We start from the raw sequence: 134,423 nt of genomic DNA, 5'->3' as shown, positions 1-134,423 counted from the left end.
TGTGCAATTAGTAGTAGTACACAATTATTATTATAGACTAGAAATACTTTATGCAAATAAGTAACAGGTATTTCAGATGGTCACAAGGAAGTGCAAAGAATGATTATATAGAAATAAGGGCTAAGAATTGATTAATCAAGTCTGCTAATGTATTAATACCCTATAAAACATTATTCTCAAAGTGTCACAGATAAACCACTCTTTGCGCATCCTATAATCCACCTCGTACAGACCCGTCAACCACACCTTCGGTGTGAGGTTGCTGCTGAACAAGGGCTCTACTGTTTCTGTCACCTTGTCAGTGCCAGCACCACAAGTCAGCAAGTCCTTTTAATAACAGCAAGTATGTCAGCGGGTAACGGACAGCCCAGCTGAGTGTCGGTCAGGACTGGCAGCGGACACCAGACCAAGCCACAGGCACTCCGGATCTCTTCTGACCGTGTTTTCCATGGCTCTGTGAACTGAGGGGCTGAGGGCTGGGATGAACAGCAGGCTATCCACAGAGTCAAACATCTTTAAAAATATCCTAGTTACTAAGAAGAGTATATCCGTGAACTTGGACTCCAAAGCGCCCTAGACATTCCCGAAAATGCTACTTGAAATTTCTCTAATTTGAAAATTTGTTGTTCAAGCATGAAACACTAAACGATATGAGATCAGAATGTAATTAAAGATAATATCAAGTAGTATAAATAGCTCTTCACAGAAGCTTTGTAATCTTATTTCCCTAATATAATTGCATAAAAATTAGCATAATGTTGCTAGATTAAAGGAGACAATATTATTGCAGAAACTTCTTTTTTAGTGGGCTTCAATATACAGAAAACCCCAGATTTGTATATTCCAGCCCTCTGTAGTGAAGTCTGCGCTCTCAAAAACAGGTAAAAAGTAGTTTGAATTGAAAACACCATGTGAGACAGAGGGCTACTACATAGCCAAATCTCTACGTGTAACAGTCTCGATTAAAGGGTATCCTTATACTCCCACATTCTGGGAACTTTGCAATCTTTCTTGTACGTATGCTCACAACACACCTGCAAGGAAAGAGTGTTATCTACATTTTACAAATGGGAAAAGAACAATCACATTATTTGCTTAAGATCACATAGAAGTCCATTACAGAGGGAACTGAATCTAATCTCCTATATCTTAGGCTAACACTTTAAACACTGGCTGTACCTCGCTGTTGGCAAGCCTTTGATTGATATTTATCTAGATTTCACCTTCTACGACACTTTTTAGTTCTATAATTGGTTTTATATTTCTTTATCAGAATGTCCAAATTCCTGTTGTTTTGATATTTGCCATGCATAAGAAATTGCTTTGTTTTGTGTAGAATCTCAAAGTTCAATAATATCTGATGATTATGCCTGTGGAGAAGACAATAATCACTGAACATGTTGAAGAGACTGAGAAAGAAACATGAGAAGCTTCAGGGTGAATTTTTAATGACCATTCATTTGAAGTGGCTGTTGTGGAAAATCTAACTTCACACAACTGAGCTTGCAGTTTCAGAAATGCCCATAACCTGCAGCTCTTAGACTTCAACAGGAATCACAAGTGCTCAACAGCTCTCAGAATAACAGGCCCCAGCTGTGAAATGCCAAAGTTGATTTCAAAACAGGAAATTAAGTTCAGGAGCTGAGAGTCTTAGTTCCGTGCAGTAACCCTTGGACAACATACACTTTTATGTTAGTGTGATGTAACGGCAATTCTCTATGTCCTTTATGCTGATAGTACACCAAGAAACTTGAGTTATGCCTGAAACTACAGGAGAAAAAGCTGCATCCATGTAGTGAAAATAAGAACTCCATAGCACAATTAAGCTAGAGATGATTTGGTATTACTTTCAGTCAGGTACATACACTATACACACGAGAAAAACAAGGCACTGAAAGGATAAGGGATTTTACTGTTCTGGTTTCTTTTCTGTCACATTCTCCCTAAACTCACATCCAACTCCTACTCCCATTCTTGAAAGACCAGACCTTGTTTGTTGTGAAAAGCAACGGTTCAGCTTTCTCCTCAGTTGCCCCTGTAACTTTACCAAGCTATGGACAACACACAACTTAAGCCGAAAAATGGCAAGTGACATGCAGCTTGGCTAAGTATTGAGGAAGATTAATTCCTGCTTGCCATGACCCTCAGCAAAGCCTTGAGACAAGAATATCCATCTGTTCAGTCTTTCAATGGGCATCATGAAGCCTGCAAATAAGGAACATTCAGGAAAGGGAGTAATACAAATAAGGAGCCTATTTATCCAATTTATGTTTTAATTTATGCAGATTAAAGTCTTCCTCTTTGGAGAGGAAGACAGAAATGGGATGTATGATCTCCTTCCAAGATTTTTCTGTGACGTTTTCAAAACAGAAAGCTCTCTGCTCCTCCTCCACCCACTCTCTTTGAGAAATCTTTGCCTCACAGGTTTTGAGTTATCTGATGTCCCAGCTACACTTTCGTGGCCCTTACCAGGAACATAAAGTGAAGACAATCATCAGGCTTGAAAGTCTCCGACCGCTGTTTAGCATTATGTTACCTACAAGCCACAAAATAATGGCAGGACAGCTTGTTGCAAGAACACCCCCACAAACCAGGCCCTCTCCCCGTCTACGCGGAGATGCCAGAACTGTTATTTGCACCTTTGAGGAACTTGTGTTATGCTGTCTAAAGGGAGACAAATGTTGATAAATACCTGAAACCAAGGTTGCATGGTAAATGAAGCCTTCCATCGATAATTTATACGTGAAGAAGCCGGAGTGCATCTTATCCCTTTAGCCATGAAACTGTCCACGTAAAGGGCATCTTCCTTCTGAACTAAACAACTACAGAGGCACAGTGAGGGCTCTTGTTACAAGAAAGCAATGGTCAGAAATGTGTGTGCTTCAAAACCAGGCAAAGGAACTAGACAGGCTGTAAACACACAGAGCTAAATACACAGCTTAGAGGCACACATCCTTCAGAATACATCTTCATAATTCCAGGAAATGTTGAGTTGCACACTGCTGGTGTTTCATCCAGATGGATGAAGACTATTCATCCACATAAAGAATAGCGCTTTACATAAATACTGGGAAAAGGAGAGAAGTTCAGCTTTACTAATGATGACACCACATAATACAGGGTCTAATCCTCAGGTACAGCTGAAAATAGATAGGAAGCAGTTAACGCACCAGAGCTGAGCAGAAGGCCAAATAAAGGGCCATTGCAAATGCTTCTAACCATTCCATGGAAATGACCTTGTATTAGAACAATGTTCCCAATAGAGCAGACTCAGGGAGAATAATAGCCAGCCCATATTTTCACATGAAAGATGAAGACTTAATGTTTCTGATTCACCAACAGCTACAAAATTCCAGATTTCCTGTTCAGTGGTGAGGGAACTCTAAGGAAGAAAATTACAACACGCAACTAAATGAAGAGCACTTAGTGTGTTCTTTCACTCTGAAGGGTAGGTTTCCCAATCACCCAGTCACTAATCATGAAATCCATCTGTGTTTTAAGTCTCTTGGAAGTGCTTCCCTCTCCCACTGCACGGACAATTCCTCCCAGGTCAGCTCATCTGTGGACAGGATTTGGACTCAAGTCAGTCTCACCCTCACAAGCTTTAGATCTTCCTTCTAAGAGCGGCAACTCGGCCTCCCAGCACGAAGAGCTGTGCCACCGCCTTGACTTTGAGTGGGATTCTTATGCATTTGTGCCGCGGAGTCAGACCCAGCCTGCTCTCATCCCCTCCCGCCTGCGCTGCTGGGACACGGGGGGACTGCAGCCGTTCAGCTGGAAGGTTAGGAACAGCTCTGGACTTCCTCCGTCAGCACATGGTAGGATTGTTTGGCTCAGACACACGCAAGCTTTGTTAGCAGTCGCGTCAGCCCCTCCGAACTTTCCGTGAAGCCCCTTTGGTAGCAGCAGGCTAATGTCAGGTCTCACGCATTCCAGAAACCCGCCTGGGGGGAACACCTCCAAAATCTTTGCTGCTGTGGCTCTCAAGGCCACAAAATAAGTGCAGTTTTCACTGTTTTTGATATTCCCTCCTGTTCTTACCTATCCTGTAGCTATGGACACAACTGCAATCATTATGCCAGAAAAAACTAGCCTTGGGTTCAGTGATCTGCAATACCCTCCCTGCATAACTTTGTCTCTTATCTTCCCTGACCAAGATCCTCATATGTATTTAGGTTCAATGTTCAAAGGCCTTTATGTAAAACCCACCCACGGTGCAATTCCTTTCAAAAATATCCCTAGGTGCAAAGATGCCATCGAGAACTGATAACCAAGCGACTGTCAGGTAAGTTTCTTTGGAAGAAAAATGAAGATCACATCATGTCTGCCCCGTTTATTTAGATTACAGACTTTATAAGGAAAGGGAATGTCTTTCTCTGAGTCTGCCTTCACTTTCTAACACAAATAAAGACTTCGTTAACATGACTGCAGTGCAATTTATTGCCACTTTAATAATGACAGGCTTTACAAAAGGAAAAAAAAAAAAGAAAAGGAAAAAAAAGAAAAGGAAAAAAAGAAAAGAAAAAAGAAAAGAAAAAAAGAAAAGGAAAAAAACAAAAGGAAAAAAAAACAAAAGGAAAAAAAAACCCCAACAAAACCAAGAATCCTGAATTTCAAGATCAAATTTTCTAACCTTCAGGTTTTTCAGTCCTAAACAGAGGGTTTCTAGCAGACTCTTAGCTTTCAGAGAACTAAACACAAATAGAGCAGAAAAAAATCATCACAGAGCTTTGGTTCAGCTCCCCCACTGAAGACCATCCCCAGAAAAGAAAAACACCCAAGAGTAAAACGTCTTGTAGATGCCCTTGAAGGCTGACACCACTTGACACCACCACGTTCACGCCCCCATTTCTCTCTACGTGCTCAGCATGCACCTTGCTTAGATAGCTCCACTGAGACTGCTAAACGAGGAAGTTAAAAAATGCAACAAATTCCCTTATTGTTCTTGTCGCTGCAGTAACTATTTGTCTTAGCACCATGTGCTAGGCAAATCATCGTCTGTTCGTACTTTAATCTACCTAATCCAGAATGGAAAAACACTACCCAGCAAATCTTCATTGTTGGAATGTTATTTATAGCTATCCTTTTTATGAATAAAAGACCTGCTCATAAGTCAGCTGTCAGATTTCCCATTGTTATTAAAGGTCCTGATCCTGTGTGACCCTACTACTAACAGCAGAATGGCCATACTCTTCACTTGGGAGCCCGCAGCTCTTCGTAAAGGCAAGGAGCACTTTCTTGGCTCCTTTTTTAATTCAGCCCTTGCTGGATGACTAGGCTTGCTCAGTGCAGTCAGCATAATGCCACTTCACTCTGTCCAGCCCTTCGCAGAGGAGCGCTAGGTCAAGCATCCTGCTCTTCTTGCACCCCACCCAGCATGTGGGTTGCACCCCATGGACAGAGAGGCATTTGGGGAAGGGGAAGAAGAAGTTGCACTCCCTCTTTTGTTTTCCTCAGCTGTATCAAAATCCAACCCCAAATGAAAAGATGAAAATGTGTCTATAATAGAGACTATTGAGCAAAAAGTAGTAGTGCTACTTTTCTGTACACACCTTTGTTTGTTGAACATAAAGCCTGAATTGCCACTGACCAGACACATGGAATTAAAACATTCAGATAGGAAAGCAAAGGGGACAGGAAAAAAATTTTTCAAAAAAAAAATCTGTATATATTATACTATAGTACCAGTGGCAGGAAAGTTAAGAAAAAGTATTATTTAAAAACAAACAAAAAAAAGGACACACACACCCCCAACCAAACAAATAAAATAAAAAAAAAAGGTATGTTCTCAGTTAATTCACTAAGTGCAAAATCATATATAAGTAAGGTGTTGGTATGCCACCTAATAAATGTTTCCTGTTGCTGCACACAGAAGTCTCATTTTCCAGTCTCACAAATCTACCCCAACCCTAAGCAGCTGTTTGGAGGGTTGCTGGGTAGGGATGGAGGGGGTGTGAGGGAGTTGGGTTTTTGTTTGTTTCATTGGGGGTTTTTGAAACAAAACACTAACCATAACACATGCATTAATTGAATGTCATGGGGGCTGTCAGAAAAAAAAAAGCTACCAGTAAATAAAAAAGTAGCATTTTAGTAATAGGTTACTAAATGTGCATAGGTTGCAAAGTATCAGTTATTCACTACAGGCTACTTGCTTAGTGCTAGAAAGCCTTACTCCGTTTGCCATTCATTTTGGAGAAATGAATAAATTTAGGCAAATCAGGAGTAGGGTAAATCTGGAGAAATTACAAAGGGGAGGAGTTCACCTTCCTGGCTATGGCTTTCAGGTCTGTCCAGGACTACTTACTCCAGTATAAAACTGAGAGCAGAAATATGATCACATCCTAAGAAGTCTAATCAATTCTGGTTTCAACACTGAGCCTATTTAAAATAGATAATGGAATTGCTGTTCCTTGTTCTGTTCTCTCTGCACATTCTCAAGACAGAGGCAGTAGGTAAGTCCTTGCCTGCTCTTTCTAACCCCATGTACCAAGGTTACTCTTATTTATGATTTGTTTCTGAGTATCAGTACATACAGTAGAGACTTTCTAATTCTTCTATATGACAAATGAAGGATGTTTTATTTATTTCTCTGACTTTTATTATTTGTGGTAAAATATCAAGTACAGACTTTTCTCATGAACAAATGAGTGGGTTTGGTTTTTTTTTTTTCACCTTTAGAGATTCTAGTTGCCTTCCTCCTCCAAGAAAAATCAATGAGGTTTGACTTGATGTCTATAGTTAGCTATATATGTAAATTTAAAAAATCAAAACACAATTTATCTGTAAACTTCTTAAAACTTCAGATAGTTTGTTTTAGTTTTCCACTCATATTGCTTTGCAGTTTATGATATAAGATGAAATTCTTATGGTTGCCTACTGAGAGAGAAAGAACAATACATCTTTTGCTGCATTAGCCCAGCAGATCCATCTATTTTTGCACTGTGTGCACTATGTACATAAGTACACTATGCACTTACGATGACTAGATTAAATAGCGGTCTATAATTAGTATTGAAAAATGCAGAAGGTATTTTTATGCTTCTATTAGATCAGCAATGCTATAACATTGAATAAATCACCTTTCCTATGTAAATATCAGCACACAGCCTCAAAATTAAAGATAAACACTGCAGTTCTTAATAGTAATGAAGGGCCTATTGTTTGCACTAAAATAGACTAGACTGCATTAAGGAAAAAAAAGAGATACAATATTATCAGAGGTATCAGAGGGAAGCACTGCACCAAGAGCCTATTAAAGGGACACGGTTTTAAAGCAGATCAAGATTCAGTCACCAGACTTAAAGTAACAGAGGTCTGAGATGCTCAGAAAGTACCTTAAGGAGCACAGCCTGAGCACTGGGGAAATGGAGGGGGATTCCCCACATTTTATTTCTCTGTTCTTAGTTAATTCTCCATATCCATGACTCAGTAGCTTGCCTTTTCCAGATTCTTACCTGACAGTTCAAGTACCTACCCTCTTCCCTAGTCTGTATTTTGTAGGTATTCTCTCTCCAGAGGCTTCCCACATGTGGTACAGGTAAACAGAAACACAAAGAACCTTTGCTCTTCCAAAGTCTACAACTAGTGTTTGCTTGATATTGATTACTCACTGATTAACACTTTGCTAAATTTACTGCTCTATTAAGGGATTTATTACAGGATCTTGAAAGACCATTTAGAAAACCCTTATGGGCTTTATTAGATTAGCGTTAATAATTAGTGCTTTAGCAGATGGAAGTAAGATAGGGAATGCATGTAGTATTTTTTGTTGCTTTTTTCCCCCACCATGATTATTGCCAGTAGAGGCAAACTACACAGTCATTAACACACAAGAAACCTGCTCTCTCCCTCACCTTCTTTTCCAAACCTTTTCCTGAGGTAGAAGCTTCACAAGATACATCATGCTAAGTTAAAGGCTAAACATTTCAAGAAACCTCAACTTTTGAGAATCAGCCTAAATTATTTTTGTTATATTTGGAAGGTATCTTTTTTAAAAAAAATAAGCATTTCATTTCTATCTTACCACTTTTCAGAAGCAGCTTGACTGATATCCACTTATCAGCTCATTTAACATACCTCCACCAGGGTTGTTTTTCTAATCTGGGCAGCCTCATAATTCACCACACTTAAAGAGTCAATATGACTGATTGCTAATCTTTCAAACTGCTTTCAGCCTTGACCTGTCTTAATGTCATAGCACCTATGTTTTAAAATTATTACTAATAGTCTTTAGAGGGCTTTATAAAGGAGCAATCTTCATTATCTATAATGAAGAATGTATAATTCCCATTCTACAAAAGGGAAACCGAGGCACATTGGTGCAGTCACCTGCCCAGAGATCAACCAGCACCAGGAAGAGAAACCAACTTGCTTGAATCTCTGTCCAGCATCTCATCCACTGACTTACATGGATCTCAGTTACCATATTCCATTAATAGCTGCGCTGATGCACCTCAAATGGCTCGCTTGATTCCTTTGAGAGATCAATGACCCTCTGGTAATACTATTAGACAGGCAGAAGAGAGGCAAAATGTCTGCAATGTTCCAACAGGAATATTCCAAACCTTTTGAGAGAGAGGTTTTATTAATGGTAAATTCAGTCTAGTGCCATTCGGAGAACAACAATTGCAGAGGACAGTAATGTACATCCGTCTAGAAGCTTTGTGGTGGGGTTACAGCAAGCGCCAAGTGTTACTGAAAAAATAATTTTCTTTAAGAGGAATGGAATGAACCCCAGTATATTTTAACCTTTTTCTTTATCACAGACCAGGACTCAGCCATGAGAAGACATTCTCCCACAGTCCATGCTCTAGTGCTCCAAAAGATTGATGCATGACAGAACATGATTATTCTAATTTTCTGTATTTCTACTTACATACTTTTAACTTTCACAAACATAAAATTTATGTAACCGTGATGACATTGACATTGTCAGCATTAATTCTCAGTCTGATGTTTCTTCAGGGCCATTCAAATATGAAGTATACCCAATATCTCTATAAGCAGCATAAAAACAAGATGCTGTAACTTCTTCCATTTCCAGTTCTAATGGTATAGATTGCACGCATATTTATAGTTGTATTTCAAATCCATTTTAGGGCTGGGAAAATTGGGATGCTGGTGCACTTAGATATACTCTGGGATGAAAAGTTGCATTTTCAGTTGTTTAAGAAAGAAGAATAATAACTGCAATATAAGACCTAGAACACATAGAAAAGGCAGTAAGCCATAGCTGCTTTAGGCAGTAATCCATAGGTGCTTTAGGACATATGGATTGCCTGAATTTCCCTCTGTCCACCCACCTAATTCAACACATGATTAAATATAACTGACAAGCTATCACTGACATTATCTCAAAGTAGTTACCTCGACTATCTCAGTGCAGACAGACTTTTGATCTCAAGTTATGATCTTTATGCAGGATACATCGCTTAGGGCTTCCTTTTCTTTCTTCCTTGTCATCATTCAAGCTGCCAAAATAGATTTAAAGGCTTATCTGAGTGTACCTATCGTCATCCATACATATCAGTGTATGCCGTCGTTGTCAGATCCACTGTATGCAAGAAGAAACAAAAGCTCTCATTTGTCAGGTTGCTGAGTGTGCACTGAGAGCAGGAGATACCCACTGATACTGCTCTGTGCTCTCCCCTCTCCATACAGCTACTCAAACTGCACAAGCAGGCTTCTGGCAGCACAGAATTTTCTAGCTTTATCAACTGTGCTGAACAAGTAGCAGCACTTAGTGCTTAATAGCTTTGAAACGCTGAAATTCTTTTACTAATAAACTTTCCCATTAACTGTGGATCCTGCAATTAAATTTTAGCAAATTAAGTCTATAAGAGGGACTGTTATGGTGAACAGAGGTTGAGCCACTGTTATATTCACTGGCATATTTGGCTTACAATTGGAGGTGTTTTATGGCTGAGAGAAGAAAGGGTGCAGACTGCTTGACCAGGGTATCTAAGGATGCAAATCCTTTAATCTCAGCATGCACTTATTTCCTTCCACAGTCTATGATAGAGGCACAAAGTGGTATGGCATTATAACAATTTCATTCTCACTCTCTCTTTGACACTAAAATTCAGCAAAAGAGAGAAAAGCGCTTGTGGCAGAGCAGCAGGTGAGACAGCGGAGCCAGAGAGCAGCTCTTCAATCAGCTCAGCTGAATGAAACAGCCTGTTTCATTTGGGGGGGCAGAGAACCAAGCCCAGAGGGCAAAGAAACAACATTGTGTGTCACTGGAAGACTCATGAAAGGCAGCTACAAGACAGTATTAGAGTCCTATATGGAATAAACTTTGAAATGTTTTTAACTTCTTACATTTCTGCGGCCTGCCAGGTGTGGCATTCAGATATATCTGCATTGCACATATGGATAAATTTGTATTTGTATTTGCATTATAGTACAATGCACTACTAAACAGCATTAATTACTAGGAGGAGGTAATGGAGTATTGTATGTTTGAGTAATACTTAACTGGCACAGTTACAACTTCAAGTGCTTTCCTATTTATAGGGAGCTGTGACCGTACTAAAGGTTGTCACAGAATGGGAAGGAAGATACATGTTTTAAAACTGAAGCACAGAGAACTCTTGCTTCAAAGTTACGAGCAATGCACATGAGTTTGTATTGTATAAGTAGAAAGACTTTGTCTAATGTGATGGGCAAAGACTGGGTGTGCTGGAGACCCCAGTTGAATCTCAGCTCAGCCAGAGACATCCTGCATACACAGTGACCTTGCACTGGAGTTCCCCCGGGAGTGCATAAGGATGTTTTACCTCTTGTGTAAATTTGTGTCAGACCAGGAATGCCTTGATTCTCTTCACATCAGTCTATGTGTGAAGTTATTCAAGAATATGTACTGTGCAGACACATCTTGCTGTAATCTACATTCATCTGCAGATCTTGACTTCCTCTCAAAGAATTACCCATGTAAGCGTTATAAGATCACCTCTGCTGTCTCCATCACATACGAATCCAACAACTGCCCCTCATCCCTGTACATGACTTCTGAACTGCTGAAGAGTGATTGCATATAGCATGTAGTGATGAATGAGTGATAGCACAGATGAGAGGAATCCTGCTTTGCTGTGCCTAAGGCAGCATACATCTACGCGATGCCTCAATAAGCATCAAGGTTCTTGAGCAGACAGATTTTTTATTAGGCTGATGCATCCAAGGGCATCACAACTCCAAGTTCAAAAATCATTGTTCACTTGTTTGCAGTCTGTTTCTGGTGACATGCAATGAGTGGGCAATTTTCCATGTACGCAGTGGACCCAATCACATTATTAATGCTCCATTTAAGGATCAGCCTGACTAGCATGAGTACACTACATTGTCATCAATTTGTATTAACTCACTGTTTAGCTGACCTCAAGCAGAACTGCAATGTGCTGCATCACCTCGTCCTTCTCCAGCATCCCAGCCAGGTGCTTTCCTGCTGTTCTTCACTTCAGCTCAGGGAAGGAAAGGAGCATGGTAGAAGCCATACATAGGAGCCATACGCAGGTGACAAGTGACATCATTACTTCAGCTTAAGAATTACTCTCCTTTCTCCTATAGCAAAAGGTATCAGCTTAAGAGTTGGAATATCCCTTATATGCTGCAAGCTATGCACTGTGATACTTAAGAAAACTGGAGTCACGGTTTCTCCTAGCTCTTACATTTAGATTTTGAAGACTGGAAGCAGAAAAGCATTTTCAGAGACAGGCGCTGCTGTGAAACACCTTTCTCTTAGCTGTCCAAATAACCAGCACAAACCTTTAGGTCCTCAAGACATGCTGCAAGGTCCAGTTCTTCAGCTAGGTGTCTGTCTTCATGCAAAGAGGCTTTTTTCCCTGTTTGTGGCATTGCAGGAGATGCTTTGTTATGTTGCAGAATATATCTAATGGCCTGGTATTAGATTTTTAGTCACGTTTCTAACTGTAGGATCAGTCATCATAAACGCAGCACAAAAGACTACAAAAGGACAGTAAAGCCAGAATGTAATTTGTTTGAACTAAATTTTAAAAACACTAAAAAAAAGGATTTCTGAATTTTATTTGACGCTGCCTCTGTTGTAAACAAAGCAAAGCAAAATACCCCACAGAAGCAAATCACCTTAGCCCTGGATACTCATTTTTTGTTAAAGGCCAGCTTCCTTCTCTGATACGGCAAATTTATGAGGACACATATATATGACAGAGGCTACAACAGTATCACAGGTCACAGCTAAAAACATTTTCCTCTCTCTGACACAAAGGAAGTAGTTTGCAAGTGTTTATAGGGCATATCTAGCATCCTCCAATCTCTTTGGATTTTTCCTTTATACATGTTGCCGACAAAGACCTCATTGAGCATGTGATTTATGTACACATGTGCAAATTATAAACACTGTGCTCAAATCAGATGTGGTTACGTGTAATGCTTCACTAGTACAATAAAGCTTATTTTCAAGGTTAACTCCCCATAATATCTTGGAATGTACCTACCTACAGATGTATATCGTTATGAAAAATAAAATTTCCAGGTAAAAGTGAATGGAAAAGAGATGGATGATCACAAACATTTGGTTTTACATGGTTAGAGATACACAAATCTAGACGTAAACATTTGGAACTGATTTTGCCTGTCAAAGTAGTTGATCAGCACTTCCTGAGGATGTGTAATACTTAAGAATGTATAAATAGACATATGTATATATGCTCAGCTTTTGTTCAGCAATATCTCATTAATTAGAAAGACAGACTTAGATTCCACTTGATTTTAAGTTTCTTTGTCTTTTGTACTTCAGATAACAAGTTTCACAAAGCAAGCTAAAAATAGCATGAGCCCAACACAAACCAAAGCTAAAAATACACCGCATGCAAAACTAGCTTTTGCCATTTTCATGGAAAAGGCCAGCCTTCATTCTGCTGCAAAGCCGGTGGTTACAACAGATTTTAGGGATGGATTTGAAACCAGTGGACAATAGTGCAATAATGAGAACTATGCCGTTCAGGGCAGCCTGGGCTTTCTGAAAAGCAGCAGTGCAGAGGGAGCACTATCAGCTGTGTGTCTCAGAAAACAACGAATTGTCAGCGAGGACATGGCTGAAAGAGGGTGACAAGAGATCTGATGGGACAAACAAAGGAGTCAGTCAGTGAAAGGGAGAGAAGGGATTTTAACTAAAAAGCAACAGGGGATATTCTTACTCTCTCAGTACTTCAGGCTATTTGTGGCATAAAGGTCATTTACACTTCAAGAGATTAAATATAGTTAATAAAAATAGCTAACCATCAACATATAAAATTAATAGATTTCCAGCTACTTTATTCAGAAGGACACAACCTGTTTTAGTAACCCTTTTGTGCGGATGGACAAATTAAAAGGCCAATTTTCATCTAGCCTGTCTCATGGCACTGAGTCAGAGGAGACGTGGGCTTCCATGCAGCAACTCAGCAGGTCCAAGTAGGGCAGTAAGCACGGAACAAGTAGGACAAAGTAGATTTAGGAACTTTTATGGAATTCAGGCAATCTGACCATGGGCCAAAGAGCCTAAGGGTCTTTTCCTAGATCACACAATAGCCCATTGGCAAACTGCTAACACCCCGGCTTCCAGCCAGGAGCACTGTCCTCCATCCAGCTGCCTAAGTGAACAGAAGAGGGAGTTCTCAACTGAAGGAATTTTTTGCCTCAAGTTTCCAAGCTAGGCTTGATAGCTAAAACAATTGAAAACATTTACAATAAAATGAAAACAATACGTAACTGTATTGTTTTCCAGCTATTCTGGTGCTAAAAAAACAGCTTTGGTCAGGAAACCAGTTGTAAATTTGACAAGGAAGAAACAGAGATAAGTAGGACTGCTCACTTGCCAAGAGAGACTCCCTAAATTTAACTGTCTTGACCTTTGTGAAGGAAGAGGAGGCCTTCAGCCTAGTTCAGCCCTACTCTAAATTAAAACCCAGTAAAGTCAGGGTGACACCTCTGATATGGTGCATCGCCACTTAAATCAAGAATCCATAATACAATGTAAGAGCCAGATAGAGTCGATAACATAGGAATTGTGAGTCCAGGTGTATATGTATACAGAATGTATATGTGTACTGAATTATAGTACTTCCAATGGTGACAGCAATGCAAATGTCTCTATTTAATGCCAATTAGGCAAGGAGCTTTTGGAAATCCTGGCTAGTATCTAATACTATCCTGAGCAAAGTGTGGATGCTCATGGCTTAACTCATGTGTACCAGCCAGGTATGGGAGTAAGCTATGAAAACCTCCAGGGCAGCTCATATCACAGCAATGGTTTCAGCATCTCAACTGCAAAAACCAAACAAAACCCCCAAGCGACCAAAAAACCCACTTTCCACTGCATTTTTCTGGGCAATAAAATAAACAACAGGAAAGAGAATGGGGGAGCTGAGGTCTGACTGAAAGAGCAGCCAGGTGAGAGGACTGCAGGATGGGATCTCATGTGTACTGAGTCCCTGTAAGAAAGGGGCTTCGGAGAAAGAGATGAAAGACTGAAGTGGAAATGGTGGAAAGGTGAAGGGCACATTGTCAAGAGATGGGACGAAGGATGGATGAAGCAAGAACAGGAATTACAGATTATGAAGGAACTATTTGAATGCTGTAAACACCAGGGAGGGAAAAGAATTGTTTAGGGTGGTTCAGTGATATTTCTAGGAGTGATGGGATGCAGATAAGCAAGTGGAAAATGTAAGCTATTAAACAGGAAGCATTTCCTGACAGTGAAGGCTAATAGACTGTGGAAAAGTCTCCTAAGGGAAGTGGCAGGAGCCACTCAGACAATTAAAACTAGACTAGACAACATACCTTAGGGCATAGTCATGCCTAAGACCACAGACAACTGACTGGATGTGACAAGTATCTTTCCTTCTTGCTTCAGAAATAAAGCCATAAAGCCCAGGGGGAAAAAAGGACCATTGTAAATGCAAGTTCCCTATACGTAGGGAGGCATCACACCTGACTCAAATAAAATCCGAATGCAAATTTTCCTTGTAAGTGACACAGGGTATGGCAGTTTGGTTCATCCTGAGTGGTATCTATACAAAAGATCATGTTCTCTAATGTTACATTACTGCCAACCACAAAAAAAAATATCTAATTCACAGTAAACATTAATTCATTGTTTGCTCAAGCATTCTGCAATGTGTAATTAGCTCATTGTTTAAGATTTAACAGCTCTAAGGACCTTTTTCTTATGAACTGCTGAATTTATATCCTGTTCTACTTCACTGATACCATCCAACTTTCTAAACCACAACTGTGATAAGTACTTGATAGAAAAACACTAATTCTTTGTTAGTTTGTAGACATTAGGAATTTTGCAGGAAGCTTGCAAAAATTAGACGCTAATTATTTGGTGTATGTTGCATTCGACAGAAGAAGGGAAGAATACTCATGAGTGCTGGATGTAAGGCAGCTGTAGACACCTGAGGGCTGGATTTTTTTTTTTTTATTTTAATTTTTTAAACTTTTTCTCCCCATCATCTTGATGTGCAGGCTGAAAGATTTTTAGTGTGCTCATGTGTCAATCTATTAAGACATGATTGAAACCCATGAGCTTATTTGAGAGAACCTGCCAAACACCTATCAGCTGGTAAAAAGTCGGTGGTTGCTTTGTTTGAGAAGGGTTGGACTCAGACTCAGCAATGAAAAGCTCCATAACCCACTTCCATTTCACTCCTCTGGTACAGAGACATTGTATCAGGACCACTGACAATATGATTTGGTGATATTTACCTTCCTTCAGTGTCTCCTGTGGTTGTCTTTGATTTTCGTGGTTCTATGGTCATGGTCTAAAAGCTCCACAGCCTTGAACCCAATGGACAATGAACTTGCTGCACTTACTCCTAATTGTGAATCATACTGACTGTAAAATTTGATTTGCATTACAGTAATGCTTTGATGTCTAAGTCATGATCACACTCCCATTGTGCAAGGCACTATACAAACCCAGAACAGTAGACCTTGTTCCAAGAATTTACAGTAAACAGACTGGAATACCTCAACTGACCTTGATTTCTCACCTGACAACTTTCCCCTCTGGTTTAACTCACATCCCAAAGAGTTTGAGACCAAATCTTTGCAGGTAACTATCCTCTCATGCTGCATAGATGCTACTACCTTTAAACATTTGTGTCCAGGTTATTCCTGCAGTGGAATACCTTTTCTCCTGAAGGTTTGTGCACATGTAACTTGCAAAGAAAGAAAGACCACTTGCAGTCATAGGGTACTGGTACAGCAATTGTTAAAGTATATACTGAACACTGGGCTAGAGCATTTGCCAAAAATATGAACGCAGTCATACATCCGTGCAAATACTAACACATATGAAACATAACCAAGCATTGTGAAGATCGGCTTACCCAGTATTTGCTAGGCATTTATTGATTAAAATACCGATTAAGGCACTTGGTGACATTCTGTGCTTGAAACTTCTGGTTCTGCTGTTTCCCAGCGGAGATGAGAAATCGCTCAGCGCTGCTGGAGGTCTGGCCACTGTCTTGTGTACACAGGCCTGAAAAAATGCCACAATCAATTTTAGAAATGGCAGGTCCTAAAGCTAAGCTTTGTGTATGTTTAGAAATGTGTCAGAAAATAAAACATTGTCGAAACAGATTTTTTGATAATTACAAAATGTTAATGGAACAACAACGTAGAAATCACTACAGTTCTTACAATACAAATCTAGCAATATTATTTACTTTTGTCCTCAATATTACTTAACATTTGTTGAACTAGAAAGTGAGTCAACATTATTTATAGTTTTCAGCATAAATTTAATTTTTGTGAGAGATGAACTAAAACAGTATCATTTTTCAAGAATATATTAATTGCCACAAGCTCATCCAAGTCTCCCTCTGTTGTTATAGCTAGCCATATTTTGCATCAAGGTTCTATTTATAACTTCTTCTAAATACTTAATAGATTGATGGTATTGCTATGCTACTGATATGAAGATAAAGGTGTTAAAAGCAGTTACGAGCCTTCCAGCAGATGATTTATAAAAGATCACAAATTATGGTAACTAGCAATCTAATGACAGGACTCTTCCATAATAATCCCTAAAAATTGATTAGCCATTTATTAAAATGCCCATAATTTACTAATCATAGGCAAACAGAAACTATAGTATTAATCATGATTATAAGAGGTTTTGAATTGTTATTGATTAAAGTTCAATAGCCAAAGAGAACTATTGCTGTTAAAGTCCATTTAAACTTTATAACTGTCATAAACAGCCACTGAAGCAGGCTGTGATAAACAAACTAGTCCTTACTTTCTTGGCTAGATCAACATATACTTAAGTTAAATCAGCTCTCTTCCTCTGAATTTCATATTTCTTCTGACAATGTAAAAGTAAGATTAAGACCTTCTATTGAAAAATTTTTCAACCATCTGTGTGGGATCACAGTTGAGTTAGAATGAGGATTCTTTCTTTCTTTCAGGAAATGAGATCCTTCGTTTCTTAAAATTCCCTATTGCACCAAGTAATGTTTAAAATAGTTCCTGGAACGGAGTGAGATAAATCATCTTGCATAAGTGAATTTACAAGTATATGAAAGAATGGCAAGTACAGAACTGATAAAAGGAAATTTATTTTAACACTACATATATTCAGATGTGGAACTTTTGCCTCAAGAAGTTGCTGAAGCCAAAGTTTCAAACCCAAATTATTTAGAACTGCAACCCATCTAGAGGTCTACTATTTTATGCTAGCACAGTTTCTGGAAGGAATATTTACAGGTGTAAACTGATTCATTCAAGACCAGGAGGAGATCTAGAGAGAGACAGAGCTGCCTACTGAAGGATTTTTATGCTCTTTCCTGAATTATTTGATATTAGAACCCAGCTAGACTTGCCGGATGGTGTGCTCCATGCTTTACAGCCGAAGCACTTAACTCTTACCAGCCACTGCTGTTTATATATTTAATAAATGAATCATCTTACTCTAATAAAATTGGGCAGACATAAATAAGAAGTTGTCAAAACGGTGTGGCCAGTCATCACTCTCTGAGGATCTCAGGTTGCAACCCCGTTTCCCATCTGCTTTCTCAAGGGACAATTTGTACAGCTTTTCATTCATCTAATTTTCAATATCTGATTTTTTTTTTTTTTTTTTAGTTGGAGGCCATTGGTGCTATCAGTCACAGAAGTATGAACAACCACACTGTGAAGGTACTGCTAAACAATTTATTTTTCCAATCACATTAGTGTTTGGATTCTTCTGTTTTGCAAAGGGCCTCTTTGTAGAAATAATGCAAAAATTCACACAACTGAGCATTTAATGCTGCATGATCACGTTATACGCAAACATAAGTGCTGAACAGGATACCTAAAAAAAGGGTATTTTGAAGATACCAGTGTTTGTTCTAACTCTTCATTTTGTTTCAACCAAGGATAATGCTACAAATAAAAAAATAACTCTGAATGTGCTCCAGAGGTAATCATCCCAGCAAGCTGGGTATAGACAGCTATTTAAATTCTTAAGGACAGTTATGAAAAATCCTAATGTTCTACCTACAACTGCACCTTTTGTTTTACCAGCAGGATCCACCTAGGCTGCCTGCTCCCTTGCTCACCCCTGTGTCCTGCCCAGCTCTCCCTGGAACTGACTGTGCTGAGAGCAGCATTTCACTCCCAGGACCATCACTATCACCACTTTTTTTTGGTTTTTGTTATAGTTTCCAAGTTTCTGTAGTTTCTATAGCTCAGCCAACCTCAATGGTAGTTCACTTTCCATTTTACAACCATTTACATGTGCATATTTTCCTATTAAGCTTAACAGAACATTCCTGACACATATTAATATTTTTAAAACTACCAAAAATGATATAAGAAAGTTCCTGCATTAAATTCCAACATCCAAAGACTTTTTCTTCAAAGATGTCTCAAATTTCCCAAGCAAGAATATATTGACTGTTGGGTGGTTTGGCTTTATCAAGGATTTGCAGTCTACAGGAAAAAAAATATTTTCTTCATCCCTAAATAGATCCTCGACAATGGCATCTAGCAGTCACCACCTGCAAAGGAAACAAACAGTCACCTATCAATATTGTCACCAGAAATGTTGTTTATGACAAGAGCCTTAAACCACTGGATTTTGAAGGATATGATGTGAAGGGGTCTTCGAAGTGGAACATAGAAAATAATGGACATACAGGCAAGTACTGTCAAATTATTACTGTTATTATGGGATTTACTTGTGCCTTCACTTGGAACAATCCAGTCACTTCTTCCATGTTCTGGGCAAGGTGTTAGATATCACTACTGCTACTTAAAAGCAAGGGAGCGAAAATAAGATAGCACCCCTATCTTTCAGAAGTGAAACTTTCAGAACACCTTCTGAAGCAAGGCTTTCTGGGAACTTTGGGGAATGATCTGGTTTTTGGATTCTGGACACGGTCCTTGAGCGTCTCAGCAGAAATCGGTTCTTTGCACATGCAGAAACAGAACTCAAGATGTCTAGGGAACCTCAAACAACAACCTCTAGGACTAGGAGGTGGGTGGGTATAGGGGTTTAGGACAACAGTTTTGGCAGAGGTGTGTAATTTCTGCTGAATGCTCTTATACCCTTAATTTCCGGGCTTGCCCTTTCTAACCCTTGCTCATGTACAAAGAAGAATTCTGCTGAAGAAGAACATAATCTGGGAAAGTCATTCAACCAGCGGCTCGCAGTGTGTGTGTCTTACTAGTTCTTTAAACAATGAGCTGAAATCTTCTCAGATTTCAACCTGTTTTCTCTGCAAACAGAAGTAATCTAATGTGAGCTTGTTGATTAGCTACTTACTGATTCAGTAAACAATGAATCAGTGAACAGCAAATCAGTAAATAGTGAATCAGTGAATATAATTTAGAACTGTTCCACTTCCTTCACTTTTCTTCACTAAAAGCAATACTAATGATGATGCTTCAACAATATTATGCTAAATTACTTTAACTTTAAAAATAAATCTGTTGTCATTTTTTAAAAAAATATCTACAGGGGTTATTAAAAATCTTAGATGGATTGTTTTAACTGCCAAATCCCTAAAGTGGAAAATTGCAAGCAGCAAGTATTTTCCTAACTTAAAATGGAAAGGTGGAAAGGTAGAAAGGTAGACAGCTGGGTAGATTTTCACACCCAGAGGTCCTACTTTAAAACATTGGTATTTTGACAGACCATAAGAAAAAGACATGTTTTAACTTTTAGTGCATGGGTTAATGACTTTCCCGTTACAGAATGATATTCTAGAATCTCCATATTACAGTTGCTGTGCGTAGAAATACCTTTTACAGACAAATTAATATTCATAAGGATTGGTCAGAACTCTCATCGTTCCCAACCATGCAAAAGGATTAGGTTTTTATCTGGGCTTTTAAAATTTCTTCCTTCTGAGGGCAACCAATCCCTGGGCTACAGTGAGTACAACACTGGAACTGTTATTGCTTAAATTACAGCTGCAATTAGAAGCTCTACGTGAGATTAGATTATCATTATGTTTGATGATGTGCAGATAGCAAAGGTCAGAGTCTCAAAGGTCCTAGAATCTAAATAAACAAAGCCAACAAAGATATGTTACTCATCCATTTACAGATAAAAAAAGCAAAGTAACTAAATGACTCACGCAAGCTTCCAGTTCATTTGAAATTCAGAACAGAAATGAAATCTCTGGGGCTTCAATCCAGGTCAAAACAATCTTTCCTATGGAAAGAAAAGTACTGTGCATAATGTAGACATCCTAATAAGTAAATTTTAAAAATACATCACAAAAGTCTCAAGCACAGGATGTGATGGTGATTTATAGCTAGAAAAGTGTCTCCTAAGAAAATTTTGTTTTGCTGTTAACAACAGATTAAGCATCACATTAAATAGATATAATGACTTAGATGCTTAGGCTTAAGTTGCAACACTACTCTAAATTAAAACAGAATATCTTTAAACCCTGCCTAAAACAAATGTTACAGCGCAGGCAATAGGAGATAAAAATGATGCTTAAAAAAACCAAATAAACTGGGATCAAGGTTATTTTTAGGAATACTTTGATAGAGGGTATTCTCCTAGACAAAAAATGAAGGAATATAGGGTCTTCTGAAAGGTACAAGTAGCTCTCACTCCTGGGGTTATAATGTCAGTGAACAAATCCCTACAAATCCCCTCAGTGCAATCAAGGAAAGACAGGCTATTACCCTGTTTTCTTCAAAATGCGATTAACCGATGATACTCCAAAGGATACATAAATGGATGTCATAAAAGTCTATAAAACCCTTACCCCAGAACAATCCAAAGTAGTGCTGTCCTTTTCCTCCATTTTACAAAAGGAAACAAGTATCACCAAATTTATTTTATTTACTATTATTTATTCAGCTGAAATAACGGGTAGCTCAGCTCCCCAGCAAGTGAGGCTCTACTCAAGACATTCAAGTCCACAGAGCAAATCCCAGGTAGAAATGGGAAGAGAATCTCCAAGTGCTGTGCCATAGAGGGAGACTCAAATGCTGTTGCATATTACTGGGAAGTGCGCTATGATATTTCTCCCTTTCATCTCAAATTAATCTCAGCTAGCATTTTGCAAGAGTTCAGCTTCTGCAAGGTTGAACTTCTGGAACATTCAGGTATGAAAAACCAAGCCAGAACTTTAGGATAAACTTGAACCTCAAGAACATGCATCTTGCTACTCTCACATACTGTTAATGTATAATCTGTTGTGTTTTGTTTTTTTTTTTAAACAACTTATTTGTTTTCCCCAGTTAAAGTAACATTAAGCACTTCCCCTAAAATTGGAGGCGGAGGTCTGGGAAGAAAATACAAGGCAATAGAATTTCATTTGCACTGGGGAGTCCAAGGTGTGCAGCAATACCTTCCCGGGTCAGAGCACAGCATAGATGGAGAAAAACAAGCCATGGAGGTAGGTGAGACTGTTGTGGATTATGGCTTTTACTCAAGAACTCTGGCTTTTTAAGATACTGTTGCACAAAAACTACTGGCTAGTTCTCCTATGAAACGCCAACAGTGGAAATAAAAAACCGAGGACACGCTGCTCACTGCCCAGAACACGCAGGAAAACACACTAGTTTTGCATAGCAAAGGCACAGGACAGACAATGAATCTGGAGTTATATAGCCTTTGGGGAAGAGAAACATTTCATGGCCTATACAGTCTGATTACACTCTCACACTGCTTATTCTGGGACTGCAACCATGAATCAAACTACGCAACCGAAAAAAACCCCTCTCTTCAAGGCAAGACAAGTCTCCAGTGCTGATACACATGGATTGGTGGAAAGAAACCACCCCCCTTTCAAACCATGACGTAAAAATCTGCCTGTTCCACTGCACAGGCTGAAAATTGAGGGCTGCAGCAGTGCACAGAGCGCTTCACCTTCTGGGGAGGTGTACGAGATGGTACTGTTATTGATGATTGAAGTTTCGAATTGTAGTCCACTTATTGCACAGTTCCTGCCTGAGGTCAAGGGCCTCGAGCTGTCTGTCCTCAGCCTGTAAGCAACAAAGCAGCTCGGGCCCCACTGCAGCATAGGTGCAGAGAAGCAGCCAGGTTGCACTTAACAACAACAAACTGCAGAGCAAAATGAACAAATAATTGGCTTTGACTATTGTATTACAGCTTCATGTTGTCCACATAAGAGAAGACGTTTCGGGTATAACAGAAGCAAAGAAAAATGCAGATGGTGTGGCTGTGTTAGCATTCTTTATAAAGGTAGGTAGCTAAATTTTTAATTGCCCATCTCAAATCTATCAGCAATTTGGCTGAGTGATCGATTGTGTTAATGTTACAGTAGTCCAAGACCTAAGCCTCCCTGTCTTCTGCAGGCATTCAGTGCCAGCACTTAGTTCCTTTACCCTTTTCTATATTCTGCTTGCTGTTATCTTTTAGCCTTGTGGGTCTTTTCTGTTTTATTTGCAATTAATTTAAAGCAACCAGTTGTTGAGAAAAGCATGATTTGGAATCAAAATATTTCTGTTTCAGATTGAAGAAGAAAATAAAAACTATGCTACTCTAATAAATGAATTAGAGAATATTAAATACAAAGGTAAGACACTTTTGTTGGTCAAAATGCAACGTATATTTATTTCAGCACATATACTACCAGGTAGTTCACGGTCCAATCCTGTTCTAATTACGGTAGAGATTGTTACTTGAAAGTCAAAGCCAAAAGATAGAGGTTAGTTTGTCAAGTACTCAGAGCATTGCAGGTGGGAGAAAATCTAGCTCTCCATATTTGCAGTGAAGAACACCACCCGAACCAGGATGAGTATTCCTGCTTCTACAGGAGGAATTCCAGTGAGAAGAAAAACATGCCTAAACCACGTGTTATTACAAGAGGTGTGCGTAACTTGTGCTGTGTGGGACCCTGCAGCTGGCAGTCAGGGATTTCACAAGCGGTGAAGCAGCGCGTGGGAAGCGTGCGTGGGGGTGAGGCTTTACACGGCCACGAGCAGCAGCCGCATTTGAAGGCAAATGTGAACAATACCCGCAGCCGCGCTTGTTACAAGCGATATTTCCACATGGTTTGTCTAGGGCAAAGAGCACAGATGGAGCCTTTGCCACTGAGTTCTCTTCTCCCGCCTGAGGAAGATCTTGGAAGGTACTATCGGTACAAGGGTTCCCTCACCACCCCTGACTGCCATGAGGGTGTCATCTGGACAGTATTTGAGAAGCCAATTGAACTCAGTATTTCTCAGGTAAGTCGCAGAGGGATAGCCTGGAAGGTCTGCTTATGGTTATTTTTCCCCTTCATCTGTCTGCTCACTCACACAACACACACTTGTTAGCTGCTCCACTGCTTTGTTCTATGACACACAACACTTGCTTGGCATTAGCCTAATCCTAGTCCTTAGTGCCAGTTTTTTGACCCTATTAAATCATCTCTCAAAAAAAGGGAGGAAAGCAGAAGGAAGGGGAAATGACGATGTGAAAAGAAAGTAAAAAAACCCCACAGGTAAACACCTAACTCAGTGCTTCAGCAGCAGCACTTCCACGGCTGTCATCTGCTCACCCGCAAAATGTCACTGTTTTTCTTCTATTCTTGTAAGTATTAGGATACCAAAACAGAATACTTCAAAATCCAAACTTTGAGTCTATTGGCATCAGCTTTAAGCAACCCATTCATGTCCTACAGAGAGGAACAGGAGACGGAATCATGACTGCCTCTAAAAATGCAGATTGTTCGGCTGACAGAGTACACGATTAAAAAATTCAGGTGTCATGGAGTGGACTCTCAGCAATACTACTAGCCAGCACAGCCTGGCCGAGAGCCAGCATCTGTATTTTAGTTCCTTACCTGCACTGTACTCCTAATCACTTCAGTCAGTGCTCAGCCACACACAAGTCAGCATAGCACAGTACACAAGGGTGAGCATCTGCTTGCTCTGGGCCAGTGTCGCGCTGCAAGCAATTAGAAATTCGAAAGCAAAGTCCTCTTACTTTGCGTCACTGTGACGTGATGGACAAGGACAGGACTGTGTGCGTCAAGAGGACTGGTGTAACCAGGTCCTTGAGGTGGACAAAGCATTTGGCTCACACGGAAAGGAAGTCCCCATGATTTCCAAGGCTAAAACAAGTCATCTGTCAGTGACCTCTGGCAGTAGCCTCCATCACATTGTTTCCTGCAAGGTTTAATGCATCCATACAGTTCAAAACAATGCCACAGAGTAAGGCACTGCAGATTTAGAATATCACAATTTCCAGTGTTCCATGGAAAAAGGATTTAACGATCTATTCTTTTCTCTGATGTCTGCAGATTTCTCAATTTTCCACAGTCCACTTTGATGGGAAGAACTCAACTTACATGGTTGAAAATTTCCGGCCTGTTCAGTTTCTGAATGAACGAAAGGTGTACTGGTCCAGTGCCAGCACCCTCCTGCCTACCGCTAAGGTTTTAATGTTGCTCCTGATGCTTACGTACATCCTGAGTTCTCTTTTCCAATGAACACTTCTCACTTCATTCAAGGTTCTGGGCTTTTTGGAGGTTTTTTTTTTTGTTGTTGCTGCTGTTGGTTCTTTGTATCAAGTAGTCTCTCTAACTACCAACTCATGAATCATATCTCAATACAGAATTTAACCTTGTCCTCCTCCAGATACTAACCAAGGACTTCTGTTGCTGCTCTTACATAAAATGAAACCCATTGCACTAAATCACAAGAAATCAATGGAACTGTAAGATAAAGCTATTAAGATTAAAATTTTAAAAAAACCAAACACTTAAAGAAAGAATTAGGATGGATTATTTGCAAGCCTGTAGTTTTAACACAATGCTGGACGGACACTTTGCAAGCTATACAGAGGACCTTCAAGAGGAATCTCTGCTTAAGTGCCTATGAAGGGGTTTGTTTGGAGTATGTTTACATTCAACACTGCAAATCAGGAAGACGGTAACACGGGGAGTAATTCTTATCATCCCTACATTGTCCTACAGGAAGGTACAACACAGAGCAAAGAAAAAAATGCTCACACACAATTGAGCAACAATTGCAATTGATCTGGGTGATCCTATCTAGTGAAGGATATGTGACAAATTTCACCTGTACTAATGCAATTCCCCCCCGCCTTCTTCCTTCAGAATTTCTAAAGTTAATTTTTAGATAAGGATACTGGATTCCTTTCATCTAATCTACTGATTCTGGATTTCAGGTTTCTCTCTTAAACCTATTTATTCAGCCTAGTACAGCATCCTTCTCTGGGATGCCCATGGCCAATATGACGTGCTAGAAAGGAAAAGGGAAGCTCAACTGCACGTACCAGTTGCACATCTGTGGAAAATCCCTCTCTTTGGAGGGCTGCATTTGAAGCATGAGACTTTGATGATCCTTTACAGTTTTCATTTGCCTAATAAAATGGGACAGCTCAAGAAATGGCTCTTTCCAGTATCACATTTTAGAAGTTTTAAAATGTCAGTTTGAACATTTCAGTGTGAACATTTTTTTTTTTTTTTTAATAACAACATACCTGCAATATTCACATACGGTTAAGATTCATAGTTTTTCCAAGAAGATTGTGATTTGAACTGATTTCTTCAGATCTTACTCAATTACTTACAGAAAAGCTCGATACATTGGGAAATGGGATTTCCTTGTATTATTCCAGTTCTCTCTCCGAAGAAAGTCATAACAGTTTTCTTTGGCTAATGCCATAGAACATGTTACAGCTTCTTCTAGAATTTTAGATTTTGGTCACACCAAAATAGAATTTCGTATTAGCAGACTTGTATTTTTTTCTTTAGCGTAATATTTGCAAAGATGACTTTATGCTACAGCTATATGGCCATTTTCAGGAAAATCATGGCAGTGAGACTAACCACAGCTCACCAAAGGAGAAAAAGCGGGGGGGGGGGGAATTATTTTCATATTTAACAATCAATAATATAAGCTTAAAAAAAACACATGGGAAAGCAAATTCACCTTTTCAGGTTTAGAGGAATCATTAAGACTTTAACTGTATTTTTAGCTAACTGAAAAACTTGAGAAGCAAACATAAATGAAGGATTAAAGTTGAACACAGACCTATGTTTTCATTGCCTTGAGTTTTTATTTCTTTTGTCCTTGCTGAAGGGGAATCCACACAATACTCGTTCAGAAAAGGAATGTGACTTTTTTTCCCCTATTTTCTTCACGACATTTAGGGTTGAGTGTGCATTTGGGGTGGGGGGGGTCAACATGGATTTGCAGTACATTGGGATGTTTCTGATGCCAGCAGGCTTCTGGAGATTTAACTTCACATGGGTCACCTGGGTATTATCTACACATAGCAAAATTGCTTTGTATATGGCACCTTGCTCAGCAGAGCTGCTGCACACACCCAGCCCATCAGGGAGAGGACAGGCAGATTTCTTACCATGAAAGAAAGGGTACCATGGATTTACCCAGGGTAACTTCACTTCTGTACAAACGCTTGGCTAGTTAGTTAACCAGGATAAATGGTTGCATACTTACCCACCTGTTGAACATCTCTGTGTTAGCTTTTTCCATTACATCCCCCAACAACCCACCAGTAGAGAACGCATCAAGGAATTAAGAGGAAAGATGCTTTGTTTTCAGGCTGTGTTACAAAATGTAATAAATGGAAGTATTCTGAAAGGCTCATGTTTTACTGCTCTTTCAAGATTTACAAGCAACATGGTGGGCAGCACAATCACATACAAAAGTCCTGTAGGACTGGGAGCTCCTGTTTTAAAGACCAGCAATGTGAATACTCATCAGGATGCCTCCACTGAAAACAATGCCTTTTGCACTAAAAAAGCCCCCTGCATCTGGTGGGAGTATGTGTAAGAGCCCGTCATTCTACTCTATTCAGATTATTTACTGAATTCATGAAGTGATTCTTCATGGTGCCCAAAGGCACCTCTCTTAAGGATGATTGGAAGAAACTATGGAGGATCTGGGTCAACTGTTATTTATTGCTACTGATAAATGATCAATCATGGGGGCAACTTTTCACTAGGTTGTGGCTCAGCTTACCATGTAGGTAGAGAGGGCCATTTATGGCAATTAGTTACGATGTGGGAGGATCTCATTTACTATGAAACATATTAAAACATTACTAAGAGGAAGAAAAAAAAAATCTGCTGAGAAGATGGTTAGTCCTCTGTAAGTATTCTTCTGCATAAACCTCAGCATGAACAAAACCTGAATAGGCAATTATGATCATTTTTACTGAGTGAATCTGAATTTTATGCCAATGAGGAAAAGGGAAATGCTACAATCTGCATCTGTGTCAGTGATCTAGTTCAATTTGTTCTTTGTCAGAGGCACCTCTGCAACCGGGCAGACACATTCTGTTCTGGTGCAGGACAATTACAGGACTAGTATTAATGCAGTGAATAAATACAAATCTACAGCAAAAGCTATGCAATTTAAAAAACAGTACAAGACAGGAAGGCTTGAAGTGGGACATTTGGTTTTCGTTTGTGAAGACAGTTATGGAAAAGTAATTTGCTGTTCCACAAGCAGCTTCAGGTGCCGATTTTCAAGAAATTTGTCTATGCTACATTTGGCATGAAACTTCTTATATTGCAAAGACACTAGGAAACGACAGTAGCTCTTGAAGAAAAAATAGCCAAGCTGTGGCAATACAGGAAAGGGTGGGGGAAGGAACAGAGGTATTTAGAAAGACCCAGAAAGAACAGTATTTTCCCACGTACAGAAAAGTTAACATAGAACTTTGCTAATACATTTCACATATGTTGGAGGCAGAGTTGAAGACTGCTTACCTTCTATGACTGAAAACCGGAGTACAATAGAAAATGAAACAACACAGGAAACTAAAATTCACTAGAGCTGTATGTTTCAGGTTCAAAACAAAAAAGACAAGCAAGGGCTTTGCCAATCTGGAATCAAGTCAGAGATAGACTAGCATTTGGATTGCAGGAGACCAGACGTATGAACTCATCGTGTTTGAGAGTGCAAAGACCAAAACATTTTGGGAGATTATCAAAGTTTGGATGTAGCTTTGCTTATGAGAAGTCTGTCCTTTGGAAGCAGCTTGCATTTTGGTTTAGGGTTTGCCTGTAACGGCTGTCGTGGTAGAGTCCATTCCCCATAAGGTTGAACAGCAACTAGGGACTCACCAAACTTCAGTAGGTCCTCCCCATTTCTAAAAATATACCAAGCTGAGATTACATGGCATTGTATAATGCATCCAAAAAGCCATCCTTTTCCAGTTTTGGATCAGACCTTGATTTGAGTGCAAGCCTTCAGAGGTCAGAGAAGTGAAGGAGCAGATCTGCCATATGAACACAGGCGCAGCTTCTCTCCTTCACAATCATCTGACAATCGGCGGAGGAGCAGGCAGGGATGACAGGAGGGGCAGGCACAAAAAAAAATTCCTAATACAATATGTTTTCAGCAAAACGTTTTCTGAGGAAGCAGAAAAAGACAAGGAAACCTAGCCATTACTCACAAGAAATATATTTACATTATCCACAAAGACTTTTAACAAACTCGCCAGCTTCATTGTATGGTCAGCTCCTCCTGCTGACAAACGCAAGCTCAAAATGCACTTTTCTTCTGGACAGACTTATTTTTCCATCACTGCTTGGAGAAAAGGATAAAGCCTTTTGCTTTTTCCTTTCCTCCCTCACCCATCCAGAAGTTGATTTCACAGGGAAAACAGCATTTGCCGGCACAGCCAGCAGCCTTCCTGTTAAACAGATGTCATATAGCAAACCCATGTAAAATATCCCCCATCCACCTGTAGTCAAAAGAGGATATAGAGAAGCCTACCTAGCTTCCCAGCCTGGTTTTGAAGTCCGATAAATGTGGTAGTACCAGGTGTAATGTCAACCACCTCTGATCCAGAGACAGGGAGACGCATTGCCTATTGCTGTACCTTGCACAGGAGATAACACTGCACCACAAAAATGATTACGCTTGGAGATGTGAGGCTTTTTTCAATAGAGTTAAAAGTGGACATGGTGATTTTCTTCCAATAAGCACTACAAGTGGCATAGGGTTTAGAGAAGTTTCAATGACAGAGAAAAAAATGTCAGGGTAGCTCTGCAGCCAGAGGTGGCTGAGGAAAATGTTTCATATAGGAGAAAATCATATACAAATTTAAAAAAAAAAAAAAAGGAAATGCAGGATGTATTAGTAAGTTAATGTGTACCTGTGGAAAACCCAAGAAAACTCTAGCTGAGATGCACTGAAGAAATACACACGAGGAAACCGAGACTGGCAGCCTCCTGCCACGCTGCCCAGCCTGGCGGGCTGCTCCCCACGGACACAGGGCCCAACGTGGCCGACCACAATCCTGCTGAATTCTTCCACAAGAAGCACCTAAACCCCACCTCACTCACACACTGCCTCTCTCCCTGGCTCCTTACAGAACCTTATGAAATCTTCTGTTTCAACATGAGGCAACGCACCCGTAAGGAAGCGGCCGAAGCACCCGGGACGCCCGTCTGAGGCGTCCCGTACCCCAGGGGCGGCGCTCAGCCTGGCGAGTCTTTGCGCACCTTGTTTTTTTCTCAGAGTTTTTCCCCCGTTTGTAATCTCCTTTGCAGACGGGACCGACTCACCGCTCTGCCGTTCACGGGCTGTGGGAAGCGGCAGCGCGGCCGGGCTGCGGCCCCTCTGAGGCGGGCATTGGCGGGCGGGCGGGCGGTCTGCAGCACCCAAAGCTGGGTTTAGATGCCAGGTAGGGCAGCCCTGCCGCTTAAAAAGAGCCCTGAAAGGAAAAAAAGCAGGGAAGGGGGATGGGGGAGGCAGAAAAAAGGGGGAGAAAAAAGAGAAAAAGTGGCAGGCAAGGGGTTGGGCACCCACAGAGCTCGCCTGCTGCTGGCCGCCATCTTCTGAGGGTCCTTTCCAGTCAGGCTGAGGGGAGTCCAACAAGCCCGGCCATCCCTTTGCTGCGGGCATCTGCCGGGGACCCATCTTGGAGAACAAAACAACCCCGGGCTGCCTTCCCCACCGTGTTTCAGGTATCGTACCCCCGGGGCTTTGGGTGGCAGCCGTCATTGCACCTCAAGAAAACCGCCTAGAAGCAGCGTTGCTTCGGGCTGGTTGAGGAGCCCCCTGCCACCGGCGGCTGCAGGGAATAGGGGTGACATTTCCAGACCCCACCGGAGGAGGTGGCCAACACCTCAGGGCCACCGATGTGGACTCCGGTGCCCACCACAGGATAAAAAACAATTAAAGAGGGTTGGGAGCATGAACAGGATCAGCAGGGGCCACAGTGGCCTCCTCAGCCAGGCTGGATAAAGCCGGGGCGGTTTGTCTTCTTGGTGTCCTCCAAACTCTTTCTGAACACAGACACAACTCATTCAAGCCAACCGCCGAGAATGGGAACATGCGGTTTTCATTATGAAGTTTAAATATATTTCCTAAAAATAACCCGCTGTTTGGGGCTTTTAGTATCGGAAATAAATCCATATACACCCATAAAACCTGATTATAATTAGTCACACAAGTAAAATTATGAGTGTAATTAACTACACCAATTAATTGAAATGCCTCTGGGACATTATTTCCCTTCTTGCAGTTGAATGCAATTTGCATTTAAAGTTATATTATAAAAGGTATAAGATTGTAATCAGTTTGGGTTATTTTATTATCTTTTACCTATTAATATCTTCTGAAATTATTTAGATATCGAGTACTCAAACACGGTTCTGATTAAAAAAAATCCAAACAGCTGACACTATTTTAATAACTATGGCTTTTGTTTTCTTATAATCTATCTCCTCCTAGCTAAACTTTTCCATGCCCTTTCTTTTTATCGTATGAAGAGAACCTATTCTCTATTAGAGAGAATCTATTAGTTTCCATCAACTGAAATTACCTTCATAATGTCAACACCCATTCACTTCCCACATTACTAAGACTACTCGTTGTTCCCAGCACGTAGGAGAAAGATCTTGACTGATTAGTTTCCAGATATGTGTGGTTATGAAGAATTTATGAGAGAGAAAGGAAGGCAGAAGTTCTACATTCTGCTGATTGTGCTGATGTTGACATTAAGCCCTAAATAAATCATAGTCATTTTCTATCAAGAATGTTATATCTTTGAAAGCCTAGAATCATTTGAGTTTGTTGTACATGAAACTCTTCTGCAGTACACAAAATGCTTTCTTACATGCAGTAAAACATAATGTTTTATGTCCTGGAACCCAACAGTCACTGCTGAACCTATGGATAATCCCGGGAGAAAAACAGTAAGCTCCATAAGGTAAAGGAAAACTGCTGCTTAAAAGAGCAGGATAAAGACTCAAAGTCAACCACCGAGGTGCTGAAGTCTTCCTCCAGCCCCTTGGGGTGAAATTCACTGCAACTGATGGCTACTCGGCTTTCTGTGCAGCACTTTATTCCAAACACATATAAGTAAAAGGGAGGATTCACCATTAATTTCCAAGTCCTCAGAGAATTTCAGTGCTCTAAATCACTGGTATAGCTCAAACATTTTGGGAACTGGGTGTTGGGACAGTCCCAGTCCAAGGAGTGTCCCTGTGTATAGATGAAGTCTACGAAGCAGGTTGTAAGCAGAATAATTGCCAAAGATCCATTTACTTCAATGGTTTTACAGCAGTTTGATTGGCAGAGAACATGGTGTCTTATCAAGCACTGCAAAAAGGACTCCAATGTCACTCATATTAAAAAACCTGAAATGGGTTTCTATTGTCCTGATTGTTAATATTGCAGTGCCAGAGCATAAACAGGAAGTTTGGGTTTATGATCCCACAGATATGAATGCACATGTTATGGAACAAGATTGATTTATTTTAAAAAACAGCTATTAAAGCTCATAAAACGCAAATATTCAGATTACATGGAAACACATTTGAAAAGTCAGTGCAATTTCTGCTGCAACCATAGAAATGTTTTGAGGTTGTGACAAAGAAGAGTTGGTAGGACAACAGGCAATCCACAGTTCATGATTTACAACTGCCTCATATAAAGCTTATTAAAAAGAAAAATAACGCCTGACCATTTTTCAGCAAGTACCGAGTGACCTCAGTAACAGATCCAGCCTCAAGAAAGAGATGTCAGCTTGGTGAAACATAGTGGCTTGTTTTGCTAACACGAGGCAACACACATAGGAAGTTTATAAAAGGGCTGTGCAACAAAAGCATACACGAGCACCTCTGACAGTTAAAATTCATTTACAAAAGAAAAAGAGCATGCACAGTAAGCTATAGAAGATGGAAATAACTCTCCCAATAGCTCATTTCCCCCCCTCTTTGACTAAGACATATGTGGCTAAGTAAGACTTAACTTCTGCAGAAGATAGGGCTGCCTAGAGTTTTCAACTTTCTAGGTAAATGGACTAAATAGAGGCTTAAAAAAACCCCAAATAATACAGACTGAGATAAGGGTAAAAAAAACCCAGCGCATGAGAAAGTAAAAGTTTACTTTACAAAAGTTATTTTGCAATAGCTGCCCCCAGCAGAGCCTATAGAAGCGATAGTGTAACTTGCTTCTCCATTTAGAAAATCAGGAAGAACAGTACAATAATAAAATCTGCCGGTCGCATGGGCAGTGGTAATAAAAACTTCAGTATCAGTGCCTGCTTTGCTGTAACTTACTGCCAAGTTCCTGTCAAGAAAGCTGAAATGGAATGATTAACACATCCTGCGCCCTCATTATAGAGCATTCAATTATCCCAGGATACTCTGTGGCAAATAGATCATTTTCAATACAACACTGTACCACGCTGTCTGCACTGCACACTCTGTAAAAGCTTGGCCAGCAGCGCTCTGCTTTTCTGCGCCTGATCCTAATCCTGGGGTTTTGTATTCTTTTTTTCTTGTCTTCAGACTTACCTGGAAGGGAATTTAAGAAAAGACAGTGCTCTTATACCAATGCTCTTAACACCCCTGGGTTATAATTTGCATTTAGCAATTTTTATAAGAAGCTCCTTGCAGCACATTCTCAATGAACAGTGCCATTTGTTCTTATTAAGAGGAATTTTATTGTCACTGATGACTTCTAAGAGTACTCTACCATCAGTAACATTATTTCTAATACTGAAAGGACAATAGTTTCCTCTCCTCCCACCCCTTGCTCTTCTTGTCCCTTTTTTTTTTTTTTTTTAAACCCAATGGCATACAGCAAAATACAGTGTTACCAGTCTTTCATATGAGCAAAGCAGCAACGTAATACAACTCTTGACTCTTAGAATTATGCCTTCCCTGACAGATTGGAGGAGTTATGGGAACTCAGATTAAATGAACAGAAGACAATCGTAAGACTCCAGACTTCTGTATGCACCTATATATAGACATACACACACATATATACACATCAGTGGAAGTAGTAACACACGAAATAAAAGGAAATAGCAAGTACATTTCTAAAATGTAAAAGGATACAAGATATAGGGAGGATATTGTAATATAGAGCTACATTGCACACAAGAAGGAAAGGTTAAGTTTTAGGGGTAGGTAGCTACCTTCACCTGTAGCTGAAAGACTCAATCACATATAAATAAGTGTTTATAATAGCATTTATTAGATGCAAACCGTGAATTGGAATGCTAGCAGCATTCCACAAACGCAGCCTGCTGCTTCTGCATGTTGTGTCATGATGCAATAATGTGGGTTCATCGATTATCAGTTCATTGGCTCTCTGTAAGATGTTCTGGAACAGGGAGTTGGAAAAGTGGGGCAAAAATTGACCCAAATCAAATTTTTGTTCAAAAAGATGGAGATAAATAGCAAGCCAGCCTTGAAGAAATTGTCCTCTACACAAACTACTATAATAGCAAATTTTTTTTTTTAATTGATCCGTAACAATTTCCACTAGAAATTATTTTAAGTTCATATTTAAATTTCAATCTTCATTGGGGCAGAAGGCAGGGAATCCAAACACTCGCAGCTAGTGAGACATTATTGTGATGGGAGCTTGGCTTTATTACCAGTATGCAGTAATACATGCTGGACTCCTGAATGTGGGTTCCTAACAAACGCCTCTACCAGAGACTAGCAGAAAACCAAGGAATTCAAAGATAGCTTTGTAAGTCACACCGAATGACACTGCTCCCCCCAGAGCACCTCTTTTCTAGAAATCTGCAGTCCATTGTTCACGTTTCCAGAGTCAGGCATTTGGGGTCAAGGCATAAAACCCACTTTAACTCAAGTCAATCTGGAACACTATTTGTTAAAGCAGGATGTTTTTTACAAATTAAATCAGAAGTGATTTATAGTGTCAATCTGTAACCCTGGCAGGACCATCTGTGTAAAGGCCAAAGGTCCAAAGCTGAAAGACTGAAGCGCACAGCCAGGGAATAACCTGCCAAATGAGCATCTCTCCAGCAGATAACTGCAAAGACTAGATGAAAATGCTAATATTCTGAAATAAAAATTGAATTAGGGCCCTAACAAAAGAAATAAAGTCCCATACGGGGTACAGCACAGCACCCAGAAGTTAACACCGCCGTGTAGCATACGAAGGGTATGAACCCCTGCAAAGCGGAGAGCAGAGCTTTGCAGTCACCCTGCTAGCAACTGCATCGTGTGCTGTGACAAGTTAAAGTACCAAATACATTTTTCAGACTGACATTATAACATTTATCAGAGTGCTGTGGCTTTTAGGAAAAACACATACGAATTGCAAGGCTTTCAGTTAAACTGTGAGAATAGACAGCACCAACCATTTAAAGAACCCCAGCAGAAATTAAGGCTGTGGGGACACTTGAAAACTGGTTCACTCGGAATCTATTCACCCTGAGCCAGTGAGTACAATTGCCTGGAAAAAACACAAATAGTACAAGTGACCTCCCCAAAACACACTCAATTTTTGGTATTCCAATTGTTTGGGGGATCTAATGAGTAAAATTATTGGAAAATATCTGGTGCATCTTGCAAGGGATTGTCAACATAAGTCAGTTCAGCTAGCATAGCTATTCTACATTAAAAGTAATTTAAGGCAACTGGTAAAGGCAACTACAAGCAGGTTGAAGGTCTCCGTAAATTGTACAGGTTGTTCTCTAGCTGATAGGCCAGGAACAGTCAGCCAAAATAAATCTGGCCTCTCTCTGCAAGTATTCTTCCTCAAATACCTTCCTTTGGAGTAATCTTTTATTTTAAGCAAAATACATAAACAAAAGAAAATAATGTCAGTGTTTTACTATTGTACACATGAATCCAAAATACCCATTATAATCATCACCAAAATAAATTATTGTACCGGTTTGAAATGGTGGGAAACTTCAGTTTTCCTTTCATTCAGATGGAGAACATTTTATAGTAAGACATTCCTCTGGGATAATATACATTTTCATGGATTCAGATAGAAGTTATAATTTTTCATATCAAGGCTACCTATGTTAAATTTAGTACTGTGGGAAAGAGAAAAAGAGCCTGATGAGAATCTTAAACGATCACTTTTATGCAAGAGAAATAAACAGCACCAGTTCCAATGGTTCCTTGCAAGAGCCCCTTAAGACAACAGCTTTCCACAAACTTCTGAAAACAAAATAGCAGATATTTGTAAAAAGAATCTATTTTCATATTTGAATGACTGTACCCTCTTTCTGTGGGCTAGCAACTCTGTGCAGCATTCTTCCAGCAAGCAGTTTACAGCAGAATTATAAGACAGAGAACCCCGCTAAGAAAGCACTCCCCTGTCCCCCTTTTTCCTCTTTTTTGTAACCACAGAGCAAAGAAAAAGAAGTTTTGTTTAACAGGCTGGAGCAATCTGAAAAATCAGAGCTCAGGTTGCGTACGTGTCAGCTTTTCCATCGCTGATACTGTTTCCTTCAGCTATTCTGCATTTATTTTTAAAAGGTCATTAAGCAAGATACAAAAGGTGAAGTGCAATGTTACAGATTTATAACCTGCCTGAGCACTTGTTAGACAAAGGGTCAATGCTGCCTTGAACACAAAAGCTTAGGTAAAGTAGGCGTCTGCTTTCTACCCTGAAACATCAAAGCCCAGCAGTTAAAGGAAGCAAGACAAACCCAGTGAAGAGTGAAATATATTAGGAGGGGATATTCACATCTGTGTTCTATCCCCTACCTTCCTTTAATAAAGTCTTAATACATTTTATTTGTTTATTTGATCTCCACCCTTCTTCACACTCAACTTTTCTTTCGCTGTAATAGACTGCCTTCCACTCACATGAAAAAGAAGGTAACTTTAAAATACAGCTAGCATTTTTGTCCCAGTTAAATAAGTTAAACAACAGTTCAAGCTTCTTAGCCCTACAGATTTTGTGCTAAAAGCTAATAATTCTTCGGGTCACTCTACTGCTTTAAACTGCTGCTAGTTTGCCTTGTGTCTTATTAAGCAGTCAAATCTCTGGGTTATGCTAAAAGCAAAATTTAATAACTTCGAGTCACTATTTGAAAATATATACACTGAAAGCAATCTTATTCTAGCTTATATTTCATTCATAATCATTTAAAGAAAGATAATTAGAGGGAAAGGTAAGAGGCTTAAACACCCAGCCTGACATCTTTGTTCACATCTCATGGTCAAATTGGCCCTCTGATATGCTGCCAACTTTTTATCAAAAAGCTTCCACTAAAATTCTCTTTGTTACAAGTTAAATACTGGGGCTGCCTATGCTCAAGGGGGCTGTGGGCCCAAAGATTTATTCCCTTGTGTATGTCCTTTAAACAGGAACATTTTTATAATCAAAACTGAAGATAAAAAAAGCAAAAGAACATGGCAAGCAAATGTTTACAGTTCACTTGCTCGTGAGCAAGGTCATAAACATGAGCGTGCGCTAATGGTCAATGTGCATCGTTTGGGTCTTCCTGTGTGGAATCCTTTCCTGCCCCTTGAAGCAGCAGACTGATACAACGTGAATGGCTTTGACTGAAAAGTCTCCAAAGGTGTTTTACGCCATATCAAATGTAAAACATCATCTAACTAAAACTAACTTTCTGTTCCTTTTGCTGGGGGAATCCTAGAAGAAAACCTCCAGCATCTAGATGAAGCATTGAGCCATGATTTAAATTGCTGCATGAATATCGGAACATCAGAGCTTAAAAACTCAGCCAGTTCTACCCTTGTGAGTTTGGAAATGAGTTCAGATCACAGGAGAATTCAGGCTGGAAGGGCCCTCAGAGGTCTCTGGTCTGGCCTCCTGCTCAGCACAGGGTCGGTGTGCGCTCAGACCGGGCAGCTGAGGGTTTCATCCAGGTGGTTCTTGGAAACCTCCAGGGACAGAAATTCACAGCTGCTGTGTCAGCCTGTCCCGCTGCTGCACTGCCCTCGTGGTGAACAAGTTTCTCCTTGTATAGGTCAGAACCGCTCTTGCTTAAGTCTCTGTCCGTTGTCTCCATCCTCCTGCCTCGCACCACCGAAGAGGCTGGCTGCATCTCCGCAATCCCCCCCTTGTCTGTCTTGACCTGGAGGGGGCTCGGGGAAGCAGACGCTGTACCCTAGATGTGGCCTGACGAGTGCTGAGCACAGAGGGACAAGTACTTCCCTCAATCTGCTGGCCCTGCTCCTATTAACGAGGCTCCGGGTGCCCTTCGCCTTCCTTGCTGGCAGGACACTCTGCTGGCTCCTGCCGAGCTTGCTGTCCTAATCTTCAGTTTACTCTCAGGCTGCATCACATCAGCATATGTTCATCCAATCCCCATCGCTGAGCTCTTCCTCCCTACCTCGGGCAAGCCTTCATACACAAATCCTGTATACTTTGTTCTCCCCACGGTACACGGGGGCAATGTCAAAATGTCAATGGAGCGCGTTGGAGGAGGGATCTGTCTAACAATGAAAGGGCCAGATCTCTGTAATCACATTGTTCCTTGCATTGTCTCGTTACTCCAAACATCGTAATACAAACATCGTGTGTAAGGCTTTCTTAATTTGCCACTGGTGGTGTTGGATCCTGTTTCTGGCTCCGAAGCAGCAGCTTTCCTTTGTTGTTATCCAGTTCTTAACTAACATGCACTCTTCAGTTTTCCTGCAGTTTCTCATTGGGAGGCCAAGGTTTATTTATAACACATATAAATATTTTCTCCATCAAAATGCTGCATTAAGTTAAGGGACAGTTTTTAATCTGCAAACCATCTCAGCTGTTGTATGCTAAACATAAAGAAAGTTTAGATGAATACTGTGCTTTCTATATCATGTTTCAGCAAATTTTAAACAAGATTACCCATGTACCCTGAGATACTGAAATACCTGGCCAAACTTCTCTCTGATGTTAAGATTGAGTTAAGCCTATTGCCCCAGACTATTTCTTTGACTCCAAACATAGCCAGCACACAATCCACCACCTTTCCGATTTATTTGTCAGTTTAGCTCCTTTCTCCTACCTCAGTTTGACCAAAAAAACCTCAAATGGATGGTGTAAAGACAATATAAGTTGCAAGATAATTTGAGGAAATAAAAAGCTAGAGAAGCGTCAGTAAGAAGAAGATAAGTATTTGCAGACAAAATCTGAAAGTCTAGATAAGATGACCTGGCTGTGACAGAATACTGACAAACCAAAGTAAAAAGAAGGTACTTCAGAAAAGGAAATATCTTCATTTAACTTTTTTTTTTAATTTAAAAAATTATTTTTTTTTTTAAGTCATCTGTATCTGCAAGCATTAGGGCATGCCCAAATTCAGTGACGACACTGCTTTGAGCAGAAGGCTGGACTGGATCACCTCTTGAAGTTCCTTCCAACCTGAATTATTTTATGATTCAATAGTTCTATGCAAAATTATACATCATGCTATTATTTAATCTGTATTAAGTCTACATTACACTCTGTGGCAAAGGCAGATGGTGTAAAACAACCCTGATCCCTTCAGTCTGAGTAAGAGGGAAATGTATCTTTCACAAGAAAAAACGAAACCTGCCTTGGTAAGGCCCCCAAGAGCTCCTTGTGCTTCCCACTTTCTGGAAAAGAGAGAAGCATGTTATTTTACCATGTTGCACAGAACTGAGAAACAACTGTCTGAGAAATGTTGAGAGCAGTTTGGATATACTATTCCCAAAAACCATAAAGCACAGTCATGTCACCCAAGAGCTTTATGAGCTAACTCATTTGTACTTTGCACCCAATAAAAACCTAATGCTGAAAAAAAAATTTCAGCAGTACTAAGATAAATAATACTGCTTAACCGAGTACAAGGAGTCCTATGTTTTCAGAGATCAGACAAACACTTCAACAAAGGCTGTGAAGCATCTGCTGCTATATTTTTTTTTTTTGCAGGGGATGGAACAACATGAACTCTGATAAACAAAAGCAGCATGTGCCCCACCTAGGGACATCTGTTTGCTCTGCAGTCACGATTTTTAAATACAGTGTTAAAAGTTAGAGATTGAGGTTCAGTAAGTCAGGTTACATGGGACAGGAGATTCAGCTGCCTTAGCTCTATTTTTACAATTTTATATTGACAAGAGACACGAATGGCTGGAACCAGCACTGAGGTGATGGTTATAGCTAAAGGCTAAGGAGAACATCAGAATCGGAGCGTTTTCAAGAACTGCTGTTCGGTATCACGCACAGCATTACTAGCCAGAAAAAACACACACCATTCCTTGAACCCAAGTGATCCCTTCGTCTGACCCCAAACGCTGACAGGAAGGTAAGTAACGACTTCGATGGAAGTCTACCCAGTGGTAGTTAGAATGGAAACACACAGTACGACGGCAGCTTCAAATCCATCTAAAGGAAGCATCTAACTGTTAGAGATCTGTCTGGAATGATCCTAAATAAAAATGAAAGTTGTATTTTGCCATTATTTTTCCTCGTTTGTTCTCTATGCTAACAACAGAGAGCCTGCTGGATGTGCTTTTACACAAATGGATGTTCTTTTCATACTTGTTTATTTATCCTTTTTTAGTCTTAAAATAAGTATCCATACATGCTTTTGTTGTCTCTGCACTTCTCACAAGCTTGAATAAACACAGGAAAGCAGCTTGGGTTGGTTTTACCCCCGGAACAGGCGTGGGGATATCACCACCACACCGCCACACAAGATGCAAATGCTGCCAGCAACTGATTGCGTTAAAGCACAACCATTAACTGAAGTTTAACAAATTAATAGACATTTTCCTTGTGATTTTCAGCCTTGAGGCCATTTTTCATGAAATCTAAATAAAAGACTGAACTTGATTTTCTAGTATCCTTTCAACTATGCCTTTAGATGAACAAGTACATGAGCCTACGACATGTCCTGCGGACACCAAAACGTCCTGCTCAGTTATCTTTCCACAGAGCCTACCAGTTTTGTTTGCCCAGACAAAAGGACTAAATTGCAAAACCCAGGAAAACTGCTGAAGTCTGTCTCAGTGATAAACATTATTTAATCCCCAAAAGACAAGAATCTTGAGTTTGTATGTCTATATTGTAAAACAGCCAGGATGTCACCCATCTGTTTTAGTTTCTCTGTGAGATCCTAACACTCATGAAGTGAGCAACTATCAATCACAAGCAAGAGTAGCATTTCTAGATTCTACAAATAGGCTCAGAAATTTTGGATTCTATTAAATCCAGAAGCAGCCTTAATGTATTTTCTAGTTTGTGGTTGATTTTGCTAAAGGGACCTTATCAAACATTGCTTTTAATTTTCACAAACAGGAAATCTTTTACACATGAACAAGGAAGTTGGAGGCTTGTCCCAAACAAAAGGCACAATCTTCCAAGCTTCTGTCAGGTTTTTATTTTCCTGAAACGATAAATCAGCAAGCATGGATGACTGCATTTTACTAACTTCTTGCTTCAATTTATTGGACCTCAGGGAAAAAATGTAACAAAAGCTGCAATTAATACATACGCTGATCCTCTGGGCCCTCGGCCAGCCGGGGCAGCTGTGCCTGCAGTCCGTGCACTTTCTCAGGACACTTAATGGCCCCAATCTGTAGATAATGGCTAAATCTATGATATAGAGAAAAGCAGCAACCCAAGCTCCTGTGCCAACCAAAGGGAGCGCAGGGAACAGGAGGATATACTCTGGCCATAACCAGCAACTCCAGAACAGATGCGAACAATAGGATGAAGATGGAAAATACTTTTGGAGTTGGGCTTTTAAGGTTTAGGGGGAAGCGATGGTGGTCAACTCCTTTTGCTAGCAGGGCATTTGCAGGAGTTGGTGCGTCCGTGCTTCCCATCACACTGGGGGGGGAAATAAGAGTTTTTTGCATAGGAAGGTCCTTTCCCTGCTGTGTCTTTCCCCCTCCCTCCCAGGAGAAAGACCAAAAGCCATTTGGTTGATGGACTTGACTCAAGGTTTAAAGGAAGGCCACCTAACTATCTTCAAGTGTAGGCCACGTATTTTTAGCACTTCAGACGCACATAAAGGTACATGGGCAAAATTCCAGCACAGCTCATTCCACAATTGCTCCTATCTTACAAAATGGGCTCTGCTAATTTCAGAGAGTTCTTGTCTGAGACTTGTACAGTTTTGATCTGGGAAATAAAAGGCATTCAACAGCAGAAAATGGCTGCAGTTTTTTGGCAGTGATATGATCCCTTCATCTATTTAATGGCCCTTGGTACACTTCTGAATCAATTGAAGCTTTACTACTGAAAACAGCACCTATGAACATCTTTGGTAATTAGAATTTTTAATTTTTTTAAATTGCACTTTCAATACCTAAAAGCCTTAACAGAGAAAATTCATGACAGGAACAACTATAGGTCGTATTCTTTGATGCAAATTAAATTTTCAATATTGAAAATGCACAAATGACTCAAACGACACTCTGGAAGTATCACACTTGTGAAGAACGACGACTGTGAATGCTCTGAAAATTTATCACCAGGCAGTAAAGATGACTGCATTGAGCAAGTGTCATCATTTAATGCTGCACAAATGCTCCATTTGCAGCTGATAAATATAGGAAGAGATGGCTTCATTTCCAGAGACACTAGCTTCTCCGGCATCATCCCTGGTGATACTGATGCATGCTAATCCTTGGTTAAATATCCATTTAGCATCTTCAAGGTCCATAAAAGAACAACAATAGTTCATTTCCAGCTAAACATAATGTTTGGAAACAATAAAAAACCAACCAACCCCAGGCAATATGTGACGCCTGATAGACCAGCTTACTGTGGACTTTGGTCCAGTTGCCAACTCAACCAGATTTACTTCCTTTTTGGAAAAAAGCATGATTGTAATTGCAGTAAGTCTCTCATAGTTGGTGTCTGCTCAGAGGAAATGTCTCAACACTAGAGACAATCAAGACGAAAATACGTGAGCAAACACTCATAGACGCAGAAGCAGCAGCAGGAACGTATCAGCACACCAAGGCTGTACATAAAGTACCTTCGGATCCTTGTTTCAAAGGCACTGCTTCCAAGAACAAAACCTTCATTTACATAAGGGATCATTTCACTTTTCTAAGAATATTGTTTTCTAAGAATAAGCATCATTATTATAAACAGCAATACTGAACAAGGGATTCAACTGCGAAAATATCAGACTTACCTTTTGTAAAAAATAGAAGAGTTTCAGATGAAATATAATTCAGGTACAGTCTGCTTATCAGAGTTATTGGAGTTACCGTTCCCTTTCTTTTCAGAAATTCCATGAACCAACAGCTAGATTCACCTTCTGAAGTTTTATTTTACTTCTAAACTGCAACCTATCTGCAAGTGCACGTTCAAGCAACAGCAAGATCAATTTTGACCTCTTACTCCTGTATGTTTGTCTCAGAATTGTTACCCCTCCAGTGACTAAGTGAAAGATTTTTGCCTTTGACTTTCCACTTCGTTAGCCTTAAGTCTTGCATCAAAGAAAACCCAGCAGTAGGACACATCTAAAGTACACTGGCATACATGAAAATAATATCAACAAACATGTGCATCATGAATGGAAGATTCTAGAAAAAATCTCATATTCAACTCAGAGTAAAAAGCCCAAATATTTTCTCAAATAAAGTATCCTCTTTCTTGCTTTCCTTTTTAAATCTTGGTGTTATGATCTGACACATGCAGGGAGTGCTCCCTCTAGCAGTAAGATAGCAATTGAGCCAGATCTCCGGTAGCATTTACCATGCTAAACTCAGTTTGTACCCTGTGCAAAATTTTCCCAAGGACTTTTTGCCATTAGCATTAACCTCACAGTTATTTGGATTCATGATGAACTGTATCTTCCCAAAAAACCACTGTTAGCCTCTGTTTATATAAAACTCCATCTTATTTCTGCAGGTGGTACCAGAAAGTGGGCTTCAGGACAGCTTCTTTCAGGACAGTTTTTTTCCCTTGTTAAAGAAACCTAGTGGCACATTTGCCACAACTTGTAAAGAAAACTAAAATGCAACCAAACGCATCATGCTCTGTATTGACCACAGCCACAATACAGGGAACTGTAACAATCCGTGAACCGAGGTGTGCTTCCAACAGTTAGATGGAGCAGATGACCTCCTTTTTTCCAGCCCAAGTTATTCTGTGATTTTACAGACTTAACAGGTTACAAAACAACATCAGAGGAAATGATGACGGCCTGTGCTACAGCGTGTGACTCTTCCTTTAGCTACAGGAAAGAATTTCCTTTGCTGGAGAATGTAGCAGTTTCATTCTCCACCTGTGCAAACTGCTATCTGGAGATGACCAGGCATCTACACTGAAGCGGTACAGACACATTATTTCTTGGCCTGTTCTTATGAACTATATTAATTTTTTTAACTTGCATCTTACCTTTTGCTTCTGTGCCTTTTGTATAAGTCATATGTTGAGAGCGCTGTTTTTGTCTCATGGAAACAGATATTCTGCTTGACCTAAAATGCCTATTGATCAATTATACAAGCACAATTAAATGCTTACATGCAGAATTACTAAGTGTCATTTACTTCAGATCCTATTGTAACACAAAAAATTTTAACTTCAGAAATAGTTCCTCCTGGTGAGGCAAAAACCTGCGCTAATAAGCAATATGCAGATGATTCCCACTGCAGATAAACTTCGTTTTATTTTCTCATTTTAACAGGTTAAAAAGAAGGGGTTTGGTGAGAGCGCATCATGACATGCGAATGCTGCTGGCAGAGCGGACAAGGCGGGCAGCGTTGCTGCCGTGTGGCTGTGAGCACCACTGTGCTGCCCCACGTCCAGCTGAAAGCAAGAATTTGGCACGTGCCATTGAAAGATTTGTCTCGTAACTTCCTATCAAACTCTCCAGTGATGGAGTCTTTGATTGATTTTTCTTAAAATCCCATTATTTCTAGAACATTTTGAAGAAAAACGCTTTTTTATGTAATTTTTGTTAAACTCAAAAGGAACCTTATCTACCACAGCATGAGAACCTGGAATAAAATTATTACACCTCAAATTTTAATTGTCCAAGTACACATACAAAAATTAAGCAACGAAATATTTTAAAAGACATTTACTTTTTTTTCCCCACTTTAATAACCTGCAGAAGGATTCTCAAGGGTGGGTAAGAAGGGGTCCCATGTGTGGGCACTGTGCTTCTAAGTCATCACTGATCTTACTTCAGATCTATCAAAACTACACCGCAGAAAAATGTGAGAACCACTGAATTAATGTGGTTTAGTGCACTAGTTCTTCAGACTTACTTGTAAGAAGGAAAGATCTCGCTCTCACTCTCTCTCATGTATACAGGCACACGTTTTAAAAAATTAAATGGACTAATTCTAAAAAAAAAACTGGACAGAAAGTTCTCAAAAGGAAAACTAAAATAACTTAAAAACAAAACTTAGAAGAGCTGAAATATCTTGGTATTTAGAACTAAGTGCTGTGCTGGACAAACTGCAAAGAATTGCTGTATGCTTACTTACGTGTTTCAATTTTTGGATTGACAAATACATTTAAGCATAATGAAAACAGTACAGAAACTTCAATGCAGGAAAACAGCTATTAAAAATTATCTGACAAGAAGTGACACTTCATCTGCATCCACAGTATTTAATTTGTTTGAATAATATAGTTACAGATAAACAGGTTCACTCCATATACAATTACCGATACCTTTTTTTAATACAGCTCATATTCCAGTACATCAACACTATTTTATTTACAAGGTATTTATGTACATTAACATCTTTCTAAAGTCAGTGCATTGTCAATAAGTTTTATACAATAATTTACAAAGTGAATGTAGTTAATAGTTAACTTAATAAATTTACTACTAATTCATGAATTAATTTAATTTAAAAAATTAATTACAACCAATGTAACAAACACAGAAGATCAAATAACATTAGTAGATTGTGCTACCTGCTTAAATAAAACATTTTAACATAATTCAGTTGAAAATCTTTCACTTTTCATGGAGTTTGCAGAGGAAGGAGTAGACAAATGGGTATTGAAAAGGCTTCTAACCTAGAAATTCACAAGCCATGTTTGCTTTTCTTCAGTCTCAATGTTCAGACCACTTTAAAGATAAAAGACCATAGAGGATAGGGAGCAACACTTTACGAGTAAGACAATACTTATTTTGGAACTGATCTGCTGTCCTCAAAGAGGCACAACCTCCAACAAAGGCAAGGAGGTTTTTGCCTGAGTAAAGACAGCAAGATCAGCTGATATAATTTCTTAAATGGATAAAACTCAGATCTTTCTGGAGATTATAAGCTTACTGATAGATTTGGCATTCTTGTAAAACACAGTAAAATGAATCCAAACATTTATGTCAGAGATCAACCATGTAAGTATCAATTTTGTTAGTGAAGATACAAAATCTAAAGAATTTGGAAGATGACATACGACAAAATTAGTAAGCTGCTTAGACTCAGCTGAAGAACAAAAGGCCAAAAGAGTGAAACTTTTATCTTCATTCAGATATGCAAACAATTTAACACTGAAAATGTTTAAAGAAATGCCTACTCATAAAATAATCACCTTTATTCCAGTCTCTGCTAAGACTTTGTCACGCTTTCCTTCGTGCAATAAGCCCGTTGACTTTAAAGAGCATGTTGCAAGGGCATGGAAAGCAATTCTGGATTAATTGCAAGTATATGCATAACCTGTTGCAAAAAAAGAAAATTTGAAAAGGCAGCCAAATTTTCAAAAAAGAGAAACCCATTAAATTATGAAACCAATAAAAAAAAAAAATCCATCCATGAATGCTACGATAGCTACCTGACAGCCACAGCTTCTTATTTGTTTGAAATACACAGTGGATAATTCACAGCCATTCACTCCAGAGCCCTTACAACAACAAAAACAAACTATGTTTTTGAATTTAATTATATGAATTTTTAAAAGTGCAAATTTAAAAGCAACACCAGTCATGAAACATAAGCTCAAGCATCTTTCCTTCCAAAAGCTGGGAACATTTTGTGCAATGTGCACATTTTAAGACACCACGCGTGTAATCACAACTACTCTCTCCAACCTGAAGTTTCTTCTTGAGGCATCTCAGAAGTTTGAGATAGCACTCTTCAGGCAGAAAAGCCATTCCTGAAACATGTTGATCTGCACAGCCAACACATGGAGAAAACACAATTATAATAAACCATTCAAGTGTAGAAATTAATCTCTTCTCAAATTATGATTTGGTTGTGCTCCCAACATACAGAAAGAAAGCAACTGACACACATTAGTGGTGGCAAAACTGGAAACTTCTCGTACTCTTGATGATAATTCTTTAAGTTTGTGCACTTTTCATTCTCTTGCTTTCCCTGTTTTGCCAATAAAATGCAATAAAACTGCAGGAAAAAGGAGGTAGCAATATCATGTTGTCCAAAGACAACACTACAATTTTTTTTTCCCCATTATCTTAAACCTAAAGAGAGCCTTAGGGGTTTGTTAGAACAGTTGGTAAACTCTACACTACTTTGTTTAGCTCTTATTTGGACTATTTAATTTAGCTCTTATTTGGTCCTAGTCGGCTTTCTCAAACCTTTTTATTTAAAGGCCAATGGCAGTATCAGCCTGATGTCTAACATCAGAAATGTTTAGAGCATGTAGTGAGATAACAGAACAAAACAATACTATCTTTATATTAACTGCTATTTAATTAGGGTTTTCTTTTTGTGCTTTCAGATCACAGGGTACAATAACTACACTTAGGTTATCTGCTTCAATAACATTTTTGCCAAATGTAAGTTTCAGGATGTTATCCCTCACATTCTCAAAACAGTCCACGGAAGATCATCTGCTTACTGTAAAACACAGTACTTCTTATAATCTGACTCAAAATCTTCATCCATGCTGCTTGTGTCTGCCATCTTTTTGCCATCTATCTTTGGCAGAAATTGTGCATAGTCTACCCCCTGCTGCTCATAGAAAAGAATGTAGGCAGAGTCGGTGTCGATTTCATCGGGATGCAATTCCTGAGAAAGAGAAAAACATGGTCTGAAACATGCAATGGGACAATTGCATTACTGTCACTGAACTTAAAATACACACAATTGCCCTAGAAACAGTATTTTTAACTGGTTGTTTACAAGAAGAATCACATTTTCTGTCTCCATTATTATAGTTATCAGGCTCCATTATTTACTTGAAAAGTATGACAAATTTTAGAGTGGTAAATGCAAATACTTAGAAATGTCGGAACTTAGTTATTCAGTAATTGAATATAAAACTGCTAGCATCATGAAGAAATATTCTTAGACTTCCATTTTTAGTAATTTTTCCATCTTTGTACAAAATAAGCATCTTTCCTTAACCATGGTAGCAGCTGATGAACAGATGTTAACTTGAAAAAAATCTCATGTACAATTTCAGTTCACAATTTTAATATTTTTCTGATTAAACTTTTGAGATGCTCATGATTTCAAAGGACAGTTCTGACCAAATGTAAATTTCTTTGGCTCTAGGTAAGGAAGATGAAAATTATTTGCTACAAAAATAAATAATTTACCTTACAGCTACTGTCATTGTAGCAGTACCACTTGTTGTTCGGGTTTTTGGCATAAGTGACATAATGACCCCCTCCCATAATTCCTGAATGGCACTGAAGAAAATGAAGAAGAAAATAAATTCTGGATCAAACATCCGTAACTCAGAATTCACAGAATAAATGATTCACAAATTCATGATCTTTATGCGAGTGGCAATGGTTCATGACAATCTACGCATCTGGAGCGGACTAAGCTTACATACTCAAGCAGAAAAAATATTATGCAGAGATCTACTTTTCAGCTGTACTCAGTTTTACGGCAAATTTATTTTTCTGACAATGGCTCTACTTTGTTCTCCTTCTCAATAGATCCCTACTTTCTGTAATGAAAACAATAGAGTAAATGCATTTAGACAAAACAATGCCACACAAAGATAGTTTACTTGCAAAAAAAAAGTCAACTTACCGAAATTGCATATAGATTGTAAATTGGGTTAACACATACTTCTTCTCTTTGGTCATCTGTAATATCATCCTCACTGTGGTTATCAATTTGACCATTGATACTGCCATTACTATATGCATTCTGCTCGCAGATGTATCCGTTGGCTAGAGTCATCTCATTGTCCTGAGCAGTGTATAGTTCACTCTGGCTACCACCCAAAATCTGCCCTCTAGTAAGAGCATCACTGTGATCAGAAGTAAACCTCTGTTCCTGGTCAGTACCGTTCTCTTTACTTGCATCCAAATTTTCTTTGCTACTTGACAGTTTGTTTTTACCCAGTTGTGGTAGCCGCAGACGCCCTTTACCTCTTCCTAAAGTCCTTGGGCTACTATTTGGGCTACTATTTTTACTTGAAGGACAGCTGGTTCCACTTTTCCTCCCCAAAGATGGAGATGCTAAAACAGAAAACATGTGGAGTACTAAGATCAGTAAACACATGGTGCAGACTTTTAAAAAAAATATTTTTTTTAATAACCAAACATTAAAAAACACTGTTTCACTGCAACTAATGAGTAGTACATAAAACTATCTTTGTGCACACACATACATACACCTATAACTGAAATTTAACTCTTTTATGCATGAGCACATTCCTCACTCTTAAACCAGTCCACTTACACAAGCAGTCAGTGCCAATATCTGCTGTCACTGAGTAATTTTTTTTTTTCTTTTTTTCTTTTTCTTTTCTTTTTTTTTTTATGGTAAAGCTTCACTAAGCTTTCCAGGGCAAACAATAACAGAAATGAATGTTTCAAAATAAATGCAGTACTTCGGCCAAAAAACATTCAGATTTTGTTCATAATATAAATTATTTTTTTTCCCCCCTCCAAATATCAGTATTGACTGGAATTTTCCCTAATTATTACCCACCTTTGATATTATTCAAGACAGTAGTGTTAAGGGAGGATGGACTTCTGTTCATTATCTCCCCTTCTCCTGGTGTATAAGTGATCTGCAGATCTATTTTTCTAGACTCCCCTTGGAGAGTCCGTGGTTCAGGAAGGCTGTCAACCTGGAGCGTTAGCTGCTTTCTTTGAAAATTACTTGGATCCCTTTGTACCAAAAAGGCACTTGGGTCAAAATTTTCTCTGGGAAATTTAACAATTTTCTGAGATTTTATCCAGCGGCCATTTACGAACTGAAATCTTTTCAGGTGAATGATCTAAGGAGAAACACGTTAGAGAAAATTAAAGGAGGACAATTACATCACAGTGAGTAATTTCACTGTTTAAAAATAATTCTTCCTGAAACATACACATTTTGTCATATGTTACTATGAAACAGTAACAATGCTGTAATGTGACAATTTGGATTTTGGGATCAAGCTGGCAAGATATGGAACTAATATTTTCATGGGAAAATGATGGAAAAGGTTGCTTCAATTCAGTGATCAGCACTGTGTGTTTTGAATTAACGCAACCAAATTTGAAAAGTGACAAATGCACGTTTTACACAACCAGACAAAAGATCATGTTACCAGAAAGACCGCCTAAATTCAAATTCTATGTCAGAACAGATGACACTGAATGCAAACCACCACCATTTCCTGCAACGTATCAGCTAGAAGGATTCAAAAGGATTTGAGGTTTGTTTTATTTGCCTGCATTACAGAAATGCATGAAGCAAACTAAGCCAATGCCCTCCTGAGACTGTGAACAAAAGCAAGTCTTATTCAGAACAAGGAGACATACCTAGCAATTAAAATTTGTGATCAATGTACTTTGGTTTTGTTGCTATAGAGGAAAATTACACAAGATCATACCAAAATAGGGGGAAGTCTCCAAAGATCCAGCTTTTTGGTGGCCAAACAATGGGTCTTGCATTTGGAACAGTAGTACATCTCATCCTCCCCCAGTTCTTCCTCACTGGTGAAGGCTCTAAGACAACTATCCAGATTGATGGGCTCTGCTTGAGCTCGTCGGCTTTGTTCAACACTTTCATGTTCTTCTACAATCTAAAGCGAGATAAAGCTGTATCTGACTTGGAAACATATGCAAACTGCTCAGAGGAAGGCTCTATTCACAGTATCATACAAATAACATCATACAGTTATTTAGGATTAAAGATAAATAGATGCACTAAGTTTTAGCAGAAATTTTATTTCAATTATGAAGAGGCAGTACAAATAATGCACTGTCCTTATTCTTGGGTTCTGCTTACAAAATTATCCATAAAGCACAAGTTTATAGATTCAACTCACAAGTTCAAACAGCTATTCTAGATTAACTCAGCTGTAGGCTTACCTTTAGATATATTCTGTTGACTCAATGAGGAATTAGGTTTACTCACATGTAAGCACTGGTGCGCTTTGAAAATTTATCAAATTAATATATTTTGTAATATATTGTGAAGGCTAGATCAACAGCAATTCACAGACAGAAAATACACTGCTGTGGTTTCTTAAAAGCTTCCCTTCCACATTATGGTCACGTAAGAGGTCTAACATTAAGACATTAATTTATCCAGAATGTACTGTTCAATGATTACTGACTTTAACAGAAAGTGGACAAAAGAAGCATCAAATAAAATAAATTAAAAAAATGAATAAAAATCAGTGAAATGGGTTGTGCTTCAGAGCTATTAACAAACAACAAAGGGGTTGCGTTGAAATTTTACCCGTTCTTGTGACGTCTGGTAGCGCAGATGGAGTGCTGTTGGATCCCAGTCTACAGCAATGTAAGCATTCCCAACGCAAGCTCTATCTTCTGTGCACTCAATTTTACAGCCACGGCAAAATCTAAATGAAAAAGTTAGACGTGATAAGTAAACTGTCCACTAAGTTTTACATTACTTCACACTCCAATTCTGCTCCATATTTTGTAACATATGCACCCCCAAAGTTTCAGGCCTTGGCTTCAGTGTGAGAGTGGCATTTTTATATAACAATAATCAGTGTCAGTTTGGTATTTTACTACAAAACTTTAACAGAGATGAGAAATTGAAGCTATTGGGTAAGCTCAACCATCTACCTGCATATAATGCTGACCAAGCCTACCTACAACACCAAAAAACTACAATGCTCTGTCTCCAGAAGTATTTTACAACACGATATCTAATGTACTTTATTTATCTAGCTCTAACAGACCTTTTTTTAAATGAGTGTATGGTCTGAATACCTTCCAGCAAAGGTCTGGAATTCTCGTTAGCATGTCTTTGTTTAGGGAGAATTCCAAGCATGCTTCCAGGGTGAATTTCTTATTGTCCATTTTCGTTTTTGCTCTTCAAATGGCACAGGAACTAGTGAGGGTAGATGATTTACACCTAAAAGTTTGGTTTTGTGTGAAACCCCCCAAATCATCCAAATATGTACACAGATGCACCTGCATATATATACACATGCACACAGAATACTGTAAGGGGTTAAGAGGTTTTTGGTAATCTCATGTCTGTCTCCTAATTTAAAATGTCTGTGTCAGCAGAACTTTCAACTCTCCAAGTCATAAAAGCTATACTACAGTGAAAGTCTGCCATGTGAAAACTTTGGTTAAATTAGATTCTAGATTCTTATTGCTTGGTACTACCTCTGAAGCCTGAAATATATCACAAACTCATTACCATAAATTACCTTTCTGCTAGAGTGATTCCCTTCCTTAAATTAAAAAGGACAATTTACCTGTACCATGGACACCAAGCACAAGAATTTCCATCCTTCTGAACTACCCTTAGGGTGAATGGATACTGATACCCCATGCTGTCATCACTGAAACAGAAGAGAACGCAACACAAAACATGAGCACTCAGACTGCCAATTACCTTCCTTCACTACGCTTGCCATGTTTACTTTAAAAACAACACACAAACACACCCCTCGAAATTATAATTTTGATTAGATTAAGTTATTAAAACAAGACCTGCCTTTTCATCATCTAAATTTGTCAGATATAATTACTTATCAACCATTGGAAGAGAACAAATCAACCAATTTGTGTAAAACCAACCTTTAAGTGCAGCTGGAAGGTATACTACATTTAACTGTATTAAAAAGGATTAGAAGTTATTTTTAATTATTGCCATTATTAAATTGCAGGACTTCAAAATAACTTCTTACAAAAATAACCCACTAAATGGAACCTGCAGGCAGAAAGCATTTGGGGTGAAAGCGTACACAATTGTTCCTAAAGTTGTTGACATTTAAAGCCTAATTATACATTAAAAAGCATATGTTCATTCAACAGAGGTATTATGAGCAGTCAAAACTGATGAAGATAGTCTTAAACCTCGTAAGCAAGTCTAAGCCACTGTATTACGTAATTCAAGCTGAAGACTGAGATGCCAAACTCACCAGTCTTGTGCATGATTACTAGCTTCCTGAGGCGGGAGAGGACTAGCAAGCCTGGAAACCTGAATCCACACTGCATCATACAGGTCCTTCTTCCGTGTATGAACTGTACAAGGAACAATTAGTGGCATTCCAAAGAGGCTGGGACGATTCTTCTGAGATGAAAGAAAATATAATTCTGTCCGCATCTGCATATGTGAAATAAAAGAATGATTCAGATATAAGTACGCATTAACTCACGTCACCATAATTACTAGGATGTTGACCTTGTTACTTATTTCAGGCTTTGGCAATTAAAACAAACCATTAATTCTATTAAAAGTACTCTATTACAGCAATTTTTTCCGATATTAAATACTGTAAATTTTGATCACTGACTGGAAAACCATTTTGTATTTTATGATAATATCGCAATGTTATTTAGGCATTAGAGCACATCAACATAAATCTGTTTCAACGATGTACAATATTTTATATTTCATATGATGCATATTTCTTACTTTTCCCACCACATGGTAATATTGTAATGCAGCCACGCACCTAATGATGCTAATACCTATCCCAAAATTACCTCTACACTAGGCAAGCTCACGTTTGCTAGAAAACAAAAACCTTTACATCTAAAGGAGCACTACAGAGTTGTACACAACTTCTTCCAAGCAGACAAACTAACCTTCATGCTACATCTCCCATTTAACATGCTGACTTAACGACACTAAGGTACAGCAAATGGTTACTACGTTGCATAATTTTTATACAATTAACCCTTTCCATTGATAAGATTTTTGACAATGACAAGCATGGATTCCTGGAAGAGCTTCCACAAACAACTTTTACTGGTTTTTAAGCTGTAGAGCTAGCTGCTTGTAATGGCTCAAAAGCATTATACCAATCACCTAAGAGATTCTGCAAAATCTGAATCAAGATAACAGTGATAACAGTGGTTAGCGGCCACTTCTTGAGAGAATAGAGCAAAAAACCCTCATACAAACACACAGTAAAGAGGAAAGTTAAATGGTCTCCCGGCCCATAACCACCAGGCTCTAAATGTCAACAGACTCTTAAAGTTTGGACACAGCGCACACAGAACGCGTGGCTATTTGAGGTGTTCAGTCATCCGGCTCTGACATTTAGAGTTCAACTTAACTACAGATGCTCTTACAAAGTGTAGTAATGCTAACAGAACGACCCAGGAATGTACTATATATCTTCACTCTGTTTCCATATAAGATGTAAGGCTTTTCCACATAATGGGAAAGAAACGCATTTCTAGTAGCCCCTCTAATTAGATTTTTTCTGCTCAAAGAACCTGGAACATTTAATCAGGGAGTTAGCAAATGCCCAAGTATGCATCTCAGCATTAAAGAACTGGGAAGCACGCCAGTACTAGGGAAAGAAAAATTCACCAACATTAGACATTACAATTTAAATTTACAAGAGTTGTGTTTCTGTAGAACTTGGCGCTCACTTAAGAGGGAAATATATTCAAGCTCCCTGTTCTTAAGAAATAAAGATTAATTTATCATAAGGACATTAAAAAAAGCCTCACTGACTTTCTTTCCAAGTGTGTTACGTGAACAATTTATAACAAATACAAAATCTACTAACCATTTTTCTGTGGACTGCAATTATATACCCTGTACATGGACTATCAGAAAGCAAGGGCACATGACCGTTGAGAGTCCAGTTGGCAAGGTTACGTTCTGTTCCACATGGCACTACAGTATTTGGCATTCCATTTGGAATTAGGGCTGGTTTTGGAAGGTCCCCATTCATCATTATGTTGGGTGCTCCATTAGCCGATGGCCCAGCTGAGACATCTGTAGATAGACAATTACATTCTCAGTTATGTACAGTAACCAGAACTGATCACAAGATTTTTTTATCCTTCCCATTCTGTTCAGTGCATTTAATGAGATATCTTCTACTCTCTTTAAGACCAACATCTACCCTTTTATTTGCCTACAACTTTGCAAAATCAGAGCATGCAAGAGCAAAGAATAACAGAGGTGTTTAAAACCCATAGATGAAACCACAAACAACAAAATCAGGCTTCCAATTTTTTATATGTCCTGCCTTAGAGCCAATCCACAAGTAATAAAATATTTAGCGTGTTTCTTGTGTCTTTAACTAAAGTAAGTACATAGCGATCTTCAGACTGCTATCCTGGGTATGATTCTAAAAAGGATCACAGACACTGAGACTGCTCACAGCTTCTCTGTGGATAAGAACTCTAACTTATCTGTCTTTTCTTTAATCCTCACTGTTTACTTATTACTAAAAAGTAAGGTTTTCTTTTGAATATCTCCAATACCTAAGCACTGTGCATTTTAAATGAACAGGAAAATAAATATGTTTCCTTTTACCTGTCTGCACAGGACTTGATGCTGATGTAGGGGATCCTGGAATTGGTATTTCAAATGCACACAAAAACCCACTCACTGATAACCGGACTTTCTGGTTGTCTTGAGGAAAGTTCTTCAGTAAAAAACAGCAGCAAGTTAGTCAGACATGTATATACTTCTATCTGTGACTCCGAACATGTTTTGTCCTTCTGAAAAAAGTGTTATCTATCAGCTCATTTCTCCCCTGCCATCTGCTTTCTTACACCTTTCTAGAAGGTAAAAAGGGAGCCAACAAGCACACCCCTTTGCAGATCTCTGTGGCAAGACGTGAGAGAGTTATTAATGGTACTCTAAAGACACTGAGAGCACCTAGTTTCAAGCAGTTTTAATCCTATTCAATGACAGTAAAAAAATATTATATATATACACATATATACATGTGCACTAAAGCCAGTCATTACTTATGCCTCCAACGTCTTGACAGTGTTTAAACTCATCAAAGCACTCTAACTTCAGATTTATTACCTCAAGATGATTTTATCCTTTTTTTCCTAAAAATACCATTACGAATCAATTCAACTAAACTTCTGCAAGATTCTACATCACTATTAATTTTGTTTACAAGTGGTTTATTTTGGTTCAGTTTACTTTGATTTTAAATCTATTTAAAGCAAGCCAAATTACAGTTTAAGAGTGAAATAAAAATTCATACAGAGATACAACTAAGATGACTTTTTTATCACACGTTCAGTTAAATTATTTCACAGTTCTTGTAGCCAAAGCTTTATGTCAAAAAGAATGAAGAAGTATACTGCTGTACACAAATAACAAACAAAAATACCAAAAATATGTTGCAGCAATGAAGAATTTTTTTTCTTCTTACCTTTATATTGGAGCTATGCACTTCTGCAAGTAGAATCTGTTCTGGTTTTAGCCCACAGAGTTCACTTAACTGTTTTTTCAAACCTGTATACTTTTCATCCATGTTCAATCTCAGGCCATATCGAACAGGAGTAGTACCATCTAATTTAATTACTTTAAAGGGGAAAACACACACACTGGTCAGCAAACCAGGAAAGTTTTAATGAGAATAATACATTACAGCTACTTACTTATTAGAAAGTATTTTTTTTTCCCACTTGAAGATATGATTTATTTAATTTTTTTTACCAGTCAATTTTCAAGGTCTGCATTTGAAATGTCAGAAAATCTCCTGCTGCATAGGCAGTAGAAAATGGTTTCAAAATTTGTTTCACTTTTTTATCATATTTCCTTTTGTCTCTTTTCCAAGAATACATGGGTTCTTCATAGTATAGTTCGTGACCCATAAAGTATTTTTTGGTTGTACACTGCCCCTAGCCCTTCTTTTTCACCCCAGGCAGATTTAGGAAAACCTCCACAACACAGTGAACTGAAGGAAAGTTCTCAGAATCTCCAGTTTAAATGTTTCTCTATTAAGTCCTTCAGTCAAGACTAAAAATGGGCCATCTATCCTCTGTTTTTAAAGGTTTTATTGTAGTTTAACTGTATTCCATCAAAAATTCTTGTACTCTATTATATTAAAATAGTTATACTATTTTTAAGTGTAAGTACTAACACAAACAAAAATTGGACGTTTTATAGCTGTTCTACATATACAGTTTTTATTTTAGCAATGACAAGTTTATAGGGAGTTAAACACTACTACTCACCTGTAATTTCTAGGTGCATGTAGCTATCCATTGGCAAAGGCAAGGATAAAAAATTAAAAGGGTCAAATCTAACACTTATATGTCCACAAGTTTTACATTTTACTTGTGACTTCAGCTGCCCATGAAATAAATCTACGACAATGGATCTGTTTCTTCTCAGATGGTTCTCCCAGGCCTAAAATGAAGTACAAAAAACCAATACAAAGTTAGAAGCTGAAGACTACTTGCTTGAACTACAGGAAGTAGGATATGCTGTAAGACCTGCAAAGTTTCATTGGCCTATGGAAGGCAAATTATTTCCATAGAAGTGGTTTACCAATTTCTAATAAAAAGGAAGTATTTAGTTTCAACACAAGTAAAGAAAAGTTATTTCAATTAACACAATAATCAAGGTATGACATCATTTAAAGTACTTCTGAAAGGATCATCAGATATCTTGAAATATTTTGATACTCCATAATTCTGAGGAGCTGTTCAAAATGATTGTGAAGTCTCATCATTATACCTTTATTATAACACTTAAAACTCATTTTCAGCTCAAAGGTGAAATTGACTCCTTAAATCACAGATCTAACAAGCTCCAAAAGACGGTACAGCCCTGAAAGAGTATTGTCACAGAAGCCTCATCAACAACTTAGCAGCTTAGTACTACAGGGAAAAAAAAACCCAGCAAACAAACAAACCCCAAACCCAAAAATTTTAACCCATACCTCTGCTGCTACTTCCCAGTCTGGTCGACCATCACTGTCTTTCAGTTCAACATATGGCTTATCATGCACTCTGTTCAAATCCTCATGAAGACCATCCAAAAGAAAAGCCAGAAGCTCCTGTGAGTCTTGCTGTTGAAAGCCATTAAATCTTGGAGCATATTTTGCTATTGTCCACTGCAAAAAAAGCCAGAAAGTTATTAAACATAATGTAACAAAGGTTGTAACAATAAATAAAAATATTGTAGACAAGATGCATGCTGTCAAAGAACAAAAATTCAATTGCCAAGAGTTAAGGTAACCCCCATACTTTCAGAACAAGACCATTTACAGGCAAATACATAATCTTTTGTCCCTAACAAGGGCTATAAAAGCCACATCTTACACCACAACCTCTGATCCATATCAGATAAGTCCTCTGACCTTACAACCACTGAACCATGATTGTATTCCACAGAAAGCTGCTCAAGTCTGCACCAGGACTGATGAACCCTGGCTTCCTCCAGATGCGCATCTTGCCCCTGCACAGCCCCTTCCTGAACACCTCCCCTACGTTCCTTACAGGCAAGAAAGCAAATTCTGTGACCGGTTTGGAGTAACATACGTGATGACTGACTGCCCGGGATATGGTCATTGGCTTCACAGCCAGCTTCTAACACATGAAAATGTATGTCCAAGTTTCCTTCCCTTTCTCTAGGGGAGATACTGATTTGAGTTCCAGAACCATTACAATACAGGTTACATCAGGAAAAAGTGCATTAAAAGATTTCTGCTATTCAAAGAAATTCTGGCTTTCTACCTTTAAATAACACACATTACAGACTCACCCGTAGCTTTAATGGTGCTATATTCTTCTGAGTTCCACTCCACAACTCTTGAACCAAATCCCCATAGCACTTGGCCATGTGTCCTTTCATTCCTATTGGATTTGTCCTAGGAATCATAAAGTAATTAATACCATAATAAAATTTAAACAAAATTCAAGCATAGGGATAAACAAGGAAGTGCAAAGGGTTCTTGCTGAACTGTTTTAACTCTCTCAGAAACAAAAAAGGTTATACTTTCACATATCTAATCTAGTATCTGCTCTATAGCTGATGGTTGATAACACTGAACTTAAAAGGATTTATTCATACCATCTACTCCTGAAAGCTGAAACTCATTTTAAAGAAATGTTACAGCATCTAAAATGCCAATGGTCTCAAATAGAAAATTACCTGTTAAGCTCATAAAGATGTCTTCCTGAGATGAAATACCGTGTTAGAGGTTGTGTATTACTGACACACTGGATACTGGAGTTCATGAAACATGTGTTACCCAGATTGCTTAATCCAGTAGCACCCTTTTCAGTAGGAACTGAGAAAAAGAAAACAATTATACCAATTGTGCAGATGTGAAAAATTCAGTCATATATCAGTAAAGTTAAGAATATGACCTTTTCACAGTAACCAATTCAATTTAGCCTGCTCCCAACGACAAGACTACAGCTAGCAGATGCAACAGAAGATCAGCCTGTCCAAAATATCTGCTCTCTCAACCTTACTTAACAGAAATTGAGGTATTTTGTTGGATCTGATCCACTATGGACATCAGTACAATCCATACAAACTGTTTTCAGGTAAATAATTATGGTACTGAAATTTCTGGATTAATTTGTTAAAATCTTTACTATTCCTTACCTTAAAAAAAAAAAAAAAATCCAAGATAATAAACACAAAATCCAGAATTTGCTATGTACCATTTGCTACTGCTGCATCTGAACATCTACATATTTATCTATCTATACATCCAACCCTCCCACATTTCCACCATCTAATTTAATAAAACAGAAAGAACAAGGAAAGCAGCACAGGCATAAAAGACCTCTTCCAAAGTTAAGAGCACTTATATTAAAAAGGATTATTTCAACATAATATAGCCTCTTGGATTTTTCTTCTCATCATAATTCAATTACTCTGCTGAAACACTTACCTTTATGTCTGTCTATTTTACTGCTGTTTGCTATAAAAGACATCTCTTCTGGCCAGCTCATGTCTTTGTTTCGAACTAGAAAGAGATATGGTATAAAGATTTTTTTAAAACTGTTTGTTACTTAGTCCAGAGAGCTTATACAGCTGAAGAGGTTTAATTAAATTTTTCTAATATTTGAGATTAGAAATTTGCTTATTTTTAGTTATTATTTTTGCTAGTTTTCATTTCAGTGTTTCCAAACATTACTGGAAATCATTCTAATACTGGCATCATTCCATCCATGCCAGTAATATCTTTAGAAAGCAGCTCTGTGATTTCTTTGCTGTTGGTTAAGAAGTTTTACTGTACTTATTCTAATACTTAATAAGGACCCCCAGATTTGAACAAATCTGTTTGCTTCGTGAGCGATCACTAATATTTGTTGTTGTTACGAACCAACAAAAGATTCAAATGTATTTCAAAATAGGGACAAATTACATGTGTTTTGAGATAAAGCGGGACAAAAAAAAAAAAGCATCTATCTTACATTGACACAAGCCGTACAGCAAACTGGCTTAAGGAATTGAGCTAGCTGAAAAGAGGGAGTTATTTTTCACTAGATCACTTCTCACAGCCAGTTCCTCGGATAAGTGTCAAGTAGTTGTCCACGGTGAAGGCAGAGGAAGGTCAGACTGCTTCTTTCAGTTGCAGTGTTGACTTAATGCCAGTTTGTTTATTGAACTACAGCCTCGAGGTTCTGTTTCACCTGATACGGCAAGGTGCAGCCCCGCTCCCTATGTATAAATTCCCATTTCTTCTCTTGTGTCTAGTGATTAACGCAGATACACAATGAACTGCATCAGCCACTCTGCCAATTTTAGATTGATCAAATATGAGCTGAGCCAAGTGGCAAAAAGGATGAGTCCATCTAGCACACCAACCTAAGGTGTAATACAAAGCTACGCTAAGTGAAACTTGTATAGAACCAATGCAAGACCCAGATTTCTATATAGCCTTTGTGATGTAAGGACAACAGCAAAGTGGATTAACTATGTACACTTCTGTTTCTCCTATTAAAAAATTAGCCAAAAAGGTCAAACTAGTTGAAAACTCAGCTGATCTGTGCACCCTGATACCTTTGACAAAGGCTTAACATATTTGTGACTGATAGCACTACCTAGCGCAGTAGCATATGGCAGGAAGATGAGACACAATAGGCATAAATTGAAACAAGAAAGGTTGAGACTATTTATGACACCTTTCCACCACGACAAGAGTCAGCCAAGCAGTCAAGTCGAAATGTGTTAGGTTCTCTCCAGATGTGAAAATAAAAGCAGCTTGTAATGAAAGTATTAGAAATGAACCTGACATGGACTAAAGCATGCGCTTCTCTTCACCTTTTGCTTTGTCAGTAAGAATATGTTCATGCAAATATTGTAACCTAAACTCTAGTAAAATTAGTGAAAAAAAACCCCAGATAATGAAAAAGCCTCAGATGCCTCACCCCGCTTTTGTTAAATCTCTGGTATTTTAGCTATTACTGTAGGGGGGGTGGGTTATTTGAAGCTTTGGTATTTCTTCCAGTATTTCTTTCAATACATGCATATATAGAGACAGACATCTATTTACACATACTCTTCCTTCTCAAAACATTTCCAAAAATAAAATATTTGGGCAGTAGGCCTATATATTTGTGTAGTTTGGGCAATTACAGAAATGGGTACTACACACAATATATTAACCATACCTATACTCATATAAAACTATTCATTTTTAGTGTGTAAACAAATTATAAGCCCTTTTTATACCTTCTATTACTAAATGCTGCTCATCTTGGATTTTAAGATACTCCAGTCTGTGATCTTCATCATCCAGCAAAGTAAGATAGTTCTGCAGGAGAAAAAAATACTTCATCCAGTTATTACTTCTAGATTTAAAATTCTCTGAGGATATTTTAATCTCGAAGCAATGAAATTAAAACTCACAAAAATGAGAGCACCAGCTTCCTACCTATGTTAATTAAATACAGTAGTTCACTAATCTCCAGAAGCATCTAGTTCAATGCTTTAATTTTATGTGGTATTTCTTTAGAATGAGAGAATTACATGCACTTAATGATTTGGAGGAATACATTCTGCTTGTTCATTGTGATTTGTTCACATACACATTTGAAATAGATTCTGGATGGCATGTCAATGAAAGACTATATTTTTATTTCCATTTAAAACAGTTTCTATGAAACTTCATCAAGCCTTGTAATAGGTCAACCAATTGCCAATTTTTAAATACATCACAGGATAATTAAATGTTTATCAGGCTACTAGGAAAACAAAAGGTAAGTTTTTTGGGTCATTAACACCAAAATCTAAATTTCACTGCTTGCAGTGCACAGAAAACTCTAGAAAGCAAGTGGCAAGAGTTTTCCAACCTGGGTGGTTAAACTGCAAAGGAAACTTACATCCTCTATTTTATTTTTTTTCTGTGCATGTGTATTTAATAGTTTCTAGAAAATAGTAAGATATACAATATCCAATAGCTGATTAAAAAAAAAAAAAGAAAAAAGAAAAAAGACCAACATTACCTCACTATTGTATAACCAGAGGCGCATATCTTCTTCTTTTATACGTAGCCTCTGGGAGAGATATTCATGTATCTCTTTAATTGTTTGCATGCGACTAAAGCAGCCAGTGTAAGCCAACACTCTTTTTAAAGGAGCATTCGGTGATGGTACATTCCCTGGATTCACAATCATAAGAAAAGAGCAAAAAATAATGTATATACCCACAGGCCAACTGAAATCAGATCAATAAACTTATACACTGCATATACTATAAGTACTTTTGTGAAAAAGAAGTACACAGTTCTACTGCTTTTGTTTATGGATAAAATAATGAGTTAGATTGAAAGCTAGTTGTTACTAACCCTTTGGGACAACAAACTTGCTATCACAAAACAGATAAATTTACCTCCCTTCTTACCAAAACCTATTAGAAAATTGCTCCCCTAAGATTCTCATAGGAAATAAATAATTTAAAAGAACTTTTCAAAGACTGGACTGTTCTTTTTTTCTCTTGAAGACAGAGTATCAGAGACAATGGTAATTTTCAAAATAAAGGAATTCAAAATTTCATGAGAATTTTCTTTTTGAGAGAACACTCGAAGTAAAAAATAAGGTCAAACAAATCAGTCTGACTATTCTTGGAAGTAGCATGACTTTGCTTCAGCTCTTCTATGGAGATGAATGCTGATCTGTGAAGATGAAATCAGCCTGGCAGTTTCACAATAAAAGTATTCTTTATAACTAAATTCCTCAGCACACATTCTGTGAAGACACCTAGGATTTTCACCAGAATTTCTCAACAGTCTCATATTTGCAACACAAATTAATTCCACCAGTTGAGATTGTTGCTCTTTTCTGTAATATCAGCTCATCTTTAAACAACACATTTGCACAAGAGATGAGACCAACTTTACATGCTTCATTTTTTGCTCTTCTTTAGTTTAACCTTAGGAAGTTCCCCACTCCTCACAGAGACAGGTCTGTAACATATTCATGAAAAGCTTTTATTATACAGCCAAACCCAACTGGGCAACTGCATTACTTAAGTAACCAGAGAAGTGACATTGTTCTACTTTCACTGTCAAAAGATTAAAATAAAATAAATACTACCGTATGAAAAGATGCAATATTACATGCAATTTGCCAAGAGAGTAAAACTATACTGTAATCATCTTGTAAGTCAGCAAAGCATCAGTTTTGCTTCAGTATACCAAGCAAAGTACTCATTTTTTGGGAAGAAAACAAAAAAGCATTTTCTGAGACTAGGGATCAGAGGATTAGTTGTAAGATTACAGCAAGAAAGCATATTTGAAAACTCAAAAAGATTAATAAATGATTGGACAAATAAATTAGTGCAGAGCAAAATAATTCCAAATCAAGATCAAATTTGGCACATCAGAAGATTCTCTTAATTTGAATTTGGGCATTTTAGGATGTCCAAACAAAGCAGTTTCCATTTTATTAGGTCAAGTAGGAAAAATGAATTTGGGTAGCAGGCAGTTTCTGTAGCGGAACTTGATCAAGCAGGCAGCCGCTATCTACACGTTAAGTTTTAGATTCTACCAAAGCAGTGAAAAATTGAGCATCTGCATGAGATTTTTAAACACAAGCTAACACTAGCAAGGCTAAAAGATTTAATTTTCAGTAGTCAGGTGAGCCCATTTCTGGACATATGTTACTGTGGATGTGTATGTATATCTGTGTGTATCCAAACACACATGCATGCGAACATCAGGTATTTCTTCAAACCTACTGTGCAACGCAAGTATGCAACCATGCGTACAAACTGGTAACTGAAAACAAATCCTGCTACACTTGTCAGATGAAATGTGAAGCTGCAATCTAAAGATTATTCTTATAGCCCATTATTTTTACAGTCTTTTGGTGAGCATTACCCACCACAATTATGACATATATATTCCAGTTGTATGTTTATGCTTCCTACTGAATTGTCTTTCCGAACAGCATCAAATAATAGTCTTCATATTCCCTTATTTCAATCTCTTTCTAAAGAGTATTAAATAATTCTGGACATTAAAGCCTAGCTGCCCAAGTAACTCAGAACCAGTTGGCTGAACAGTGATTTCATTTATTATACCACTGTACTATCAGATACACACCCCAATGCACAGATGCATTTATTCAATGGCTACAAAACTAACTACCGACAGGAATAATCAGATCCGCCCTTCTTAGCTGTGTAGTTTATGCAGTGCTCATTTCTCACTTTCAACTCACCAATCTCTTTGCAGTAACTACGCGACTTAACTGACTTCACTGAAAATGCTCCCTCATGCCTCTTCCTTTCAAGAGAAGATAGGAGGAAAGCCTTTAAATCTTTACCAAATGCTGATTGTGCCTTACAGTTGATTAGCTGGTGTACAAGCACAGTGGCAGCAAGCTTCTACAGCTGTGGGTCTCGCTTTCTTAGAAACTGCGCACTTGTATTCTTGCTGCATTCTTAAGTTACCTCTAGGTAAATGCTGAGGAAACATTCTCAGGCTCATCATACCCATATTCACCCAGATGTTTGACTGCTGCGTTCGAGTGGCAGGCTGCTGTCTCAGGAAGAGCAGGTAGCGAGGAAATAACTCTAGTTCAGGCACATTTGTTTTGCTGTTTTTGATCACCTAGTAAAGACGTTTAAAACACATTTTAGAGACTGCTGTTCCAAACATGTAGGAAATCCCAATAGGAACAGGCAGTAATGATTAAAGCAGATGGTTAAAAAAATAAACTATGTTTCACTAGGAGATGAGAAATCTTCTGAACTTCTTATGGGGTCTTAGGCAAATATCCACAGGAATAACAATTTATTGATTTCTAAGCCCTTTTTGAAGCTCACTAGTTGCAGACTGTCAAAAGCAAACACCTTATTTAGTGGAGCATAGCTTCCTGTACAACACCATGGAACAAACATTTTTGTAATTCCTGAAATGTATGTGAATCTACAATGAACCTCATTAATTCTACTCAGTGTATACTTCAATACAGAAGTTTCACAACTGTTGAAGAAACTCAAACCTGCTGAATAAGACATTTGTTCTGAACTTTTTGAACTATAGGATTGAATTACAACCTTCATATTGTAAAAACAGACTGAAACTTACTTTTGTTGCATTTTAGTATGTTGGCAGAAAAAGCTGAAATTACCCCAGAACACGACTTGCAGCTTTTCAGTCACCATTTCTACAAAGATTCTGCTATCTAGATCCACCCAAACGTAGACATACATAAATGGCAGGAATGTTTACTAGTTTTGTGACCATGTGAAGCAGAAGAAAACACTCAGCTTAAGTTGTGAGAAGCAATATAATGCACTGAAGTATTAAACTTCAGTTACAACAAAAACAACAGTGATGACATTTTCTGGAAAGAAACAACATAACAGTCCCTACTGCGGGATGGGAAAGGGACTGTAAGTGCCTGTATACACGGCTGCAAGTAATCAAATGGTCTTCAAAAATTCAAGTGTTCAGAAAACTAAGTGCCAAAATATTCATTAATTACGGGCTCAAAAGCTACAGTTTATACATATCTTATTTTTTTTTTTTTTTTTAGACAGGATACCCCAACTAAAATTGTCTCATTCTGAATAGAAGTCTCTTTTCTAATGAACCTATCACAAAAATCTCAAGCACAATAGTTTGTGCATAAAGAGATGTGGCCTTTTCTGGATCATGAAAGGTGTTTGTTTCCATGGTGAATGGGTGGGAGGAGGGTAACAGAAGCCAGTGATTTTTCACTGTAAAATAATTGCCAGTACTATGGTTAACAGACCAAATCGTCAAAAATCATACAGCTAATTCTCTCCCATTTGTGACACTGAGTATTTGTGGCACCAAACACCTAATCTCTATTGCTGCCATCAAAAAAATCCCCTCGCTTCCTTTTTTTAAGTGTAGCTGCTATAAGAGACCACCTGACACAGAGTAAACCAACCCCTATATGGAATAAATATACTCAACAGAAATTGAAGAAAGTTTCCAATGTTTCTAGGTGAATAGACCAAATTACTTCATTTTTTTTCTTGCCTCTAACATCAGCCTACTTTTTTATAAATTCAATATCAGTAATTCAAGGTATGCCAGCTATAGCTCCAAATGATTATGACCTGTTAATCGTTTTGCAATATTACACACAGAGAAACAGAGAGATAGCTCAATAAATTGTGAGCAAATTATATGATTCAACAATGGCTATTGCTATATAATTACTGCTTCTCTTTCAGAAATACTGTTGCTGTTTTAACTGCAACCAAAAAAATCTCTCATTGGGATAACACAGACCAATTATCAGTCCACTTAGTCAATTCCATTTAATATATAGCACTTTCACATTTGAAAATTATATTCGGCAATACATTCTGCATTGTGACCTAAATTAATTTTCAATTAAAGATATTATAGCTTTAATATAGAAAATACTAGTGTTACTTACAAAAAGTCAATTTCAGTCCTTCAAGGTTTTTTTTCTTTTTTCTAAACAAAAATTTTGTGCAAACGAGTACAAATACCACCTTATCTTTGATAGGCCGTTGTTAATTAGTTCATTTTATTACAAGGCTTTAAGTGACTACAGGCAGTTAAATAATTGTTGATATAAAAATGCAGTATTACCGAATTGTAAATACATTTTTTATTACACAATGGATACACTTATGGTAATTGTTTGTAAAACTATTTCACAATTTTATTCTGATTCATTGGTTCTTCTGCTTACAGTCCAATGTAAGATATGTGAAAATTAACTGCATATGAATTATTTGCTGACAAATGAGTATTCCATAAGTTTGGAGGAGCGTTACTGATTCTGTGCTGAAGAATGAGAATGATCATCACTTGCCTCCCCAGTAAGATTTTTAGTTACTTGTTAGAAAAAATAAAGGCAATTATCTTAATACTAGAAGAAGAATGACACAAAAGAAATATTTATTTTGAATATATGATCTGCTCAAAATAACAATTAGTATTCACATTGCCACAATACATAATACCTGCAACAAAAATTAACAGTGAGGAGTTAAAACAAGAAGGGCCTGACTGGATGGGTGTATCAGGTGAGATTACTGGTCTTTGCTTTTAGCATTGAACATGGTTAACCAGAATCATGCTGATGCAGCCTTAGACAGTAGATTTCAACTCAATTTTAGCATCTATTTCTTGAGAAATTGCTTATGATAAATGTTTTATTGAAAAACCTTTGATGAGAAGCTGAACAACTTCACCAGTCTGTGCAGTACTCAAAAGTTGATGTGCTCATATGCAAATTCTTTTTAGGAATACCTACTCCTGCAGCTTGCAGCTACAGCTCAGAAGTGCTTCTGAGCAACCGTTTTGACAAAGAATAGCCTTTGCCTGTTTTCTTCACTAGGATCACCTACTGCTATCTGTTTTTTAGATCTTCACTAAATCTTGCATATTATGTCCTCTATGACACTGAACTTGAAGGACAGTGTCCTTCCCCCCACTTCATTAAATTGTGAGAGAAGAAATGCATTTTCAAAGCTACAGGTGTCCCAGTTTTGATTTTATTGGTTCTGCAGACCAGCTGAAAATTTATCTTAGCTTTTAAAGATGAGTGTTTTGATGCCAAGTCTTTTAAAGTGATCTCAAGTTTACTTTTGTCTGCTTTAGTAATCACGATCAGTTGAGCAGCATTTCTGCCCTGTTGCACTACCTCCTGGGGATTATGCTGCAAACCTCCTGGTAAATATCCACAACTTTCTATCCATGTGCGTTTCTGAGACTGCTTTTTCCCAGCTTGGTCTTCAAGACTTTTCATTTAGACTATCCATTTTGGACAAAGTGGGAGATGACCATAAAAGATTACCTTGTGCAACTGGCAGAAGCTTGGACACATTAGGTTGTTCATATTATCTCGGCGGTTATGGCAAGTAAACAGTGTCTATAATCACAACTTACCGGCCTGGGCAAGGACAGATTTGCTCCATACCAATGGTAAAGTGCTCTCCAAACTGGTTCTGGTACCATTATGTAGTCCTTTCCTTCAATCAATTGTGGAGATCGTTTTAATCTTCCACCCTCCATTGTTAATGATGCAGCCTTTAAACAAAAAGAGATTTTGTCAAATCTCAAGTGGAAAAAAAAAGTATACAGCTACAACAATTTTAGTTCATGAACACAGAACACTTTTTAATTATTAAAAAACTTTTAAGTAGCAATTAGCAACTGCTTTTCATGCTGAAAGATGGTATTTAAATGTAACAATAATTAATGCTCAAGTTTCACTATTCTCTAAAAGGCTGTCCAGTATAAAATTCATAATACATTTCTCTCTTATGTCACCTACTCCAACAACCGCAGATACTGCATAGAGAAATCCAATCTATGCTCATCATTGGCGGTGCTGGTCTGTGTTTTGCTATTTGTTTGCATGAATACAGGAAAAACTGTCAGTTTTGTTTTACTATGTAGTTAACTATTTTCTGGTTTTATGCAACAGCAATAAACTCTTAAATTCAGATTGAAAACACTGAAGTGTTTAATTATTAAAATATTTTACATTTAATGCTGAAAGTTGTGTTTTCATAAATGCCTTTTTCATTTTTAAGTTTTGTTTAAGAACATTATGAATATTTCTCTTCTCACAAAACACTCAATAGTAGCCTCAGAAATTGAACACAATTTTTTCCTCTTAAAATAAGATTAAGAAACCCAAATTTTGTTATAGGACAAAGCAGTGTTAATTTAGAATTAAGCCACTAGCTGAAAAAAACCACATAAAAAGCTGTGATAAAAGTACACTAAAAATACTTTTCCTATATTCACATGACTCAGATGCATTTACCTTCACTGGTTCTTGTGTTACTAGGGGTTGGTTATCAATAGCTCCTGGTTTCTGAGGATTAAGCTGTAGCAAAGTATTCCCATTGGTTCCAAGGAAACACTGGTTATTATTGTCCGAAGTATTATGCTGCCTAGCAAAACATACATCAGTCCCTGGTGTGCCAGGGTAAAGAGCATCTGTAACAGAATACAAGGGGAAAAAAAAAAAAAACAACAAAAAAACAACTCTGTTTCAGTTCATGACTCCATAAGCCATAAATGAATGAATTAAACTCTTGTATCCTTTTTTTGTTTGCTTTTAAAAAAGGTTGTTGAAGAAGTTTGCTATACTTCATACTTCAGTAAAACATGCAACTCTTCCAAACTACAGTAACAAATACACTATTACTCTCAGAAAAGGCAAAGAAGTGGATATATGAGATCCAAATACCAAAGCAGACACTTACACGGATACTGGTTTGAAAACAGCCTAACTAAGTTTGCATGAGCAAATGTGTTTAGCATTTGCTTGTTGTCTGGATGTTTGAATATCAAACTCCTGAAAATCTTATACACAAAACTGAATATATATGCAATAATGCCTTATTTTTATTCTTTCCTCCTTGAAAAGGCGAATGTTTTTATTCCTATAGAACCTCCTTTGGTTATGCAAAACATTAAAACTAAATTTCAGGTTAAAATAAAGAGAAGAAGAAAGAACCTTTAACCTAAAACTTGTCTCCCTTCCTGCCCTTCCTCTATCTCCCCCAACCCTCACCCCAAAAATGATCACAGTAATTTATCTACTTTAAACTGAAGTTACAATTTTAAGACACAGATTTTAAAATACTAGATGCAAGATTCAGCTGTCTTATAAGAAAAAACCCAACATCGCAAATTCTCACAAGAACTGACTGAAAATCATCACTAAAATCTTCTTTCACAAAGGTGGCTCCTAGAATCTGCACAAACTCATTTAGATCACATGCCCTGTAAAACTGTAAATATGCTTTTCCTAATATTCTTTTCTGCTTCTTTCCCCTTTACAGTATCTGAGGTCATCCCATTGCAAGACATAGTACAACACCAACTAGGTATCACTAGAAACAACTTAATGGGAAGGGGGGTTGGGGGGGGGGGGGAGAAAATCCACTCAGAAAATAAATGATAGGACAAAAACTATCTTGAAAACAATTCTGGAAACTAATCATAGCATTAACGATGAATTGCTGTTTAAACAAGACAGTTTCTTGTTTATCCACCATAGACTAAAAAATCCTAGTAATTCACCGAAGTCCACACATAGGCCACTTCTGTAATCTAAACTGTGTTATCTTTTCGCCTGGAGGAATCCATGCAGTATGTAGTTTTCTCAAAACCTGTTCTACATTAAACCTCCAAGGAAATAAGGTGTTATGCTTACTGCTGCTAGTAGTCTCTGAGGCTTCTGATGCAGTAGAAATATTATCTGAAAACTTTTCTTCTGTTGCACTGAAGTAATTAAGACCTCCCATTTTGTCTTCTCCCTGCTCTGAAGTATTGGCTGCAGCAGCTACGAGTGAATTCTTACCTCCACTCAAGACAGATGAAGGCTCTATCACAACAGGGTTTGCATCCTAAAATTGGTAGGCAAGTAGAAAAGTTCATTATAAGCCAGTATCAAAGACGTTTAGCATCAGCCAAACCAATCACCAAAATTCACAGCTACGTGACCACTTCTGCATATCACAACGAGCTTTACAGAGTAAGAAAGAATACTTTCTACATCTACTGATGAAAAATCTGCAGAAACAAACAGCCAAAACTGTTAAACCAACTGAATAAACTCTTCTGCACAATATTAAAATTGTGAAATGCCGGAATTATTTTCCCTAACTAGATACATAAAAAGACAACCATTTCAGACAGCTATAATTACAGATTCTAAATAGTTTAAGATTTGTCCTCGTTGAATTTCATATGGTTAAATGAGAACAGCAAGCACAAGAACAAAAAAACATTCTTTCCTCAAACCTGCAACGTTTTAGTCTACCCTAACTTTGTTTTGAAACAAAGTTCCTTTGTTTCCTTTGGAGAAACAGCATTGCAAAGGCAATCTGGCTCACACTTAGGCACGATAAAGGTGGAGAAAAAAATGTGCATCCCCCCAAAAGCATAACTTGCCTGCCCAGTACAGATAAATGTAAGAAGAATCCTACCCAATTTACAGCACCAGTCACAACAAGAAACGACAACAAATGAGAAAACAGAAGAAAAAGGGAATTAGCTGAGCCTTAGAGAGGAAAAAAGAAAATCCATGCAATGAACATCAAACAACACTGAAAAAGGGATGTTTCCTGGTTTATGTTGTCCCCTATGTATGACATCACTAAACATAATATCTTGTCAAATAACAAAACTGTGCAGTAATGCTAAAAGTATAAAATAAGACTAAAATGTATGTTGGAATTACAGTAATCATTTAGAGAGTTTCACAGAAATTCTGAGCGTTCTCTTTGCTCGAGAGGTAGACAGTGACTAATGGCATTGTACTATTATGCAAAAGATTAGTTATGAAATCATGTGCACATCTGAGTACTTATACTATGACAAGGATCAAATTACCTACTATTTCAGGCGTTTAAGCCATCATTTGTCCAATTCATTGTGCACAAAGAATAACTGTTATTACATGGTTAGTTAATGCATACATTGCAGTTTTCTGAATATTTTTAGTTATTTGTGTTTATAAAACAACTCAAGTACTATATGATTACTTATCACTATATAAAACTCTTTTGAGAAATAGTTTATTTCACTTGCGTAACGTGCAAAGAATATTTATCTCCACCTCAATTAAATTTCATTAAAATTTAATTTTATTAAATACGCTTTCTTTTGTAAAATTCATAGTGAGTGATGCTTTAACTTGAATATTTTAGTTGGAGGGTATTACAGAGCACTCTGTAACTATAAAGTTTTAGTAGGACTCCTATGATCACCATGAGGTACTGGACTACTTTCCGTCATTGCCTATAAATCAAATTATACCAATTCCCTCCTTTATTTATCCAGAAAATGCACAGTGTGTATTTGTGCCCCAAGCAAAGTCAAAACCAAAACAGGTAGCTTTATTATCAAACGGATCAAAAGACTTAAGGGAAGTACTATTGTGAGAGTATGTTTTTTTTTTTAAAATATTTTGACATGCAGGAATGATGAAACGAAGTACAGAAAGAAATGACAGTTTAATGAAATTATAGTGAAAAGCTCACCATGTGACAATGATTCAGCAAAACAATTATTTTCCACCAAGAGACAGGAGACACTTAATTTCAAGCATTATTGGTTAAGCAGTCATTTGTTCCACACTATTTTTTCATCAACACATTCACAAATACAAATAAATCACTTATTCAGTATACATTATTATTATACTTACGTATTTGACATATTCTTTCCACTGGTGCCACCACGGCATTGCAATAAGAAACCAGTTGTGCCCTGGCTGAAGGCCATACCTGCTTTCTCTTTCTAACCAGCCTCTGCATATAAAAAAGGAACAACATGAAGTATTAGTTGAAACAGGGAAATTACAGTCCTCCTTTTGAAAATATTAAAAGATGATTCTGAAATCCATTTAAGATTCTGAGCAGAACACACACCTAATAATCTGTCCTTCCTCTTCTGGAGTGGCAGGTCGCAGCCCCAAAACTATATGACACACCTGGAAAAAGAAAGTAATTCTTATTAAGAACTACACCACTATGAAACAAGCACTAGGTAAATGAAAGAAAAGAACTCTAATAGGACTTTTCATAAAATTCTTTTTAATTATGCAGCAAGGTTAGCTAAAATTGAACAAATCACTAAAAAAAGAAGTATTTTGAGCTGTGAGATTCATGACCTGTTCCCACTGTTATGACAAAGATACCAAGGATGTCAAATGCCCCAAGACAAATTAAGTTGAACATAAAATGAATTTTCATTATTTTCAGGTCTGAAGCACATGCTATGAAAGATCACAGTAACTGACATGGATCAGATATACAAAAAGTTAAGATGTCTATATGTATTGGAGGGAGGAAATAAGGAATTGGGAGAATGCAAGCTGTTGGAAGAGGATAAGCTAAAGGTTAAAAAAAAACAAAATGGAATTGGGAAAAATGAGGAGAAGGGGTTATATAAGGAACTGAAAAGAAAACAAGCACATGAAGAGAGCGAGAGAGAAGTTTAAAGCGGTCCAACCAACCAGTCACCAACGAAAATGCTCTCAAAATTGTAGAACGTTCTCTGAATGTCTGATGCTTTTTCTTCTTTCTTTTTTTTTTTTTTTTTTTCGTTTTGAAACAAACACAGAAGGAAAAGGCACCATCCCCTAGACGGCTGCCCGACTTGGGTGGGGTTTTATTCGGAGTGCAAGGCAGCAGTCCCAGATGGCTAATATTTTACTCCTCTCTTCCTAGTAAAACCATCCCGGCCTTGGCTGCAGTGACATCTCCGGCTGGTTTCTCCCAGCAGCTCCGCAGCCACAGGGCATGCGGCAGGGAGTGATGAGCGGAGGGGAACAGACTCTGCAGGAGTCTTTGTTTCCCATTGCAGGGAGGAGGGTCAGCTGTCTCCTCTCCAAGACGGTTTTCAAATTGGTTGCTACTCATAACATGATTTATAGTCTCTTCCTTATGTCTCTTTTGAGGCTATCAATTTGCATCTCAGCTGGAGATTTCTAATGACTGGTGAGATATCTTATTTAAATTTATATTACAGTGTGAGAGACCATTTCACATTCTGAATAAAACAAAGGCCATTAGCTGCTGGGAAGCAACAGATTTTCCAACACACACAGCTGGCTCTGATGATTCTTTTTAAACTCATGTAACACCGTGCTAGTATCAGATTCTTCATATAAACTATCCCCGCTGCAAACAAACCAATTTGTTGACAAGCTCTCCAAGGCACTCCACTCAGACTAGTTAGCTTTTCCGTCTGCAGGCGAGACACACAAGCTCATGACAGTTCAAATAAATGCACAGACAAATCAATGGCAGACTCTGTCCTGTGCGAGCATGCTGTTGAGCCTGCAGCATGAGATCAGGGTGCCTCATATGATAAAGTTATCGAAGGAACTAAAAATAAAAATCTAAAATGAAAATGTAGCAACTCTGTCAGGAGAAAAAATACTGTAAATGAGACAATGTGTAACAATGGCGATGTGTCATCATCACGAAGACAAATTTATTACATGTTCATTCTTTCTACTTCCATATTGCATAGATATTTGTTAGTTAATCAATATTAAGTTATGATAGGATATTTGATGCTAGATGGTCCAAAAATAAAGACAGCCCTTCTTGAGAAGGTTGCAATGTAAGCAAAACCTGATGCAATTAGAGACAAAACGAATTTGCAGAACTTTCTGATTTTTCTTTTCAGCTGTGGTGTAGCTGATGGCCTCAGAATGCTCTCACTCGGTTGCCCTGAAGTTCTTGGAAAAGTACAGTTCAAAATACAATTTATAAAGTAGTCTAGGGTCATAAACAGGAGAATCAGTAGTATGTTATTCAGGTAGCCTCTCACGAGATTTATTTTTTTTTTAAAAACCACACAGCTTCTCTCTGATGAAGTATTTTTCTGCTACAATCTGACCCTGTAACTGATTAAGCTTCAGTGGTAAAATGAGAACGGAGCCCACTGGTTCTCCACAGCCTTCCCTGGAAGAACTGAGACTGTCATATGGGGCTGGAGGTGAATACTAAATTAGGGCAAATCTTCAAGGCTCCATTAGGAGGAGGAGGAGGATGATGATGATTATTATTTAAACTCAAAGTATCAACCTCTACAGAAAACAGGTAAGGAACAAACTGCAGTGAATGAAAATATCTTAGGGGTTATCTTCTGCACAAAGTGAGCCAGCGCTAAAATACAACTGTTTTAAGGATTTATAAAAATCCAGTTCAAGCTCAATTAAAATGAATTCTGTACACACTTAATCCTCAGCTTCTGCATCACAATAGTGATATGTTATCACAGCTTTCAAGGACTGCTTCATCAAAAAAAAAAAAAAAACAATGAAAGGTTCCTTAGATGGCCTTAACAGAAAATTTAAAGGGAAAGTGGTTGTAAAGAGTTAGTAATACCTTTTCTCATTTTCTGTGTCACTTTCTTGGCAAACATTTGCAAGAACAACTGTTTAAGAACACAGCCTTTTTCTAATGGAAAAATATAATGGCTGATACACTTGAAATGTCTTTTCATTTTATAAACAGTACACTACGTTCACTTTAACAGATTATGCTTTAGGCATCTCCATACACTGAAAAGAAGAATAATCAAATAGAGAATCATTCCGCCAAGGTAATGCACAATTGCAAAAACACATAACTTATTGCAATAGACAAAACTCTAAGCATGTTGGCACAAAGGCTGATGCTGTGCTTCGTGGCAATGCAAAAAGCTCATGAGTTAATTACCATAATTTTCAAGTTTAAAATTCCTCTAAACATACCTGAAAAAGTAGATTTAAAAATTCATTGGCAAGTGCACTCTTCACACTCCATATCTGGTAGTCCTCCAGAGTGAGGTGTCCAAGCTTAGTTAAAGGGAGGAGAAGGAAAGGGGAAGGAAAAACCATTAAACCATTAACCTATTTCTATTAAAATGCTCATTAAATGTGTCATACAAGGCATGACAAAGCCAGTGATTTGATAAAAATTAGCATCTATCACTCTGGTAATAAAATTTGATCCAATGAAAGAAGAAAAATCCAGTTTTAGCATAACATATGCAACCTAGAGAACGAAAAAGCTTTGACAGTACAGAGGACAAACCATGCACAACAAGTAACGTTCGCTCCTGCTCTCCATCATTCAGATTCAGTATTCATGCTCAGCTGCAGTAGTCATACTTTCTCAAACCAAGACATCAGCAGAAGCAGTATGTGACTCATCAAGGCAATCACTTTGTAGGAAACAAAACAAGACTAAGACAATCTAAGACTTCGATCGTCCGGATAAGCTCTGCGCATGTAGATACTTGCATCCATTCAGAAATCCACCACCTTCCTCTGTGGGTTGCAAAAAACTATTTTGGATCATCACGTCCTTACGATCTTACCTTACTACACAAGCACTATTAATTCTTAATCACTTGAAAAGTGACTGTAGCATAACACTGACCAATGTCAGAGGACCTTCTGATTTTCAACAATTCAGTGATAGGATCAACCTGAATTTTTTATACTGTAGTATAATTCATAGCCAATTTCACAGAAGTGGCAGCTACTCTGCCTCTTCTTACAGACCATTTTCTCCAGAGTTCACACAGGTCAAAGCTAACATATGAAAAGAGGTTAAGTAATTTATGTAATTACTGCACCATCAGCTCTTTCCTGCACTACATTCATGGTGCAACTATGAAAGATATTCTGAAGACTTAGTCTTCTTTTTTAACCCTTTGTGGAAATGAGACTGCTATGCACTTGCTTATAAACTACCCTGTTTAAAAAAGCAAACAATAAAAACCTCAAAGGATGAAAGAGCGAGCTCACTGAAGCCATATTTTCTACTGCTTTGGTAATGAAAGAATTATAATAAAGTATTTGCCCACCACTTTGTTGGAGTACAAGCAGGCAAGACAACTATTCAAACAAGTAATTAAGCATTTCTAGACATTCTTTATAGTTTTTTCTTAAATTATTTATAGTTGCCAGACACTATTCCCAATTAGTAAGCAAAGGATGAAATAATGGAAACAACTTCCCCTATATTGTTTGCAGATGATAGTGCCTGTCTGGAAAAAGCAACAACATAATTAAAGATTTACACACAGCTAACTATAAAGCATCATATAAACTACTACGACTTTTTGCCGTGTGTCACAACAGTCATGACAGATGTCTCCATGGTTTCACAGATACTTAGCTCTGAAACAATATCACTGTACATAGGTTCACTGGTTGTATATAATATTATTGCAAACAAAGAAGTTTTATAATGATAATGCATAAGTTACTATTGAATTAACAGTCCTGTTCCAGCATAGGAGAGTAATCCATCTTTACAGAGGATAAAATGTAAGATACACTAATGCACTACCCCTTTTTTCCTAAGATCATTCTAAACATGAAACAAAAGAACAGTTTATCCAGAACAAAAGTCAAGCATCAGATTTAAAACTGGTATTAATTATGCATAGCAAAGCCTTGCACACAGTATATGCTTCAAATTAATTTAATCTGGTTATGTATGTTTGGTTTAGTTTCATATATAAAAATGGCTTGTAAAATTCAAACATGTTCTTTCTCTCACAAAACAATGTGGAAAATTTTAATGGAAAACTGACATTTCTTGAAAGCAATTCTTTTATTGACACATCTCTGCTTTAAAGAAAGCACAGGATTTTACTTTCTTTCTTATAAATAAACTGAAGATACTAGTGTATAAAAATGACAAGGGAAGAACAGCAAATTCCTACCTTTGTGGTATCATGCATATTCAAAATATCTTCTACAATTTCAGACAAACCCATGTCCAATTCCTTAACAAACAAAAGGATTAGAAAACAGTTAAATTCTCACAGCACTCTTTGGAGCTGCATGGGTTCAAAATAAAAGTATAAGAAATGTTGATGATACCTCTATGTAATTCACAACTGAGTGCTTCCGGACAGTTGCACCTTTGTACCTAAGGTTTCTTTATGTGAAACAGTATACATTATAGTCAAATCATTCTACTTTGGTTAATGGCAGGTCAAAGTTATGCAAGGTAAGTTACATCCAGTTATCAATACTCCTCAGCTAAGGTAGCTCAAGGAAGCCTGTATTCACTGAAACCATGTTCAAACAACATTCACATTCCTACTTTTGAAGGATGACTTCAAGAAACAGAAGCAAATTAATAAAAATCCAAATATAACTTACAGGTATTTTATCAGTACGGTTATCTTTCCAGACCTCTAAAAGTGCAACCACCATTTCTTTAAGTTCAGTGCGAGACAACACGCCATCCCGGTCAATGTCAAAAACCTTGAAGCAAACTGAGAAAAAAGGAAATTACTTTTCTATGTTAGAACTACTCAACAACTATTTTTTTTTTTCTTGCAGAATGTAAGTCTGCAGAGTCACAAGAACATGATTTAGTACTGACAGTTTTGATGAGGCAGGATGCATGTGTGGTAGTGAGGAAATGGAGCAGCTGTGTTTAATAAACTGAAATCTAGATTCCTGCAATTCTCTGCTGTGTTTTCTGATGTGACAGAGCAGGGAACATATGTGCATCCAGAAATTTCCAGTGAATGATAGCTTTTAAGTTGCAGCAATATGGCTTTGGAAAAGTATGGAACAAAGGTATTTCAAAACACAAGAACCTTTCAAGGAGCCAGCTGAAAACTGGACAGTAAACAAGCCAGAACATGCTATTCACCACAAGACAATCAAATAGGACATTTGTTTTATATTATATATAATGAATAGATAAGTGTCTGCACTTTTTTTATTGAGATACAAACTACTGCATCATAATGCAGAACACTGCAAAATAACTTCCGAAATATATTTTTTTTCCCCCAAACAGGTTGATAATTTATATGAAGCTAAGGATGTTATAAAATATACAGAATTAGGTTTAATCATCCTTTATAAAAGGAAGCCCTGATATTTAAAATTCCTTTAATTTTTTAACTTCTAAAGTCTGTCACCTTTCACAGACACACACTTGTTCAGTGGAAAAAATTTCTAAAAAGGTGGAAACAACTAAACTTCATTGCTCAAACTGAAAAACTTCTCTAAAATTAATAGTTAACATTTCACATACTTACACTTCTGTCTTTCTGCCAAGGGTCCCCTGCAACATGCTGAGAGCCCACAGGAAATTTCTTTAAAATCTATGTGATTGTCTCGGTTTTCATCAAAAGCATTAAACAAACCTGCAAACCACAAAAACATCTCCTGTTACAGCATCTGGCTGAAACAGCTGACAATGATACTTAGCATTTATATGAAGGGTTAATGGTTAACATTTGCAAGGAGAAGTACAAACACTTATGATCATAACTAATTCTCACTAAGTGTAATAAAGATAATTAAGCACTACTAAGACCACTGTAAAGGTGAATTAGATCACTTATGTGTGGCTAGACAAAGCCAGGGGTGGAGTGGGAAGGGAATCAAGAATTCTGAACAGGAGCCTTATTCTCATGCCTTCCTTGTAATGACTGATTTATAGTGTGTACATCTAAACCAGTATGATCAGGACAAGCTTTTTCACAAAAGCTAAAGGACCAAACCAGTAAAGGTACTCAGATGCCAAATGCTTTGGCTCTTCCAAAGTGCCTGATAGAAACTCCTGTGAAAATCACTGAATACCATTGCAAATTTGGCCCTAAGTGAATTAGGAGTTTTAGTTACTGGCCTTTGAAGGATTTAAGAGTTCTATTCATTCAGCACATATAACTTTTTTTTTTATCCCACAAAACTTTTTTTTTTAGTGACAATGACTCAGTTGCACTATTCACAGAAGACATATAGAACGACCAGAAACCATTCAAGTTTCCCTATAGCAGCTGTGTAAATTTATACCACTAAGAAGAGAAAACTCACTTATGAGCAAAAGGATGTAGGCATGTATCCCTATTGAATTGAACATAAGTTCTGGTATTTTAACAGCTTGCATCCCCTGCAGATGAATTTCCCATTTTCTACTTACTGCTGCCACTTGTCAGTAAAGATGACCACTTGGTGATAAAAAATTCTCACTCTAGGACTGCAGACAAAAACTAGCATGTAAATAGAATGTTACTTAATGTCCTCATGTTATGCAGTAAATGGCAATTAGACAATTGCAACCTCCAGTTATTACCAGAGTGGCTTCAACTTGAAAGACCAGCTTGGTTATTAATATGTCTGCATTGCAACATACAAATCTCCTGACCAAGTCTTCTGAACAAAGTCTTCCTCAACTTATGCTATTAGGGAAGACTGTCTCATTGACTGCATAACACAACTTCTGACTTGCATGCTGAATTGTCATTTAATAGACGAAACTCACACTTGTCAGTTTAAAAATGGTCTTCTATTTTATCTCGTCCAGGGACAGCAGTATATTTTGTCATTACAGAATCTTAAGGAGCCCAATGAAAAATTTTAAGGAACTACAGAGCAAATTACACACAAAGTTTGACGTATTTCCTGACAACTAACATGAATGCAACACATAGAAGAATCGCTTCCTTTGTCGTTCCAGATTTCCCAACAAATAGAGATTTCTCAGGCATCTTTTCTCATTTTCAAACATTCATAACTCAGTGGAATGATCTCTGTAATTTAAGCTTAAAATACATTTTAAAATAGGCCCACTTTTAAAGCCATAAAATTTGTATGTCAGTAGACAATCAGATACTGAACACCACAGCAAAATCATTTCCTTGCACGTTTGATCAAAGTTCCATACCTTCACTCAGAGATGGATGAATAGGAGGGGAAACTAAGGGGGCAAATGTTTCTAAATCAAAACGTCCAGTTCTTGATTGAGCTTTTAGCAGCCAGTATCGTTTTTCGAGATCAATGATGTCAGATTCTTCCACTGTATAATCAACAAAAATAAAAGAAATTTTTGGTGACATCTAGACCATGTTAGAATTCAGCACCAAATAAAAATGCAGCATTATTTTGTCACAAAGAGAAATGATGTTGATTTCTTTGTGCCTGACTCCTGAATATAAAAATTAAAAATACGAGCAGTAGAGAGACAAAGGTCCAATTTTACCTTCTTTATCTACAGAATCATCTTACCTATTCACCATCTAGGAGTTCAACATCAATAACATATCATCACAAGTGTTTAGAAATACAGAAATGAACTTTTCCCACCGCTAAAGGTTCCAGCAGCCTCTTCGTTTTCACATATTTCTTCTTGGTGAATTGAACAGGTAGATTATATGTGCGCTATCTTATTTTCCCAAGGTATCCAGTATTTAAAACCTCTAAAAGGACGCAAAGTAGCGTTTAAAAAAAAAATCCCAGAACTTTTATGGGAAAAAAAAATTATTTAGTACTTGGCTGCTCTCGAAAAATTCCTATTTGAAATTTTTAGCCTTCTTATACGGTAATAAGGCTAAATTTTAATGTGACATTTAAACACTGTATCTCAGCATTAATTTTTTCCAAATATAAAATAGTTTGTTTCACTTTATGATTTATACTACAGATGCACTTAGAAACCCAGACAACATTGGGGAGTGATTATACAAACCTAGAAGATACTTTATACAGAGGAACTTACAAGCTAATTTAAAGAAGGGGAAAAAACCAAAACCCCAAACCCAACGATGAGTAAAACAAGGTGCTAGGCAAAGGTGAATAAAAATAGCCAGAGGAAGAACTTGTGTTTTCTTTCAAAACATTATATACAACTGCCAGTCTCCTTACATTTTATCCTTGAAATTAAATATATATATAAAAATATTAAGTTTCTGCTCAACAATACTTTTAACCTTTTTACATATGCAAGTGTGTCACAACACTGCTTTAGGTCAGTGCAAATTAATTGGTTCTCAAATAGATATGTAATGACAAAGCTGTCTATATTAAGAACCACTACGCGTGATCCCATTCCCAGATGGTTCTGAGTCTTTAAATCCATGCCAGCTTTCTAATAGGTTTAACTTGAGCTATTTGGCCTGGTTTAGTCTACAGAAACAATAATAATCCTGTAAGGCTTAAGAAGAGAAGAGACCCCCAAAAAGTTACATATCAAATTGAAATTTTATTGATTTCTTTTCCTATTTCTGTCATTAGGAGTAGTAATTTAAACAGAATAGTAACTTATAGTAGGTAACCTACAATAAGCATGACCGAGTTGTAACTACCCAGCAGGCACATCATCTAATGCATCGAAAACCTTACCCTCATCAGCAGAAAGTTTGGAAAATTTTGAACAAAAATTAGTATCTGAAGTAGAGGTGGAGGAGTGGAAGGGGTTTGCATCTTCCTGTAAAATATTTTTAGGCAGTCTAACTAGAAAAGTAACATCAGTGAAAACATGCCCTCCTTTTCCTCTGTACATTCAGTATAATCACTAGACAAACCATACACTAGCATGCAGAACACCCACACCAAAGCTGCAGTTCTAGGGTCACGTTAAGCTGACATAACTTCAGGCTGAACAGAGAAAGTTTACCTTCCCCCTTAACCCCAGGCACGTGCTGCAGCATCCTCACTTGTATCATTATCAGCTATTGTGCATTTACATAGTAAGTGAGATAAGAGAACTGATCCAGAAGAAAAACTAAACTGATTTCCTTTCTCCTCTCCCCCTCCTTCCTAGACGGATCAAATTCCCTTATCTGGCTTACCATCTCCTGGCTCTTGTGTTGCAATCATAGAATGGTTTGGGTTGGAAGGGACCTTTCAAGGTCAGCTACTCCAACCCCTCTGCAATGAGCAGGGACATCTTCAACTAGATCCGGTTGCTCAGAGCCTCGTCCAACCTGACCTGGAATGTTTCCAGGGATGGGGCATCTACCACCTCTATGGGCAACCCATGCCAGTGTTTCACCTCCCTCATCGTAAAAAATTTCTCCTTTACATCTTGTCTGAATCTATCCTCTTTTTGTCCAAAACCATACTATGGCCCTACTAAGAAGTCTGTCCCCAATACATGAAGAAGCAATAATCTAAATACATAAAAGGAATGTTATTCTACCAGAAATCAAGGAAGATAAATTATTCCTTTGAAGATCAGCATATAGAAATATCATGGGTGCTTAGCACTGCCACAGATGTAAGCAACTTCATGATCCTCAGCAAAACAGTCAAGTGATATAGAACAGCATCTGGTATGTTCCAAGAAATACAGCGATTTCTTGATGATTTAACAACATACCTGCCCCACAACAGTCAGCGTATCAACAGATGAGAGAGAATCTACCAAATAAAATACACTTTCCCTCAGTCTTGTTCCCTCTACAGGTATCAGGGTGCTACAATACTGATAAGAGCAAGCTCACAACACATGGCTTTAGGACTAGAGTACCAGTATTCTGCAGGAAATAGAAGAAAAAGTATATTCATGGAGTTTCAAGAACAGAAATAAAAAAAAAAGGTAAAAGAAAAAAAGAAAGGTAAAAGCCACTTCATGAGACAGAACTTTATGTACATGAAGAGAATCACAGTACTATTATACTAGCTAAAGAACTGCACATAAAGGGCAAGTTTGTACTGTCATTTAGAAGAATTGCACATACACATTATTGCTGTCATTAGCAAATACAAAAGCATTATGCTAACCCTCTTGAGCATGAGCATGTAAATCACTTTGTTTCCTTCTAATCTACCTTTGTGACTAGGAAGAATAACAAATGTACTAGCTGCACTTCATTCTTGAAATGATGCAACACTAAGATTATTCAAAAAACATAAGGAAGCTCACATTGTCTTTACTGAAGAGTAAATCTGCAGAAACCTGCTTTCACTGGCAGATGCATTATTTATCTATAGGAATTAAGAACTGAAAGATTGTTTTATTTTGTCAGAGAACCTTTCTCAAATATCTATGGTAGAAGCTAGTTATATTCAATTTTTTTAATTGTACTTCACAGATGGTTTCTACAGTGCTAACTTTGCTGCTTTATATTTTAAATTCAGAAAAGAAAGGTTATCAGAAAGCATCTTATCTGCATTTCTGTCAAGCAGTGGTTGAAATTACGTGGTCATTTAAAAGACAAAGAATTTTCAAACAATCATCTTCAAAGGAATAGCTGATAAGTATTAGCATAAGTGCTACGTTGATATTATAGCCAAGGCAGGTCCAGCGTATTGACCTTCCGCAGAAGAGCCAAACATTTTCAAAAGTAAAACTGACGTAGTAGGAAGTAACATTCTTTGTATTGACTAGACTTACACAACTTAGGTTGAATACAAGTAAAAACGTGACAAAGGAATATTTTTCATTCACAGTAACAATGAATTGTAGCCCACTGCAATAGTTTCACTTCTATAAAATATGGAAAGATTTATTGGATTACAGCACATGTGAAAGTTTAACTCTGCAGTTGAAAAGCCAGCTGTTACATAATTTGATTTCTCCAGAGTGATTTTTTGCACATAATCTTGTAAATCAGTCTCAGGATATGTAATGCACCATCTATTCCTCCATAAACGTAAACTAAAAGAAATCTCTTGCAATTTATGATATACACATATAATCATATTTGTTAATGAAGTTTAAATGAAGCATGATAAAAGGAGACTGCACTTATTATCCAAAACATACTAATGTGTATGAAAAAAATGCCATATTCTAAAGAGGTTTTATATAGATAAAGGATTTTGCCTTTTCAAAGTATGAAATTTTTTTCCTAATGCCTGTTCAATCACATCAGGATGTGTGAACTGGGCTTTCATTCAGTAGGTCAAATTTTAAATAACTTATGATTATTTTAAAAAACTGTATCTTATATATACAGCATAGTCCAAAACATCAGAACAGACTGGCTTTCTAGGCCAAGTAAGTATTCATTTTTGTCAATTAAATACCTGATACAATTATTTGAGGTCACATGGAGATATATTGCAATTGTGAAATTTAATCATATGCTACCAGTTTACTACCATATGCTATTTTATGTCTCCCTCATCACTTGCCCATTAAAAATATGAAAAACTTTCAGATCTGTAAAACTATGAATAGTGTTTCTTAGTTCAATTCTCTAAGAATTAGACAAGTATAACCAGAAGAATGATAATGTCAAGTACACCTCAAGCCAGAGTCTTCATATCGTAAGGGAAGAACGGGTAAACATTTTCAGCAAAAATATGCACCTGAGAAACTGTAAATCTACTAAAAATGAGTTAATTTAAAACCAGCTGCCACACTGTGACTGACGGTCAGGTTGCATGACAGTGATAAACACAAAAAAAAAAAAAGCATCCTTCACTTTAATGCCATTTCCATGAAACGTATGCCCTTCTTAAATACTGCATCGGTAGCAAGCCATGAATAATCTTCTGTCTGAGAAAAAAATTTAAAAACATGTTTTCATTTCAGGCACTATTTATTACAATTCTTTATACAACCAAAATTGACTAAGTATTTAAATATATTTTAAAACTTTAACTTTTACCCACCTATTGGTACAATCCTCTCTGGTTCACAGCAGTAGAAGCATACCATATTCCCAACATTTTAACTGAAACTTGGTTTGTTTTACTGTTTACCATGATATCCTCCGCACAAAACTCATTCCCCAGTCACAGAGCGAGCTCTTCATTGCGCAACGGCTGAGTCAGAACCAGAGACCGAATGACTGAACACCAAACAGTATTTCTGACTAAACACACTTGTTTGTGGCTTTCAAATTAACACACGCAAGATTCTGGGACCTGGGCACAGAGAGCTGCTTTGCAAGACATAAAATAGCCCAGGAACTAAGAGGATAACGAAGTGGCAAGATGCAGATTAAGTGACACTGAGGCTTTTTCTTATTGGCCTCGTCTGCTGTAATACTTTCATCTTCCCCCCTCCCCTCAATTGAAAAATGGACATAGAGAGAAGGGAATACTATGACTTGAACCAAGATCCTTGTGTCTGTCAGACACAACTACCCAGGCTTTTATCTAGGAGAATATAGTGTATCACCGCCTTAAGATGGGAACCCATACAGAAGAGATATTAAACACTACAGTTCCTCTCAAAGCACAAGTGTTCACACACTTAGAAGAAAATAGTACAGAATGAAATTTGCTCTTGAAGGTACCTTTAATAAATCCAAAATCTTCAGAACTGACTTCTAGTGACCTTCCATACATCATTAAGAGATGGCGTTTCAAGAGTGGGTACCACAGCTGAAGTGGGCAAGCTACAGAACATGTATTTAACATCCAGACAGCCTTTTAACGTGAGCAAAGTTAAGTGATCACTTCATTTCACTTTCCTTTTACAGACTCACATCTTCATCTTAACACAAAGCCCTACAGGTTTATAAACCCATCTCTGACAGGAGCGTTTACTTCCACAACATTCAGTTTCAATTTTATACTATTTCAAAAACTCACTCTTCCATTTCAACCACGCTGTCTGGTTATGCAGGGCTTCTCTCATTTATTATGTTAAATTAGCGATAACTGTATGTTCTAAAATATAATTATTATACTGATTACACACTGTCTTACTGCATGTCGGTACGTAAGAGCTGTCAGAAAAAGCAGGAACACTTTGATGAATTTTTCTGACGACAGAAGAGAGTCTCTTCAATTCAGAAGAGAATTAGGATGCTATTATAGTAAGAACTCAGTGACACGAGAACCAGGTAACAAAGAAGTACAAATTACATGGTCTGTCAGTTTGAAACCAGTAACCTCTCTGATAAATGGGAGTATTCTCCCCATGGAAAAGAACTGAAAACCTGAGTATATAAGCCCATCACATGACACTGAGACACAACAAAATGACTCAAGTCATAAAAAAGGAACCACCACCTATGTTGCAGCAAAAGAAATATTTCCAGCCAAATGAAGGAAACTGATGAGGTGTCATCTGGTGTCAGAATGACAGCAACATGTATCACCCAAGGCTGAGATGGAACAGGGGATGGAGCACCTGGTCTGAAACAGACCTGCACTGGGCTCATTTTACTTTGACAAAAAGGTCAAGAAGAAACGTAACAGTCACTTGCATTTAGACTGAATGGTAAGAAGGAAGGAGAGCAGAGAGTGTCTGAAACCAAGGACAATGTTGACAGAAAATTAAGACAAACTGCCCACATGTAGAAGATGTACTGGAATAGTATACCCCAATGGAGAAAAAAAAAATTTAAAAAAAATAAGCCTCAATATCTTACGAAAGGAATGATACAGTGACCCCCCCAGGGTCTGCGCTTGGAGGGACAGGAGACCTTTCCATGTCTCATGTTCCTGTGTGTCTGTCTGCCAAACTAAGCCACAGAAAGCTGTACTTTGCAGATAGGATGGAGTCAGTTCCACTCTGATACCTACAAGAGTGCAAACCAGCTAGGGTAGGCAACAAAATGACAGCCTCCAGTGGCAGAGAATCGTTGTATTATTGAATTACATTTGGAAAAGATAAGGTGTTTAATTTGTAATTATTAAAGATGTATAATGATTTGGGGGAATATTCCCCTACAGAGAACTTTAGTGTTAGCAGTAGTCCCTGACAGGATTTATCTTTGATTTACATGCTCCACTACAGTGCTATTCAATATGATGTTTTAAAAAAAAACAAAAAACAAACAAACCCAAAAGGTACCCGATCATACGATGAAACTGAGAAAATCCAAACTACTGCTAGCTGGTCAGTACTCAGGTGTAGAAGAGAGTCATATCCCTGAAACTGGTTTTTGGGAACAAAGGTACAAAAGAAACTTAAGTTATTTTGGTAGCTTTCAAATGAAATTATTCATATTTATGATTTAAGTGAAATGGAACAAAATTTGATTAAAAGCAGTAAGTGTGTGCAGCTTCCTGTAACTTTAAAATTTCATTTCTAATTATGTGCTGAGAAATATAATTAAAGTCATCTGCATACCAAAATAAATGTTATTTACAAATGAAAAATTAGAATTCCTTTGTTTCCCTGATAGCTTGGCTCATTAAACAAATTTAAATGGAGTCACTGGTGCTTTGCAATAAAATGTTCGCTGTCTGTTTCTAAATCAATGTTAATAACTTTCACTATTTTTATCACTGCAATTTTTCATGTCTCTGACATATTATTCAAGATGTTTAATGGGAAGCAGTACACTGTGAGAGGAGGTAAGGCTTGGTAGGAAGGTCTGAAGCTTGAGCCAGGAGAGGGCGCGTGGCGAGCCAGCCGGAGCCCCGGAGCCAGGTGAGAAATTCATAATCGCTCCAGCAAGTTTCACAAATTAGTTTCCATTTTACAGTAGAAGAAATTTTAAAACCTTTCACTCTTTCACTGTACTCTGTTAACAGTGTCTGCCTAGGTTTACTAAACATTATTTCAGTTACTTGTTGTCCCCAAAGGAAACCATTATCCTAGGTAAAAGTATTAAAAACAAGCCTTCATTTAGAGAAAAGGAACTGTCATAACAGCCCTTACTGTTTTACATTCAGCTGTGTTAAGAATACTTCTGCTCTAAATTTCTTATTCTTTAGATTGACCTGATTAGACTGCAATTATTAAACTTAAAAAACAAAACAGCAAGGTCCCAAATATTCATACTTTGCTGCAATTACTTCCAAGTGCTCAAACACTGATATTTTCCTTACTTTTGCATGTGTTGTATGAGATTCCCATACTGTCTCAAATCACAAGGGAAATCATCGGATATGTTATAAAGAAAGTATTTGTCCAGACCTGGGGGAGGCTGGTTAGTTCACCAGCAGGTTATTTCACCAGTTCATCTTCCTACTATCTTAAATTCCTGACAGTTCTCCATAACTGTCATTTGAAAGATACCGGGCTGCAGACATCATAACACAGCACAACTACTTTCTCTTTTTCTTATTACAACATTTAACTGGAAAATAACAAAAACACAGTAAAATTTAATTTTATCTAGAGGTCCAAACATAACTGTCACATAAGCTTTCCAAATTCAGTTAAGTATACTGAGCCTGTGGACAGTATGCAGTTTGAAACACTTTACTGATTCAAAAATACATGTAAGCTACATAGTTTTCTGGAATACAATGAAAAGCTCGACCCCAGATCTGACATGCACTTGAAAATTCAATAATCACCTCAAACACTCTCAAATATTTTATTTTACTTCAGCGTTTTTAATCCTAACAATGGAAAACTTAATTTTTCACTCAGTTCTACCTTCATTACACTCAGCCAACAGCTTATAGAAGTAAGCTGGCAGTAAAGAAACACCGCCAACTACTAGAAAACACTGAATTTCTCAGTGGTCTAATGCAATACATAGCAACAGAAATTAATTTTTTTTTTTTTTTTCCCCCCAGAAGTTAATTTTTTTTCCCCTGAGAACACAGGTTGTGTTGAAACACCCAGCAAAGACCCAAAACTCTGCAAACATATTTCACAAGGCTTTAAAAGTCTGGTAAGTTCTCCAGCAGAACATGTAGCCATATGAACTAGCACACATAAAAAAAAGAGCAACAATGCATGCAAGTTTCCTAGAAAAGAAAGAAGACTAAACACTTCCTTTTGTAATTCGTTTTACAGTATCAGATGCCGCAATACGCAGGAGTGTTACGAAATTATTATAAACCAACTTGATCATAGAGAGATTAAAACCAAATACAGAAGTATTACTTCAACTTCTAACCTTAAAATCTGAGGAATTACAAGATACAGCTAAGAAGCAGAATAAGCTGATTTCAGGACTGACATTTTCAACAAAGATGATGGCTACACTGAGGTAAGATCACTGAGTCTGCTATGAAAATTTATACAGAAAGCAAGACTGTTGCTTCATAAAGAAGTCCGTATATGTAACAGCAATTAAGCAAGCTCTGAGACTGCACAGTTGAAGATGTCAAAGAGGTAACTGGAAGTTAGAGCGGACAATAGTCACTAAATGGAAAACAGACTACGCTCCTGCAGAAGGCGTCCTCAGAAAAAGATTTTAAGGCTGAAATGGTAGCAGAGACGCTGTTACCAGTTCATAGGTCCTTGCAATCAAAAAGGCTCAAATGTAAACTGAGGTACTTGAGGCAACTGGATTTGCTAGGGACTGATTAAGTAACTGGGATTCTGTTAAGACAAAGGTTGAGAAATTTGAGATGAGAAGATGAAAATACTCCCTCTACAAAATGAAAAGGAAAAAAAAATAACTACTACAGTAGAGATAAATATGACATGGAACCACCTGAACAATTTTTTTCTAAGAATCGGAACAGATTTTGTCCCCATTCATTTTTTTCTAATATGCTTCTCATCCAGTCTCCTTAATTGTTTATAATTATAGCACTTCAATCTTAATTTCTCTAATTCTTTGTTTAAAACTGAGAAAATCTCTTAGACTATAAATTGAAGAAAGGCTTTCTTCTTGATTCAAGAACATAGGTGTGGGTTGGCTAAAGTAGAACATTATGTTCTTCAGTCTAAAGACCATTTCTTTCTGGAATAATTTATTTTGCACATCTGAAATAGCTAGGAATACAGTTGAGGGCCTGGCTGCAGAGGGTAACAGTGACAGGTATATTAAAACCAGAGGAAGTGAGAACATTAAATATGAAATAAAATCTACTAAAACAGTAGCTCTTGATTTTGTTTTTTATTATAAACCTCAGTTTCAGTATAAAAAAACCTTCCACAAAAAGCATAGTAAAAATTGTTCAGAAAAAGTTTCAATTTTGAAGCATGAAAAAAAATTGAAGTAAGCTCTGAGGTAATATCCACGGGCCTGGCGTAAAGCTTTCTTTGAACATTTAGGGCAGAGGAAACTTGACAAGGTTGGAGGCATGGTGGATCTCAATTCGATACAGCTTGAGAGATTTTTCTGAGGGCTGAAGTCTAGAAAATTCAAAGAGGGTTGGGGTTTTTTTTTTTAGCATACCTCTTTCTCTACCTTGTCTATTAGACCTCAGAGAATTTAGTGGTCTTCTGGAACCTCAGTGTCTACTGCAGTCTCTCATGTAATGCAAATAAATTACCTCCCTATAAACTAATTTTATTACGCATTTTCATTTCAGACGGTCAGAACAGAATTTTAATGCTCATATTTAAAACCAAGAGAAAAAACTGTATGTTGCTTTATTCAAGTAACCCACCCATTAAAGAGATTAAATGCCGTGCTGACACCAACAAAGAAAATCTATGAGAGTACATAAAACACAACCAGATTGCTCAAATCACTAACATCTCAACAGCAAACACCCTTCTCCTAGGGATACCACAGTCCCTTAGATGCTTTACTGTAATGTATAGCATAATTTATCAAGTATAATTTATCAGCCTTTTGTTTTTACATTTAATTTAAAAAACAGCTGCTCCTTCTTTTACATTAATATAGACATAAGGAAGCACTTGTTCTTTGGAGATTATTCCTAAATGCAAATCCTGAGGAGGCTTCTCTTTAGTTAATTTAGTTCCCTGACTACATCACGTGCCAGGAATATTACTTATTTTACTGCAGAAAGCAAATTAAGAAGTAATACTTATTTCTGAATCGAGCATTATTTTCAGAACTGTCTCAATAGTTTTACGATCCACTGTATCTGAAAGACCAAATATTAAAGCAGTATTAATGTCAAGTCAATTTAAATAAATGTATTTCCCAAAGAGAAGATATTTTCCTTTTTTTTTTCTTAATTGGCTCAGTAGCAAAATTCTACTGCAAGAAGTGTTGCTAACTCAATATTGTTATCTCTTAAAAATAACGACCAACAGTGTCCTTGTACATAACAATGTTTTACGTGTCACAGCACAAAACGCAGAGAACAAATTAGCATGGAGAAGAAATTTATCTCACTGAACAGAACTGCACGTATCTCATCAGAGTAGGGAGCTTTAATAAACAACTACAGCAAGGCAACAGTTTATGTCTGTGAACTCAGAAACAGTTTTAAAAAATGTGCGTAATAACAAGCATTGTTTACTTACAGTGTGTGACTCCAGCCAGGGTTTGATAGAAGGTAGGTGTATCACTATCATCAGTGAGTGTCACATATACACCTCCAGACAGCAGCCAACGGGAAAACGTGAAAGCATCTTTGTTGTGCAATAGCCAAACCCTGAACTTCTCATAGTTTACCTTTTCACCCTGTAAGAAAAATAAGAAAATGTGAGCTGTTTTAATCTGCTTTCTCAGTACCAGTAAACAGGAACCATCCAGCTGTATGAACAATAATTGGGACAATGTCCTATAAAAATAAGTACTAAAATAATTTTTTTTCTTTGGAGCCATGCCTGTTTTTCCATTTCATTCTGAAATACAGCACTGGGAGGGAAATTAGACTCCTCAGCTCTCTCTGCATTTCAACCACCTACTCAACGTGTCCTTTGGAAAGTCATTTACTCTGAACCTCAGGTTAAAGGGATTAGAAGAAAAATGGTTACTTAAAACTCAAAATAACAGAGGTTATTTTTATGAATTTAAATTTATTATGATAGATAAAAGCTCTTATGTGCCAAGTAACAGGTGCTATAAAATCATAAACATTCTGCTATATCTGCGGAACTATACAAACACTTAACACAGAAAAACTAGATTTGTGAATAACTAATAATATGATTAATCGCTGCGGTAGCACGTCAATTTTTTGCCTCTATTGACCAAAACCCACTCTGGAGCATACATGCAAACATGAATGTCAATTCACAGTATCTCCTAACTCAGTCCTCTTGCTGGATGTCTTATGGAACTGCCTGTTCCGGAATACATAAAAACTATAGATTCACAGAGTTTAAATGCTGGAGAGGCTGTTTAAACCATTTAATTGAATGGTTTCCAAGCTGTGGCCATGATACCATAGAGATCAGCAGACTAATTTCTACAGGACCTACAAAACTAACTAAAATCCAAGCAAACCTATTATCAGTAGACAAACTCATTATATGGAGATCCTAATCTCCATGAGACATAAACAGGGGTCTGCAAAGTGAAAGAGGTTTCAAGTCATTGATTATTTAAACTTCCCTAATATCACAGACCATTAAACTTTGCTGAATTACATCTCTACAGAATCCAACAGTTTGCATTTGGCCACGGACTATCTGCAACTGCCAACTACAGAAAATTGAAAATCCACTACTTCCTTTGCCAGTTTGCTCAAATGGTTAATCACCATTGCCGCTAAAACATTTGCTTCATATTCCAATTGTAATGTATCATTTCAGATCATGCCTCTTTTTCCTAGACTAAAGAGCGTTAGTTACATTTTTCTCGAACAAATAAATGCAGAAATACCCCAATACTTACAGCTACTATCATAGACTTCCACATGGTTATAATTCAAGGAAGTCAAGATGCTACACTGCTATTCCATCACCAGTTTAATCTGCATAGATCCACACTACTGACTGACAGCATGGTCCTAACCTTCCCTCTTACCAAACGCTGTTTCTGAGCCTTCATCCCTTCTCTTTTGTGACAGCAATCACATTAGTGCAGTCATGTGGCAAAACAGATCTAGCTGAAAAATAACTTATAGGATTAGAAGCTACAGAAAAAGGGCTTACTTCTCAGCCAGATCAGTTTCCCAATCCAGTTCATCAAGGCATCATATAAATACTTGAGCCAGCACAAAGTTAGGAGAATGACAGTCAGGAAAAGGGCAACTCAACAACATGGACTTTGCAGGACTTAACCCATTATGGAACCACTTGCTTAAGCAAAAAAAAAAAAAAAAAAAAAACAAACCCAAAAAACCACCAACCCTCTACTGCCAAATTAACGGAGAAGAAAAAAGCAGCCCACAATTTTTTTTTTTTTTTTTTATTTCTCTAACAGTTCGGATCAGAGACAAGATCATTTGCTTACTACCTGTTCCACTCTACTTTCCCTCTACTTTTTGCACTGCTTTCTGTAAACACAGCAAGAGCTGTGTCACGTTTCACTAAGACTGCATCGTTGCAATTGATTAGAGGAAGGACAAGGAAGAAGAGGGACAGGAAAACTTTGGACAGGGGGAAAAGGCATTTGAAGCAAGTAATGTTTACAGCTGAGCCACGATGGAACTTGAGCAACTAGAGCAATACAGGTATCACTGAATTTGTTTCCTGTATTTCAGAAACAAGAGTCAGGAAAACTCAAGATGCATTTTAAAGCTTATATTTCTAGATGAATACATGCAATAATTCTGAAGAACAGGAGTACCTATAAACATCATCCTTGAAAGCATAAACTCATCTGCCATACGGCAGGAAGGAAGGCCCACAGCAGGAACATTAAACTTTCTCGCTCTCCAGCAATGACCTAGTATGATTAACAGGCCAGTAAATCCTGCTGAGTGGGTTATTACACTATTTTCATTTTAAAAGAAAAATCAATATACAGCATTTTCTTGAACAGGAAAATGGTATGAAGCCAGATTGATACTTCTTTTCCTGCAAGACTTCATAAAGTATTTCTGGATTTCTTGGACAGTGTGCAATTAACTGTTAGGGTATAATTCATCACACCATATTGATGGGAAATTATAAATAGGAAATACTGAAGTGGGTCAGCTCCAGAAACTGGACTGCAGTATACATATGATTTATGATTACAGCCAAGAATGAAGAATGTAATCATTGCCTACAAAGCCAACATGACACCACCGCCAGATTAAATGAGTCTGCCTCAGCCAATGCCTATAACCAAAGTTACCTTCAATACAGTACAATAAAATTTAAGGTAATGAAGTAATCTGATATCCACAAATAAAGCTTCTAGACAATCAGTTTTTCAGTGGAATGTATAATGATGACTAGATTTTGCTGATCTGTAGTCCTCTGATAACAAATGAAGCAACCAAAGCACAAAAACCTGACAATTCATCAGGATCACTAGTGCCAAAGAAATATCTGTGAATATTTAAAAGTAACAATAGCCCGTTTTAGAGGACTTCAGCAAACTTCATAAACATTACATCTCTCAAACAACCTAAAGCATAAATAAATGTTGTAGCTCCTAGCAGGCACAGTGAGACAAAAGTAATACTATAAAACTACCATTTTTAAGCAACCACTGCTGGCAGGCATTTTTAAATCCAGGATGCAGACTTCCCTTCCCCTCCCAGATCTGTATTCTAGATTTCTTCCCCAATCACAGTAAAATGTCCACACTAATGAAAAAATTCCACTAACAATATTAGTAGTTAAATTTACTTGGTAACATGGTTATCCTTGGGAAATGATACCTTTCAAACTAGCACAGTAAGTAAAGCAGCATGGAGAACGCCTACATTTATATACCAAGCTGCAATTCACATCAATACAAATTAATGTAATATTACAACATAAGAAGCTATGAGCTTTTACCCAATTTAAACAAGGTCCATTTGTCCCCATACATGCACAAGCATGTATGTCAGAGAAAAACAAACTACCCAATGTATGAAATACCTCAGAGAAACATTTCTTGAGTGACTCTGGGACTTTTCCATCGACCACATGCAGCATCTTCTCCATCTCTTCACGGACAACATAACTCCCAGATTCATTAGAAAAGAGACTGAAAATGTCTGAGGAAGTAGAGAAATGTTTAAGCAACGATGGTGGTTACATTTTTCAATTATTAAGTTCACAACTGGCTGAGAATGCCAAAAGCTGTGCAACAACTAAAGGACTAAAAACTTAGATTAATTCAATTTCAATATAGCTCAACAAGGTTTAGGTCAAGAAGTATCTCCTTTTTCTTTTACCATTGTCCACTAATCAAAAAGAAAATAAACACTATCAAATCAGATTAACAAGGAAGACAAAACAACAGAAGTCAGTAGGCAGATGCTTTCATTTGTTTTGAAAAATATCAATGCCATCCTCCTTCCTCTGCCCACATACAGTGATCAACAGTCTTTCTGTAGGATCCTAACATTTACATTCATGATGACTTATCAAATATTTCATTTTGGTGAGTACAGAAAACAAAAATGCACTGAATTTCAAAATACACAGCTAAAAATGTCTAAAAATATACTGTCTTTACTGGAAAATGTATGGCCTGGTTACATATAAAAATAGGGACTTAGTATACCACAATTTATGCTTGCTTTACATAAGCGTATTATACACTTACTCTCCACTATCCTGTTGTTACTGTTCTAAGTTACATTACTTACATTTTGCTTTCTCTTCCTCTCTGCCTCTTGTAAGTAGAACTAATCCAACTATCAAGTTATTGAAGTGCAGCCCTTTGGATATTCCTCCAAATGAACAATAGATAACCTAGAATAATAAGACAGAGAAGTTAACCAAAAAGTTTACAGGGCAAACAGGGATGTCAGAACTAAAAGCAACAACTTATACTAAGGCTCCTTCTTACGTAGTTTTTAGACTAGTCATCTCCCATTCAGCTAAACACACTTCTGATTTTAATTCTGTTAACTTTCATAGCTCTTCCAGTATCTATAAGACAGCCTTTCCAGGGGCTTTTATTTAGTGAAATGCAGGTACTTTTCCTGAACAGCAATATTAAAAAAAAAAAAAAAAAGCTAAAATCCTCCAATGAAGACAGCTTCTTGCTTGCTCACTGGTGCTATCTCCCCAGTCTTATCAAGGTAATGAAGATGAAATCTCCTCCAGACTGGGCTTTGATAGTCTCAAAGCCATCAAGAGGTTGTTGGAGCATCAAGTGTTTCATTGCCCCAGTCAGGGGAGATACACTTCCAATAAGCCATCAAAAACTGCTGCTTTGAAACGTTGTGACACAAAAAAAACCAAAAACCAAACAACCTTCCATCAACAATACCTTAACTATCTTATCACTGCAACTGTTGCTAGAATGACCATTCCAGTTTAGTACCCTGCTCTAACAATAGTACTTAAATCTTGCTTCCAACAGAAAGCAATAGAAATCAAGACTTCTATTTGGAAGTTACTCGAAGATCCACAGAGCCGCCACCAGGCACAACACTGTCAATGGAAGGGCTGAAGCATTTACCTTTCACATGAAAGTAGTCTGTACACTGCAGCTTAACTTACTCAACAGCATCTTAACAGTGATTCAATACTGATACATAAGATATGAAGGAAGTAAGTCATTTTAGGACAAAGAGCAACTACTTTTAGTAAACAAGAATTACCAATTCGCTTATTGCAATGTACTACTTCACCTTGCCTCTAATACTACAAAGCACAAATTAAAATATGTATGCTATACTGCTCTTCAAATATGGACTCCTCCTGTAATCCCAAATCTATTCCTACAAGCACCAGTACTTTATCAGTATCACAAGACAGAAATCTGCATTAGGTAATAGAACTTAAAGCAGTCAGAACTTATCAATTATTCTTACATACAAGAATTATTTCAGTGTCTATGTCTTATAATTTGATTTCTTATAGATATCACACTGTACATCTAACCATAAAGAGAAAGTATTAAGTCTAGCTGATGGGGAACTATTACTGTGAAAGACCAGAACAAAGTGATTTGTCACTGATCATGGTTTGGACAGTAGGCTTATTTGCTGAACTTGTTTTTTAAATATAACTTTTTCAGAGGCAAAGATAAAGGAACAGAGATCAACTTCTATTAAGAAAAGTATTGTGCACATTTTAAACAGTATTTTCTTTGCTTGCATCTGAATCACATTCTAAGTAAACAATATTAAAACCAGGATGCGTACATGCAGTTATGTACTGCTTTTTCATTTTTCTCTAGTAAAGTTTTGAGTATATTCTTTATATGAGAATTTAGCCAAATAGCAATAGCAGACTTCAGAGGTCAGCAGAGCTTCATAATTAATGCAGACAGATTCACTATTTTGTGTATTACCCACAGAGTGAATCATTAGTAAACCATGGGATGAAACTCACAGATCTTAACTGCAACACCTGTATCCCTTCCCCCTGCCCTTTGTTTGTTTTTAAACATAGGAACTACAACCAGACAATTCTAAACAGCTAAAGCGACACTTTTTTTGACCTTCTAAGCTCTATTTGGTGTTTTTTTTCCCCTTTGAAACTACAAATGCTTGCCCAATACATTTTAGCCTTTTTTGCAAGCCTACCAAAGAAGCCATGACACCCTGGGGCCCACATACAAAAATCCACCAATCTACAGAATTAAAACACTTTTAAATTTTTTTAAACTTCCACCATAACCATCAGGAAACATTTACACTCAGAGATGACTAGAAAACAACAGCGAGAGATGGTATGTGCAATTGGAGTGACACTTGTCCTCTACACTATCAGCAGTTCTGGAAAAAACGCGTGTCACTAACATTACCTTAAGTGTGTGAAATCCTGTGAATCTACCCAACAAGTTAAAGTTTTAAACACATCAAAATAATCTACTTTTAAACCACGATAAAACAAAATCACTACAGGGATGTACAAATTCTCATATTAATTAGGACTTCAGTTTTGAAGTATAAAGGTTGTTACAGCACAAAATCTACCACTGTATGAGGACCTGCCACAAATAGCAGAATTAGGATCATAAATCTACTGGATACATCCAGTGAACACTCTAGTATAGTAAATTTATGTTTGAAAACCCACAAGAATAATTCTAAATCAGATTTAAAAAAATAAATCAAAACTACATTTAAGTCCGATTAGAATTTTTCCTGTCTCTTTGCAGACACGTGCAGCCTACATTTAATTACTTTTTTAAAGTACTTTCCATCTTCTGCCTCTCTTAAACACTGTAGTTTCATTGCTGGCTTAAACCAGCGCTAGCCATTCGCCTGCCCCCAACAACTCATTCCCACCCACACACCACTTCCAACATCTATGCCAAAACAAGCATTCATGCAGCAGGACTATGAATGAAATCGGGGAACCAACTTGGGTTTGAATTAACCATTTTTGTTATCAGGTTTCATTAATCCAGCTCAAAGTGGATGACCTCAGGGTGAGAATAAGTAGCCAGGATTAAGCTGACTGTGAAACTGGTATAAAATAACTACATAAATGACATTTCAAATATTACAAGAGACCTACACACTACCATAACCACGTAGGACATTCAGTGTAATCAAGTGCAGTCTATTATCAGTTGTGCCCTTCAAAGGAGTCAGACAGCATAACATTACAAGGGAGTGGAATAAGGAAGAAACCAATTCTCAACAGGCTGAAGTCCCTTTGCAAAATGCGAGTGCCATGTCTCCCAAAGTAAGACTGAAAAAAGTTACCATCTCACACTGATGCAGGTCTATATGCCAGGAAATTGTTTACCAAAGAACTGGCAGCTGTCAATATTTGTTACTCTAACTGTAAGCTAAGAAATCAGTAAAGTACTTTGAAAGTATTTGCGCCTTTTACATTGATAAAGCAAGATGTAACAAAACTTGTTGCCAAAAGATTTATTTGCTTTAAAACAAACAGCTCAACACTGGAAACAGACATGAGAGAAAATAAAATCTTGCTGCATTATTAAAAAGACCAGCTTTTGAGGTCATCTGCTGACCACTATTTGTTATTAATAAAAGAAAATTTAGCTTCCTTTGTAGTTTAATCACTTAGAATAATGTTTCATAATAAATTACTTGTAAATCACAAAGTGACAGTAATCTGACACTTTTCAGAGACAGTTCTGAGTAAAGATGGAAACAAACTGACAGCAGTTAAAGGAAGCCTCTGTGAACAGGTGCAATAATATCACTGTGAGGCTTTGAACCTGTAGTTTTTCCTATTAAAAAAAGGCAGAAGAATCAGCTGAAAATTCCCAAAGAGTATATTATATGCCTATTAACTTCCACATCTGCAGAGGCTGGCACATGTCTCCTTGGAGTCTCTCGAGGATAATGGTGTGGGGCTCAAAAATTGAGCTTCAGAAACATCTAATGACAAAGCTCAGACAGATCTGTTTCCTCAAGCACCTCAGCCTAAATGAGTTGGCATTCTAAAAGAGATTCACAAGGTTAGGTGGAACAAGAAGAAAGTTACTGGACCCAAAAATCCCTCTTTCTATCCCCTCTTTCCCCTCCAGTAACAGCAATCACAGCGCTGCAGCCAAAATCCTCAAGCACAAGTAAAGAGAGCTGAATACCAGAGCCACGTGAATGAGTCACTGCTCTTACTATCTCCGGCGTGGTTTCCATCTCAAGTGAAAATTAAGCCAGGACTGGGAGAGACAAAACAAAACCAGCCACGGGCCTGTCAAGGGCACTGGGTAGATCTGGCTAAGCCACACGGTGCTGTAGTGGCAAAAAGAAGAAAAAGAAATACCTAACACAGACTAGCTACGTTAGATTTACTAGTGCAACTGCCCTTTACGCTTTGTGTATAACAGGGTGTGGAAAATCTACCACTGTTGCCTTTCCAACAGTAGGCAGCAGACTAGCAGAATTCATTTGCAGAATGGGTTCTAGACGACCTCCGAAGAAGCATTGGGCAACAAGGCAGTAAAAAAATTCTAAAATTTTGTTCACACCTCTGTCACAGTTATGACCAGACATAACGCTGAAGCAGACAGGTTCCCTGAAGACACTTACCTCAATATAGTTCTGTGTGTTACCTTCAGTAAATCCTCTCCTTGTCCACCCATCAAACTATCACTTTTCATTTGCTATCCACTTAAGACTATTAAAAGATGTCTGAAGGCAAGTCAATGTAAATGAGGCCAATAATACAGAAGAATCTAATTCTACAGAAAGCATTATGTAGAACCTGCAGTTTCATTCCACTATAAGACATAGCGCTACCCAAATACATTAACTTCCCACAGGGTGCTCAGATCATCCTCTTCTATTACTGAAACTTAATCCATTTACAAATGCTTGAAGGGCTAAATTACTAAAACTATATTTGTGCTCTATTTGGACACAATAACTGTATATGCTTCATGGACAATGTCGTGGCAGAGATTTGAATTCCACACTTTCTACATCTAATCATTCTGATTTCACAAGATGCCTTCAAGGCTACGCTGCATATGTAAGCAATTTACCTTTATGTTACACTGGAATCATTACTTTTTTAAAAATATGCAGTTAGCTCTGCTGAACACTATAGTTTAAGTCTTAATATAGCTATTTCTGATCAAAAAAAAACCCACAAAGAGCACAAAGAGAATTCTTGCATTTCAGATTAACAGGACTTCCAAGATAAAAAATACATACATGAATAAACAAATGAGAAATCACTGTTTTTCTTTCACAAATTTTAATAAAATATGATCTTTTCTTCACACTTTATTCTCCATCACTCAAATTTAACCCTTCTGTGCTTTTAGACTTCTTAAGAACATCTATTTTATAGATTACTTCCAATAAAGCTGTCTCCTCTCTTCATCCATCTCAAAGCATATTTCTAATTCATACCTATTTCTGAGTTTTTCCACTTCCTTCTGTTGAACTTTGTACATCTCAGTTATGATATCAGTTGAATGCCAAATATTATATTTATATATTATTTCAACATAACACATTGACTGTTCATGATATAAATACAGAAAAGGAATTCTATGGATAATGTCCAATATAATAGTATTTAACATACGTAATTACAATCATGGGCAGCTGGCATTACTTTGAGTTTAGCTGCTTAACCATTCTTTGGGAAGAGTATATAAACACTGAATAGTTATATAACAATATATAACAGAGATTAGTTTGCATTTCTAAGGAAGGAGCTCCACAATTTTTCACACTGATGTGCTGTTTGGAAAACTTCTTCTAATAAGATGCACCATCAAAATATGATGAAATTTTGTATTTTCTAAAATTACTTAATACTGTTGCAGCTTTACTTAAAATAGTCACACCCAGACAGTATCATAGCAATTTACATTTCAGAATGTAAAATTTACTATAATTGAATTGTACATAGTCATAATTTTTTTACAAAATTTAAGTCTGACATGTTATGTTTCATGGATAACTGAAGAGTGTAACAATATGGTTCCTCTTCTGTTAAAAAAAAGTCTCAGTCTATACAAACAGTTCCCTTTAGGTCCAAATCCCTGGCGCTGTGCCCATACACTCTAGTAAGCCTGCTGGAAGAGTAGGAGAGGATGCTCAAGGCATTCTTTTGGCTCCTTTCTAAATGTCCTGGATTCTTTCCTGATTTTATCCTTATGATCCCTCTTCTCAGTCCTTGACAAGTCTGTTTTCTTGTTCTTTTAGCAGCCCCCTCAACGTGCCCTTCATGTCTCTGTTAGCATCATCCCTCTTCTCTTTGCATTACTTGGACTGCAGCTTGTTAACCAATTAGTCACATTTAGAGAAAAAGATGCACTGCACTTGACTACTTAGTAAGTATCACACAATGCTGTGTATAAACTGTCTCACAATCATAATATATGTAGGTATATATAAAAAGTATAATCTAATTAGTCATTGAAATGACTGCATGGGCCAAGGTTAGGAGGTCCTTTCTCAACATTCTTCCCCTCCTCAATCTAAAATACAAAGCTACTAAAAATGCTTTCTTGAAATATTATCAGCATTCCATCCTTTCACCTCCTCTGAACAATACTTTTTCTATCAAGGTGCACACAAGTGCATATGGTAATTGCATTACTTCCTTAGATTTAAAAATAAATGCTGTGTTCATACATCTCACCTCTTCACCAGCTTTCCCACAGTTAAAACAACGTAAAGCACTTCTGTTAATTTCATTTAATTAATATCTTCAACTCCATTTTTCCAAGAGAACCTTTCAGAAAATTACTGTCCCAGACATCTAAAAAATGTTTCGTGTGTATGACAGTCATGCAAATTATTTGACCAAAGTTCCACTGGCTTCAGTTCTCTATGTCCCTGCTGTAAAATTCTGTGTTTTTCACTCAATGAATTCCTGAAGGTCTATCGCTACTCAGATATGAAAAACTACTATTCAAAACATGCAGAGAAGACAGCCCAGCAATCTGAGGCTCAAAATGATCGATTTTAATGATTGAAAAGCTGAAAACTCAGAACAAGGCTTTAAGATGCCTAATGACTTTGCCTGCCTTTCCACACCCTGAAGCCAGGAATTACAAAGCATCCCTTTATAGTATGAGCAGAATTAAATCCAAATTTTGTCCAAATTTACAGTATTCAAGCTCACAGATATGACTACTAGAATTTTGAGATGATGTGCCAGTTTTGATGAGATGACATCAAAAAACAATTATGATTCTTCCATTAATTTTGTTTCGCCAATTGGAAGCCAAGAACTGCAGTATAACTGTAATGAATGTTAAAAAAAATAATCACCACTGAAACTGTGTCTTTAAGGACAGATTTTTAAAAAATAAAATAGAGGGTAGCCAGCAGACATTTGAAAACCTGGAGTCTCTATTTGTGACCAAAAGTTTACTTCATCCAAATCCATAATTTAATCCTTAATACTGGCATAAAAGGGATAAAAAGGTACAAGTTAACTCACAATGTAAAATTTTCAACATTTTATATTATTTCAAACCAATCTTATACAGTGTAGGATACATTTTTTTGTTTAACCTTATGAGCTACTAACAGTCAAAGCATCTAGACAACGTATACAGAAATTAATACTAAGACATGCTTTAAGCTATAGGCAAATCATATAGTTTCTTTTAATTTGATTGTGCTAACACACATTGCAATCTTTCCTGTTAAGCACTTGAATACCCACACAAAAATCAAACTGTTAACTGTATTACAGAATCAAGTAATATCATACTCTTGGTCAACACTTAGGAAAAACAGAAAAAAATAATGGAGAAAAGATTAAGCTTTGAAAAAAAGTAACACTACCACAGTGTTAAACCTTTTGCAACGCACACTTCACTACTCACATCATCTAAATAAAACTGGAAGACTTGTACGCTGCCTGTGAGGTCAATAACACTGAAGACACCAGAAATAGAAGCTGTGATTAGAAATGACATGGAGCAAGATATCATTTGAAAGGTCTGGCTAATCTTATTCTTCTCTGCAAACAATATTTTAATTTCTCTCTCGAGACAGGGGTAACACTATGAAAGAAAATAATATTTTTAAACACGCATGTGTGCAGGATGGTATTACTATTTTTTTAGATATACACACAATATTTATATCCATGTAACATATTTTGATTCTGGCTATTTTTCAGTTAATTTATACATTTATTATACATATAAATTATTTTTAAGAGCTTGTAAAGATTAATCTTCAATTTAGAAAACAAAGTAAAAGCCAATGGAATGTCAGAGAAACCAAAAGCAAGTACATGTCCAGATTAAATAAAATCCTCTGTTATAATGCCTACATATAGTGTTAAAACTTCCCAACCTTTTACTTCCCCAAATCTACATGTGGATATTCAGGTTTACTTCAAATTCATCTACCACCTATTAGTTGGCTTGGAATCAGTAGCTCCATCAAGCACACATCACTGACAACCCATGATCCAAGTCTGGAACATTATCTTCAGATATAGAACATACATTGTGATATTGCATGAAAAAAGGAAAGAAATTAAATTAGCTCGTGTATCTATATAGGCATATTTGTGTGTGTACATCTATAGGTGTACATTATCGACCGCATATGCCTCCCCAGAAAAACAGCAAGTTCACTGATTACCTCAGCAACTTTTGGAGGGACTCCATCACCAAGAACTTCCCTGATGAAGCACTGTTGAGTCATATAATATGAGAGTCCACAAGTTCTCTTGAAAGCATCTTTCAGTCGCTTTTAGCTCTATGTCTGTAACTGTGTTGAGTGAGAAGAGAGGAGAAAAAAAAAGATTTGGTCAATAAAGATGTCGTAGAAATGTAATAGCTTAAGGACTCTCAAAATCCTATACACCTTATATTTACTTTTACAATAAAAAGATAGGAAGAAATTAAATGCATGATTTCACCTAAATAGTGGGAAAATCTGACTACTAGAAAATGGAGATCCAATAATCTAATCTTCCTCAAAAAAGTGAAGTAGACCTAAAGTTAACATCAATGATTACAACAGTTCACTGACTAAGTTTTCTCTGACTACAATAGCGTATTATAATTTGTTCTAAATTAAGCACCATTATTGTCACACAAAAGGAAAATAAGCTAGCTTTATGATCAATTTTACATTGCATGTAAGCCAGAGAAATGATCTGTAACAACAGTGGTGAATATTATTAAAAGCAGCTCTGGCAGCATCCTTCAAGCAGTTTCATCTAGCAACCAGTCTACTTTTCTGTATATATAAAAAAATATTTAATCACCACTTATATGCTCATAAGACAGTACAGTGAAGCATGACTTTAACAGGAATACTACAGATAGATTTTGGACTAAATGTAATTCTTCACCTAAGATTTTCTTGCACAGTCAAAATCTGATTGCCAACTAAAACCTGTTCAAACTTGTTCACAATCTGTAAACGTGAAAAGTTGGATGACATCCCATTTATACTTGCACATGAGCTTCCTGAAAAGCAGTCCTTGCTTTCAAATTTTACAAGCATAAAGCAACTCTCTAACAAAGTACTTAAGAAGTGAAGTATCTTGCTGAACAAAACAAGTCCTTTATCAAAAAACAAGCTGCAGAGAATAACACACCATGACCTGGATCACATGTAAATTACCATGTAGTGCAGAAGGAGCTATTTACCATCTCGAAGCCAAAAGAAATTATGCTGTACATGACAGCTATTCCACTGTATTTATAGCAAGGCATTTTCCTTCCCCTGATATAACAAGCCAGACAAACAACACCGGCATGGCCAAAACCTTGTCAAGCTTTTTGTCAGCCAAAATAAAACAGAACACTTGAGAGCTTAATCCAGCACTCTCTTTAAAACTGCTACATTTCAATTAATTCATTCATCAAAAGAAAAATCACTCCTTAAAAGTAAATCACATTGAAACATTCCTCCCTAATTTAATCCTAGTCAACATTTAAACAGACTAGTAACTTCACTTAACAATGGTGTGTAAAAACAGAAATTGGGTCATGTTTCTTTTCAAATTTTGTTATAGATTCTGGGTACTTTTGACCAGAAAAAAATTCAAAGGAGCTAAGAAATAAACCTAAAGTGTGACCCACACAGCCCTGGTGCTATCAATTAACATGGATTTAATTATATGGCAGAAGAATGTTGGTATAATACTGTTACCTGGCTTATATGGTGTTTAAATTTCACTATTTCATATTAACATCTGTCCATACAGTCATTTTCTTTTTTTGTGTCTTTACATGTGATGATTTAATGAATGCTCAAACACCATTAGGCATACCAGCTGAAGTTTTCTTCCAAGATTTTTCCCTAACTTGAAACAGACTCTCAGATACAATATTTACAACCTGAAGCACATTCTCCACACTCCCCAGCTCTTCTGAATTACGGAAACAGGAAGCAAAATAAAGATTCTGCAAAGAAACTGACCCTCACACCACAGCCTTTCCTCCAAACATGTGCAAGAAATTAACTGAAGTGCTTCACATCAGAGGGATGCTTCACCTTGTCTTCTCCACACCTCTTATACACAACATAACTACAGCAAATAGTCAGCCAACAGGGACAACTCCCCACCACATGTTTAATGAGTAAAAGCTTGGGATTTTTAAGGGGACATAAAAAGGGGAAGCTACTGGCTTCATTATTTTGCCAAGGTAAAGCAAAGAACCTAGATCCTACAAAAATCTAGCAACAGTTCTTTGATGAAAATATTTTAATTTATTGTATTTTTATATGCATGAGCGCAGACACACTTTTAATAAAAATAGACTGCATTCTGGTTTTTTCTCCCCCTCAGTTAATTTTTTTGAACTTCTCACCAATCCAATCTGGTTTGTGGTCATTTGGCAAAAAAGTTTATACACAAACAAAGCGTTAACTAACCAGATGCTTATGGCTTTACACACATTATAATGGACTTTCAAGTAACCTAATTATTGCTTACTGCAAAAATAAGGTTGAAACATACACAACATATACAGCCACTAATATAGCACTGTGTCATTATTGATGTTTTCAGGTTTAGCTTCCTGGCTCCACAGAAAATTCAAATAATTTTCATTAAAAATGATGAAGGATTTCCCCCCTCCATGCATTTATAACTACTGATTTTGTGTCCCTTGATCCAATTCCTTACAATTTCTCCCCAGCATGGCAGCATGGCAGGGAGGAGCAAAGGAGGCTCCATATGAACTCAGTTGGACAGCGGCACAGTGCTGCTGCACCGACAATCCCCACAATTTCTGGGCAGAGCAGTTTTACACAACTCTAGCTACCTTCCAGCTGCTGTCACTGCTGAGCCCACTTACCGCAAAAGCACTTCTCAATAGGAACACAAGTACAATCTCGCCGAGTTATACTTGTGCACTATTTTCTTGCTAGGATTAATTAAAAGAAATACAACAGCCCATAGCCATGTAAAACTTCCAATTACGGTTTTAATAGAAAATTTTATTTAGCCAATAAATGCGAACTGACTATATGTAATAGGCTAGAACATAAAGTGATTTTAGTCAGTCAAGTACTTTCATAATCATAAAATTTACTGGCCATTCCTTTATGAGATTTACCTGTATTAACAGAAATTAAAGTAATTTGTAATCTGACAACCTTAACTGCAGACCATATTAGTACTCCAGAGATATTGTACATATCACCTTACATCCCTAAGTGCATGAAACAAGTTACGTGTTTCTAGGAGTCACTGAAACGCAACCACCTCTCTGGTGACAAAACTGCATAGAATAGTATTTCTTGTGAAATATTTGGTAGAGTTGCTGTTTTGCAGTTTTGCAGGACAGAGAAGGCCCCTACTCTAAGCAAATACATCTCACTGTATCATGAGTAAAGACAACAAGCAGAGCGATGAAACTTAGACAAACTGCATCTTGGGAACACACAGTACTCCCAAGAGCACTGTAGGCAGCAGTCATTGGTACTTCTTTGAGCACCTACAACTGCCAAGTGCGTACTTCAGACAGTGCTCAAGACTAGGAAAATCCCATACATACATATCTACTGTGAAATGCAGAAGTGACTGGACTCCTACTGAAGACAAGGAGAAGGTTGGGAAGAAGTCTTGTCAACCAAAACTACTAAGACCTTCAAAAACAACTGTCGGTATATCATTTAATATTAGATGATAAGTTGATACTGCTAGTCCATGCTACATTTCTAAAACAAGTTATTAGTGCTACAGAACACTTAATATTATTGTTTGCATGCAGAAACTACAAAACGGGTCATGGAATTACAGGAAAGGTGATTACTTTCATTCCTTCCCCAGGACACACACATTAAAATGACTGATGCTGGCCATTTAAAATCATCTGCAAAGCTTTGTAAAAATAAGTTCATTATGCATTTAGATCCAGGCACATGAAAATACTACTGAAATGAGCAGAGTATAAATCAAAGATATTATCAATGTTTATTATGAGCCTGGAAGACAAATAAAATATTTGAATAAAAAATCCCAACACCAAAGTACCAATTACTCAACATAGAGATAGAACATGATGGCATGTTGAGAAGAAATAAGACTAAGTCTTAAATTATGAAAGTAACATTTCTAGAAGCAATAAATCTATTACTATTATAATATTAAAAATTAGAACATTCACATACCCACAAGCTACCTTTCTTCTCCCAATTCCACAAGTCCTACGCAGCAAGCATCATAGACCATGGAGATATTTTTAATCCCACCTTTAGATGTGAATGTAGTTAACAAATCTGTTTCTTACACTGACTTAAGTTTCTTCTTCATGTATATTCACTTTTTCCAAAGGCAGTCTTACCAAACACTTTAAGGAGACAGCTGTCTACAAACACCTAAGAAAAGACCATTCACAAGCAGCTTTCATCAGATGTACAAGACAGACACTACACTACCAGATACACTGTTGCTGCATTCATAACCTGACAGTGAAAAGCAAAACATGTTAAGACTTCCCAAAGCAAGTCAGTCTATGGTGGTCAACACCACAAAAACCATCTCCACATCGCTCCTACCAGTAACAGTGGCCCAACCTCAATATTACTGCAGAGAAAGCAATGCAATTGAACTGCACACCTAATTCTTTACACCTCAAGGCTACAGAAGCTAACATTTTACTGTAAGGTTCTAATTCAAAACAATAAAACCAAGTTTCAGTAGTTAGATACTGTATGTTAATTCTTAAAAATATATCTGCCTACTTCCAAAAACCACCATGGAAACAAATGGTCCCTTCCACAAAAGGAAAAGTCACAGACTATGTTATTCTGTCTAGGTAACTTTCCTAATACAAACCTCCTCAATGCTACCTTAGCTGGATGGTTTCCAGTAAGTTAAAGACAGTTTAACAGAAGATTATTGCTGCATCCAACTCCCCAGGGAATATTCGAGCTCCAGTTTGTTTAATAAAGTTTAAATGAAACCATGCAACCTCAGCTAAAAATGTCACCGCAACTTACAGTAATTGTAACAAACCTTCAGCTCATCAAACTACCGAGGATATTTTTAGTTTAATAGTGTTACTTAAACTTAATGCTGTTTATATGGATTTATGACTCTACTATTTTTTTAAATTCACATCTATGCAGGTAATGATTTGTATAGTGCCTTCCATAACAGTCCCATGCTGGAAACCACCCTCTCTACACTGCTTTCATGCCACGTATTTATCACCAAGTCATCCTGGAGTTTTCCTTTTAGAATACAACTGTATCTGAAGCTCAAACTATGCAAGCCTAGATGACCAACTCTAGACTTAAACCTTATTTTGCCACTCATATAAAACTGACCTGAATTTCAGAGGAGATCCCTGCCAGCCTTGCCACTGATATAAACAGGAGCTGCAGGGAATCTGTCTCGGAAAAAATAAGCTACATTATGTAGAAGCCTAACGTTAGATACCCACATTCTGGACATTAGATACAACGTTCCGCCTGAAAAAGGAAGGCAGGGAACACAGCTGAAGTTACAGGCCTCCTCCTCCTTAAAACTAAGAGGAGTGTGTAAAAACAAGGTTAATTATCTGAAGCATTTACTGTCTAGTACTCAAATTCTGTATTATTTACATGTGCTCAATCAACTACTCTTAAATTTAATGTCTGTTTTGTATAAAAATTGTAGCCCAAATAGCGTACATAAAACCATAATGTATGTATCACACAGTTTCTCCTGAAGAAGCAGATACTATTCTTTCTGCTTCCCCATTCTGTAATGTTAAAGTAACATCTTTAGACGGACCTTACATTCTGTTTAACTAAACTAAGCTGGAGGAAATCAACCCTTACAGTGGAGCTTTGGCAAGTTTTGCAGACACATTCTCTATTCATTTTAGAAACTTTTTTCTTTCCACATCCTGTAGCACCAATCCCACCCCCACCTTCTTGTCTTTATCTTGGAAAGTTTTAAAATGCATTGTGAGTAATGTATGGTTCAATGTACAGCACAACATCTGTCACTTCAAGACAAAGGTCATACTGAAAAGCACAGGACAACTTTACACAACAAATACCCGTGCTAAACTCAGCAAGCTGGGAAGCAAATACCTGTCTCAGCAAAAGTTACTCTGCTGTTACAAGACTGCTAGTCAAATTTATTAAGAGTCATCACAAAAATATGACCACGTAACTAAATACACCTAACATTGATACTTTGGCTTGTTCACTTCCTGTTTTGGGAAAAAAAGAGAGAATAAAATGGTGACATCAAAGCCAATTCCTCACTAATCGAAGTACCTACATTGCATACTCTATCATACTTCCTTAGAGACTAATGAATCTAAGTTAAGGTTCGTACAAATTACCTCAATAGTATGTTTTATTCAAACACTGTAAGAAAGTAGTTAAAATCTTCCTTAATTTTTTTTTCTTTTAATGATGCAACGCTAGGAACACTATTGAGCTCAAGAATGTAAGAACTGCCATGCACTACAGTCTCTGCTTGGCACCAGTAACTAACTTGCACCTAAAGCAAGAACCAAGAGAGTAACTTATCTTCCCATCTTTCAGCATATGGCTGCTCTCCAACCCCTTTGCAAAGAAGTTTAAAGATTTACAGATGCACTGAAGAGAAACACCACCAAAATTTACGAGCAAGCACGGCTGCTTAAGATGCAACAGTTCACACGTGAATGTTAAGCATTATAAGAAACAAATATTCATTTTGAAAGGAGCTTGTCTAAAGGTTAAAAGAAATGGTTAGTCATGCTTAATGGATTTATTACAGCTTCTATAATATAATTACTATATACCTTGCCTGTGACATGTGCAATGAGAGTGAGCACAATAAATGCATTTTAATTTCCTATTTAATATTTATTAGGAAACTCAGACCAGCCACAAAAATAGCTTCCTTTACAATGCTTCTTCCCCTACCCTTCAAAATCCAAGCATAATTATATAAAATGCTGTGGTAATACAGAATGAGATATAAAACGCAGCTTTCAAAAGCATACAGTTGTCTGTTGTAGTAAAGGATAAGAATAAAAGCACAACATTTGAACTCGTTTAATACTGTCCAAGACATTCAGGCAAGAGACACTTAACCTCTCCATGTCTTAATTGTCTCAACACCAAAATGAATATAAATTCTAGTCTACAACAGACAGATGTTTGATAAATGATCTCAGATACTCTGTAAGAGTACTATAAGCTACTACTAAGGAGCTGCTTTAATCAGTGAAAAGGACAGAATCCCAGTAGTTTAACTGAGGGTGGGTAGAGTTAATCTGCCATGGCTACTATAAACTGACAGCCAATTAACATAATCTGTAACAAACTGGACACAGAAGCAACACGCGTATCTGTTTTCTTTCCTTTCATCTCATGTGACTGCTGAAAACCAATCATTGATTTGGTAACCTCTATTTACACCAGAATCACAAAAGTAACATGCGTATCATCACTTCCATTAGTATGAGAAGCAGTAACACCACAAAAAAGCTGGTAAAATCTTTAGGTCTCAAAAGCCTAAAATATTTCATTTGGCTACATGAAAAGAAATTATTTATTCTAGTTCACAGGTGACCAGCAAAAAAAAAAAGCCAAGGCAGAAGACCACAATATATTGACAAAGCTGAAAATCAAAACACAAAACAAATTGCTCCATAAGCAGGAAGAAAAAAAACAGAGAGGATAAAAAGTTCAGTTAAGGTGAAGGGTCAAGAAACTTTGAGTTCATCTGAGTAAGGTGTCCTACAACATATCTAGTAGGGCTGGTACTTTTTCCCAGAACTGCAAGCATTCAAAATGCCCACAATACTCTACAAACACACACACACACACACACAAAATCTGAATTTCCAATGTCACTACTGGATGAAAAACAGCTTGCTATGCCAGTGCCTTAAAAAAAGAACAAAACCCACCCCAAAAACCCCCACACAACAAAAAACACCAGCCCTACAGATCTCAAGTATACAAAGCAAGCAATAATTTGCAACCATCAGCATAACACTGCATTTCTTCTTTACTAAAAATAACCAAACCTGAATTTTAATAAAACAGACAACTTGATCATCCTTCAGAAAGCAAGTAAAATTCACCTACCTCAAGCTCTTCCCAACTTCCAGCTTGGGTTGTAATAATTCTAATATTTTGGTTTTTAAGTGACAATTTTACAGGTTCAATATCAAACTCACAGGGCACATAATTCTCTAACCAGACAATTATCTTCCCTGTAATCACTTGCTCAATATTTCCCCCTGGAATCTTCATCCTAGTTATACATGGAAATTTTATTACTTTTTTCATTAGTCTTTATTGTGACTTAATGGCTGTGGTTATGAAGTTGTCAAGAACCAAAGCAATTACTAAAAAGCTTCAAAGAAGTAAAATGTGCAAGTGAACGTAAAGTATGTTTGGGAACAAGCCCAAAGAGGAAGAACAAACTGCAAAATACAACTGAGATAAATGAACCAGCTATGACTAAAAAGACAACCTCCACACCCACCCATTCCTGCCAAAAAGGAATCCACTTGAGAATATTTTGGGGGAAAACACAGACAAAAAAACCCTGCCTCCCCTAATGAAAAAATTAATCTACTCTTAAGGAATCTTTCATAACCAGAGCATCAAAAATGGCACCATTCAAATTACACAGTGCATCTCACTAAAGACTTAACAGTCTTAACATGATACTTACCAATAACACAAATTTAAGGATAACAGCAACACAGTTTTGGAGTTTAAAAAAGAAAAACATAATAAAATTATTCAATCCATTTGTATTTTTTTCCTCCTACCTATTCTTTGGGTTTTGGTAGTAGTGGTTCATCCCAGGGATAAAGCTTTTCTTGGTTCTATCAGACCTAACCATAATGCATATCAAAGGTTTAACATCTTGTGTGTGGAGAGCGGAAGAAGATTTAGTTATTACAATAGGATTTGCCAATTTTCTGTAACATGAATACTTAGCATTTATGTGACGCTTTTAATCTTCAAAGAGCTTACTTCTCACAGTTACCATCCTCAAAAAGAATGCCATTAAGTATTATTAGCCTGTTTTATCCATCTGTAAAGCATCTCCATCGGGGCACACACTGTCACATTGCTATTTGGATTACGTTTGCTTCAAGCAAAGCTAATCAGTACAGGTTCTGTGACAACCCTCCCCATAAGACTAGTGTGGATAGAAATTGCTACATAATAGCCCCAACAGTGAAATAATCCTCCCACCATCTGAGCACTTAAATCTTATTGGCTATATTTTATATCCTCAGGAATTAAAGGAGCCTAGTTTTATATGCTTACCAGTCCAACCCTGTAAGCCACAGAAGAAACCTGAAAGAACCTGAAAATTCAGAAATCTCTGCAGATCATTAAAATAACTTTTACCATACGTATGACCACAGATGTAAGTGCAACAGACTGCAATATTAGGGACAAAAGTAATTACTGTTATCAATAAAAGAACTGGTAAAGTCATTCTCAGTGACTGAACAAAGCGATTTCTAGCCCTGATTAATCACCTCTCCCTGCCACAGGCCCCTGTCAGAGCACTTATCGCTTCTTCCAAGATGAGGTGCTGTTACTGCTCTAGATGCTCTGAATAAATTATTGCTGACCCTGGAGAAGAGAAAATACACTCAGCTAGCTGACCAGCACAGCCAGGCATGGGAACAGTAAGAAAAGTAAAAGGAAAGGAGGCAGAGGTACAAGTTTTAAGTGGTTTTAAACACAGAGCATAAGCCATCTTGCAGCACCAGCACCAAAAACCCTGAACTCCCCTCCAAAAGACAGAAGCATGCACTAAAATGAATCAGGAGTTAGGGAAGCCCTAGAAGTAAGAAACCCTGTCTGGGATGCCTACTTTCACCTGAGCATAGTCATCGCTCATTGTCCAGTTTCTAACCTCTTCATTCCTCATTTTTCTTTCCTTTTCCACTACTATTTTCTTCTGATGCTTCTTCATGTACATGATCTCCTAGGATGATGGGTTTAGGTCTCAAACTTTTCAGTACTTGGAATGGATATTTAGTCCAATTTAGATGAGAAACAAAACTGTGCTCTTCTGAGCTGTCCCTTCATCAGTTTTCCTGGCAAATAGACTGAAGGTTTTTATTGTCATAGGTGAGCAGAACAGCTTCTGTCACAATTCAGAAAAGCTGCTTCCACTTTATTACCACCATGAAAATCATCTAGACATTTATGCTTGTTAAGATACACAAAATTACATTATATAACTCATTTCCAAGAAATAAACAGCCTATTAAAATGAAAGGCAAAGGCAAATGCCAATCATGTAAATGCAAACACCACATAAGGACCTTGCTACAAAATAAATTATAATATAATGAATATTTCATATCCTCTCTCCCAACAGTGCCAAAGACACTAAATGCAGCTATATTATGAATTGTTCTTAATTAAAAAAATATAGTCTAAGCCTGAAAGTTAAATATAATCTGCAACTTCTGCATCGGAAGGCAGTGTTTCGTATAGCCTTTAGTGAGGACAAAAGGCAAGTAGTTATAATTTGCGATTTCTGGTATAGTTTTCATCAAGTATTTACTCAAGTGCTAGTCTCTGGCAGCTAAGAGCCAACTCTAGTTAAGTGTAGTACTTAAATACCATGACAAGTAAAGAATAATAAAAGATTCAGGTATTTATACACTGCTAAATCTTAATTTCTATAGTTAGAAGAAAAATATTACTGACTTGCAAGTCAAGTGTTTTGGCACAAACACATTACACGTATGTATACATATAGCTGATGGACAATAAAAGGCTATGTATTTCGAGCCTTCCTATTCTTAACTCTTGGGGATACATCTGTCTAAAATATAATCTCAAACTCAGATGCAAAGTAAACTATTTTAGTGTCAGGTCACAAATTTATGTCTTCTGTTACGCTGGTATAAACACATAAGTTTGTTACGCAATCTGTGAATGGCTGAAAAATAGAAGCAGAATCACGAATAGAGACATTAGCCTATATAGTCAAGAAATAAAATAAAAACTAACATGTGGTTAGTTCTGGGACCCTATTACATGTTTGGTAGAACACCAAGAACTGAATTAGATTTTTTTTTTTTTTTTTTTTAACAGACAACAGCAAACAATTAGCATCACTATTTCCAAACTCCATTTTCACTGCTGCATCTCCTGTTAAGAGAATTCCCCATTAACATCCGAGGACTAATATTCTGAAGAACTACCCTGAAAGATGCCATAGTAGTTTTAAGTATATCTGTGCTCTATTACAAAATTTATCTCTAAAAATATTCATCATTAGAAGTATACTATTCCTAAGATCCTACATTTGCAAGGATGAAACAGCGTATTTAGATACACCATGTAACAGCTGTATGGGAAACCACCTTCCAGTGTGATGACTCAAATCTCAAGAGTTTCATATAAACACACTGTCCATTGTTTCATAGGAGAGAAGCGTAGAAACAGAAAAGGTATTAGAATGACTTAACACCAAGAAGCTACAATGCCCTGAATAGCATCAGCAGCTGGAATCTCTCCCTGAATCCCTGAAGAGACTCACAAGATATCCCCAAGGACATTACAGTCTCTATTAGAAGCACTACATTTACATAATAAATTATGAACATTTTATATGAAGAGATATTTATCAAATATTTTATATTCTGCTTTTTAACCTCTGTTCTCGTAATACTCTGGCTTCTGCAGGTATTTAGCCAGTGTTCTATATTAGAATTAGTGTCTGTTATGGTTCCTTCCTCCTTTAACCTATCTACATTGCAATCTACTCATTATTTAAAGAACAGGATTAGTTCACACAAGACATTTACACAACTGTTCTTTAAGCAAGGTAATTAGAAGACAACACTGAATTGCAGGTAACACAAAAAAAGTGGGGAATTTGTTAGTGGCAAAAAGATCGATTAAAATTCTCTAGGAAAAGAAAAATCATGTTGTTAGCTGCAAGACTGGAAAACAGGGACCAAAAAGTTCTTATATTACTTTTCCACTGACAACCACCTTCGTTAACGTCCTCACAGAATACAGAGCAGGCTATACTGACTGCACTAACTGCTGCTGCTGATTTTTCTTAAAGAAATGCTGCTTCAGCTATGTTAAGTACAAATCCACTTTTCTAATTTCTAAACTAAAATCCAGGATTTAACTGTATCACATTGTTAGGGAAAATGTGGTAAAAATCTTCTTTACAAGACTAGGAAATTTCCAGTACAGAATAAGATTTTGTTTCTGGATAACACCTAACAACTAGAAACATGGATTGAAAAGAAGTGCTTCTTCAGCCCAAAATAGATTAATGATGCCATATTCAAGTTCATTTTTAGAACAAATTTAATCTGCAAAACTGAAGTTCTCATAATTACTATCCCAATACTTTCAGTTCTTTTTCTCTACATCCACAGACTTATTAAATCTGACACTTCCTGTTCTGCTTAGTTTTCTGAGTTTCTTCCACATTTTTTTCATTCAAGGTTTCAGAATTTTAAAAGAACAAAATTTCCAAACTAATGCAGTAAAACTGACCATTTAAAACAACTGTCAAAAATTCCAACTAAATCAGTCTTGTGTTCATTTGTAGAGTCCCACTGAGACAGTAGCATATACCTGTTAAAAGTATTTCAGTTCATGACTTGCTGCTAAAGCAGTCTGCCACAGGACAAAACCTGACCATTTCCATTATCACTATAAATTAAGATAAGGAATATCAATTCAAAACACAAAAGAACTATAAGCATACATTCTATATCAAATACTTAACATGAAATTAAATTGCACGAGTGGATGACAACCAGAAGACCAGCTAACAAAAAGATAGATACAATGTGAATAAAAAACACAGCTTGTGAGGAAGAATTCAAAAGGCCTTGTAATAGGTTTTATTTTTAAAGGACAAAGAATACTTTTTTATACCGAATGCAATTATCTCTTATTTTGGCCTGGTGACATTGCCTCTCATATCTTCTGGGTCCAATTCAGACTCTAAACTAAGCGAAACAGCTTCAAAGGATTTGGACGTTAAAAAAAAAAAAAAAAATCATCAAAATAAATGTTATACAAGACACTGAAAAGTATAGCTTCGTTTTCCCTTTGTAGTTGATGGTTAGAAGCACGTATGGCACTCTGAGGACTGATGTGGCTGCCTCACTCCAGACCAGTTCTACACTGCCTTTCTCTGTGGCTCATGACATGCACCTGCAGGGAACCTGACCAGAAGAGAAGTCAAATCCCTTTTTAAGGTACAGACTTGTCTCACTGACTGTTTAAAACCATTCCAAAAGTCAAAATTGAAGTGTATGGCAATGTGTAAAGCCAGATGATATTTCTGCCCATCTTCTCAGTCTGTCCAAACTTACCCATTACAAGTAAGTGGCTGTCCTGTTAGTTTGAACAGCATCCTTGTCCCAGAAACTCTGGATGGTTTGCAGTGCATTCCACCTTAATGCATTGGCGAACACATTAACCTATGCAGTTTATGAATACCGTTCCAGAAAAGAGATCATCATTTTGCCCCAAATACACCACATGGTAAGCACAATGAGTTGTTAGCCTCATCAGCACATTTCCATGTGATAGGAGAGGCTTGTTATGTGTTGTGATAGGCTAAAAGGAGAAGGGAGAGGAGGATTTAAACACCCTAGAGATCATGGCATGTCACCTGATATGCCAAGTCACCCTACCTGTGATAGCTAATCACTTTAGTGGAGGTAATGATTCAGGTGAGTAACTATTTCAGTGCTTTCGCCTTTCTTACGTTAAGTAACACATACAGTGGGAAATAAACCCTGGTCATTACAAACTGCCTCGATTATCACTCAGCCACACATCAGTATTACACTAAAATAATGAAGGAAATTTTTTTATTGTCATTATAATGAATGACTTAACGGTCTACACAGAAAAATGCTGTGATTGATTATAACTCGCATCAGTTTTTAAACAGATTTAGTGAACCGCTACAAAAACTATAAGCAGACACATTTTGTTTCAAACCAAGATCTGAACCCATACCAATGAAGAATCAGAAATCCATAAGAGCTTTTACACCAGCTTAATAAAACCACAGTTGAAAGAGATGCACTCTTTCCAAACATGTCCCCACCTATAAGAAGGACTACGCCAAGCCTGCTCAGTTGTAAACACAAGCTCATAAAAAACCCCTACTCCTCAGAGGTGTTAAAATTCATTACGTAAAGAAGAAATGCTAAGTATTCTTACACAGCTAATCTGAAAACACTAAAGCTACACCGACACAGTCATCACTAACAAAAGTAAGATGTCCCTGAAGAAATCACAAAAGAGAATGCGCATTAGGATTTTGCCACTCTTTAGGCAAGCAGGGTATTTTTATTCCAGTAAGTGCTAGCAATAATACCGTATTCAAAGTTTTGTGAATTAGACCCTTTCAAACTCTTAGGCAGAATCTACCTTAATGGATTTTTCTTCTACATTCATCTTTGCCCAAAGGCTTCATTGTCTCATTATGTAAATGACCTTTTCATTTGAAAATTAAACGTTAAAGATGCTTTTTGTAGTTCTTCAATACTGCAAATATCACATGGACATTCACAGTAATTCAGACTAAGTACAACTTAAAGAAAAAGCGACCGCTTCAAGCAATTTAACAAATTAAGAAATAACTTGTTTTAAAAATACTTAAAAATTGGAAGTCTTATTTAGAATTAACCTCCAGAACTTTCTTTCCTGTACCAAAACTTAAACTAGGAAATCATCAGTTTTATTATGAAGAACACTGAAGACTAGACTGTGAAATGCAGTTCTGAAAACATGCATGCAGAACTTGAAGACCTTCAGCACACTTTCCATCTCATTGCATGTTCCTCACAGAACCCAACTACCAGTCAACACCCAACTGGAGCTCACCTAAAGAGAGGCCAGGCAGGTGAAATCCAACACTTTGTGCTCCTGAGTAGCCTGCACTGAACACCAAGTCCCACATGTTATTCAAAATAATTCTGGAAGTTACCACCAAATAGTTCAGTACTGCTAGTTAGCTAGGCTGCTGTAACAAAGCGGACAGCAAACAGCACACTCATTACAAAGACTTATCAGTCAAGGACAGGCAGAAAAACTCTCACACTTCTTCCACTCATTAAGAACACAACTTCACTTTATAGGTGTCCGTAAGTACCTAACTCTGTAAGGTTCCATGGCGAGACACCAAACATTTCTCGGTGCACTCCCAGTCCCTCAGTCAGCAGCAGTAAAACAAGACTGCAGCTCCCAACCCAACGAGGAACACAGCACCTACCTGGCCCAGTAGGACTTGAACTGGATGCACAGGTCCCCGCTAGCAAATCTTTAAAATTAATAGACTACTGTTAAATAATCCAGGAGGCCCTAAAAAACCCAACTGGGTAGCTCTGGTTTACAACAGTCCTTGAAATAACGCAGTCAGCAGACAGAAACAATTCTGGTATTTGAAAATATAACACTTGTTCTGTCTTGCCTCCATTTCTTTTCTGTATGCTCACTGTATTTTGAATTTCTTCTTGGACCAAAAAAAAGCAGGATTATTTTAAAGATAATTAGTAGCTAAGTCATACAGATGCCATGATAAGAGCTCAAGGACATACAACTCATTAGACCTACCTGGCACTCCCCATATACCAAATTATTTAGAACGAATGTATGAATTCACAACCTAACCAAAAATATACTAAATTTTCAGAAGATGTTCTGTCATTTTTAAAATGACGGACATTAGTAAAATCTGTTTTTTTCAAATACAGAAAAATCATTATCAGTCCTATCGCAAAGCAGCAGTTGTACAACAATCTTTATTTATAGAATTAAATAGGCATATCATGCCTCACCTAATCACATTACTTGCTAATGTTACATTCTTTTTTATTCTCACAAAGCTTGTCATCTCTTCACAGGCCCATTTTTTGAATATGGTTTCATTTTTTTGAGTACTAAAGAACTGAATGCCTTACTTATTTTATGAAATGAGACAGTAGGCTGGCTTCCCTTTGAGCAGAAGAAAGGGGATGAGGGTTGTTTCACTCATTCCTCCCATAGTGCCAGCAGCCAGAAAGCCTGATACTGTTATAGGTCAAATACAACAGGACCCAAGTAGCCCCCTCTTTTTTTTTTTTCTTTCACATTTCATTAGAGATGCTTCATATCATTTTGAAAAGCTTCCTAGTTTCTATTTTTGTCTTATTTTCTCTGTAGGACACTGTCAGGTAGATTTAGGACCCTGATGTTGTATTTCATAAAAACAAGGCTTTACAAAATTCAAGATGAACAGAAATATTTCATAGAATCTATCAGGTTGGAAAGTATCTCAGGAGGTCACATAGTTCAGCCTTGTGCTTGAAACTGGGTCAACACTGAACTCAAACCAGCTTGCGGACGGCTTTGTCCAGGCAGGTCTAGAAAACCTCTGAAGATGAAGTTAAACAACTTTCCATGGGCATGTATATTTAGAAAAAAAAAAAAAAAAGAGGCCTGCTCTTACAGGAGTAAAAACTAGAAGCCAATTAGAAAGAGGTGACCACGAAAATAACTGATTTTGTAGATTAAAATACAAGAAATAACGCAGAACAAGCAACAGTTATATGAGCTGAGATATACAGGCATATAATCTATAAAACAAATAAAAGTTTTGAGTACTCAATTTTAGTCCACATCAATATAAGAAAATATATGACGTATATAATAGCCTGATAGTGTACTTTTAGCCTATATCAAGACGTTTAACACTCAAAATGAGGATTTGTTCAGCTTATTCTTTAACTTCTGCCACCATGGCTGGAATGATTTCATCTATTTATGCTCATTTGGCAGCTTTCCTGACCGCTTTGATTTGAATCTCTAGTAGCATGCTGACAGGACAAAAATGCATCTAATATTATGAGACTACTATTATTTAGAGACACGATTCACCTGTTGAAGTGAGAAACCAGAGGACTCCCAACATTTACTGAATCATATTTCAAGGTTTTGAGGGCTTCTTGCTTTAAGACATTCAACTGTATCTTGTTTATGAAATGCCTACATTCTTAAATCCTCTTTTATCAGACTTACATCACTGTGTACACATCCAACATTTGAGTACTTACTCACCAAGTTACTGCCATGCTTGGTACAGCTGGACTTGTAAACCATTTAAGAATTACTAAAAACCTACCAAAAGCCTAAGCAGAAGGCAACGTTTTCCTCTAATTCGTAAGTTTTCAACTGGTATTTTCTAAAGACCACAAAAGGCATCTCAGGAAAGGAAACTTACTGTTAGTTGACTTAAGTTCACTATACAAATGTTCCTCATTTCCAATAGAAATAACTTGGGCAGTTACAAGTAAGAAGAGGTTGAAAACCACTGAGTACACTTCTCTAAACTTGGAACCTGAAGTAAAAGAAGAGAAAGTGGTCACTGCATCTTAGCAGATGAAGACTTACAGAGAAGTAACCTCTCTTCTAATAGCAGCTTCTTTTCATCAGTTCGTGGAAATTTAAGTAGAAATCCCCAAGTCACTTGTGCATTGTAGTACATGTTCAGCAGAGACTACTGACGAATCCTCCCAAAACAAGCATCAGAACTGAATGCCAAAGTTGTGAAATAATTACTGCTCTGTGAATTTGAGTGGCTACTTGCAGCTCTACAGATTTATAAACAGGAAGTGTGAAGCTATGCATTCATACCTGCTTTAATCATATGACAGAGCCCTAAAGCCATCAAATACTGGCTGACATAACAAGTCTCACTGTATAATCTAGACTGTCTCAACAGTGGATCCTATTCATTCTGATAGCTAAAAAAAAAAAAACAAACCAACAAAAAAAGGAAGGCTGAGAGAGATCTAGGCATTTTCATCACATGCATCTGAAAACTCAAAAGCTCCTTAAACAGAAGGACACAGGTTTATACCCCTAGAAAACAACATAACCTGAAGAACGTTCACCTACCTACGGTGTGCAAGCACTGTTTTTCACATACAAGAGAAAAGGAAGTAGAACAATTGCCTTCATGGGATATGGAAAGAAGAGAATACAACACTAAAATGGTTCCCTGATCATTTTTCCTAAAAATGCATCTGGGATTTAAAAAGTTAATTTCATAGTCAGGAGTAATAAAAAGTAGTCTTCTGTGGGCTCAAGGGCTGAGTCCATGGATTTTGTCACCAGGTTGAGATCAAGACAACCTCAAATAGATGATTATATATTTGCACAAGTTTTCCATCATCCTTTTGTCAGATTTATTACATCTGTGCGCTTGAGGATTTTAATGATCAGACACCAGATATATATGCCTTGATTTAAATAAAACAAATGTAGCTATTTTTCAAATTCAATCAAGACACAAAAGGTCATCAGCAAGACTTATCCTCTGCCCATCAGATAACATTAGTCATCATTGGAGAGCATACTAACTAACCTTTTTGTGGATTAAAGCGGGTTTTCCTTGCTTTGACAGGCTTGTTCTCCAATCGGTAGCATCTTTGAGATACACAAACAGGAAAGAAAACTGTCTTCAAAAACTACTATTTCATGACCTCTGGAGAGGCAAATCCTGTGAAATTGATACACTTGCAAGTTTTGTCTCAATATTAGCTGACGTTTTAATTGCATGCACATTTTTTAAAGACGGCACTATTTTTGTTCTTTCTTTTTGCTCTTTTTCTCAGAGATCATTGTGCACAAAACAAAACGGATCTATCAGCAGCCACTCATTTCTCCACACAGTATACTCACTGACCACGCTGATGTTGCGGCAGCTCCCCCTTCTTCCATCCCAGCATATATGCGACAAAAATTTTACCTTGCTTTAAGCAGACAGAAAACCCTGCCTTCCTCTCTGGCACAAATCTGACAGATCCATGATTATTCACTGACACTTCTTTTGTTTAAGTGGTTACCTGACTGCATAGGTAGCATACATAAGCTGAAAATGGCCTGAGTTAGCATGACCTGCGCTAAGTAGCACTCACAGAAACTTTGACTATAGATTCTATAATCTCATAATGTTCAAGTACCTTCATAAATTTACACTCACTCTGTGATTATATTCTGAAAGTTACTTAAGCAGAATACATCAACAGTCACTGGAAAACACAGTCCTTAGGGATCTGAAATAAATTGGCCAACAGTAACACGTAGCCATCTCTTTCCTGGGGAATCCTTATTAAAATATTCTATACACAACACAGCATAGCACAGGAGCTCCTGTGCTAGAGCTAATACAATAGTAATAAAAAGTTCTTCCTTTTATGAAGTTTTATTGGCCCAAAGACAGCCCTTTAAGGAATCAGGTGTCAAGGCTGCCAGCAGAACAAGTAAAAGATAAGGCAGACTTTAGAGCACTATGTCCTTGGCATAAGGCAACGCCTAACACGGGGCAATTCTCAGAAAGACCGAGCAGCCAGCCAGCCTGATGAACTGAATGGTAGTAGAGGAGTCAGAAATCAGAGGCACATGCTGGAAAAGGCACCAAACCAAAAAGGGATACTGACTGAGCTAGGGAAGCCTGCCTAACCTGTGGCACTGCCCTAAGAAGACAACTGTTGTTGGAGCTTAGGGCTAAGGAAAAAAGCAACAAACTCAAGAACCACATTACCCATTTATGCCATCACAAACGTAGTTTGATAAAATAACCAATAAACCTATGCCCAGCTTGGAATGAAGCACTTCTTTCACTTCACCTATAATGACCTGTCCGTGAATTTTACCTCCTTACAAAGAAGTCACCCTCAGAAGGAAGTGTACAGGGTCAGGAAGAGCTCTCGCCACAAGTTCAGAACCCATACCTTTTCCACAGCAACAGGCAAAGCAGTGCCTCTGGCTACTATAAATAAAGTGACCATAATTTGGCAATATTTGTAACAAGAGATGTCTAAAATAGCATCCCTAACTTCTCACTCCCAAACTACACAACTGGACACAGATTTTACAGGGCATGAGGGGAAAAAGGGAGACTAAAAAGACTCAGTGTGACCTGCACTGGTGGACACAAGACTACTTCATCATGCCCATGCACATGGCCTCCTTGTCATCCACAGCGCCGGCCAGCTGTCTGTGCCAACGAGCGGGGGGGGGGGGGGGGGGGAAAGGCAAAAAAAAAAAAGGCAGTACTATCTCATGCTCAAGGGTGAAAAAAGCCATTAACACTAGACTGCTCTCACATTTTCATCTCCTTGAATAGAAGTTACACTTTAGCTACAGTTATTTATATTGTGAGTGTTTAACCACAAAAACTCTCCTCGCCTTCACAACCGCTGGTTACTCCCAAAATGGAATTGCAATAAATAAAATTGCGGCCATTCACACCTTAAAAGTCAGCCTTATTTTCTGAAGCTTACAGAACCAGCAGCACTCATTGCTTTTTTCCAGATATTCTGAACAACTGAAATTAAAACTAGTGTCTTAAAAATATGATCACAACATTCAGTAGTAATCTGAACGATTACTACTTCTACAAGTATAGTTAACTACTATTGATTACATATGAAGAATTCACAGTTGAAGGATTTGTACAGTATCACCTAATATAAAACTTTCTTGGCATTTAAAGACCAGGATACAACATTAGAGAAGGGAGATCTAATTGGACATAAATATATTTGGCTTTCTTTTTTTAATATTTATGCTTGTCCATTATCACTGTGTCCACAGAAGTGCCCCAAGTACCAGCATGGTTCTGTGCAAGTGAGAATGGCCTAACAAATAATGTTTTGATAACTGGCCTGTTTTATACATACAATGATTCACTGGTTAAGTAAACAACGTAGTTATGTAGCAAAACACCAATTTATATTAGAGAGCCTAAAACAACCTTTCTGTTCTCCTACAGAAAAACAGTATTAAATGCCTCATATGGATAGAATAACATCAAAGAAAAATACTACGTTCACTGTGCAAGAAATAATTTTAAATTACTTTAAAAAAACCCAATCTTATTTTTATGTGAAATAAACTTTTAATTATGAAACATCCAGATCAACTTCCTAGATTTTGAAGCAGTATACGAGTTTAAATCTAACTTGAAAATTCAAAACATTTGGGTTTTCTTATTTATGAACTTTGGAATATGCATCTTGACCAAATGAATGTATTTTCTACCAAAGAGCTTATTTCAAACACTTCCTGTTATATTCAACTTCACACCTCTACCAAGCTACATTTATGACTCCAGCTCCTCTAAAAACACATACACCAATGCTTTTGAAGACTTCCTATACTTTCACTAGAAGTGAAATTCTTCAAGGCTGTTATGTTTAAAATCTGTAATGAAAGGGAGTTTGAATCACATATTTGTTTCTTCTGCTTGACAGTATGTTACTCCACTTCCTATTTGACATGGCATCCCTCAGGGGCTCCACCACCGAAAAAAAAAAAATTAAAAAATATTTAATAAAAATCCCATCTGACATTAATTTGTTTCTCCTTCAATTAACACTCAAGGCTTCCTCCCAGTTTTCCCTCATCAATCATTGCATGCTTCTGAGATGTAAGTAGAAATAAAAAGGGCAACCATGTATCGGCTTGAGCTTATGAATTCTATCAATGCTTAAAATATCAAACAGGTGAACTGCTTTAACTGTCTGTACTACATCACACAAATACACAACAGAGCAACAATTACGAAAAACTATCCTCCCTGCAAACCATTTACTGTTGAAAATTCCTGTCCCTCTTTGTCCTTGGACTTGGCTATCAGTTCTAGAGCAAGGTAGCTGGCAGGGTGTAGCTTGCCTGTCGCCTTGGAGCCCTGCAGCTGCAAGCGTTCAGCATTTTGCTTGTTTATGTTTTCCCTTGGCTAGTTCCTCTTTAAATTCTTCAGCAGGAATCCAGAAACGGGCTAAACCAGCAACACATATGACAAACCACGCGAGCCACATCCATCTTTCAACCTAGAGATGCGGATGCGTGCTCCCTATCACGGACATGCAGCAAGTAAACATGAGGAGCCCGCAGGTACGAGCGAGCTGACAGGCAGCGCGGCGAGAGGAGCAGCGAGCGCGGCGGGTCCCGTCACATCGGCACGGCAGGATTTCCCAACGCCTCATCCTTTTCCAGGGGAGCTAAGAGAACCGGCAAGCGAACGGGCTAAAGGCGAGGCCGAGGGCTGCCAGACGGCGGGAGGGTCTGGCGGCATCATCGCATCGCCCGCCGGCTGGCTCTGCCCCTCGCCCGGCTGCGGGGCTGAGCGGCGGGAGCGGGACGACTGCGAGGAGAGGAGACAGATCCTCCCCGCGGCTGCTGCCCAGGCCCCATGATTAAGATAGGGGAGATAAATAAATAAATAAGTAAAGCGGGGAGGGGGGGGGGGGGGAAGGAAGGGGGGGGGGAAGGAGCCCGAGGTAGAGGAACGGCGCAAGTGCCTCCGCGCCGGGGTCTGTCATGGTGGTGTGAGGAACCACCAGACGCCGCCTCGCCTCACCGCCCGCTGACAGGGGCAGAGCGGGGGGGCCCCCCTCCCGCAGCCGCACACCACCACTACCCCCCCCGGCCCCGCAGGCCCGCCGCCCCCCCCCCCCCTCGCCCTCACCCCTTCGCAGGGCCTCGTCGTAGCTGAGGAAGCCGATGCGGGACTCCTTGGCGCCCATGATGCCCCCTCTAGTCCATGGCCTTCCCCCGCCGGCCGGCTGGGCGCCGCGGAGCCCGGGCTGCGCCGCTAGCGACTCCGGAGCACAGGGCGCGGGCGGGGGGGGGGCGGGGCGGGCCGGGGCGGCCGGGGGGAGGAGGCGGCCGCGCGCCCTCCCCGCCGCCGCCTCCATCGCGGGTCACGTGAGGAGCCCGCCCCGCCGCTGTCACGTGACGGGGGAGGGCCGTCGTGCTCCTGCACCGCTTCCACCACTCCCCCCCCCCCCCCCCCCCCCGCCCCGAGCCGAGCCGAGCCGCGCGCCTCTCGCTCGCGCTCCCTCTCCCCGTGGCGCCTCCTAACGGACGTCGCGCGCGCGCGCGCCTCTCTCGCGCCCTTCGCGCCACAGGGGGAAGCGCCCCGCGTCACGTGAGGCGGGCAGGCCCCGCCTCCTTCCCTCGCTGCCCGCCGAAGGCGCCGGCGCGCGCCTCCCGCCTTCCCCTCAGCCGTTGACCGGGGGGAGCGGGCGGCTGACAGGAGCGGCGCCGGCCGGGCCTGCCGACCGCCGGCCCGGGCAAAAACCGCGGTCCTTCCCACGGGGGAGCGAGGGGCCGGTGTCTCCGACCCTGTCTCAGGGCCGTTACGCGCCCAGCCGTACCGCCCCCAGGGTACAGAGACGAAGGGCCTGTGAGAAAGAGCTCTCTCCCCTCGCGCGCGGGCTGCAAAATTTGGCACTTGCGAAACCGTCGACACTTTCCGTAGGTGAGCGCAACGCCCGCCGGGGGAGATGCGCAAGGCTGCGGTGCACCGCGGCCCAGGGCGAAACGGCCTCTCCCCGCTACGGCGGTGCCTCGGTCCGTCAGCCCCTCTCCTAGCCCGCAGGGGAGCGCGGCTCTCTTCAGAAAGTCCTCTTAAGGAGAGGCACTGCAAGCATGGGGTGACAGTAGGAAGTTCCTGTTCCATTAAAATGTCCTTTCAGTGTCTGAAACAGAAACACGGACTGAATTGTAAAAAGGATCAAAAAGACTTCTGTCCTTTGCTGTTCTTCAGCGTGTTTGCTCTTAGTATTCAGTCCGACGCTTCCACAGAATGGGAGGATTTCCCAAATGGCTTTGTTACAACATTAAGCCTGGTAACATACCCTGGGTCACTCCCGAGCAGAAAATAAGGAGTTTGAAAGAAAACATTGATTTCCAAGGGCAGCTCGTTCCAAGGATTGTTCCTGTACAGAAACAAAGCCTGTGAAAACACCAGTTGCAAGTCATTCCCTAAGTTACAGTTTCCATACTGAATGATCTTACCACATCAGAGCTGGAGAAAGGTCAAGCCGAAGTTACTTTCTCACTGATGTAAGTTCACGCGTAGGTATTTTTATAGCAAACATTCCAAACAAATTTAATATCTGATATGCAAAGCCAGGAATGCCGATTACAGAGAAGCTGGCTTGAAGGCCAAATTTCTCCTCATGTAACACAAGTGCAAAGACACTACAATTGAGTTACTCTTCGTAAAGCCTCCTTACATTTTTTTCTGCCATCATCCGAATTGTTTATTATCTTACGATTTGTGGCAAAGAATATAATTATTACACTCAAGCATAAAATCTGCCACAATGGACCTTCTGCCTCTCTGGAATATAGACTATGGGGGTGAGGGGGGAGCTTAAGTGCTTTTTAAAAACATAAATGAAATTATTGGAAACATACTTCAACCCACCAGCCACTTGTTACATACTTATCTGTTAAAGAGGATATAAACTCCCTTATATCCTCTTACTCCTATGCTACCTTTACCTACATCTCTTCTCAATAAAGTCCCTCACCCAAGCAGCTTTCAATTTAGGTACAATATAATCTCTTTAAAATATTTGAGAGAATGAATTCAACAAACGTGGCAACATGTCAATCAAAAGCATAAGTTGGCAATATTAGAAACAGCTGGAGAAGTCTGTTTTATCTTGTGATTAAATGAAGTATTCCAACCCCTAACGATGGCATTCCTTGTGCCATGCTCCGTTTGTGATGGATCACTTTTTTTGAAGCATTAACTCGCATCTGAGGAGACATGGTTTAATTCCTGACTTCACTGTGGTATTCCTGTGTGACCTTATGTCTAGTAATTATCTTTTAATGTTTTGGTTGCTCCTCTGAATTACAAAGATAACGATACAGAGAGTCCCGTTTTGCTTGGCAGAGCAGTTACAGAAAGCAATTAGAGCAGGAAGCAACTACAATGGTGTTGTAAGACAGCTTCACACCAATTTCTTCTAGCTTTCATGCTGAATTCTCCATGACTGTTTACCCTTGCCTCACCTCTCTTAAGTCTCTTGCTTTCAGTAAGTTATATTATTAAACAGCAACAACAAAACCCCAAGTAACAAGGCACACCACAGAACTGACATAACACTCCCAGGCCTGTTTCATCTAGACTTGTAGGAGTGAAGGAACCTGCCAGGACAATAATTCCCATCCGATGCTATTGCAACCACCACAGTTTAACTGCTCTCCTGCATCTACTCAATTCCATGTTGCAACATGGATTAATTACCATGATACCTGTCTGTATGTTTACAGAAACCCATCTATCTCTTTCAAAGGTTTCAAAAAAACCCTCAACAAATTAAGCTCTCTAGTTGCCCCTCTCTAAAGAAGTACATCATTCCACCAATTCTTAGCAAACTCCCTCTATGCCCATTTCAGATCACTTTTTCAAGTACAGATAACCAGACTTTTATTCCATTTTCAGCTGAGACCTCACTAGCACTTTGTAAAACTATTCCAGTTTTATCCGTTATGTCTTGACAGAACCTCTACTCGTAGCATACACAAACCCTGTTCTCAGGCAGCAGAGATTATTAGGCAGTATAGGGGTTTTAATGACAACTGGTTCACTTTCTAAATCACAAAAAAAAAAAAGAATGTCTAAAATTATAATTACAAGTCAGATCCTGCCACCATCTTACAGTCACAAACAGCTGACTTGGTATTTGACGCAAATGAGAAAGCATAACCCTCCAGTGAAGAGTTCCTTCCTCTAGAGGAAGGAAAATAGAGTGGAATGATGGTTAATAATGATGGTTAACAATTCATATTTAAAAACATGCTCTTTCCAAAATGGTTAAAAATATGTATTACATTAAAGCTTGCTGCGATTTACAGCTAGCTAAGTTGTTTAGACTTATACTGCATTTTTGTATGACATTTTAAAAAATGCAAACTAAAGTGACATCTCTTTTATGTCCCAGAGATACGAATGATGTCTAACAAGCAGTAGAATTTTGTTTGAAGAGTGCTTTAAAATAATTTACTTGATCCATTGTATGCACCATGGCTTGCACCAAATTTAATAACAAAGATATCCTAGATTGGAAAATCAGACTGGAGGCTTACAATGGCAGTGTCTTTGTTCAGATTAAATTAAGCATGTTCTCAAAGGCATTGAAGCAGGAACCTTGAGATAAGACTTTGTATGTTAACCACGGATTAGATCTAGCAGTAAGTTTTTAATGAAGCCTTATTGGGGAGCATAAAATTATAGATGTTGCTACTATTTAAATGTTATGTCAAAGGTAAATCAAATTAAGATACAGTGAATTTAGACTTGTATTAGACGAATTGAACTCCTCTCTTCTGGTAGAAAAGTGCTATATGTGCAAATCTAACTGTAACTGGCCACATGTCCTTTTGATTGCTGTGATTTATTTAATTATTCACTAATCACAAATTAATTCATAAGCACTTAGCAAATATCTTTAAGTATCTTTGCATCATTGTCAAGTATCTGTGGAAAACCAGACATTTACTGCTGCACAGAAGCTGCAGGAGGCTTGCAGCAATGTTGCCTTCTTGGCAGAGCAGCTGCCAGTCACCAGGAGGGTGGTTGGCAGTCCACAATGCTACCGGGAACGGAAAAAAAAAAAGACACAGACTTCAGCTGAGCCTGAAGTGGGCATCTGCTAAGGAGAAAGCGTTTCGAGTTGCAGTGAAAAGGCTTGAACTCAAAAGAGATAACCCAAGTAATTGTGGAACTGCTGCAGTGAATCAAAAAGAATTCTGAGAAGAGCTATGTAAGTCCCTAGGATTTCCTGATCTAAATTCACTGAAAACAGGAAGCAAAAATGCAAGTTCTAGGCCCTGCTCTATTATTTACGTCTAAATCTCTGCCTCTCTTTCCCCAGTATCTACCTCCCTGCCCTGAGATACTATTAGTTTTTTAAGGATCGGTTGAGTTGTGCAAACTACTTCAAAATATATAAGTGTATTATGCTATTCTATGTAAATGCTGCACTCTATTCTCCAGAATAGTTGCAATCGTTATGTTGAGGGTGATATAAAAAAAAAATTACAAAACATTTAGGCTTAATGCCTAATAATAACTTCGGCTACTCTTTAGTATTTGTACTTAATAGGAAATTAGGAAGTAGGGCTGAAGCTGTTTTCAGCAAAAAGATGAAAAAAGCATCCAGAGAGCTAAAACTAAAGCTGAAATTGCCCTAAGTGTTGTATAGAAGCTGATGGCCCAACAGACAAAAAAAACCCCACAAAATGGCACAAGGGGATGAGAACTTGATAGAATAATAGGAAGACTCTTGTCAAAGGCCTAGGTCAAATAGAGCAGAAGGGATCTCAAATTTTATACTTTGACAGAATAGTAGCCCATAGCACCAAAGATTCTCTGACTCTCCGTATCTCATAAATATTTCCCTATAATTATTACTTAGTTGTAATATTTTTGTAAAGTAGCTTCATGTTATTATTGCTACAGATTATTTACAAAAACATGCTGTGGGATGGGTCATCTTTAGGAATTTGTATATTAGGAACCCAGTAAGGGAGTTTTCTGGGGTTTTATTACTCCAGCAAGTGAACTTCTGGTCATCAAAATCAAATTTGTGACTAGGAAAATACATGAGCCTATGAATGCTCAAACAATCATATAGGGCTTAAATTTTTATGTGTCAAAGGTAAGCATTTTAGTCTGCTCTCTGTTTAAGAAACCCTTCCTTTTCATGTCCTGAGCTGCTCCAAGCAACTGGAGGCAGGCAGTCTACCCCACACATTTAAACTTGATAAAACTTTTTGGGGTTTTTTTTTTTGATTTTTGATTGGTTTTGTTGTGGTTTTTTTTAAAGAAAAACCTAAGCCTGAAGAAAACCACAGTCCCACACTAGAAGCATGTAGAAAACTTTGTTTTCTCAAATGGTCACAGAGCAGAAACGTAAGAGTAGAACTTGTAATTGCATTTAATGGATTCTGGCCAGACAAGTCCTACTAACTGCACTAGGATTTAGTCTTTTAAGACATTTATGTGCTTTTGAAATGTAGATCCCAAATCTCAAACACAGACACAGTTAACAGAACTATCTTCACCCCTCAAGTCTGGAAGTAAACTTGGTAAAGGACTGTAGGAGCTGATTATCATCTGTAATTTGCATTTATTGCTACTGGTGAGGATTTGAGACACACTGTGCTAGGCACTATACAAACATGAGACAACTTCTACCCCTTCCTGCTTCACAGACAGTCCTGAGTGCAATGCAGCAGAGCACATCTCAAATATTTGAAAAGAGCAGAAGGTGGGAGAGATATCAAGGCGCAATAAGAGTATTTGTTCACTGTAGGCCCGCAGTGTTCATAGCTAAATGGTTTCATATCTTTCTAATTATAAGGAACTGATGAATGAGAAAAATACCTCGAATCATTGTCTGCCAATCTAATTCTGATGTTATCAGAGGAAGAGGGGAAAATATAAAAGGCTTCCTCAAAGAACAACAGAACTACATATGCAAATTGCAACTTTTATCACATCCCACATTTTCTAGGAAACAACTGGTTTAGAATAGTAGTCAGGGTGACATTCATTACAGATTAATATAAACTAGGGAAAAGGAAAAAAAAAAAAAAAAAGGAACAGGTTCTTACCAGGACCCTCCTATGTCACATTGTTATTGTATAAGCTGTACTCCCACACTATTGCCAGCATGAACTTTGCAGCAGAACTTTGCAGGTGAAAAGGCCATTGCTTTTATGGTCAAAGCTGAATAAAACAAAATAAAACAAAACAAAAACCAAAAACAAAATGAAGAAAACAGATGTAATACTTATAGAATTCAGTTTTAATAAGCTCACTGTAACTAGCAGTAGCAGATAAGAAAATGAACTCTAAATATTATCTTCTTTCTCAGGAAGCCCCACCCTATTTTTAATAAATTTTGTGTTTACTTTCTTAACCACAAATACTCAAACAGGATTTCTGCAAACCCAGTAATCATTCCCCTTGTTGAAGGGTTGTGTTAATGAATGCAGTGCTCACCAGGGTTGCAGTGTGGTGTAGCCAGGGGACTCTGAGTGAGATGATTTGGAATTTTCCCCCCTTATTTTCAGTACGAGGGCACTTCTCCTTTTACACCTGCTCTACAGATCCCCACTTCCCAGCACTCTCATGACTTGTTCAAGCAGTTGCCCTTCCCCACCCACCCTGACATTGCTGCCTCTGCCATAACAGCCAGGCCCTTTGCCCCTGGGCTGGCAATTGTCCCCTGCTACTTCCTGGCAGCAGCAGACACTTCATACCTTCCTCCTTCATGATGGGTTGATACCATATAAGCAGGGTGGGGAGGCAGGAGAGAACAGTGTGTCCTTCTGCCCCAAAGGGCTGAGCTCTAGTGACAGTACGGTGTGGAGGTGACAACTACTGCTACGCAGGCAACAGCGACAGGAGACCTGCTATGCACACCCACTTGTGGCAAACACCATACCTGTATATCAGGTTGTAGCAGATATGGGAAGAGGGGTTTGGAGAGCAGCACTCAGTCTTCTACAGGAAAAGACAGCAAGGGAAGTGGAGGCATCCCACAGGCCTTATGTGAGCTATGGGCTACCTCTGTTTAATTTTGCCACCCCTTTATAAGAGAATTAATTAATATTTTTGTTAAGCCCCTTCCCTCTGGATATTTTTGTTCCGGGAGTTCATGACAAGTTTAAAGCCACTCAGAATTGCTGCTTATATTACTACTCAATACATAATTCCAGCTCATGTTATTAATAGTGTTATCTACACAACCAAAGAAAATGAGGTACGTCACACATTCTTAGCTATTTTAAGATTTGTGGGTAAGTGATCCCCCACTTTTACTGCAGTTGCCTTTGAAACACACATAAGAAAACACCATAAGGCACCCTCCACTCTTGATGTTCTCTTAAGTAAAACTTCCCTGTGCGTGGAAGGGTGACACAATCACACTTGAGGCCCACAAAGAACAGTAAAAAACCTTTTTTTCCTGGCAGACTTTGCTGATGTTCTTCCAACCCAGAAGTAACAAGGTGCCACAGCTAATGAAAGTCACAAGATAAGTGTAATGCATTAGAAATTTTTATAAATATCACAGCCTTCCTGATTTTCTATCAACCTGTTTGATTATGCCATATATGTGATATGTCATAAGTGTGATAGAATTAATCAGCCTGCTGGAGTGAATGCTAAAGGAACAGATGAGCTTTGGCAAAGCTGTTGCTAGCATTGAAAAAGAAAAACTGTGACAAAAAAAAAAAAAAGGCAGACCTAAATCCAGAAGCATGTCATTCAGAAAGTGAGACATGCTATGATTTAGCATAACAAAACGTAACAAAAATTGATGGGAACACAGATCTCCCATTTCAAAGTCTTGTCTCTGTGTAGATTAAGAGTAGTATCTGTCATCAGGAAACAATGGGAAAAGAAATATGTTTGATAAAAGCAATTCTGTACTCTCTTGTAGACAGAAAACCACTGTGTCGTTGGAAGGGAAGTAAAGGATTTCTCTGCAGTTCCATCCTCAGCAGAAAAAAAAAAAAAAAAAAAAAGTGTTGTGACAAGAGGAAATGCAAATAATTAATCACAGAAGATCAAATGAAAGGAGTGGCTTTGCAAGATGTGACTAACATTTACTCTGAAAAGTCCAAGTCGCATTGTAGAAAGAGGATGCTTGCATCGCCCCCAGAGTGCGACAGCAAACCCAGTGCACAGCAGGCAGTGGCTTACCACTGTGGCACAACAGGGCAACTTTCCCTTTCAAAGAAAGAGCTTCTTTCT

General features: G+C 37.8%; 2 protein-coding genes across 5 annotated transcripts; one reads left to right on the top strand and one right to left on the bottom strand.

Annotated features, from left to right (window-relative positions):
* The first annotated feature begins 6,270 nt into the window (after positions 1-6,270).
* CA4 (carbonic anhydrase 4) lies at positions 6,271-26,493 on the top strand. Its single transcript, XM_030028953.2, has 8 exons — positions 6,271-6,452; positions 18,115-18,168; positions 18,983-19,153; positions 21,721-21,878; positions 22,595-22,687; positions 22,958-23,021; positions 23,510-23,673; positions 24,732-26,493. The coding sequence occupies exons 1-8, from the start codon at positions 6,395-6,397 to the stop codon at positions 24,918-24,920; spliced, it is 951 nt and encodes a 316-aa protein (XP_029884813.1). The 5' UTR covers positions 6,271-6,394; the 3' UTR covers positions 24,921-26,493.
* An 18,718-nt stretch (positions 26,494-45,211) lies between these two features.
* On the bottom strand, positions 45,212-126,490 carry USP32 (ubiquitin specific peptidase 32). Of its 4 annotated transcripts, none has more exons than XM_030027960.1 (34): positions 126,321-126,490; positions 103,997-104,125; positions 95,630-95,735; positions 94,914-95,032; positions 91,470-91,629; positions 80,370-80,501; positions 78,739-78,846; positions 77,843-77,958; positions 77,398-77,460; positions 75,431-75,514; positions 72,591-72,652; positions 72,368-72,470; positions 70,370-70,562; positions 68,969-69,144; positions 68,083-68,223; positions 64,629-64,788; positions 62,180-62,334; positions 61,407-61,488; positions 59,620-59,694; positions 58,866-59,004; positions 58,476-58,581; positions 57,652-57,825; positions 56,942-57,116; positions 56,134-56,285; positions 55,272-55,383; positions 54,514-54,725; positions 52,909-53,093; positions 52,240-52,326; positions 51,243-51,363; positions 50,389-50,580; positions 49,497-49,788; positions 48,588-49,021; positions 48,143-48,235; positions 45,212-47,609 (listed from the first exon to the last, which is right to left on the bottom strand). In XM_030027960.1, the coding sequence occupies exons 2-34, from the start codon at positions 104,057-104,059 to the stop codon at positions 47,436-47,438; spliced, it is 4,746 nt and encodes a 1,581-aa protein (XP_029883820.1). In that variant the 5' UTR covers positions 104,060-104,125; positions 126,321-126,490; the 3' UTR covers positions 45,212-47,435. The 4 variants fall into 4 exon arrangements, with proteins under 4 accessions (XP_029883820.1, XP_029883821.1, XP_029883822.1 ...); XM_030027961.1 differs by having other exon boundaries at positions 64,671-64,788; positions 126,321-126,489; XM_030027962.1 differs by having other exon boundaries at positions 70,517-70,562; positions 126,321-126,489.
* Between the last annotated feature and the right edge of the window lie 7,933 nt (positions 126,491-134,423).

This window comes from Aquila chrysaetos, chromosome 10 (assembly GCF_900496995.4).
Source record: "Aquila chrysaetos chrysaetos chromosome 10, bAquChr1.4, whole genome shotgun sequence".
NCBI lineage: Eukaryota > Metazoa > Chordata > Aves > Accipitriformes > Accipitridae > Aquila > Aquila chrysaetos.
This window is presented reverse-complemented; position numbering and strand designations above follow the sequence as displayed.

Excerpts from the sequence above, each read along its gene's own strand:
- USP32 (XM_030027960.1), bottom strand. The coding sequence starts at position 104,059 with ATGACTCAACAGTGCTTCATCAGGGAAGTTCTTGGTGATGGAGTCCCT. Across the intron at positions 78,847-80,369 it reads TCATCCATCTCTGAGTGAAG|GTTTGTTTAATGCTTTTGAT; the intron begins GTATGGAACTTT and ends TGTGGTTTGCAG. Across the intron at positions 51,364-52,239 it reads GCTTGGTGTCCATGGTACAG|ATTTTGCCGTGGCTGTAAAA; the intron begins GTAAATTGTCCT and ends TTTTTCATTTAG.
- CA4 (XM_030028953.2), top strand. The coding sequence starts at position 6,395 with ATGGAATTGCTGTTCCTTGTTCTGTTCTCTCTGCACATTCTCAAGACA. Across the intron at positions 22,688-22,957 it reads TGTTAGCATTCTTTATAAAG|ATTGAAGAAGAAAATAAAAA; the intron begins GTAGGTAGCTAA and ends TTTCTGTTTCAG. Across the intron at positions 23,022-23,509 it reads AGAGAATATTAAATACAAAG|GGCAAAGAGCACAGATGGAG; the intron begins GTAAGACACTTT and ends TGGTTTGTCTAG.